General features: G+C 37.3%; 1 pseudogene across 1 annotated transcript; it reads left to right on the forward strand.

Moving 5' to 3' along the window:
• The first annotated feature begins 17,658 nt into the window (after window positions 1-17,658).
• On the forward strand, window positions 17,659-72,498 carry LOC149265960 (protein SUPPRESSOR OF GENE SILENCING 3 homolog; annotated as a pseudogene). Its single transcript, XR_016260107.1, has 8 exons — window positions 17,659-17,893; window positions 18,683-18,862; window positions 19,172-19,342; window positions 19,494-20,624; window positions 37,737-38,031; window positions 38,436-38,680; window positions 38,915-39,116; window positions 71,831-72,498. The product of XR_016260107.1 is annotated as a protein SUPPRESSOR OF GENE SILENCING 3 homolog (transcript).
• The last annotated feature ends 71,681 nt before the right edge of the window (window positions 72,499-144,179 follow it).

Genomic DNA, 144,179 nt, shown 5'->3' on the forward strand with positions numbered 1-144,179 from the left:
TTTATTGTAAGTGGACACTTGTTATTGCATAAGTGATCCATAATTAGAGGTAGTTAGGACATTGAGCTTATAAATAGCTCATTGCAAGAGTGTTTGGTTGTTCGGGTGTAAATTCTTGCAAAATTCCAGATGTAATTGTTTTTTTCTGATTAATAAAATTACGTGCCTGAGGACACTTCTGCCATTAGTCTCAACAAAATATTTTTCTAGATTTGTGGATCTTTGAGTTTAAAAGTGGTGTGATTGATCTATGATTATGTACACCTACAAATTGCAGTAAAAGTCCTTAGTTCTATAGTGTAAGCAGGATTATGGATTTCTTGTGAAAGCTAGCTTGGGATCCATTTTCTCATTTTTACTCAAAATTTGATATAATGTAAGCTCGTGAAATCTTTGATCTTGTAATAGTCTATGGATACCATTTAACTTGTCATAGTTATGATAAAATTCCTTAGAAGGAGTCATATATATTTAAATATTAAGGTCAAGATCTTGTTCATGGAAATTTGGTGCCTGGGAAATACCCTGACTGAAGTAATGTTGGCATCATTCCTTAGAAATTCTCCTTGTTGAGAGTTCTGGTAGAACTCTACACTTGCATTTGGGGCAGAATGGCTCTTGGGCGAACTTTGTATTTGGGTCGGATATAATTTTCATTTCTCTAATGATAAATTATATCAAGAGGGGTGGAGAAGTTGGATATTTAGTTGACTAGCGGATGTATTCAGCTATCTGGGCATCTTGCTAGTCATCATATGTGCGCATTTGAAGGTGCACCGAATTTCCTAAGAGGCATGGATTTATGTAGAAATCTTGTTATGATAAGATATGCGATGATCCAAATTATGGAGGGAGTACAACTTTTTTGGAGTGGGGCTGTTTGGGTGTTTGTAGACAAGAAGCCAGATTTCATTGTAAGCGGAGTTTGCATTCGGAGGATCTGGGGGTTTACACATGATGCTTAGATTAGTGACCCTGGATGGTCCGTTGAGCCAGATAATTAAAGAGGTTTCAGATTCAATATAGTGTATTCGAGATGGGCCCCACTAAGGAAAATACTTACGTGAGGTCGAATTAAAAGTAGCCATAATTTGTGTATTGTGTCCAGAGTGGACCCCACATGGTGGATTATTTATGAGGAGCCAGATATGGGACTAGATCCAGACTTGGAGATTCAAGGAATGTGCCAAGGTAACATTTTTGTGTATACCTAGATATCCCTAAAAAACAAAATAACAGAGAATTGTGAAAATACCTGGAGGGGTGGGCCTTGTAGGTCCCACTAGTGTGAAATGATGTGGTGGGCTATGTGGGTGATGTGGTACAACCACGTGGTAGTGTCCCGCTGACGTGGCAAGAGTTAATTGGCCAAACTGCCATAACTTCTAATTCGCAAAGTTAGATTGAGATGAAATTAATATCACTAAAAAGCTCTCGATGAGCCGAACAAAATGGTGAATTTTGTTTTGAGTTTTGATGAGGTTGGAAAAAAGAGGATTTTTGTAACCCCCTCTTCAAAATAGACCATGAAGGTGGGGTTAATTCATAAGTAACACCCTCCACAGCTTGAGAGTAACCCAAGGGGGTGGGAGGGACTGTTACAAATTCATAGTTTAGGAAGCCATTAGTATTTTCCCATGGTATTTGAAAAAGTGAAATAAAAATGGGAATTAGTTATCTAATTAATGATTTGAGGTGAATTTTTTAATTAACATGTCTTTTCATGGAGATATATAATAATATATAAAGGGAGAAAGCATTGGAAAGAAAGTGTATGTGAGAAAAATGTAATTTGTAGAGTGAATGACTCATCTTGGCATTTTCGTGTAACTTTTTTTCTTTTCTTTTCTGGGATGCTTCAAATGGTGAAATTTTGAGATTTTTTAGGAGAGATCGAGGGTATCATTTGGTTAAAAACGGTTCACTCTACTTTTAGAGATATGATTTAAGGAAGTTAGGGTTCTCGAATGTTCCAGAAATCAATTTTAAATAGATAGTGAAATTTTGAGTAGATAGAGGCAAGATTTCTAGGTACCCGTGGTAAAAATTTCATACCTTAGTTCACTGTACTTTTGGAGATATGCCCCGAGGAAGTTAGGGTTCCTGGATGCTCCTAAAATCAGTTTCAAACTGGTCACTTTGGCATTTTTGCTACAAGTTGTTTTTTGGGATGTTCAGACTATGAAAATTTGTGGAGACAGAGGAGATATTTCTAGTTTCAAATAGGCCAACACGACATTTTCACTATAACTTCATTCTAGGACTTTTTCAAACTGTGAAATTTTTAGAGATTTTGAGGAATATGTGGTAGTACATCAGATTGAGAATTTTTAATATATTTGATGAGACATACAAAAGTGCCTCTGGTAAAAGTTTCATAATTAGATTTGAAAAATTGGATATGTAACATGTTGTACGAGTTTGTTCCTATGAAGAGGCAAAAAAAAACAATGTTTAGAAGAGTTACTATAAATTTCACTTGGATATTCAAATTTGGTTAGACCTAGTGAAGGCAAAAGTAGTGAGCTTACTTGGTGAAGGTAGAAGTAGTGAGTAGAAAAATTGAAGGCAAAAGAAACAAGCAAACCTGCTGAAGGTAGAAGCGACAACCAAACTAAATGAAGGTAGAAGTAGCAAGAAAACTTTGTGAAGTATGTTAGTACTTAAAAATATTTGTACCAGTGGGGATTGGCATCTTTAATAGGTTGTTTCCTGTGAATATTTGAAACTGTGTGGATTTGTGTCTCTAGTAGGTTGGTACTTACGAATATTTTCAACAGTGGGGTTTGGTGTCTCTAGTAGGTTGGCGCCTATGAATATTTATAATGGTGGGGATTAGTGTATTTAGTAGATTGGTGTATACAAATATCTATAAGAGTAGGTTGGTACCTATTTGGATTTGTACTAGTGGGGCTTGGTGTCTCTAGTAGGTTCGTGCCTATTGGGGTTTGTACTAGTGAGGCTTGGTTTCTTTAGTAGGTTGGTGCCTATTGGGGTTTGTACTAGTCGGGCTTGGCGTGTAATAGTCAATTAGTGTCTGCAAAGAATCATGAAAAGAAGTTTTGTGGCTTTCTCTCAAAAGAATTTTCGCATAAATATTGTGTTCCATGTTATGTAGTCGATAAATCTCATATATTGTTGTTTTCTTATGGTTCATGAATGTTTAAATAAGTAAAAATTGTCTTATACTAATTCACCCCCTCTCACTATAACTGTGTGCTCAACAAACAATGTATCTTTGTCATAGGATAACATGGCACAAAAGAGATCCCTTTATTGTTCTAGGAGCTCTTTAGTGCTTCATTTTATTTTTTTTAGTGTCTTACATGCTTGAATAAGACAACCAATCATAATTTCCTCCTATTCCTCTAACTCTAGTTGAAGGCTTCCTCATTGATTTCCTTAACCAATTCATTTAAAATCACAATTCCACATTGGATTGTTGTGATTTAGAAGGATTTTCATCTTGTTCTATTCAGAGTCACTGTCTCAACACCCACATGTGGTTCTCTCTTTCATTCCCATGGGTTTTTCTCTAGTTCACATGCACACACTTCTTTTACATTCCTCAGCTTCTCTCTCCTCAATTTTCCTCTCTATTTGTTTGTTTTCTTTGTTCTTTATTAGTATGATTTATTTGTTCTTTGTCTGTCTATTTTTTCTCAGCCCCATGAGTGTTGCCCAATCATGAGAATTCGAGTCCCTCCTCGGGGCTATGTGGTCAATCAGAAACCTCCAAAATAGGTATGTAGCCCATACCTTGGAGTATATTAGTACCAATTCCTCCATTCTTCTCATAATTGCTAGCAATTGTGTAGTTCAAATACTAAATCAGAATTAGGGACAATTAATTCAAGTAAGATAAGAAACTTCCCAAATCCTATTACAACTTTCCTCTCTCAAGCATTAGGATTTGTGTTGGTTGCTCGCTTCTTCGTATTTAGCAATATAAATAAGAATTAATATTTACATCGAATGCAATCTACCAAAGTATCCATGTTGGTCCTCCCAACATTATTAGTATTATTTGCATATTAAAAAACTTAGGGTTTAAAGAGGGGTGTTACAAAAGCATCATATCCTATAGCAATATGAAAGATGGTATATAGTGAGTGGTAGGTAGCAACCCATAGCTATGAAAATATATACAATTATTAGAACCTACATGTAAACCAATGATGTTTTGGAAAAAATGTTGAATGCCAAAATTATATTGTCAAATGAAGTTGATATTTTAGAGAGACAAGTATATGAAAGATTTGAATCAATTTGGAAAGCAAAATGCTCGCAAAAAAGGCAACCCTACATGGCACTCCATGCCTACAACTTGGACATTCCCACTTGAACCAATTGATCACCTTGATATGGTTTGGTTTAACTTTTCAGTTTCAGAGGTATCATGATTTACCTTCACTAGCCATGATCCCATGTTGTACTTTGCTTTTGACTATTTCATTAACATGTGTGTGATTGCCTCATTTGTAAAGAGATGGTATTTATACATCATCTCACCCCTACATGAACAATAAACACATGATGGATTTCAATTATATGATATGCTATAAATCTCACACATCAAGGGGCATATGTTATTACTCGAATTTTGCTCACCCACAACATTTAAATGATTTTAGTTGGAAACATTGCAAATTAGCATTAACTTGGCTTAATACAATTAAAAGTGATTTCCAAGCCCCTTACACGATATTTATCCTAGATATATTTGATAACCATATAAAGGATTGCATGGGCTATCACTCAACACTCACACAATGTCATAAGTTACCCTTTAATACTTGTGTGATACCTACAAATCCAAGATTCAAGGAAATTCATAGCCCATAAATGCCAAAGGGCACCCAAAACTATTGGTAGGTGGATGTAGGCCTACTCAAGTTTCCCTTCCTCATTAACATTTGTGTAATTAGCTCTGTTTTATGTTAAATCAAGCACATGGGAGTCCATGTCTAAAACTCGTGCATACCTAGTGAACATGTTTATCATATTGTTAAGGTTTGGTTTGTAAAAAAACACTATTCCTATGCATTTCTAAAAGACTTGAAGGAAAGGTTTTGTTTGTGGATCTGAGCCAAAGGGTGCGAAGATCATAACTTCCACTCACTTTCCCTTCCATACAATCTTGCTGCTCATTTTTCCTTCTAGGTTGTTAAAGACATAAGAGGAACCACTACATATTCATCTTTAGATAAAGTGGTTCCATTGGAGGTTTTAATGACCATACCATAGAGAAGATTGGAGTCCATGAGTTATAAACATTTCCTAGGTTACATGTTTGAATCTATTTTACCTTTCTATTTGGACAATGGAGAATTTCTCCCCGCCCTTGCCATAAAATGTTGTTTAAATCATGTTTGGATAATTGAAACTCATTCTTTTAATGCTTTTAAATTTAATATGCATGTTGGGTATATATTGGTTACTTCCATAATTCTTGTGCTATTTTTGGAGATACACTATTGCAAGAGCTTGAAACGTTTATCACTTATACATAGTTTCAAGCTCTTGCACAATTTATCTCTAGAAATGGTACAAGCGTTATGAATAACTATGGAAACCTACATTCTTAAAATATTTCATAATTATTTATTCATCCTTTTTTCTTTGCTTTTAGTTCTAGTAAGCATTTAACTAAAATAAGATTTTAGTATGTTCATGCATAAAAACACCATAAGTACACCCTACTATATGATTGAAGGATGACTATTTTTGTCTCTTAAAAGATTCACTTGGATCTCTTGAGACACTCATGGCTTATAAGAATCATACATACTTAGCCTTCTTCTTCTCATAAATTTTTGACTTTAATCGACAACTTATTATAGATTAGTTACTCAAATTAATATGCATTGAGTTGATTACCTCATACTTCCAACTATTTAACATTAATAGAAATAAGCCCTATAACCATCCCAAACTCACATAATAAACGCACAAGGTCTTATAAACCTAATGATTATCATAACCTCATATACATTATGCATTGAGAATAATATAAATACTTCTCTGTATCAACATATTTCAAGAACTAATATCATCTTTTCTAAATTTACTTATTCATCTCCATCTGATTGAATAAATACTTTAGTAACTAATGTCTTCTTTTCTAAATTTACTTATTCATCCCCTCTTGTTGAATAAATACCTTAATGATAAAATTTCTCCTACATATTTATTTTTCACCTATTATCTTATTATTATTATTATTTAACCTACCATATTATTTACAATCTTACCCATAGACTTTTAAAAACATTATCTTATAAATTATAGTGTATAAAATAATTTTTACCTAACCCAAAGAGGAAAAAATGTTATTTAATATTATTTTGTATAAAATATAGAAAGACCTCCTTGTAATATAATATAATATTGGTTTATGGAGAAATACTTCGTATTAAATTGCCATCTGCACATCTTTCAATATTGACAAAGTATCTCTTAAAGATTTTCACGGACGGGTTTAGGTTTCACAACATTTGAAATAAAAACTTTTAAATATTTGTTTAATTCTTTTTGCGGAACCACAGATATGTTTTTTCAGAGCAAGCGACAAAGAAACTATCATAAAATTACTGTATGGATCCTTTTCAACATTGCGGTGCGCATATTCTCAAAAGGCATGGTAAACTTTGTACCCTTAAAATATTCGAAATAATTGTTTTTTTTTAACAAACACGTAAAAATTTCAAAAGTGGTGCAGCATTCATTTCAAAGTCATTTCATTTTAAAAAAAAATTTAAACACGCGTCAAAATCTCGTTTGGTATTCATCATTTGTACGAGTTGTGAGCGAAATCTAGAGTAACGTTTTTAATAATTAGTTTGTTAGCGAAATTTAGAGTAACGTTTTTAATAATTAGTTTGTTTTTGTTTTTTGTAAATTTAAATTAACAAGGAATTTAGACTTCTCTGATTCATAACATTGTTTAGTAATTTTTGGCAAAATCATATAATCAATCTTTTGTCGACCCGTTTCGAAATTAATATAGATATATTTTAAGTACGGATTAAAATAAGTCGAGAAAGATTAAATTTTTTTAATTGTATTTTTATTTTAAATACAAAATATAATTTGTTATTTTTCATGGTTTAAATTATATTTTTGAATGCTAAATAAATTATATAAAAGATTAAATAAATTTTTTAATCATAAAAATTTAATTTTCTTTTTTTTATATATAAATATATATGAAGTTGATATCCACAGGAGTTCAAGTTGCCAACAGAAGGGAGAGAGCCGAGGAGCCACCATATGCAAGAGATGAGCGAAACCAAGTTTCCACCAGAAGGGAGAGATTTCCCCTATCACATTAGACGCAAGAGATTCAGTTCCTTAAATAATTTATTTAAATTTATTATTGAAATATTTTTGAAAAGTATAAGATTTCAAACATTTTTTTAACTTATAATTGTTTTACAACGTATTCATTTTTTATTATTATTATAATTGACATTATTTTTCTATTTAGAACATAATTTTTAATTTTAATTGCCATATTAAAGAGGCATGGAAAGACAAATTTACACATCTTCTCATACTCGGTTGTAAAATAAACATTTCTACTCAACAATTTGATTTTACTTTGAATTGGAAAAAATAATTAGAAATATACAAATTTAAAATCAAATTCATATATATTTACAAGTATATACTCTTAATATATTCAAATTTTCTAAATTAAACAATTTTAATGAGAAGCTCTCTTAATATATTCAAATTTTCTAAATTAAACAATTTTAATGAGAAGCTTTTAATTTTTTATTGTTTGATTTAATTAAAATTGAGAGTAAAAAACGTATATATTTGTAGTTGTGTTATTAATGGTTTAGTTTTTTATCATAGAAATTTGGTACATTTAGATTTTTTTACTCACTTAAAATTATGAAATTCATAATTTTTTAAATTTGAGTAAAGTTTTGTTTATTAGTTAGATTATGTTTTTATATTTTGTAGTTGTATTATTATTTGTTTAGGCAGTTGTCTATAACGCGACTTTTTGAAAGCCTTTCCGGCGAGTTTTTCCGGTCGAAATCCGGCAGGAATTTATTGGAATCGCAAGTTTGATAGCTAGTTTCTGCACAATGAAAGCCTCCCAGGGGTTTTCGAGGGTGCTGAATCCAAATATGTAGTTAAAAAACCATTTTAACTGCAACAAATCAAGATTTAACCTCAATTTCTTTTGCCGGATTCCGTCACCGGAATCTCCAAAAAGTCGCATTATAGACAACTCCTTTGTTTAGTCTTTGGTTATATGAATTTGGTATATTAGAATTTTTTTAACAATTAGAAAAATATAAGTGGAAAAGAAAAGAAAAAAAGAAAGACTATGCTTTTATATATATATATATTAGTTGTATTATTGATGGTTTAGTATTTGGTCATAGGAGTTTGGTAAATTTAATTTTTTTATTAAAATTGTGTTTGTTTGTTTTGTTTTTTGTTTTTTTTGTTTTTTTGTTTTGTTTTGTTTTTTTATATAACTAGGTTAAGGTTGTGTTTTTTTTGTGTGTCCAAGTGGCTGAGCTTAGGCCAATCTATGACTGAGGCCAACCCATCTTAGGTAGAGGCCAACCCATCTTAGGCAGAGGCCAACCCTAATATTGGACTGACTCTCTTTGAGTTTAATTTTCCTAAAGAAAGTTCCCATCGTCAATCACTCCCCATAAAATTTGAACTTATGGCCTGATGAAGACTAAACTCCACACAAATCAATTAATCTATACCTCATATATATATATATATATATATATATATATATATATATATATATATATATATATATATATATATATATATTTATTTATTTATTTATTTATTTATTTATTTTATTTTATTTTTTACGGAAATGGGTAGTGGATATATTAGAAACTTGGCCTTAATGCCAAAGAGCGGATTACAAAAGGTGAGTCTAAATCCAGAAATGCCGAACAACCTTGCAAGACCGTGACAATTATGTTTAGCTCACATCTCTTTTTTGCTGCTACTATGCGGTCAATTTCAGAGATTTTCCCAAGCTTTTGGATACAAACAAACTGATTTAACAGAAGGCAATAAAACATGACAATTTTCTAAATTAAGGAATTGGTTCCCATATTTCCTGTCCGCCTCTGAGCAGGGCACCAGCCATAAGAAGGGCTGCTTTGTTAGCTTCAGTGTCCGCCTCCTTATTATTGGCTCTCAACACATGATAGAAATTCAAGTTCTGGAAAGAGTCTCCAAGGTCTGAAATTCTGTGAATCAGCCTTGCTAGCCTTAGGTCCATTGGCTTAGAATGAGTCACCATAGTGTTAATAATAACCTGAGAGTCTCCAATAACATTAGCCTCCCTGATGTTCAGCACTTTCAAAATCTTGAGTCCTTGAAAAAGAGCCAAAGCCTTAGCTTGAATGTTGGAAGCGATGCCCAAACCCTAGGCGAAATTGTGGATCCTAAAACCAGCTGGATTCAATATAACTCCTCCAGCACCAGCTCTTCCAGGATTGCCCTTTGCAGCCCCATCAAAAAATAGAGAGTGCCTCTGTTGGTTTGCAATCCATCCCTGGAACTCTTTTGTTGTAGCCCTTATTTGCCAAACTTTTGGGAGGGAGATACTCTTTGCCAATTTTTGGAATTGAAGATCGAGAGAAGATCCCCAATTTTTATCTTGCTGGGTGAGATTTAAATCATCTTTGTGGTCTCTCAGGCACTCTTTTAACTGGCATTTAATTTTAACTACCACTAGCTTGACATCCTGTTTGCAGTTTCTGAAAATCCTTTTGTTTCGCTCAAGCTAAATCTGCCAACAGGTAATTTTAGGGAGAATAAACCAAGCTGCTCTAATAATTTTGTTTTTTGGAGGAGGACCAGGGTACCTTTGTAGCCATTTGACAAAAAAATTAGCAGTGGAGGAAGGCAACGCGAAGCTGGAACTCAAAGTTTCCAGCAGCTTGGTCCAAGTTTGTAATGTAAAGGAACATTCGAGCATCAAATGAGAAATGTTTTCCTGATTTACCTTGCAAATTCTGCACCTTGAAGGGCCGTGGAAGCCACGCTTCTGAAGATTATCGTCTATCAAGATTTTGGAATGGCATAACAACCAATTGAAGAAATTGATTTTTAGCAGAGAGGGATAATGCCATATCCCTTTCCATGGCTATGGGTTCATGGCCACATGGGGGCGCTCACACAGCGTGGCGTATCCCTAAGCAACGGAATAACCACCAGCCTGCAGACCCCAACCTCTTGAATCCCTGCTTCACATCCGCGTTGGAGCCAATCCGTGAAGCTTGGAGAGCAGTTCCTCGCGTTCCATAGATAGATCTAGGGGCATTTCAAGTTTCCAGCCAGCCCACCGTGAATCCTGCCAGACTGAGATATCCCACAGGGAGCGCAATCCAGCATCGTTCATCCAACTGCGCAACACTTGAAGAGAGCGACAGTCTCCCAGCAGCTCATTGTTCATAATTTTGTCTATCCAAATGTTGATCCTTTTTCCATTGCCAGGGACCCAGTAGGCATGAGTATTTAGAAGCAGACAGGCTTTGGTACAGAGCTTCTGGAAGGGCATATTCAGGAGCGGCAGAGGATGGTCTAGACAGTGGGAGCGCTTACCATTAAAGTATTTTTTCCAAAGAGCTAGTTGTACCCAGCCAGGGTTAGAAGCAATAATTCTCCAGATGAGATTAGCTCCCATTGCGATCTTTTGATATCCAAGATTTTTGAATGTCAAGCCTCCTTCCAAGAGCGGTTTGGAGATGGTGTCCCAGCTGACTAACGAAATCTTTTTCTCATTTTGCTTGCCCCCCTTCCAAAAAAATTTTCGGATGATCTCCTCCATTTTTCTGAGAATGCCAGAGGGAGCTAGAAGAACTGAAAACTGAAATAAAGGAAGATTGTTAAGGACTGATTTAATAAGGACAGACTTACCAGCAATCTTGAGCCAGGAAAAGCCCCAAGCAAGCAATTTGTTCTTGAATTTCTCCAATTGGGGGAGCCAATCTCTGCTGAAGGCTCTTTTAAGAAAAAAAGGCAACCCTAGGTACTTGAAGGAAGTCCAGTTTGAGGAGGTTGCGAAACCAAAGGTTCTAGAAATGGAATTGAGCAAGCTGGAAGTGGTGTTCTAGCAATAGATATGGCATTTGCCATTGTTTAGACTGCTTCTCGAAATCATACAAAACTCATCCAGGACTGCTTTAAATCTGGAGGCTATGAGTACAGAGGCAGCTCCCAATAACAAGGTGTCATCCGCAAAGAGGGCATGATTAATGTTTTTAACCCCTCTTGCTATACAAAGCCCAACAATTTCTTGATCCATCATTTTTTTGTCTAAATAGAAGCTGAGGACAGAGGCTTGAAGAACGAATAGAAGGGGTGAGAGAGGGCACCCCTGCCTGAGCCCTCTCGTGGCTTTGAAAAATTCAGCAGCTCTGCCATTTACTAATGGAGCAATCCAAGGCTTTGAATTGCAAGCGTGAATCCAATTTATAAATTTCTCCCCAAATCCAAATTTGTGTAAGACTTTTAGCATAAAACTATGCTTGACTCTATCAAAAGCATTAGCTAAATCGAGCTTGACAACCATACCTTTTTCCTTGAGACTCAAACTTGAGTGGATTGCCTCTTGGACCAGAATGAAGTTGTCCACTATCTGTCTCCCTTGAATGAATCCTCCTTGGCTTTCCGAAATGACTTTGGGGAGGATGAGCTTAAGTCTGTTAGCGATGACTTTAGTAATCAGTTTGTAACCAATATTACATAGCGAAATCAGTCGAAACCTGTTGAAGGTGTTGGCTCCTTTCTCTTTGGGGATGAGAGCAAGAAAAGCAGAGTTCGTGCTGCCTCCGATTTTGTGGCAAGCTTGGGACTTAATAACCATTTGTATAGATCTTTTTCCATAATCGGCCAACAAGATTGGAGGAATCTGGCTATAAATCCATTCGGCCCAGGGGCTTTGTCTGGGTCCATGGTGAAGAGGGCATCCTTGACTTCATTCTTGGTGACTTTAGCTTCAAGAAGGTGGTTCATTTCAACAGTAATCAAGGAGGGAACCACATTAATCATATCAGAGATTTGGTCCAAATTTATATCTTCACTATACAAGATTTTAAAGTGAAGGGAGGCAACTTTTTTGACATTATCTGTGTGGATAATAGTGCCATCTTTGATTTCGAAAATGGAATTAGTACATTTCCTTGCCTGAGCTTGTTTATGGAAGAAGGAAGAGTTCCTGTCCCCTGCTTTAAGCCAAAGGCTGCGTGACTTAAGTCTCCAGTACTCTTCTTCTGCTAGACAAGCCTTGTGATAGTTTTGTTGGAGCTGGGCTTCTTTGTCTAGAATCTCTTTAGTTATGTCAGTTGTTTCAGCTTGGAGATGATGATTTTCCAGAATGCATTGGAGATTTTTTCTTTCATTTGCTGGATTGGGCAGAGTTTTGGCCCAACTTTTTAAAGCCCTTTTCACTCTTCTGAGCTTCTCCTCCCAGACAAAAAAGGGGGAGCCTTTGACCGGCTGCATCTAGATGCCCTTAACTAATTGCATGAAGTCTGATTCCTTAGCCCAGAGCGGGCTAAATCTGAAGGGAATTGGACCTAGGTCAAGCTGAAACACCAGTTCCAGCTTGATGGGTTTATGATCAGAAGTGCTGCATGGGAGAATATGAACTCTAGCCTCTAATCCAAGCAGAAGAAAAGAGCTTTGAAGTAAGAATCTATCCAATCTGGCAGCAATGTGGCCAGGACCAATTCTTTTATTAGTCCAAGTGTACTTACCAGAGATTGGCTTGATGTCCAGCAGGTCCCAGTCCTGCATAAGGTCCTCTGCCCATTCCCTTGCCGGATCTCGAACAATGCTGCCTCCTCTCTTGTCTGCTGATAAGAGAGTGAGGTTAAGATCTCCTGCTATGATGGTATTCTCAAGATTAACGAGATCTGCTTGGGTTCTTATGGAGTCCCAGCAGGCCTTTTTTTCCACAGTGTTCACAGGGATGTACACGTTGAAGAGACTGATAATCTCTTTTGAATCTAAGTGCTGCAATTTTAAAAATAGCTAGTGAGTATTGAGGGTCTCAGAAATGATTGAGAATTTGCTAGCGTTCCAAAGAGTGCCCAACCCACCGGAAGCCCCTCGGGCTGAGATTGCTTTCGCCTCACATTTGTTCCAGAGTTTCTTACTTGCCTGAAGGAAGACAAAGTCTTCCAATTTGGTCTCCTGGATGAGAAGTATGTCAGGAGCTTCTGTTCTTATTAAACTTCTGATGGCTTCTTCTTTGATTCTGCTCCCCATACCTCTACAGTTCCAGGAGACTATCTTCATCATTTGTATTTCTGGTTGGCTCCCTTGGAGCCTTGGGGCTGGTTTCTCGCCATCTTTGTTTTTGATGCTAGTAACTTCTCAAGGGTTGGTTGGTTGCCTTGGAGCTTATCCTTGAAAGTTTCCTGCTCTCTTTTTTCCCGATCTGATTTGTGGCCTCTGGTGGATCTCCTTATCAAAGCTTGGGATTCACTTATTTCCCCTTCTTCCTTTGAGAAATCCGATTCGTGCTCATCTCCCTCTACTTCGACAGTGTTTCCTTTGGAACTCTTAGCAAGGCTTGCCCTCTTGGGAGAAGAGGGGTGCCTTTAGAGGGTGGGGTTGATTTTTGAGTGTAAGGTTCCTGAGTTTCCTCTATTTGCGAACTTAGAGGAGCGAATTTATTTTCTTGATCCATTCTGGGAGGGCGTTGATGAGGAGGGGCCTGAGGACCTCTTTTGTTTGGACCAACCTGCTTTTGGATTTTCCTGGCACGCTTGATCTGGTTCCAACCTTCTTCTTTGCCCTTATCTGGTTCCACATTGGTTGGGCATCCTCTGCCGAAGTGACCGTAGACATGACATTTTCGGCATTTGAAAGGCAACTGCTCGTAATCCAGCTTCTGCAAATGGGTCCAGTTTCCTACTTTGATTTTGATGGCTTTTGGGAGACCCACCTCTAGGTCAACTTCTACACAGATACGGGCACAGTCATATTGATCTTTGCTGTTTGCCCTATCTATGAATTTCCCAAGGGCGTTTCTGATGTGTTTCAACGAGTCCCAGTTCCAACAATGAACTGGGAGATTAGGGAGTCTGACCCATATAGGGACAGCCGTGGGAACATCGACTGTAGGGTCGAAATCCAGCGTCCATCTGTTGAGATACAAGCCCTGGGGGCCCATGAAATAGGGGCCATTTTGAAAGATTAGGTCCTTGTCATCCTTTGAGGTGAATTCGAAGAGGAAGAACCCTCGTCCTAGGAAGTAAGAGGTGACACTGCTCTTGATCAGAGGAGCCCAGTTCTTGTTAACCCAGGTCTCAGTGGTCTTAGGAGAAGGCCATGAACTAGTCAACGAGAGCTCGCTCAACCAAGGAGAGGGCGACTTGAATCGGGGTCTCAGGCGGTAGGGAGATTTCAGGAATGTCTTCCAGCCTCTTGACAAACTTGGCTGCTTCACTCTTTTTCTTTTACGGCAAGCTGGCCAAGAGCCGAGAGAAGGCTTCGGCAGATGAAGGCGGGCCTGCCTGGGGCGAGCTCGGGACCTCCATGAGGGCGAGCCTGGCTTACTAGTCCCTCCCAGCAGCAGACGAGCACTCTGAACCACAGGAACTCAAAAAAGAACACAGAAAAGGAGGGCAGAGGGCCCAAAGCCACGGGCCGCAGAGCAGCAAGGGCGCAGAGGTGTTGAGGCGCAGCTAGGGTTTCATGGCAGCGCTCCAGAGCTCAACGATCGACTCCAAACGATTAAAAAATTATACCTCATAAATTCTTTACTCACTTAAAATTATGATTTTTTTTTTTTAATAAAGTGAGTTTGCTATTTTTCTAAAGATCATTAGATATAATAATTAGAAAAATAATTGCAATGAAAAAATTATAAACGAGAATAACATGAAGAACGTATTTGTCACGCATTGTCCTCTTCACTTGTGATCGAGTAGAGGAGGCCTGCTCCAAAAAGTTGTTCTTCCTCATATTTCATAATTTTATTTTCGTAATACTACGTTGAGTACTAGATTGCATGTGAGAGAGAATGATAATTATTGTTTTCTTTCTTACTCTTTGCTTGAATTTCTTTCAACTCCTTGGTACAACATAGTGCCTTATAGTGTTGTGCTATTAATTCTTTGGTTTGGCAATATATGTTAAGGGTCGTGGAGAAGTGGGTAATCCGACCTTGGTTTGTTATTTTTGGCCAATTCGTGTCCATGCATGTGTTAGTGATATTTTTTTTATTAATGTGTTTTTTAAGTTACAAATTCTCTATATTATTATTGGCCTTTGCTTTTCCTCGAAAGGGGTGATGGGCGGTGCTTATTTGTACAATGTTGGAGGTTTGTCTTGATGAGTAGGTGGCAATTTAAGGATAGCCCTTTCCATTCTTAGAGATTACTCTATTGCCATGTAACTCAAAGTTGCATGATATATCAACATCAAAGCTTCCTAATCCCATTGCTTATTGCTTATGATTTGTAGAGTTAAGATGTGTTGTTAAGTTGTTAAGTTAAGATGTTATGAAATCGTCGATTTTAATAAGTAGGGTGGTCATTATGAAAAGAATAGAAAAATCTTATTTCTATACAAGTCTTTGGTGACGAATGGGTTTCCTAATCCACCAAAACATCAACAAATCACTACATTCCATTCTCACCACAATCACTTACAAGATTGTGATAATATATCTCTTTATATAAATTAAACTCTTACTTAATAATCAACCATTAATTTAACCCCGAGGGTTAGCTCAGTTGGTCGAGTCCCCATTGTTAAAGCAACTTTGCTATTGAGAGGTCATAGGTTCAACTGTCTCGACACTCTCGAGGTCACGTTCCATGGTTGAGCCAACAATAAGTAAACAAAATGAAAATTAATAATTAACCATTATAGAAACAAAATGGAAATTAATAATTAACCATTAATTCATACATGAATTGAACTGTAAACCACATAGAAAAAAACAAAATGAAAATTAATTCATACATGAAATGTAAACCACATAGAAAACAAAATGAAAATTAATATTTAACCATTAATTCATACATAAGAAAGATCATTGATTTCATTTCTTTTATATACTTCTATCTACCCTCACCTTATATTACCATTTAAAAAGATTGAGACAAAAACACACATACTGTCATTTAAAAAGATTGAAACAAAAACACATAAGAAAAATTGAGACAAAAACACATAAAAGTATAAGATATTCCTTCTCTATCACTAAATGCAAATGAAGAAACATACATACATAATATATATATTAATAATAAATAATAATAATAATAATAATAATAATATGCAAATGAAGAAACATAAAAGTTAATATATATATTTTTAAATAATAATAATAATTAATAATTTTTTTAAATAGTAAGAAAATTTATTATAACTCAATTGCCAAATCAACAGTGGGACAAGCATCACTGACTACTATGTAAATGCAAGTTGGCTCATCACCACATAGAAAACAAAATGAAAATTAATAATTAACCATTAATTCATACATAAAAAAGATCATTGATTTCATTTATTTTATATACTTCTATCTACCCTCACCTTATATTACCATTTAAAAAGATTGAGACAAAAACACATATACTACCTCACCTTATATTACCATTTAAAAATATTGAGACAAAAAACATATACTACCATTTAAAAAGATTGAAACAAAAACACATAAGAAAGATTGAGACAAAAACCCATAGAAGTATAAGATATTCCTTCTCTATTACCAAATGCAAATGAAGAAACATAAAGTTTAATATATATATATTTTAAATAATAATAATAATATTATTATAATAAGAAACATAAAAATTATTATATATATATATAATAAAATAATATTTAAATAATAATAATTTTTTAAATATTAAGAAAATATTATTAATAATTCAATTGTAAAAATCAACAGTGGGACAATTATCACTGGCTACAATCTGTAAATGTAGGTCGGTTCATCACTCATCACTGGCTACAATCTGTAAATGTAGTTCGGTTCATCACTGTGATTCAAGGAACGTTGTCCCTAACGAGGTAGACTTATCTGTAAATGTAGGTTGGCTCATCACTATTATTCAAGGAACACTGTCCCTAACAAGGTAGGCTTATTTGTAAATGCAGGTTGGCTCATCACTGTTATTCAAAAAAACCTTCCCTAAGAGGGTAGGCTTTCAGATCCAATAGCTCATATAGTTCGTAAAAGTCACTCCTGCCAATAGTCCCTAAAAGAATAAGATTTCACTCCTGAGAAATACCTCTAAGCCTTGGACCATTAACCTATTTGCTTAGATCCAAAAAAAATAAATTTTAACTAAACATACACTTTTAATACATACTTTATTTTTAACTAAACCTAAACACTTTTAATACATATTTTATCTTTAATAGGTGGACATTAAAATAATTTTTTTCTTTTCCCAAACTCATATAATATTAAGTTTATATATATATATATCTTTTATCTAATTAATTAGATAACAGAAATAAATAATTCCCGGGACCCATGCAAGGCTTTCATTAGATACCTAATCACTCATTAACATATTTTGCGATCCATATTTGGTATGTCAAAAGATGTGATTGCATTTCATGTTAAAGTCGTGCCCCGCACTGCAAGTTAAGCACCATCCATCATATGACTTTGATCTTTTAGACCAGGAAATACGCTGATCGATAAAGTGAAAAAAAGGTCGACAGGTGTAAGAGGATCAGGTGAATCTAGTGGGAGAAGTTGCCCTTAAAACGAGTTGCGTGTTGAAGGGTTTTCCTAAAATCAAGAAAGACGCTTAAACCCCTGCGAACGCTGCGTTTGGTTCTGGTCTGAATATTGAGGGGACGGTCACTCTGAGATTCAAACAGTACTTCGGACGCTTACCAGGTAAAACTCAATGAATCTGTCAAGGAGTCTCCCGGTACCGATTAAATTCGTTCCCACGGCAAAGCAAGCCATCTGTCCAATGGATCTTTCAAGGAGTCTGGTCACCGATTAAATTCGTTCTCACGGCAAAATAAATCGTCTGTTAAATGCGTTCTGGCAAGATATTGATCTATTAAATTCCTCCTTGATCTTTTGCCCTAAAATGATCAAATCCCTTAAATCCTGGATCTTTTGCGCTAAAACAATTAATCTCTTAAATTCGTTGAAAAAATATTAGAAAAGCTTATACGGCAAAATATTTATATAGACAAGTCTCACAGCATGTTTTTCCAGCTTGATAGGAGCAAGAGTGAAATTTTTAGCGATTTTATTGTTAAATTTGTGCGTCTGAAAGAACATTGGCTGATCTGCTGATTTTTCCGTTATTTTAAAGTTATTTCACTGAATGTTTACCGTAATTACAAAATTCATGGAGGTTTCTGTCCTTTTGCTTTAATATTTACACGGATCATGAACGCTTAAAGCCCTTCACGTGTAATCTGAGATTCTGTGAGAGTACTAGGGATTTACAGAAAATGATGTGATATTTTGCCGTAGATGATTTTAAGGTCACATCGATAACTCGGTTGGTTATTCTCCGTCAGTCTTTGTTAAAATTACTTGGAAAATATGACGCGATTGACTGCAAATGTCTGGCAAAAATGATATGAGGTCTGAATCTTTTTGGAAAGCGGATACGGTGGGATCTGCAAACCTTTTGGCTAATGTTGGCTTCGTTTCGTTTCGCAGAATTTCTTACAACCGAGAGAAGAGAATAAATGCGCGTCGGGAACTCGTGACGAGGAAGGGAGTGCGAAGCTGCGATCTTTTTTGGATTGACGCGCTATTCCACTTAGATCCCGCTCGAACGCCTTTACGTTTTAGAGGCCGGTCAGTTCACTAGCCAGATTCGAATTCGCGAGGAAACCGGTAAGAAATTCCGAAGCACGTGAATATTTTGGACATAGCTGTTGTTTAAAGCTCCTTTCGTATTGTATATGCACTAAGCGAAGGTGTATTCTCCGTCATCCTTTAGTATTCTGTGTTCATAATCTCATTTGTTTCCTGGGTGAGTGGTTGATCATTTTCCGTTGTTCTTTGATAAATTACTCGGAAAATATGACGTGGTTGACTGCAACTGTGTCGGAGAAATGATAATATGTCCGAATCTTCCCGGAAAGCGGACACGGTGGAACCTTCCAACTTTCCGACTAATTTTGCCTTTGTTTTGTTTCACAGAAATTCGTACAGGCTAGAGAAGGGCATTTAGAATAATTTTGTGACGAAGAAGTTACTGCGAGCTTTCCTTGGACTCTCAAAGTACGCACGCCTCCACTTGCCACCGGGTGAACGCCTTTACATTTAAGGCTGATCAGTGCTCTAGCTGGATTCGAATTCGCAACGAAAGAGGTAAGAAATTTCGAAAACGCGTGAATATTTTGGACATAGCTGTTATTTAAAGTTCCTTTAGTATTGTGTGTGCATAAGAAGAGGAAGCATTGGCTGTGTCATTGTGAAATCTCACAAGTTTCTGTGCGTTTTTCTGTGCTTTCATTTCTAGTAAGAATGTCGAGCGGTGGTTCATACTCTCAGCAAAATGACTGAAGGGTGGGAAGTGGCTTCCTCTCGGAAGGGCAAGAGCCAGGTCCCCACAAGTGCAGCAGCAAACCGACCGAGGGGCAGTGCTTACTCCCCCGACAAGGCAGGAAGTGCAGCTGGGAAGGGGAGAGGATCTTATACCATGGATGGCCAGAAGCCTGACCGCTGGGTGAACTCTAGTAGTGATCGAGACCAGGCTTATAAGCAACGGGGAGGGAAAGAGCTGGGGAATCCTCAGCAGAGAACCGTAACTTATGAAAATGCTAGTGCCCCACCCAGGAATATGGGTGCCTGGGGCCAAAATGGCAAAGCAAATTGGGCAATGCAGAGCAGTCCGAAGCCTAAAAGCCTAGAGTCTGCTGTTGGAAATATGGACAGGCGGGATCTTGCTGTCCCTCCCCCACTTGCCAATGGCTGGCAATGGGGAAGACAAAATGGCGGCAGTGCGAACTTGAATTCATCGATGGCGTCGCCACCACCTGGAAAAGGTGTTGGACAGGGTGGGGCAAAGGGTAGTGAAGAGAATTCTGAACTGGGAGGTAAGATGCTATCAAAACTTCTTCCTTTTGAGCAATCAGGGGAACCCTGTCATGAAACCAGCAGAGCAGGTCATCAGTCTAGTGATGGTGATGAAGAGATTGATAACCTTGACAGCGATGATGATTTTATGAGCAGTGATGACTGTGACTCTGACGGTAGTGATGTGAGCCATGAGACCCTAAAGAAGAATAAGTGGTTCAAGATTTTTTTTGAATCCCTGGACAGCTTGAGTATTGATGAAATGAATGATCCCGAGAGGCAGTGGCATTGCCCTGCATGCAGAGGTGGTGTTGGGGCAATTGATTGGTACAGGGGTATGCAACCTATTGTAGCCCATGCAAAATCTATCAGATCGAAGAGGGTAAAGTTACACCGCAAACTTGCGGAAGTACTGGAAGAAGAGTTAGCAAGGCGAGGATCTGCATGTGTAATTACAGAGGAGATGTTTGGCAAGTGGAAGGGCTTGCGAGAGACAGTAAACGACCAGGAAATCGTTTGGCCTCCTATGGTTATTATTCAGAACACACTTCTTGATCAAGATGAAAATGAGAAGGTATGAGATTTAAGCTACAGATTTATTTGTATCACTCATATTTACATTGTTTCATTCCTATATTCATTGAGTTGATGCATCTGAAATCTCATGGAACCCTCATCCTACAACGTTTTTGACTATACCACTAGAACACTTGGAGGGTGGTTCCACAATCCCTCCATGTGCTGTAAGAGTTTCATAACCTGTCCATACACATGCAATTCCTGATAATTTTTCTTATGATTTGGTCTGTTACTGAAAGTTTAGGTGGATAACTAAATTATGTATAACCAGTATGTAGTTTTGAATTTAAAGTAAAAGTTCTTTGATTCACCTAAGCAGTCCAATAATCATCTTTTGTTATATCCTTTTATCCTATGTTTTAGGTTGCGGGTGTTTTGGCTTGGAGTGTAAAGACAAAGCAGAAAGTGAACTATAGGCAGCTTCTTGAACGTTTTTGTTTTCAAAGATTACTTTAATAAGTTTGATGCCTCACTGATAGCTCCTATTCCATCTAGATCTCAAGCTTGATCATATTATATTGTTAGAGCTGTGGAAATCAAAGGTTGCAGCAGTGCATAAGTTACACACACACACACATATATAATGATATTGATGGCAAACAAAGTTGGAACTTGAGCCAATGTGACACTTTGTTGAAGCTTCGCTAAAGGAAGTGTTGACAAACTGGATGGCACAGCCACCAGTGAAGATTAAGTCAGGGCAAATCCAGAGAACAGATACAAGTGGAAACAATTGTAGAACATAATGAATTGGGGGGGTTCAATTGCACGGCATGGCTTGTTGCAGGTCAGAAAGACACTGTGAGGAAGCAAACCACAACAGCAACTGCTCACTGAAAAGGAAAAGAAACCACCACATTTCTGTGATCATAAAATGACCATTAGTCATTGTTGCTGTAAAATCTAAGAGGTCCAGTGAGAGGACTCACTGGGCAAGTGCTAGAACCTATGGCAACAATGAGGAAGGGTTGCTACAGTCACCTTAGCAACCTTCCTCCTGTTTTTTAGTGAAATTTCAACCACAAGGGAGGCTTACCTATGCCACCTACAAGGTATTCTAGTACTATGGCTCAAGGTGACTTATTTTAGGGGTCCTAAGATATGTAGAGAGCTTGGAAAGGCCTAAGATGACCAAGATATTCTAGACTAGGGTTCAAGCTCTATAAAGTTAGATCTATAGACTATGACAAGGTTGCTATAAGTTAGGGTTTGATTAATGTTCTTTATTAGGGCATGTAATGGCATATAACAGCCTTGGAAAAATCCTTGAAATGATCTTCATCAAGAAGGGAACCAAGAATTTCCAATAGAGGCTAGGGCTAATGCAAACAAGAGGGTTTCAGGGCTGTTAGATATATGCAACAATAATAAATAGGGATGACATCAGCCCTATTAAGGCATGCAAGACAATTTATGATGCTCGATTTTCCTTTATGATGGTTTACACAAATTATCCTATAATTAAGTACCACTCCCATGCAACCAAAGTCACACTTTACAAATAAATCTGCATTTAAAATCCTAGTGGTCTAGGAGAAATAGGGTTATGGGAAATTTTATTTGATTTTAAGGTGATCAACGCACTTTAGAGACTAGTGCCTTAACCTACAATGGGAAAATTGAGTCTTAAGGGAGTTAATTGCTAAGGAAGGACCTTGTTGGAGTAAGGGGGATGCACTAGTGCATGCACTTGTAAAACCCTAGGTACTATTCTTGTGAGGGAATAAATTAATTATAAGGTTTGCACACTAGGAGTGCCCTTATAGGCTATGAAGAAGATAATTCTACATGCAATAATGAAGCAAAGTTCCACTAATAATGAGCATTTAGTCATGGAGCAATAGAAACCCTACTTAAAACATTTAAAGCATGCAAAATATTAAAAATTAGCAATAAACTTACAAGATTCTTCCAAAATGACTCTCCTTTCAATCCTAGAACAATGTCTCCAAGCCAAAATCACATCTAAGACAAATTTGATCCACATTTTATCCACAAAAGATCACATTATGCCCAAGTGGCAAAAAAGATAGCTAACTTGCACTCTTCTAAGAGAAGCCAATTTCACATTTGTGATGATGAACAGTGAAGTGAGGAGGAGGCTCTATTTGTATGAGCCTTCCTCCACTCACTTTACACATAAGATTAACTAAATTCCCTAAAGACAAGTTCACTTTTGAGTGTTCCACAAGAAAGAGGTTACAAACTAACCTCATAGCTCAAAAACAAGACAAATATGCCATAAAATCCCACACGTGTGGGAATAAATGCTCCAATAGTGTGACATCACCCTCCAAATGAGCTCAATAAGCCCACAAAATGTGAGGCAAGGGATAAAAGGTGCTCCATATTGCAAGAAATTATCAAGGATCGTGTACAAATCATCAAAAGTATGTCCATGCTAAGATGTCATGCCTTGGAGGTGCCTTGCGTCACCCTCACAAGATAAAAGGGGTGACGTGGCATCTGTTGAAAATGTAACTAGTAGTGATCTTCATAATTGTTGTTTAGCTCATGATATAATGTATTCATCAAAAGTAAAGAAAAAGAAGAATTATTGTCAAAGAAAATTATTTATAAGCATGGGTTTCATGCTCATTTGATTATGTTTCTAGGTCAAAGCGCCCATTGAGTGCTTCTAGGGTTATGTCATGTGTCATGGTTCTTATCATCATGTAATAAACCCTCATTGGGCTTTTTGTATCAAAGAAGAGAAATTATTTTCATGTGATTTGGTCAATTATGGCTCCTCCACCAAGTTGGCTTGCCCTCTGTTTAAGTCGGCCTCATAAAGGGAATTCGACCACACAAAAGACTATATATAGAAGTGCAATTCAACCTATTGAGGCATCCAATCATCAAGAGTTCGATCTGCAGTTGGAGGAAGTGCGAAGGCAAAAAAGAATACTTGAAAAAGAAGAAGAAAACCCTAGCGAAGAAACGAGGAACCCTAGCTAAGTATAGATGACCATTTTCTCTTATTTTTGGTTCACATATGCAAAATCCTGAATTGCAGGAAGGGCCAAAATTGTAGGTTTGCAGTAAGGCCGAAACTATGATGCAGTAGGATCGAAATTTATGGTTGATTGAATATTGAAGAAGGTTAACTATTGTTGATTAGACGCTGATTGGAAGGATTGGGAGGCTGACTTGGTGGATTGGAGGAGGTCTCTATCTTGGTCAAGGGTCTTGGTTGTCTCATTTGATTTGGTTCTAAAGGAAGAGAAGATGCTTTTTGGTGTTTCCCCTAAGAGAGGGGTTTTGCCTTGGTTGAGAGCCTACATCTTATGTCCTTATTGTTTAGATCTTCATGCACTTATGTTTCGGTAGTTGCTTGATGATAAGAAAATAAAAGAAGACATAAAAGAAGATAATAAAAATTCAAAAAAATCACAAGTAATTATCAAGATAATAAAATATTTCTGCCTTTCTAATTTTCTAACATGGTATCAAAGCTAAGGTGAAGTAGAAGAAGAAAAAGGCAACTTGAAGATCAATAGCTCTCATCATCTTAAAGAAAGATTTCATCTACAAGAAGGAAGTCTTAAAAGGTAATATAGAGGTTTTGGTTCCCTATAAGTTGGTTTGAAGAAGAAAACCTATTGAAGGCTACAAAAATATCTATATTTCATCAAGTGTGACATTAGAAAGTATACCTATGGCATCATCAATGAAATCTGAGAACAAACTTCAAGGAGCCTCTAACGTTAGAACATGGAAGACAAGGATTGACCTCATCCTTGCAAGGAATAAAGTATTGGAATTAGCACAAGAAAAAGTCAAAGAACCTACAGATGGGGTTGGAAAGGAGAAGCACAAAGAAAATGACATTATAGCCATGAGCCTAATTGTGGATGGAGTTGAAGACAACGTGATTCTCTACATATCCACGCTAGATACTTCAAAGAAAATGTATGATGCTCTCTCCAAGTTATTTACAATCAAGAATATTGGACAAGTGGCGAGTCTAAAGAATGAATTTCGAACTGTCAAAATGACCAAAGATGATATAATGTCCTCTTACTTTGTAAGAATTGCCTGTATAAAAGATGAACTACAAGCAGTTGATGAAATAATCCCTAATAAGGAACTTGTGATTGTTGCCCTTCTAGGACTACCAAAGTCTTGGAATGCCTTTGTAGTTGGAATTAGTAGTTGGAAAAATTCTACCTTCTTTGAAGAAATGTGGTCTGCCTGTACTCAAGACGAAGCTCATCTTTCCTTAATAGGAGGTAAGCAAGAAGATGAAGAAAATACCTCAAATGCTTATTTTGCCCTTTTCAAGAAGAAAGGAGGAAACAAGAAATTCAAAGTGTCGAAGAAAAATGATGGGAAGATTGACCTTTCTAAAATAGAATGCTATCATTGTCACAAGATGGGACATTATAAGAATCAATGTCTTGATAATCCTAAGAATAAGAAGAGAGAAAGAGATCAAGCTACAATTGTAGTTGATGAAGCTCCACCAAAGAAGACCAAAACTGAGGACTCTGAAGTCAAAGACTTATTCTATTAAGTCTTTAGGGATATTATCCCTTGTATATCCTTTGCTTATAGTATAGGTTATTGTTTTTAGGTCTTGTAAAGTTTCTCTTATGTTTGACTCTAACATCAATATGTATTTTTGATTTCTAGGGTTTATAGATCTAATATGTTTTGTTAGAAAGTTCTTGAGTTGTTTTGATAAGTTGAAGAAATCCCTCACAAAGCTAGATTGATGCAAGATCAAGAGGGAGCTTCCACCTTTTTCTCAAATAGATAAGTATTCCTTGCTTCTTTCATTATTTTGTTGATTCCCTCTATACATATTTAGCTTTATTTTTGATGCTTGATTATAATCCTTTGCTTGCGCTTTCTTTGGAAGAAGGATTGCAAGTGTATTCTAAAGAAGAAAGGATTATGGTTAGATTCAGAGGGAGCCTCCAAAAGGAAGACTTGAGAGGCTTTGTTGCAAAAAGAGCCCTTCAATAAGAAGCTGTATAAGGTTTGTGAAAGAAGCAACTCAAGGTTGTTTAAGATTACAAGATTTGCAACAAATCCTTATCATAAAAAAAGGTACGATCATTTTGCTTAATAATTCTCTCATGTCTATGGTTTTGCCATAAAATTGAAAAGATTCTTTTGTTAAGGTGTTTAGATAATCAACCCTTGTAATAACTATCTTTTGCTATTTGTTCATTTTGGTGAAACCCTAGCCTTTTGATATTTAGGGTTTATTAAGGCATATGATAAAACCCTAGTTTTTTTGGGTTTGATGATATTATCTAGGGTTTATGATAAAAAACCCTAGCAAAAGTTGAAATAAGATTCTAGGACTTGAAAGAGAAACCCTAGATGCTTTTGTTATGGTTGAAACCCTAACATGATTTAATTGTTGGATATCTAAGTTTTGATAATAATATCTAAGGTTTGTGACAAACCTTAACAAAGGTTGTTGTAAGAGTCTAAGGCATAAAAGTGTAACCCTAGGTTTAAATGCTTCCGTACAATTGAAACCCTAACAAGGTTTTGAAAATGTAAGGTTTATTTTCATGTTTGAAGTTTTGATAACCTTAAATTTTCTCATTGTGATAACATGCTATTGATAAAGTTAATTTCATGCTCTTGTACATATATATTTGTGTGTCCAATTGTACTTGTCATTGAGATTTGTAGGCACATAGTTTGCAAGAAGTTGTAAAGAGGTATGCCTAACTCATACTTGATGATGACCTTATGATGATGATGAACATGATGGAAAGAGGAAGTTGCAAGAATCCTGATGACTTTGAAGTTTACATTAATGAGTATATGATGACCTTGTTGCCATATGAAGGAATGAAGTTTTGGAAGGTCGAATTTCTCCGATGATATGATGACACAAAAGGAGGAGCTTATGTAGCTGCAAGAATAAAGTTATTTATCTCCCTAAGTTGAGAAGGAGCTTGAATGAAACAAAAGTGTAAATCCACCATAGTTAAGAGAGAGAACATGATCTTGGAAAATGTTGATAAGGAAAAGAATCAGAGAATGGCTGAAGCACTACTGATGGTTATTCATGAGGAAGACTTGGTTGTTTTGAGAAGTGCGGAGGTTGAGTTTGGTGTTGCTTGAGAAGATTGGAAAAGGAAGTTTTTTTCGAGATTTGTTTGGATATTATGATGAACTAAGCAACATCAAAATGTTTGAGAACCCCAAAGATTGTGCTAGCATATTGATAATATGAACCAATATATTGGAAGTGATTGAGGTCGTGAGGCTACCATATGTTCAAATGAATTAACAAGTAGTTGATGTCTCGATCTCTCACTGAGAAGCTTGAATATTTGATGAAGCATGCCTAGATTAGTGGATATCTTTGATTTGGTTGAGAGGGAGAGATGAGTATCATAAATTGCGCGTGTGATGGTACTTGGGAAGACATCTTGGCTTGGTTGATGTTGAGATCTCAGTTATAGTTTAGCCTTGATGATGTCTAGATTCTGGTGTGGGAGGGTATCTTGGTCTTATGGAGCTCTGTTTTAGTGTTTGACCTTGATGATACCTAGATCCCTGTGAGGGTTGGTGTCTTGGCATGGAGGCCTAGATGGTATTTGTATCCTGTTGGATTGATACTAAGGCTGTAGCCTGATTGTACCTATGGTGGCATGTTGCCTTGATGACGCCTTAGTACCTGTTACAGTCTTAGATCCTTGAATTAGTATCTTGGAAATGACACTTGGATCCTTGAATTGGTGTCTTGATGATGACACCTGGATCCTTGAAATAGTGTCTTGACACTTGGATCTTTGATATGATACCTTGGTAGTTTGGTATCTAGCATTACATATGTTGTACTCTTCTTGGAACATTTCAAATTGAGGTCAACCTTGTATCGGTTGAACAATTATGAATACCTTCCTAGTTAAGAGGGAGTGTTGAAAATGTAACTAGTATCTGTCTTCATAATTGTTGTTTAGCTCAAGATATAATGCATTTGTTAAAAGAAAAGAAAAAGACGAATTACTATCAAAGAGAAATCATTTATAAGCATGGGTTTCATGCTCAGTCTTCATAATTGTTGTTTAGCTCATGACATAATGCATTTGTTAAAAGAAAAGAAAAAGAAGAATTACTATCAAAGAAAAATTATTTATAAGCATGGGTTTCATGCTCATTTGATTATGTTTCTAGGTCAAAGCACACATTGAGTGCTTCTAGGGTCGTGTCATGTGTCATAGTTCTTATCATCATGTAATAGACCCTCATTGGGCTTTTCGTATCAAAGAAGTTTTTTTTTAATGTAATTTGGTCAATTATGGCTCCTCCACCAAGTCGACTTGCTCTTTATTCAAGTCGGTCTCATAAAGGGAATTCATCCACACAAAAAAGACTATATAAAAGTGAAATTCGACCTATTGTGGCATCCAATCATCAAGAGTTTGATCTGCAATTTAAGGAAGTGCGAAGGCAAGAAAGAAGACTTGAAAAAGAAGAAGAAAACCCTAGTGAAGAAAGGAGGAACCCTAGCAAAGTATAGAAGACAATTTTCTCTTCTTAGCGAAGAAAGGAGGAACCCTAGCAAAGTATAGAAGACCATTTTCTTTTATTTTTGGTTCACACGTGCAAAATTCTGAGTTGCAGGAGGGGTCGAAATTGCAAGTTTGCAGTAAGGCCGAAATTATGATGCAGTAGGGCCAAAATTTATGTTTGATGCAGTATTGAAGAAGGTTAACTATGGTTGATTAGAAGCTCATTTGAAGGACTATCTTGGGAGGCTGACTTGGTGGATTGGAGGAGGTCTTTGTCTTGGTTGTCTCATTTGATTTGGTTTTAAAGGAAGAGAAAAGAATTTTGGGTTTTTCCCCTAGGAGAGGGGTTTTTCCCAGGCTGAGAGCCTACATCTTGTGTCCTTATTGTTTTGATCTTCTTGCACTTATGTTTTGGTAGTTGCTTGATGATAAGAAAATAAAAGAAGACATAAAAGAAGACAATAAGAATTCAAAGAAATCACTAGTAATTATCAAGATAAGAAAATATTTCCGCCTTTCTGATTTTCTGACAACATCATATCTCCCAAGTGTTGGGGCTCCAAGGTGATGTATAAGCCCTCCCTAGTCATCTCACAGATGACCATCATAATCTAGGCTATGGATCAAGTAATGCCCATCAAATAGTGTCAAGGCCAGTCTAGGGGCATCCTGGGTCCACTGGGCACATCATCAATATCTCTAACACTAAGCATCATGGGCTTAGCGTTCGAAATTTTGGGGGTTCCTTCGCATGTCAAGGATCATGTGGAAGCAACAAATGGCCCAACACTTTGCTCTAGGTAGGCAATGCTGCATCATCAAAGTCAATCTCTCTCTTTGCACTGTATGGCATGGCTTCGACTACTTTGCTGAGGAGGTGGGGGCAATCACCTCTAGAAGCCTTTATTTTTGTGATGTGGACCACTTGACAAAACCTACTCAAACCAATAAATCATTAGGTAACTCACACCATAGATGCATCATGGTGGACCATATTTAAAATTAGGGGCACAACCAATGCTTCACACAAAGATCACTATCAAATATCTAACTATACCAATTATTTTATTGGTGTTCCCTCTCTTATGTTTGAAATTGCTAGATGGATAACCTTATTAGGTGTTTCCAACCCCAAGGGGAAGTGATAGGTCCCCGGTCAACCCATCAGTCCATAGGTGCAATTGGAGATGGTGGTAATGGAGTGGGCAAGACTTTAGGGCCAAGTGCCATAACTAGGAGACTAGCTATGGTGGTCCAACATCTTGGGTGTATAGATGTAAGGAGGGAGCAATCGTGGAGGCATGAGTTACCCCTTTCCATGGCCTACATTTTCCACCCCTCTGGTGCATCTTTTATTTTTTATGATAATGCTTTGATATGGTGCATAACTCAAGAGACCAAGCTTGCATTTGAGAGATTTAGCATTTATTACCCCTTAAGATCAGGCAATTTATTGCTCATCAGGGTTGGGACATTACAGGGGTTCTTTTTTATGTGTGGAGCATCAATTTATCTAGGAACCAAGTAATTGCTAATGATGGGGGTAGAGCTCATACTAGGCTTTTGCCCATGCATAAATTTAGTCCCAACCATCTTTTTCATTTTCCCTTTTTCTTTTCTAATGGATTTCTTTGCTCTTATCATTATTTTATTTACAACAACCTCGTGGGCAATGTTTTCTAGCATAAAACCAAGGATGACGATAAGAGAGTGCCAATCCCATGACCAATGATCACCTACCCGAAGAATGGATGTGAAATAGAGGGAATGACGGGAAGTGGTAAGTATGGAATATCACGAACATGCTACTTCAATTAGAACCTTCCTAGTAGTGCCCTTCCTATAACCCTAAGGCCTTAGAGGAGGTCCCACTAGACTAGGATCAAAGACTAACCACCCAGGTGAAGTGAGGGAACAAGAATATAGTCAAGGTTGGTAAATTATTTGAATCACCCTTTGATTCATATTAGTATGCCCTAAAACAATCAACAAAAGCACATGATTGCAAAATGGTAAAAGTACTTGTTGATGGATGACCCACCTTCCTTAAGGATGGATGTTAGATGGGAGAAAGAGATCTAATCAGAGCGTATGTATGTGAAGGGTCCACAACATCATGTCAAGTGTTTGATCAATAAGGCTATTGGCTGGCTGGCTATCCAAGAAGGAGACACATTTCTGATATGGGTTACCTTCAATAGTCATTAAGCATGCAACTAATAACTCACGTAATACCCAAAAAAAATGTTTACTAGGCTTAGAGGAGGTCCCATTGGACTATGATTAAAGACTAACCACCCACGCGAAGTGAGGGAATAAGAATATAGTCAAGATTGGTCCATTATTCGAATCACCCTTTGATTCATATTAGTATGCCCTAAAACAATAAACAAAAGTACATGATTGCAAAATGGTAAAAGTATTTGCGCATGGATATGACCCAACTTCCTTCAAGGATGAATTCTGGATGAGAGAAAGAGATTTGATTGGAGCATATGTATGTGGAGGGTCCATGGCATGATGTCAAGTGTTATTCAATAGGGTTGTTGGTTGGTTGGCTGTCCAAGAAGGAGAAAAATTTCTCCTATGGGTTAACCACTTTTTGGTAGGTAACAATCATCATCACCAAGGAAAAAGAATGCTGCAATTGTGTGAAGTTTATACATTACCATAATTTTCCTTAAAAAATATCTTGTCCTTGTCCTCTGAGTGATTCTCGAATAGTCGTTAAGCATGCAACTAAATAAATAACTCACATAATACCCAAAATAATTGTTTACCAGACAAAGAGGATAATGATGCTCTGGCATTGAATTGCCAAAAATGTCATCTGTACAACATTCATTGTAATGATACCAAATATTTTTTTGATCCATGAATGACAATTCTTTGAAACTAGGAATGTTTTGATTTTGGCCTTTCATCCATGGTGGATGATAATATTGCTTCACTAGGTGCATGCTATATGAGGAAAGCATTCTCTACATTTGTAAAAAATTCCTATATCCTTCTTAGAGTATGCATGAACTTGAAGTTGCGACCCTTTCATGCTTGTAAGTATTGAAGAGGTGAAGGTGCTCTCTTTGGCTCTTTATCAACTAATATTAATAGTTCAAAAAAAACATAATATGCTTTGCATATCCAGGGTTTGCCTCCAAGTATCTCTATACTAATGATTTGGACGTCTTAGTAGCTATACTTTGAGTTATGATGTTGAACTGTATGGATGCACTCGAAGTGGATAATCATTTCCTTCATTAGGGTCCATACAATATACATGTTGATCTACTTTGAGGATAATATTTTAGAGTTATTGTAGTCTTGTGAGTACATTGGAGGTTGTGTGGTTAGAGAATGTGTGGAACAAATCACCACCGTTCCTTTTACCAATGAAGTATGAAACAATCATGTAGTTTACTTACCTTCATGCATGCCCTTAGTCAATGGTGGACCATACAAATATTATATTGGCCTTTCTCGAGCATCTTCGTTGTCTAAGATCAAGGTGCATACTCCTTCTTGGAGGTTGCTTATGCATTTGTTATTAACACTCAATGCTTGAAATATTAAACATATGTGCAATACCCGACAAGAGTACCATTTAGTACTTGTTGATGTATGGTGAGGGAGGCACTAGATCTATCATCAAATCCATTCACTTGCCTTAGAAATAGAGTGGATTTTCTTGATGGATTTGTTGTAGATGTCAAGGCCAAAGGCCTCAAAACATTACTATAGGATATAATAATAAAGCACTGTTCTCCTTTCATGTGTTTTTTCTTTCTCTCTAAATCAAGAGGGAATTAGTAACTAGAACATAATCATTTGTGCCACCAAGGATCACACCACATTGTCGCTACTGTAACCCTTTGGCACCATATAATAGCTTGCAAACCACATCAAGCAAGCTTATCTGAGATTTGATTTGAGCTAGGTGAGTCCCAACCACTCGAGCTTTAAAAAATTCATGATGTTGGCCTCTGATCCCCTTGTGTGTGTGCATCGATCACGAGATCATTTAATATAATCTTTCTGGGTGCAACCACATGTTCGATTACTACCTCAAGGTGACCCCATGGCTTTAGGTTAAGACCTCACGAGAATTGAACCTTGCCCATTGGTGAAGAAGTCCTCACTTTCCACCATTGGAGCCAAACCATTTGAGCTTAATAGCTTATGTTTGAAGGACATGGGAGTGGGCTTTGATCCACTTATGTGTGCATTTAGTCATGAAGTTATTTGACATAATCTCTCTAGGTGCAACCACACATTTGACCACTACTTCAATTTGATCCCATGGCTTTAGGTTAAGCCCTTATAAGAATTGAACCTTGCCCAATGGCAAAAAACTCTTGGCTTTCCTCCATTGGGTCTAACCCCTATCGACTTTAAAATTTGAAGGACATTGGGGTGGGCTTCAATCCACTTATGTGTGCACAGGTCATGAGATTATTTAATGTAATCTCTTTGAGTGCAACCACATGTTCGGCAATTACCTCAAGGTGACCCCATGGTTCTTGGTTAAACCCTTGTGAGAATTGAACCTTGCCCAATGGTGAAAAACTTCTTGCTTTCCATTGTTGGATTCAACCCCTTTGGAATTAAAAAATTTGAAGGAAATTCGGGTGGGAGTTGATCCTCTTATGTGTGCATGGGTCACGAGATCATTTAACATAATCTCTAATCTCTTGGGTGCAACCACACGTTCAACCACTACCTCAAGGCATATTTATAAAAAAATCATGTGAATTTAATCAATTTTTTTCCTTGGCAGTGCTTTTCTTGAATATCTTTGTTGCTAAATTTGAACATGAACATGAATTGGATGACTCAACTTGAATTTATATCGAGGGTTTTGACAAACTTATACAAGTTATATGGTAAAAATTACATTGTATGGAAGCTTCAAAATAAATAATTTAATAATTTACATAAGTAATGTTACCAAACTCTTCCAAGATAGAGTTGATCCCCAATTTTCATCCTCTTTGAAGAAACTGACTTGAGTAAGCTCCTTTAAGTTGACTTGGCCTCGAGTCATACTTGCATTTTTGACTTGTAAGTGACTTAGACTTGCAAGTCAATTGTGACTCAAACTTGACGAATTAGACTTGCTAGTAATTGGTCACTTGTATATAATGAACAGGAAAAAAATAATAATTTTGCTTGTTTTTTCTAACTTGATATTGCAACAATGAACCGTCAAACCTATCAAATTGTCATTTTGTCTAGAATCCATGGTGTTTTATAGTATGTAATATCAAATAGAAGCAAGTTATTTATTGGAAATTCACACTATATAGGCATTGATAACTTTCATATTAATGAAGAACATCTTTATTGTAAAACTTAGTGTACTTTTAATTGTTTAATTTCTCGAGTCAATTCTTGATCTTCCCTGAGTTCGTCGAATATGAATCTTGAGGTTCAAAATTTGACAAGCCTCAAAATAATTGTTTAGAGTAACTCATGATCTTTCCTGGGTTCTTCAAATATGAACCTTGAGGTTCGAAATTTGACGAACCTCAAAAATTTTGTTTAGATTCACTTCTACTATGTATGTTCATTTTAGTTTGCTCAAGATTGTGTTTGTGACCTTTGTTTGCATATGAGATACTCTCTATTTGCATATGTGCCCTTTGTCAATAACATTTATGTGATAGCGTGAGGGCAGGCTACACTTGCTAGTGCTTGCTATGGTTCAGGAGTTAGTTGCAACCTTGAAATGTACTTAACTGCGGAGGGTTAAGTAGAACTTTATCTAATTGGTTCCACTTGTCCTGTGGTTGTATTGAGTAGTGTTGGTGTGGTTGCTTATACTTTGAATTGGGGTTTGGTTCAATTTTTGAAATAGGCGGGGGGAATAAACTTGGTTTGTTGCCTCATCTATTGTTTGGTCCCTCCATCTCAAATGCCCTCCATTTGAAGCAGTGGGATTTTCTATCTATCACTAATATCGAGGTCACTATATTAATTACATATATGGCATATTATATAAATATAATATAATATTACATTTTTGTTGTATTGGATTATTATATATATATATATATATATGCTGTATAAATATAATATTAATCAAATAAGTTATTTAAATATTGCAATACTTAACCCAGCTTGAACAGAAGTAGAACCACCAGGGACACTGACACCAAAAATTAGACTGCACTGAAAAGCTTGTTTCCATTTAAGTATAGTTAGGTGAAGGGTTCACAGGTGTAGAAATTTCTTTTGCAAATTCAGAAAACTTTCAACTCTTAAGAGGATCCATGGATCTAATCCCTGTGAATTATCAGCATTAGGGTTGAACTGAAATATAAATTACAGAAGCAAACTTCAGACAATATTTCACTTCACATCAACTTCAATACACTGGAAAATTCAAGAGAGAAGATACCAAACATATGCCAACACGTTTCAGCCCTTTAGGACAATCTTTTCATGCATAGACCAGATATGAAATCAATGCAATTAATGTAGATTTACAGCAGTGAGTATGTCCAGTTATCCTCAACATAAAATGTTAGGTTCCTTAACAATGTTAGGTTCCAGGACATACAAGCGCTGTAAATTACGAAACCATGAAGACAATGATAGCTGGAAATCAAATCTGCAAAAAGAGAATCTTGACAGCTGAAAAATTCATATATATATAAATAGATAGATAGTAGATAGGAGATAAAGTTTAAGTACATACTATCAGCTTCTCACAAGTTGGTGCGACACTCCCTAGCTAGGGAAAACCAAGAAAACCCTAGCTTCACCAAATATACTTCAACAAGCTAAGCAAGTCCTTCTTGGCCTCATTAGATGTCTCTTCTCCTCCTTCTCAAGAAGTAAAACATAGGGTTTATTACCAAACCTTAACTCCAATGCCTTGTTAAGGATCAAACCCTAGCCATACACTTCAAAAATGATCCAAGTAACCCTAGTGACTTAAGACAGAGAGATAAAGTACAAAGAAGATTGAACAAGAGAGAGAGAGGGACTTGTGGTTCTTTTTTACATCTCTAACCCAAGTGTAAAGAAGAATAAGCACAAGTGCATGATTGATTTTTGATAATTTCTCCCTCTCTTTTTATGAGAGGTAAGGGAGGTCCACAATGACAAGTGGACCTAGCCTGCTACAAGCAACCTAAGGACACAACTCGGTCCACACATGTAAAGTGCTCTACTCCAAGTGACACATGTCAAACTCCAAGGTGATGACAATAAAAAAGCAAGTCTCTAAGGCATGGGCATTACTCCTTAAGGTCTAATGCTCCTTGACCAAGACTCCAAAGCTCTTAACGTATCTCCAAGGCAATGTGCCTCCTTAAGGACAACCACCACACCTACATGTCCACTCGCTCAACCTAACCATTGTCAAGTGTAAGCCTCCATGCAAACAACTTGTTGCCTAGGGTTCAACGACTTCCTCCAATGCAAGGTGTCCTCCAAGTAAGCAACCTCTCTCCATGTGCTAGCAACATGAAGAAGTCACCAACCTCCATAGGTACCAAATGCTCTAAAGAAGAATGTCATACAAACATCATACAAGGTTCAACAACTCAAGTGTTAGCCAGCTCAAGTGTTAGCCACCTCCACTGTGCAAGTCCATCATGGAACACCTTGTATCAACCATATAACATGCACCCCACATCTAATGAAGCACCCTTAAAGATAGTGTAAACACTTTCAAAGTAAGCTCGAAAGCTAGCAATAGGGCCTCAACTAGCACATGTTGTGGATATCATTCTAATTCTCTTATAGATTCACACATTAGGAGGAGACATGTATTTTTTGCATATTTTATATATATTAAAATCTCTTTATTAGTCAATGTTCCACCGAGTTTCTGGGAGAGGGCGATGCAGGAACAAGGAGATGCACAGGGGGGGGATGTGTGGGAGCACCCCCAAATATATATATATATATTTCAAATTCAATAATGAAATACATTGATTCATACATCATAAGTGATTCAATGAAATAGAAATAGTAAAATATTGTATGCATTGATTTGAAATTCATCATTATTATTCTAGAATTTAATTAGTACTAAGCAAAATAGTAGATACTAAAATCTGAAAAATTGGAATAGTAAATTGAAATTACTCTAACTCAAAAATAGTAAAAAGTGACGAGTCAAAGACTTGCCTAAGGTCATTAGTATCTGGAGCCAAGACTCAAAAGTTAAAATTAAAAATGAACAGTGGACAATGAATCAATGTTATTAGAATTGGACCAATGATCAAACTGGTCTACCCCAAAATTGGGTCTGGAAAAAAAATTAGACCAAAATACTAATCGACCAAAAAATACATAAATTTTCAAATTTTGAAAAAAAAACGTAAATATTCATGTGCATACATATTAATCGAAATCATTACACAAATATGCAAAGTTTCTCATATATATAGCAAGGGTACATATAACCAAAATAGAACCAAGTGCAATCCATATTTGAACCAGAAATACATCAACAACAAATAGGTTCTAGATGGCCTTTATAGTCCCAAAAAATTCATGCTACAACAAATATCTATATATCATATCATTGCATATATTGGGATCGTCATCATCAATATCATCCTTTAAGCGTCAAAATAAGATAGAAAAAGCTTAACATGTCAAGCCGAGATTTTGTTTGAGTGTTAGGTACAACTTTACTAGGGTCATGATAGAGTCTTTCAATAATCAATGCCATTGACATCGAGGTACATAGAGGGCTTGGTGCCCTTGATTAAATGCTAGTTCCATACCGTCATACATGATAGGTTCGAATGGAAACATTGTAATCCCCCCAATCCTGAAATCCTGAAAACTGTTAAGTTTATTGGATTTTGAGTGAGATCTAAAATTCTGCTTTCTCCATACGAAATCCAATGAGGTTAGAACCACTCAAACATCTTGAGAGTTAATGGTAATGTTAAAAATTGAAGTAAAAGTTCCTTTTACTTCAGGAATTTAACATTACTATTAATTACATATGATTAATAAGGCCCTAGGGTTGAATATTAGGCTTCCCCACTCATAAATTATTGTTTTCAAGCAAAATTCAAGGGGGATGCCCACAAGCACTTCTTTTGGGGAAATGCATCCCCCACATTGGGGAAACATTTCCCCTTGCCGTCTCCCCGAGTTTCCCCGAAAGGGGGTCATGCGGAAACATTGCCCTAGGCATCCCCTCGTCCCAAGAGCATGGGGAACGTGAAGGGTGCGCCCCTAACCCTTGGGGACGCTTCCCCGTGGAACATTGTTATTAGTCATTTTTTTTCGAAAGGTATAAATTTGTGGAGATTCCCTCGCTTGCTTGGATTCTTGAATGGAGGGAGGTATTAACCACCAACCACTCTGTGCTGCTGGTAACCCCAATTAACTCAGTAGGAAATCGATCTTGTGACCTCCCATAGGAACTGTTCCTTTGGTGATATGGCCTAACTGATCTAGCTATCCCTTGGGGCTCTTTCTTTGACGTTATTATCCTAAAAGATTTCATTCTTTTCTTTTGCTATAATTTTTAATATGTTGTTATTTAGAATGCAGTAGCAATTGAACTCAATGGAATGTGTTTGCATCTTTTATTCTCTAATGATTTAGTTTCATGATTATGGTTTTATGCCCCTTTTTTTCAGTGGATAGGAATGGGAAATAAAGAATTAGTGGAGTATTTTAAAGGATATAAAGCCATGAAAGCAAGACATGCATATGGCCCTAAGGGGCATCGTGGAATGAGTGTACTTATATTTGAGGAATCGGCAATGGGGTACTTGGAGGCAGAGCGCTTACACAAGCAGTTTTTGAAGGAAGGGCGAGGAAAAAATGATTGGGAACGACGCCCGATATTGTTTCATCCAGGTGGACAACGTATATTATATGGTTACTTTGCAACGAAGGAAGAGATGGAGATTTTCAACAGACACTCGAAAGGTTTGTGTTATTTATTTTCTTTGAAGTTTTTATATGGTGTGTATGACAAAAGGATGGGTTGCTTAATTTTCATTTCTTATGTAAAGCATGCATTGAATTTCTGAATGTCTCCTAACATTGTCACAACTTACTAAACATAGCCATATTATTTAGGAAAGTCTCATTATCTTCAACAGGATTCTTAAATTAATTGTGTAATCCCCAAGATGCAGTAGAAAGCATAGCCATATTATTTAGGAAAGTCTGATTCTGTTCAACAGGATTCTTAAATTACTTATGTAATCCCCAAGATGCAGTAGGAGAGAGATGCTATTTGGTTCCTGTAGTCTTATGTGAGTTAGGACTAAAGCTTTTATCCTTTTGTGGAAGGAGAGTCATTATAACAGTGCAAAATTGTCTTGCAGGCAAAACAAGTTTGAAGTATGATATGAGATCCTATCACAAGATGGTAGTAGAACCCATGAGGCAAATGGACGAGGACAATCAGAAGCTCACCTGGTTTAAGACAAAAGTTGCTAAGCAACAGGAGCATAGTAGAACTTTAGAAGAGACAGTTAGTATAGTGGCGTCAAAATTGCGGATGAGAGAAGCTGAAATTAAGATTATTAGACAGAGGGCTACAGAGCAACACGAGGAATGCAAGAAAGAGGTATACTTATTTGATAGTTGAGACTGGCACGTATGGTAGTTGAAACATAGCATCTTAAATTGGTTTAGTTAGTGTCTTGTAATTGCACCTCGAGTATAATGTTTTATGATGCCTAGACCTATTGTCCATTAGACGTGTCACTTTGATGAAAATTTCCAATATATTCAGGAACATATATTGTATTTCAGAGTTTATCATTTTGTGGTTTTTGAGGTAATTGAAAACTTTGGGCAGATGGACTATTTGGAGCAAAGTTATAGACAACAAATTGATCAGCTGAATGACGATGTTGTAAAAGGAGAATTACAGTTGGAAAAGATGCAGGAGGAGTTCAAGAAAGAACACTTAGATCGTTGCCACCAACTTGAAGTTGACTCTGCTAAGCTCCCAAAGGATACAAAGTTGTGAATGATGAACAACAAGAACAAAGGATCAAGTAAATTTTCCTTCCATTATGGATGCTTTAAATTTGTCTTCATTTATTTGCTTTTGTAAGTGTAATTAACTCATTAATTGTCACTGACATATACACAAAATGTAACTTTTCCTCCATTTCCCAAAGTTTAGATCAGCTAAAGTGCCTGTTGGAATCTGTATCCTATTGGAATATCTGACAGTGTGCATTTGCTGCAGTGCATTAGCAGTGTAGAAAACACCCATTCTTTGAGGCCAGTGCTGTAGTGGGTTTGCATAACGTGTCGCTGAACTGCTTAGATCTTGAAAAGTGAACTAGTTAATAAGCATTAAAATTCAAAAAGCAGTATAATGAAATAAATCATTCTTTGGCTTCTTATCACCCATTTCCTCTTTAGAGGAAAGAACTTATCCAAAAAGAATAGATGCCGTTTGTCATTCAACTATGGGAGTTTCCATTCAGTACGCTGATTCTTTTGGAACAATATCGGACACCTGTGCACTTTTCTGGGCATTTACAGATAAGACTATAATTTTATGAATGTTCACAGGTTAACGAAAGAATAGGTCAATGGGACTAGAAAATACAGCCCGTTACAAAAATAATGTTGGCGTGCCAAGGCTATCCTTGGATCCTAAAAGATGAAGAGATCCAAGTGAAACTTGCAGACCTGAGAGGGTAAACCCTAGAAAATAGAGAGTTGCTGCTTAGCATTAGATATAGCGTTAGAAGTAGTGAAAGGAGAATAAACTTTATCTGCATGGGTCACTGTTAAGGTACCACTGCAATTCCTGATAATGTTGTCTGGGGAATGTCGGGCTGAGAGAGCCTTTCTGGGTGATCCTGGGAAGAACTCCGAGGCTGTTGGTCCATGCTGTCCTAACATTTGAAGCACCTTTTGTTAGTGACCTGTGCTCAGAAAGGTCTGCATAATGGTTTTTTTTGCGCAGTTGCCTAATCTTGACAAGTGAATTAGTTAAAAATTTAATTCTCAGAACTGGTGCAGACCAAACACTATCACAACATTTATATTTAGGCTTTTATCTCATAAATTGAAAGAATCACATGCATACAATCAAGATAATCTAGATGACCATGTAAATATTAAAAATATCTATCCTTGCCAACCTTTCCTTCATCCTAACCCGAAGAGTAACAAAGACATCCTGGGTGAGAAAACACAATTAAAGCTTCAAAAGTATGAAGTCATGCAAGGTCAGTCAGAGGCTGCTTTAACTAGCATAACATCTCAGAGTTTCTTTTTCATGAGCAAGCATATCCATTAAGATAGCCACCTTGTTTCCATAGAGTCCATGAATAGTTGACTGATTGATGACATGGGTGCCATGCAAGGTCAAATTAAAGGTCACCAGGATAACTAGAAATACCAGGAAGGGCCTCTTACAAATCTGGTGATATGGCTAACGTAAGTGAGCTGGTACATAGAAAATGATCTGACCAGGATCAAACTGTAAGCTGCCAATTGAAACTATCTTGTAATCGTCTTACCCAAGTAACAGTTCTTCCAACTCTGTTCTGAATAAAAATGCTTCATACAGCATGATAGGCAGGGCATGGATAGAACTTAAAAATATCCATTGTTGTTGCATCTTGACCTCAAATATGAAGGGGCATTGTTCCATATGTTATGTTGCGATTCACAGCTATTTGTAACCTGAACTGGGCTGAGAGCAAGATGGTTAGGGAGGGTCATGACTTCGTGTACAACTCTTCATTTCCATGACTAAGATCTAACCTATACTTGGATTCTTCCATGTCCATTTGTCATTGTCAGGTTTCAGAATTTTTCTTTATTTGGCTTCTGAAGCGCAACCAAATTTTCCTTTTTGTTTACGTGGCCCCTTCTGGGAAATGTTTATCAGCCCCAATTTCCAGCACCCTCATACTCCCAATATCAACCATAATACCCAGCTTATGCACCACATGCACATAATATCCCTCAATTTCAGCAAGGGTATAATCCACCTTGTTGTCGCTCAGATTGTACAAGCACGGTGCGACAACGACTCAGGTCGGGGGCTGTTACTCTGATCCCTGACCTCTCCGTTCTAGCTGTCTCCCAACAACAGTGTATGGGGGGTAGTCCCTATGGAAGATAGAAATGCAAGTCTCGTTGGTAACTAACAAGTCTGGGAGACACAGTTGAATGGTCTAACCACTTGGTTGATTTAGCAAGATTTATAGATTAGATTAGATTTAAATGTGAGACCAATGACTTATGGAGTCAATTTCTTGTTCTATATCGATTAGAGACCAAGTAACCGAATGAACAACCATCGCTTGAATGAATGGCTATCCTGTATGCTATGCAAATCCTAAGACCCAAGTGCGATGCAAGAATCTTGGTTACTTTTAATTAAATGCTTATTCTAGGTGTGTCCTTCCTCTTAACTATTTTGGAACTAGTCTCTAGAGTAGGTTGTGAGAAAGAGGCCAAGGGGAAGCAAGCAAAGGCTTGATTTAATGATACCTCTCCTCAGGTACTAAACAATAGGTGCCTCTGGCATTGCAAAGACTATGGCTCTGATGACTACAAGGTCATCGTGTTAACCACTAAAGAGGTGCTAGGCTCCTCAAGTTAGATGAGAAAGGTTGTCCTATTATCTCTATCAACCAAGCTTATGCTTGGAGGTAAGTTATTACAGGCAAGACTAGTCCTAGAATGAGATGCAAGGATTATGCGTGCTTCTTGAATTAAGATTGTTTCATGTTCTTTAAGTACCTAGTGTTGATTATCTTATAACAATAGTACTTATCAATGAATTGGGAAACAAATCTTAAGACAAGACAAAGTGCTCGACGATATAAGTGCCAACAAGATACAAAAGATATCCACAACAAGCAATTGCTTAGTTATAAGAAAGATGCTCTCCACAATGACTTACCAATAGAGAGTACACAATTAGATATCTACTTAAAACATGAACTATAAATGACAATTAGAGCACTACTTAGAACAATTAGCCAATGATTCTCAATACAAGATGCCAATCAATTAGAAATCTTCCAAGATAGTTCAACAAGATAGACGCCAATATTACTCAACACCAATTATCCAAGAGATGCTCGATTAGATTAGAAGCCTTCAAGTAAAAAACACTTAGAATTTTAATGCCAATAAGAATGACAATATGAGAGCACCACTATTCATTAAGGTTCTTATGTCAATTAGAATGATGAAAACAATTATACTTCAAAGACAAGTAATGTGACTTAAATCGTCCACAACAATACGAGCATCCAATGAACTCTTAGATTATCTCACTTAGGCAACCAAGATCATTAGATTATGTGCTTTAGAGCGTGAATTTATTAGATGTGAATTATGAACTTTATAGCTTATGAACTCACAAGGAAAACACTATGTTAGCTTAATGCTCTTCACAATAGCACATAAACCATGAAATAAACCTTTTCGCCCTTAGCTATTAGAACAATGAAAGATAGATGACTTATGTTAGATATCCAATGAACTATAATTGATTTTATAACAGTAGAGAGATAAACCACTTTAGAGCCTCCTAAATGCAAAATGCAAGATGCATATGCTTGCCAAATATGAGAAATATGAATCCAAGTGTCAAACCAAGTTTGCTGATATGAAATTATGAATTGATTAGCCCTTTTATGATGCAAATACCACCGTTATATCAGACCTCTTATGCAGAGATGACAGTCACCAAAAGTCGTAGATTAATGCCAAATTATGATTGACCAACTTATTCAATTTCTTCCTTGATGTGTCAAGCAACTTATGAATTGATTTTAGACCAATTTAGGGTGTCTTTTATCATTGTTAAGAAGATATTAGACTACTGTAGAAAAACCGAGATGAGTAAAAGGGTTTGAGAGGCAAACCAATGGCCTTAGGCCTTGAAGTTCACTTGTCCAACTTGTCGAAATTTTTCCAATCACTGGAACACCTGCGAACACCAAAATTTATGCCAAATACCTTTGCAAAACACACCAAAACTCAGTCCCAAAATCAAATGCTCAAACAAGGATGGAAAGAGGGCAAGAAAGGCCTAATTTAGGGCTGTGTTAACGCTGCCAAGGCCTAGTAGGTCTGCGACTAGTGGATTAGAGGTCAACTAGGGCCTGCGTTAAGGAAGAAAGCCCCACAAGGGGTTGCCGTGAGCTCTAGAGGGGCTGCGGCCAAGGACAAGGCTTCAAAGAAGCTTGTGGCAGAGGCTAGAAGGCCCAAAAGAGGCCACGACAAGGCAAATAGAGGGGAGAAAAGGGGGGCCGAGGCAGAGGAAGGCTAGAGGAGGAGATGGAGGGAGGAGAGCGGGCTGAGGGAGCTGGACGGAGGGCTAGAATGGGCAGTGAAGGAGAGGGAAGGCCTGCGACAAGCCTAGGAGGGGAGGCCGAGAGCCCTAGGCCTTACAGCTAGGCCTACAAAAGTAAAAAAAAGGGTGATGACAACCCTAGAAAGGGTCGCGCTAGGGCTTTAAAGGCCAAATTAGGTCAGTAGCTAAGGTTGCAAAGGAAATAGGGGCAGTGGCTAGGCTTAGGAAGGAGAACGCTGGGCCTGGAGGCCCTAGAAAAAATTGAAACCCTCATCAAAATGTGATTTTGCTTCAGATCTTTAGTATTTGCCCAAATCACTGCAAAATTCTTTGATTGTTGGCCCTGCAAAAATTTTAGAGACTAGATCTTACCCTCAAGGGCCTAGATCTAGCTCTAACCCAACAAACCTTCTTGAATATCACATGTACAAATGAGAATAAAAGTATCCAAAACCCCAATATATATATATATATAAAAACCCCAAAACTCCAACTGCAAAACAAAGATTATAAAAATTTATATACAAAGATTAATTTACAAGATATACAAATATATAATGCTTGAAAGATTTTTTGAGGAATAATTTTTTGTAAATTTTGACAATGGCTAGATGTATTTCGAAAGATAGATATTAACCACAACCTTAGCGAAGTAAGAAAATCACATAAAATATCTGAAGTCCAAACAAGGTCAGCCTGTGCCCACAGTCTGTGAACTTGGAGCCCAAGGGTTGGGGAACCTGCAAACTCTATATATTTCTTAAAAAAAATTGTTAGATCATACAATGATATCACCCAAGATAAGCCCAAAACATACCTACATAGAATGTTCCTATCATCTACAAATGAAATAACAATTCATATGATATTTGAAGCACAATATGGGAACGCACATACCTAGCACATACCACAGATCAATGAGATAAAGTCGCCATGAACTGTACCTCAAATTCTTTTATTATGAAATTCAAACGTTCTTAGCAGAACAATGGCTTCACACCAACGTTTACAAAATTACATCTGACCAAAGATAGAGAATAGAAGCAAAATGCGTTCTATTTATAAAGAAGTCCCTCCAAGTGGAAAATAACGGCTAGTTGGCTTGATCCCCACCACAATAATCTCGACCGTTGATAAATCTTTGATCAACTTTTAATCTTTGTTGTTGAAAATACCTATTTTTGAAGAATTTCTCATTAAAACCATTTTTTATTAGTTCAAAAATAATTATTTTGAACTAATTTTCTCAAAAATTTGACTTTGACTTAACCACCAAGGTCCAAGGGTCCAAATTTTCTTGAAATTTCCAATATTCCCTTGTTGGGGGACCTCCAAGAATTAACATTTTTTAGACCCACGAATTTCCCTCTTAGAGAAATTAATTTCTTTAAAATTTTAATTTTGAATCTAAATTATTTAATTTTTTGGCCTAGGATTTAATTTTATCTTTACTAGAAAAATTAATTAATTGACTCATGGGGGGGTTAATTATTTTTCCGCCCTCAAATATTTTGGCCATGGTGTCTAAGTATGAGGGATCATGTGTTGGGAATCACGATTTCTGTTAGAATAAAACCCACAAGTGTTAGTCAACGATCGCATACTAGAGATAAGGATCCACGAGAGGCGTTAGTCAACAATCGCATACTAGAGATAAGGATCCACGAGAGGCGGTTAGTCCATGTCGCGAAACACATAGGGAGCATTGGTTTATCCAATGTCCAACAATCTCCTCCCCAACTGTTGAGAATTCAATAGGGCAATGTATATGTTAATTCTCTTAACTTGATAACTGTTTGTGTTATCGTTTTACTTATTAGCTTTGATCTTTCTTATTCCAATGTGCAATCAAACAAATACCAAAAACAATAAGAACAATGACACATTATATAGGCTGCAAGCCAAGGCCAAAATCCCTCCTCTTGAGGGGAAAACCCAAAAAATCTCTTCTTATCTTTCATATCTTTCAGTTGACGAATACCATGACCTAGACTCAGACGAATACCATCCAAGATCAAGTCTTCCTCGGCCTCCTGCTGAAATATCTTAAGCTTCCCAGTAGATCCGAAATTCTGCTCCCCAGTAACTGTTGCAACTACTGCTGCTTCTCTAGGAGACTTTGATCTCCCTCTGTCTTCCCCTTGACCTCACTTACCTTGACTTGAGTCCTAGGGCTAGTAAGATGCCCTAAGAGACCTTCGCTTGCCATCCTTTCCCTGTTGCTTCCAAAATCGAACCTCAGACTTTCCCAGCGCAAAAACCCTAACTTTGCACTTCTAGAAGAATGGAGAGAGACCCAAACACTTCGACTTCTTCGTCCTTCTCTTCTTCGCACTTTCTTCTTCGACTTGCTTCTTCTCTCTTCTTCGCATAAGAGATGAGTGAATGAATGATCCAAGTGGAGGATGAGTTCCTCTTATTTATAGGGTTCCTCAAGGGTGGACGTGGCTCTTCATGTAGGCCGACTTGACATCTCATTAGGCCGACTTGATCTTGGAGGTATTTTGACATTTTCAAGACAAAATAATTTTTTCTTTACAATATACAATATGCCCATAGGGTCTTCCATATATGACAATGACTGTTATACCTAGGACTAACCCTAGAAGCACTCAATGGGTGCTTGACCTTTAAAATTGTTGGACACCTAATCCTCTAAGGGTTGGTGTGGAAGCTGAATAGTCTAAGGAAGTCCAAGAGACCTTAGAATACGAAACCAAAAGTCATATGAATGTTCTATAAATGTATATCATTTGTTAATAATAGATAGACTCTCATGCTTATCTTTCATATTCTGCCTTCGCCATGTATGTGTTTAACATGGTATCAGAGCGGGCGTACTCCTGCCCTGCTCATATTTGAGCCACTTGTTTTATGGTCTTTCTGTGCAGAGCATTTCTGCCATCAGTTCTGCATTTCATGAATGTTTTCTCAGCTGAATTATTGCTGCAACCTCTACCATTGTTCCATTATTTACAGGTTATCGAATATGATTAATTCATTCACTGCATTCTAACGCCTAGACGCCTAGTCTCATTCACTGCATTGTAAAACCTATGCTTCGCTCTCCATAATCTTCCAGAATTTCGTGACAGAATTGTGAAGCCTTGTATATTCAACCGCTAAATTCCACCAAAACCATTTTTAGTGCCTGTTGGAGAAGAAGAAAAAGTTGCATGGGAAGAAGAAACATCAAATCTTGGAAGCAAAAGAACGCTGGATACCGCCATGATCTTAATGGAACGCCAATCCCGGCTAAGAATGAATCACTGCAGCCATGACCATGAGAAATGGTGACAACACTCCTCCTGGCGCTAGAAGGAGAAGAATTTCGACATCTTCGCTTTGAGGAAAGAAATGATATTCGACATTGCCGCAGAAGGAATGAAGGGAACGAGCTGGGCAAAGGAATTGGGAGCGATAAAAAAAATGGTAAGGGTTCTAAGTAATTTCACTATAATTCTCTCACAGCGACACATGTCAATTATATAAATACCGAAGGGATTGAAAAGGTCAGACAAACTGTTGTAATCGAGCCGAGAGGGCCAAGACTGTAATTTCCATTTTATTGAATATCACAATTGATTAATATTAATGATTAATATTGAGCTTAAGCGTCCTTATTAAAATATGAATTAAGCACGTGGGTAGTATTTGGAAAGTGGTAAGCGGTATCTCGCGCGCCCTAAGGCCGGAAATGGTATTCCTAAATTTCACACGATTAACCTTAGCGGGCGACAAGTAGCACGAGAAAACCACTTTTCTTGCGTGCTCTCGACTAAATATCAATTGTGCAAGATTTCATGCGAGATTGCACGACAGTCATTCGATTGGACAGGTCCCATCTATGGTGGAGATCGTCCGGGCTAGTTGGTGAGCGGACGACGTGGATTGAAGCGCTTGATTAAAGGAGAAGTCAACAAGGGATCGACAATGATTGGTCAGACAAGCGGGACCCTCAGGGGAAAATAACATGCTGCGGATAGAACTGCTATTATTGTGTGCATGCCTATTTCATACTGCACACTGTTCGACTGACCTCTCTCAGCTAGATTTGTGTTGGAGGTTGAATGTTGTGCATTGAAACCAAAACTGGCATGCCATTTGGTATGTTATTACTCATAAGTTGATTGATATTATGTTGTGATGAAGTGCTGTGTATAAACATTGTGTATGCACAGTTATTACCATGGATACACACAGTTATTGCAGTTGCAGTATATTCGTTTAACACCATACCATTTCTTCGCATTACCATACCTCCTCCCACTGCAAACGACTCTTGGCATTCCTCAGTTCCATCTTTGGATTCTCTGCCTCCACCGACGACTCTTTCAACGCTATATGCACAATTATTACCACCAAACGCTACCGCTCTCCATCCAGTCAGAACGTTGTCTCCATATATAATGCTGTCTCCCCATATATAACGTTGGTATATATAGTATATACGACGCTGTTTGGCTTCGACATCTACTCCAACATTTGGGAGCAATACAACATTTGGAAGCACTCCATCTCCTTTTGGTCAGAGTTCGGCTTTTGGAGCTCAGTCAACAACTCCAACATTTGGCAGCTTGGGATTTGGACAAACTACCTTTGGTGAAGAGCGCGGAGGTAGTAGAGTAGTACCGTATACAAGTACAAATGAGGCAAAGTCAAGTCGCACACGGAAGATCAACGATGTAGAAAGAATTAAACAGCAAAGAACGGGAACCGTCGGATCAGCCAGATCAACGGACAAGATTGATAGAATAGGATCGGCGAAGATCTTATCGCGCAAAATAAAGTCAAGAAGTGAAGGGATCAGATTAAGCCACGTGACAGCAGAATAATGTAGCGGTCTACGAAAGCGGTAAGTAGTATCTCGCACGGTCTCAAAATGGTAAACGGTATTTTACAAATTCACGCGATTAACCTGAGGGGTTGACACGTAGCACACCCAAAACAACTTTTCTCGAGTGCTTTCAGAGTATTAACTATAGTGCTTGTTATTGCGTGATCACCGTTGGATTGAGGTAGGAGAAATAAATGGTGGAGATTAGCCAGGCTAGTTGGCGCGAGTTATTGCGCGATAACAGTCGTATTGAGGAATGAGATCGACGACAAAGATTTAATGCGCTAAGGAGAGCATCGATATATGTGCAAAGGTTTGTGGAATGGAAGAAAGATAAGGTTTAAGTGTGGTTTATGAAATATTTCTATTATATGGGAAATAAGCAGGATTAATGTATTATGGTTTAAGTTGAGTTTTAACCAAAGTCTAAAATCCATGGTGTGGTTAATATGCGCGGGTAATAAGAATTAACCAAAGATTATGAAGGATTTATAAGGTTCCGCTCAAAGGTTTATAAAGGTCCAGACTTTGGATAGTTAAATCAAACGTTTCCGCATAGAGTTTATTAAAGGAGCATTAAACCTTGACTTGTGAAGACCGTATATACTCCCGCGAAAGCTTTGTGCATTGATGAGTTCTTATGCTGTGAGTACATATTGTTGGACACAGCTACTCTTTCAGCCGGAGATAGCTTTGATGAGCTAACTAGATTGGGTGCCAGAACTCGGTCTATTGCAGATGCTATTACTCAGATTATCAATGCCGACTTTGGTGTGTATTAGATCTGTGCATACTTAGTTATGAAGATGATTGAATCTATGAATATTGAATGAAAAGATGTTTTGTAAGTAGGCTCTAGAACTATTAGACAAATCTCATTTGCAAAGAAAGTAGAAGATTGGATCTTCTTTTGCATAGTGTGAGTAATTTGAGAAGTAAGTGCATTGAAGCATCATTTGCTGTGTTGAAATTAGTACTGGGCTGTCTGCTACAGTAACTTGGTGATATTGCAACTAGTTATCATTTTATAGGTCAATTTGTGGTTGAAGATAACATCATTTCTCTGATTATATTGGTTTTAAATGGATCGAATGGATAATGTATTGATACTACTGAATAATTTAATACATTCCATTGTTGATGAGATGATTAAGATCAACAAAACCTCTCTTTCCAATATTAAAATGTGTCTGCAAAACACACGAGAATATTGAGTTTTTGCAGCTTGAGATAAAGCTACAACAAGAGGAGTTACAACATAATAGACATCATTCTGAACTTGCTGTTGTTCAGTACATTGAAACAACAACCCATCAACAACAAGTTAATAATGTTGCAGTTGATTTAGATCCATTTCCCAATGAAGAAACAAGGTTACATGTAGATGCAGAAATTCAGTTTGCACTTCCCAAGCCAATCATTAGACCTTGGGAAGAGCTTGTCCACAACAAGCACAGAATTGGTCTTGGATATGACAAGGACGTGTCCTTTCATATTCTAGATTATTCAAAGCCCATCCAATTTCAGAGTGCTCGATTCCTTCATGACAGTTCACCTTCAACTGTTTCAGATTTTGCCCCTCTTCTACAGCAACAACCACTGATTATGAAATGCCAACACTGTGACCGAGTTGGCCATATGAAAGATCACTGTTTTGATCTTCACCCATGTAAGCACTGTCATAAAACTAGTCATTCTTCAAACAAATTCTTCAAAAACAAACCTCCTGCAAGAACAAATATTCATCTTGGATGGATTGCTTCTTGGCAATGGGCATCAACAACCAAGAAGATATTCCAGTCATATGTCAGAACTTGTTCTAGAGTATTGAATAGTCTTGCAGTTGAGTTTTCTTCATCTTCTCACCTTGTATCTGACGGGGGGGAAGTGATGGTCATCTACAAGCTTCAATGCCACATCAAGCGAGCCTGAGCCACAACCTGCCATACCAAATTCAGAGTTGTAGCCAAAGACAAATATGCCCTTGAGCATGCCTTCAGTTGGTGATGCATCTCCAAAGAATTGGAGACACTTCCTCTAGCAGAAGACTTCAACTTCTTGCCAGTTTTGGAAGAGTTCCAGGAATTGCATTAAGCATTCCAGAGTTGTTGGTAATCCTTAAACCATCACAGGTTGAGACCTCCCTTTTCAGGTTGAGGTTCTCCCTTTTATGCGGGGTGAGACCTCCTTTTCATGGTTGAAGGTTTCCCTCTTCAAAACATTAGGAGCACTTCCTCTAGTAGAAGACCTCAGCTTCATGCCAGACTTGGAAGAGTCATGGGAACTGCATTAAGCATTCTAGTGTTGGTAGTCATCCTTAAACCACCTCCCTTATACCAACATTTCAGAGAGCACATTCAGCCTAGTGCTGCCATGCATTTTTGCACGTTTTGTATTACATCTCTCTTCTTGGACTCATACATAACCCTTCGGATTTGGGGGGGATGCTGAACACCTAATCCTCTAAGGGTTGGTGTGGAAGCTGAATAGTCTAAGGAAGTCCAAGAGACCTTGGAATACGAAACCAAAGGTCATATGAATGTACTATAAATGCATATCATTTGTTAATAATAGATAGACTCTCACGCTTATCTTTCATATTTTGCCTTCGCCATGTATGTGTTTAACAAAAATAAAAGAACTTGAGCATAAAATTCATCCTTCAACAATAATAATAATTTCTTTTTCATTTTACATTTACAAGAATACATTTCATACTAATGAAGACCAAACTTAGTTACACTTTTTTCAACACTCCCTCTTAACTAGGGAGGTATTCATTAGAGGTACATGGTCGTTCTTAATCTAAAGAGATTTCATAAGAAGAGTCAGATTGGTAACCCATCTGTCTAGCATCATAATAACCAACATTGTCACATAACAAGGCCTTGAATAACAACTCTGTCTCTTGATAAGATCAGAGCACAATGTTGGCGAGACCAATGAAGTATAGCCACCATCATCATTGTCTCTTCAAGGTACGTACCCCACCCGGGTGTTCACAGCGTACGACCTCCCATTGGACTATTCTTATCTTGGGTAGCTAATCCTCAAAGAATATCGGTCCATGACTACTCTTGTCTTGAATGCCCTACCACATTCTCAAAGTGCATCGAATGCTAGATGGTTACCTAATCCTCCATTCTTTCTTCCCAAGTAAAGACAGGAATGTTGTGTCTACTCTCCCTCTAAATTAGGGAGGACAAGTCCACCAAACCAAGCTTGTCCCTTAAGTATACAAGCTTCTTGTTTGGAAGTGATTTCGTCAATATGTCAGCTACCTGCTCATCAATGGAGATATATTGTAGTTGCACCACACCATTTTGTACTAGCTCTCGTATATTGTAATACTTGTTGATATGCTTTGTCTTCCCATGAAACACTGTGTCTTAGACAAACAAATACAATTGGTGTTATCACAACGTATCACTGTAGGGTTCATCGGTCCTTCAAACAAGTCAGATAGCAGCTTCCTTAACCAAACTGCTTCCCTGCTAACTTCGCATGCTGCAACATATTCAACTTCAACACTACTCAAAGCAACGATGTCTTGCTTTCTGCTCATCCATGAGACCATAGAGGATCGTAACTTAAAACATCCTCTCATAGTGCTTCTTCCATCCTGTTCACTGCCTCCCCAGTCAGAATCTGTATAACCAGTCAATTGAACATCATTCCTCTTATCATATTTCGGGCAATAGTTGATGATTCCTTGTATATATCTCAAAATATGTTTTGCTGCTATCCAATGATCATGCTTCGTCTCCACTTGGAATTGACAGAGTACATTTACTACAAAACATATGTTCGGTCAAGTATTCACCGAGTACATCAATGAGCCAATCAATTGTCTATACCTGGAGGGATCTACAGGGCTTGATTCAGGACTCCTTTGTTTTTTCAAGTTTGTGATCATCAGAGTGGTCATAGTTTTACAGTCTATCATGTCAAACTTCTTCAGTGTCTCGATCACATACTTTCCTTGTCCTAAATAGACTTCATTAGGTTCCTGCTAGACTTCTGGTCTCAAATAGTAATGCATTAGCCCAAGATATTTCATGTCAAATTCTGCTGCCAATTGCTTCTTACATTCTTCAATTCGACCTTCTACACCTGTCAAGAGAAGATCATCTACACAGAAGAACAATTATAGGTTCATTGTTTACAACCTTAATATAGAGGCTTGAGTCAGCAAAATTTTTCATGAAGCCTAATCTCTGTAGGTATGCATCCATCCTAGCTTACCATGCCCTCGATGCTTTGCTTGAGGCCATATAATGCTTTCTTTAATCTGCAAACATATGCCTTCCTATCTTTGACTTCAAATCGCAAGGGTTGTTCTATATAGACTTCTTCATCTATAGTGCCATTCAGAAATGCAATCTTGACATCCATTGTTGGATGTTTCATCCCATTTATGCTGCCAGTGAGACTAATGATCGAATCATTGTATATTTTGTTGTTGGAGCAAATGTTTCTTCATAGTCGATGCCTTCAAGTTGTGAGAACCCTCTAGCCACAAATATTGCTTTATACTTATCTATACTTCCATCAGCTGCATGCTTGATCTTATAGATCCATTTGGAAGTAACCACAGATTTGACTTCAGGTCTAGGTGTGATCTCCCAGACTCCATTCTTCATTATAGATTGATATTCTTCATTCATGGCATCCTTCGATTCTCGATGCTCTATAGCCTCTTCAAAGGTGGATGGTTTTGCTTTTATTATTTTTGTCATGTATGCAACATACCTAGAATATCTCTTGGGTCTTTTACTTTCTCTAAATGATCCTTGAGCTGCCCCATGACCTTCTGCATCAAGTAGTGTAGACTTCAACCAGTTAGGTCTTTTCCTTGTCTCTTGAATGACCACGGGTTGAACAGGTTCACTAGGTCCTTCTTCATGGTGCGATCCTTCTCCTTCCTTATCAAATTCTTCCTCAAATATAGGAAGTTTTTCATCATTAGAATCTATAGAAATTTCTTTTGATTTCTTAAATATTATGCTCTCGTCAAATATGACATCACGACTAACTTCAATGTGATGCCCATCTTTCATATAGATTCTATAGTCTTTCGATGAGTTACTATACCCAACAAATATGCCCTTCACACCAGAATGATCCAACTTCTTTTTTTTGTCCTTGTGTATATGAATATACACAAGACATCCAAAGATTCGAAGATGATCTACGAATGGCTTTTTCCTAGTGAACACTTCTTCTAGAGTTTTGTTTTCTAGAGATCTGTGGGGACATCGATTTTGTATGTAAACTGCTGCCTTTGTTGCCTCACCCCACAAAAACTTGGGTGGATCTTGATCGTGTAACGTTACTTTTACACTTTCTTCAATGGATCTGTTCTTTCTTTCTGCAACTCCATTTTGTTCGGGATTGTATGGAACTATCAACTCCCTCTTAATCCCAGATTCCTTACAAAATGCTATAATGTCTTTGGATATATATTCTCCTCCATTATCAGATCTTAGTCTCTTGATTATTCTTTCTGTAAGGTTCTACACTTCAGCTTTGAATTCTTAAAATTTAGTAAATACTTCATCCTTTGTTTTCATTAAGTAAACCCAGTCTTTCTTGAGTGATCATCTATGAATGTGACATAATAAAGATGTCCTCCAAGTGATTTTGGAGTCATAGGGCCACACACATCAGAGTGAATGAGATCCAAGATTTCTTTCGACCGTGAAGCATTGATTCCAAATGGTCTCTTGGTGTTCTTGCCCAATGCACATCCTTTGCAGACACCTTCATGATCCTCTTTTAGATTTGGTATTCCATCTACTATGGAATTTAGAGTCGGAGGTATTTTGAAATGTAGATGACCAAACCTTTGGAGCCAAAGTTCGCATGGACTAATCTTAATGTGAACTAGGGCATGGCTTACGGGAGATATTAACCTGTAGAGCCTTCCTTCTCGGATACCAATCACTTTTGCTTGTTCTATGCTTGAGCCCTTTGCCATACAACTACTTTACCATCAGTGAAGGCTACTCTCTCTTTTATCTTCGAAGCTTGAAATAGAAAGTAGATTTTTTTGCAAACCTGGAATAAACATAATGTTGTTAAGGTGGATGTTGCTTCCATCTTCGAGCCTTACGAATGTCGATCCAATGCCTTTCATTGGATAGCTTTTGTTGTCTCCTAGTTCAACAGAGTATGCGGATTTTCCTTTTGACAAGGTCTTCAATTGGTGGGAGTGACCAGTCATGTGCCTTGATGCACTGCTATCAATCACCCAAATGTCTTCGTCTTGGAATGTCCTAGAGAGAGCCGAGAAGAGTCCTTCATCCTTTTCTTTGAGTGATACCTTCTTAGAAGAGAGTATGAGAATCCATACTTCTTTGATACCTTTCTTGAGGTGGCTTGCAATCTTCTTGATGACTTTCTTCATTTTTGAGGAGATCTTCATGATGCCCTTAGAGAACAGAAGCTCGGATACCATGTTGAGAATTCAATAGGGCAATGTGTATGTTAATTCTCTTAACTTGATACTACATCAAACAATTACCAAAACCAGTATGTAAAAATCTCTGTTTTCCCACCCCGGTTTTCAGTTTCACCTTATTTCTCCCATGTAGTTAAATGCCCATTCCCATAACCATACATTTAACAAGCTGAAAAAATAAATATTGCTGAAAACACAAATTCTGGAAATTTTACAGAATGCTGGAAATTGCAGAAATAAAAATCAGCAATCATAAACAGCAATTAAAACACATTTAAACACTGAGATTTTTGGTCAACTTGACCCTGGAAAAACCCCCTACAACTCTTGGGGAAAACCAGTTTGAGAGCTCTTCTTTATTTCAAAAAATCAGCAAAACAAAATTTTTCCAGCAAGCAAACTTCTCTGTTTTCAGCTAACAGACAATCTAAAAATGTGCTGTACGAGCTGTACGGACCGTACGGATGTACGGACGTATGGATGTACGGACCGTACGGACTGTACGGACGGCCGCACGGACTTGTACGGACAGACCTCGAAAATTGTGCAGAAAATCGCCGCCTCGATATTCGTGCAGAAAATCAATTTTTCACTGTTTTGCTCACAAAAATCTGCCTTTTTCTGCTTGTTCTTTGAGCTGTACGGATTTGCTGAAGTGCTGCCCTGGTTTGTGTGCCAAACTGTTGCCTCTTTCTCCTCCTTGTCCAGAAATCTCCCTTGCTCTCTTGCTCTCCTTCTCCCAATCTGCTCATGAAAGAATTAATGATCTTTGCCTCCTTTTCCTCCCTTAACCCAACCCTAAATGACTTTTGGGTGATCCCTAAATCCAATGGCTGAAATAGATTTAGATCAATGGCTGAGATTAAATGCTCATTTAAATCTCACTTTCTATTTTTTAATTCACCCCACTTTAATAAAGACCCACTTAGTCATTTATTTCCAAAGTCACTTTTCCTTTCTAATTTTTCATTGACTTTATAAAAGTCACTTTAAAATTAGACTTAGTAACTTTATCACTTAAAGTCACTTTCAAATTAGATTTAACTTAATAAAAAATTATAAAGTTACTTTAGGAGAAAAATTAAATTCTTTTGGACACTTTTCCCTAGGCCAAAGATCAAAGCCTTAGGGAACCACCTGTCCTCCGGTACCAAATTTCAAAACTCCCTCTTACCGAGGAAGGTGTTCCTCACCACACCCATCTTGTCTCTGAAGTAGACATGCTTGTCCCGTGGTAAGGCTTTGGTAAGAATATCTGCAACCTGCTCATCAGTGGAAATATACTCAAGCTTCACAGCTCCCTTCTGAACATAGTCTCTGATGAAATGATATCTGATCCCGATATGTTTTGACTTGTCATGAAATACTGGATTCTCCGTGAGTTTAATGCAACTCTGATTATCACAGTAAATCACTGAAGGTCTCAACGGCTGACCAAATAAGCCAAACAACATCTTGCGAAGCCAGATGGCCTCACAACTAGCTAGAATGGCTGCCATATACTCTGCTTCCGCTGAACTCAGTGCTACTGACTGCTGCTTCCGGCTGAACCATGACACTACTGCTGAACCCAACCCAAAACAACACCCTGAAGTGCTCTTCCTATCAGAAGCACAACCTGCCCAATCAGAATCAGTGTATCCTGCCAATCTCACTCCATCTCCCTGCTTGTGGTCCAGACCATAATCCACTGTCCCCTGCAAGTACCGCAAAATGTGTTTTGCAGCCACCCAGTGAACCTTCCTAGGCTCACACATAAACTGACTCATCGTGTTGATTGCAAAACAGATATCTGGTCTAGTGTTGACCAAATACATCAAGGAACCAATCAGCTGCCTGTACAATGTGGGATCCACCAACTCGGAATCCGAAGCATGAAGCTTCTTCCAGTTGGTGATCATCGGTGTCGACATGGGTCTACAATCCTCCATGTGGAATCTGCTAAGGATGTTCACAATATACTTCCCCTGCCCCAGGAAGAAATGCCCCTCCCCCTGCCACACCTCCAAACCCAAAAAGTAATGCATCAAGCCGATGTCCTTCATCTCAAACTCCGCCGCAAGATCTCTCTTGCAGTGCTCTATGAGTCTCTCTGCACCTGTAATGACCAAGTCATCCACATACAGCACCAGAATGAGAGGCTCCTCACCAATCACAATAAAGTAAAGGTTCGGATTTGCCTCACTCTTTGTGAAACCCATCCCCTGCAAGTATGTATCTATCCTGGAGTACCAAGCTCTGGGAGCTTGCTTCAGGCCATAAAGGGCCTTCTTCAATTTGCACACATGGGACTCCTTCCCATGCACCTCAAAGCCCTGTGGCTGCTCAATGTACACCTCCTCCTGTATGAAGCCATTGAGAAATGCGGTCTTCACATCCATCTGGTGGATCTTCCAACCCATCTCTGCTGCTATCGATATAATGGAGCGGATCGAAGTATATTGAGCCACGGGAGCGAAGGTCGCCTCATAATCAACTCCCTCTACCTGGGAGAACCCTCTAGCCACAAACCTCGCTTTGAATTTCTCAATGCTACCATCTGCAGCATGCTTTACCTTGTAAAGCCATCTGGAAGTAACCACGGATTTGCCCTCAGGCCTCGGCACCACCTCCCAAACATCATTCTTCATGATAGAAGAATACTCCTCCTGCATGGCCTCTCTCCAGACCTGCTGGCTAGCTGCCTCCTCATAGCTAGAAGGCTTAGAGTCAAGGATGCTGGTAACCATCGCCATATAGCTACAAAACCTCTCAGGTGGTCTACTCTCTCTGACCGGCCTCTTCGGCTCAGCAACAGATGTGGCATCTCTCAAGGTGTCCTGAAGCCACTTGGGCTTCCTCTTCCCTGAGCATGCTTCTCCCATAGGAGAATGAAACTCCTCCTCCTCATCACCATCAGTAGCCTGAACTCCTGACTGTCTGTCTGCTGTCCTCCTGCCTGCACCTGAACCTGTAGAAGCTGAGGTACCGTGTGAACTGTCCATTAGTGGATTCCCTAGTGAATTGCTCTGCATGCTGCCCGGAGCACCACTCCTCTAGCTCGGCGAGCCACTGCTCACTGATGGACCTGACATCCTCATGGATGTACCTCCGGATCCTCCTGATCCCTGCCCACTGGATCCTTGTGACTGACTCAACTGCTGCTGAGGGTCTGGCTGATCCAGATACTCTAACTCCCGTGACCTCCTAAAGGCCCTGTCCTCCTCGAACTTCACATCCCGTCTGACAACAACTCTCCTCTGTGCAGGAATGTAAATCCGAAAGGCCTTTGAGGTCTCACTGTAGCCCACAAAGATACCCTTCTCTGCGGTGGGCTCTAGTTTGGTCCTCTTCTCCTTGGGTATATAGGAGTATGTAATGCATCCAAAGATATGAAGATGACCAAGATCAGGCTTCTTCCCAGAGAAAGCCTCCTCCGGAGTCATGTGCCCCAAGGCACGATGCGGACTCCTGTTCTGCAAGTAAATAGCTGTGTTGCAGGCCTCTGCCCACAAGAACAATGGCAACCCCTGATCATGTAACATGGCTTTGGCAGCCCCTATGATGGATCTGTTCTTCCTCTCCGCAACCCCGTTCTGCTGGGGGTTGTAAGGAACAGTGAACTCCCTCCTAATGCCTGCCTCCGCACAATAATCAACAAACTCTCCAAGGGTGTACTCTCCTCCATTGTCTGACCTCAGGGACTTGATCTTCCGACCTGTCTGTGTCTCCACAAGAGCTCTGAACTCCTGAAACCGCTTGAAGACCTCACTCTTGGTCTTCAAGAAATAAATCCAGGTCCTTCTGGAGTGATCATCAATGAATAAAACATAGTACTCATATCCACTCAAGGAAACATGAGACATCCGACCGCTCACATCAGAATGAATCAAATCAAGTATCCTAGTCGCTCTGCTGTCACTGCTGGGAAAAGGGGATTTGGCAAACTTGCCCATCGCACAACCTCTGCAAGTATCAAAGTGATCAGTACTGAAATTTGGCACACCTGTAGTGATCTCCCGCAATGTCCTCAAGGCTCCATGATACATATGTCCCATCCTGCGGTGCCAAATCTCACACAGCTCAGAACTGCTAGCTCTGCTGTCGGTACTACTGCTCAATGCCAAAAGGGGCTGGAATGCAAACTTGTACACCTTTGCATGGCGTACACCTATCACTCTAGCTGAATCAGCGGGAGTGCCCCTGGGATACATCAACACCTGTCCTCCCCTGAACAGTACCTCATATCCTCTGTCCTCCAAAGCTGAGACGGATATGAGGTTCTTCCTCATCCCTGGCACATAAAGAACATCTGACACTTTCAAGGGAGGTTTGGACTCCCTCTGAAATGTCAGTGTCCCCACCCCGACTGCTCTAACAACTCTGTCATCACCGAGTACTACTTCAATATCAGTGCCACTCTCTGAAAGCTCTGAGAAGTACTCCCGGACTCCTGTCATGTGACGTGAAGCCCCACTGTCTACATACCAGATACCTGTAGATGCTCCGCTAATCGAGGGAAAAGCATGCTCCCTCTGAACCTGTGTGGCAGGTGATCCTGCACTAGAGGACTCACATGTAGTGAACGCAAACTCCTGGTCAAAACGACCTGCAAAGTCCTCAATCTCAGCTGAAGCTGCCACATACTGGTTCTTCCCCTTCTTCTTCTTCTTCTCCGGACACACAACTGCATAGTGTCCCATCTTCTGACAATTCCAACACTTCACCTTGGAATAGTCCTTCTGTGTGTTCCCCTGTTTACCTTTACCTTTGCCTTTGCCTCCACCACCGCTTGTGGAAGCCTGCTTCTTCCCTTTTCCTTTCTTGCCTCCTGCCACCAGTGCTACGTCCTCATCCTGCTCAACTGGCTTGGCTGCCCCAAGCTGTCCTTTCTTGATCTCTGTCTGAATGCAATCATCCCAAAACCTCTCCCATGTGGGAAGGGTCTCACGTGCACAAACCCCATCAGCAAAGTTCAACCATGAACGGGGGAGGCCATTCACTGCAATACGCACCAACTCAGTGGATGGAATGGCCTCTCCAATCGCTGCCAACTCATCTCTCACATTGGTAATCTTTGTGAGATATCCAGCTGCACTATCATTCCCCATCTTAATGTTCTTCAGCTTCTCCTTCAGGACCATCTTCCGGTTCTCATTGGTACTCTGGTAGAGATTGGACAATGCTGTCCACATCTCATGGGCATTGCTCTTTCCTCTCACATGAGGAATGCAATGGTCTTTGATTCCGTCTAGAATCAGCCTCTTACCCTTGTTGTTCTTTCTATTATAAGCTGCCAACTGAGTAGCATCAGTGGGCACAACAACAGGGTGCTGTGCTGTATGCACCATGATATCCCAGACTTCTGCCTCCTCAAAGATACTCTGCATTCTCTCCTTCCAAACGCTGTAATTTGTATGCCCATCCAACCTATCCTCCACCCTCAATCCCAATGACATCTTGTTGTCCTAAAACTGAAAAATAGCACTGCTGTGGTAAAGATAAAACTGCTGTTTATAAAAAATCAGCTTGCTGGAATTTTCTGAGTGAAAAAATCAGCAGCTGTATTTTTTTCTTTTGCTGTCCCAAACTGCCCTTCAGCACTCAAGCTCTGATACCATGTAAAAATCTCTGTTTTCCCACCCTGGTTTTTAGTTTCACCTTATTTCTCCCATGTAGTTAATTGCCCATTCCCATAACCATACATTTAACAAGCTGAAAAAATAAATATTGCTGAAAACACAAATTCTGGAAATTTTACAGAATGCTGGAAATTGCAGAAATAAAAATCAGCAATCATAAACAGCAATTAAAACACATTTAAACACTGAGATTTTTGGTCAACTTGACCCTGGAAAAACCCCCTACAACTCTTGGGGAAAACCAGTTTGAGAGCTCTTCTTTATTTCTGAAAATGCCTTTTTACAGAGAGAAAATTTTCAGCAAAAAATCAGCAAAACTGAATTTTTCCAGCAAGCAAACTTCTCTGTTTTCAGCTAACAGACAATCTAAAAATGTGCTGTACGAGCTGTACGGACCGTACGGATGTACATACTGTACGTACGTACGGATGTACGGACCATATGGACTGTACGGACTGTACGGACGGCCATACAGACTTGTACGGACAGACCTCAAAAACTGTGCAGAAAATCGCCTCCTCGATATTCGTGCTGAAAATCAATTTTTCACTGTTTTGCTCACAAAAATCTGCCTTTTTCTGCTTGTTCTTTGAGCTGTATGGATTTGCTGAAGTGCTGCCCTGGTTTGTGTGCCAAACTGTTGCCTCTTTCTCCTCCTTGTCCAGAAATCTCCCTTGCTCTCTTGCTCTCCTTCTCCCAATCTGCTCATGAAAGAATGAATGATCTTTGCCTCCTTTTCCTCCCTTAACCCAACCCTAAATGACTTTTGGGTGATCCCTAAATCCAATGGCTGAAATAGATTTAGATCAATGGCTGAGATTAAATGCTCATTTAAATCTCACTTTCTATTTTTTAATTCACCCCACTTTAATAAAGACCCACTTAGTCATTTATTTCCAAAGTCACTTTTCCTTTCTAATTTTTCATTGACTTTATAAAAGTCACTTTAAAATTAGACTTAGTAACTTTATCACTTAAAGTCACTTTTATTTTAGATTTAACTTTATAAAAAATTATAAAGTTACTTTAGGAGAAAAATTAAATTCTTTTGGACACTTTTCCCTAGGCCAAAGATCAAAGCCTTAGGAACCACCTGTCCTCCGGTACCAAATTTCAACACAGTAAGAACAATGACATAGTATATAGGCTGCAAGCCAGGGTCAAAACCCATCCTCTTGAGGGAAAAACCCGAAAAATCTCTTCTTATCTTTCAGATCTTTCAATTGATGAATACCATGACCTAGAGTTAGACAAATACCCTCCAAGATCATGTCTTCCTCGGCCTCCTGCTGAAATATCTTCGACCTCCCAGTAGATCCGAAATTTTGCTCCCAGTAACTGCTGCAACTGCTGCTGCTTCTCTAGGAGACTTCGATCTCCCTCTAACTGCCTTCCCCTTGACCTTCGCTTGCCTTGACTTGAGTCCTAGGGCTAGTAAGATGCCCTAAGAGACCTTCGCTTGCCTTCCTTTCTCTCTTGCTTCCAAAATCAAACCTCAGACTTTCCCAGTGCAGAAACCCTAACTTCGCACTTCCAGAAGAATGGAGAGAGACCCAAACACTTCAACTTCTTCATCCTTCTCTTCTTTGCACTTCCTTCTTCGACTTCCTTCTTTTGCCTTCTTCGCATAAGAGATGAGTGAATGAATGATCCAAGTGGAGGATGAGTTCCTCTTATATATAGGCTTCCTCAAGGGTGGACGTGGCTCTTCATGTAGGCCGACTTGACAGCTCATTAGACCGACTTGATCTTGGAGCTATTCTGACATTTTCATGGAAAAATAATTTTTTCTTTACAATATACAATGTGCCCATATGGTCTTCCATATATGACAATGACTCTCATACCTAGGACAAATCCCAGAAGCACTCAATGGGTGCTTGACCTATAAAATAAAAGAACTTGAGCATGAAACCCATGCTTCAACAATAATAATAATTTCTTTTTCATTTTACATTTACAAGAATACATTTCATACAAATGAAGACCGAACTTAGTTACACATTTTTCAACACAAATGTGAGTCGGGTGTCTATCGAACTAGTGACCTATGCTCTGATACCACTTGTTGGGAATCACGATTATTGTTAGACCAAAACTTGCAGGTGTTAGTCAATTATCGCATCGCGAGAGATAAGGATCCACGAGAGGCGGTTAGTCCATGTCGCGAAACACACAGGGAGTGTTGGTTTATCTAGTGTCTAACAATTAATTGATGGCATTATTGTCATTGATGGCAAAAGACCAACAAAAGCAAGGAACAAAAAGGAACAACAAAGGAGGAGCAACAAAGAACACTTGAAGGCGACAAAGTAAAAACAACAAGGAAAATGAACAATAAAGGAACAACATAGAAGCAACAACAACAAAATAGAGATATGGCATGTGATGATTGACTTGTTATATATGCTTATGTTGTTATTGAAATGATAATGTATGCACTAATGAACAAGATCAACAAAAGTATGCAAAGGAGTAGAAAGAGAATGGTGTGGCCTAGTTGAATGAAGATGTTGTTGCATTTGGGTATATTTGTGTTGATGGCTTGATGCTTGTGTTGATGGATTTGATAAGTCATGATGAGCTGATGTAATGAAAGGTAAAGGCATAAAGGAGTTGTGATACATATGTTAAAATGCTTGGATAATGTTGTAGAGATTGCTACGTTGAAGAATTTGTTGTGATGCTAAATTGTTGTGATGCAAGGCAAAGGCAAGGCTCCATGACAACAAAGGCAAGACTCCATGATAGCAAAAGGCAAAACTCCATGACAACAAAAACAATACAAGACTTAAGGTTGTTGAAGAAATGGTATGAAGAATAGATGGCTTTGGAGAGTGAATGTTGCATACATATGCTTGCATTGCTTTCATATGTTGTGTGCATATTGTTTACATTGGAGAGTGCTTGCATTGTGTGCATGTGTTGTGATGTTATAATGTTGCTTTTGGCATTATGTTGATATTGGTGTACCTAATCATTATAGATGGCTGAAATAATATGTGGTGGAGCACTTATTTATGTTCTAATATTCACAATATGAAGAGCTTGGAAACAAACGAGTGGAAGGCAAAGCGTCAAGCTTGTTCACTTCATATTCTTATGTAGAATACAAACAACCAACAAACTATCTTTATAAAAGATGTGATTTTGGAGGGCATATGAGTTAGATGGTGAGAGAATATGTGAGAGTTGATACTTGGCACATATGAAGCTTATGTGAAGCAAATTTGAAGGAAAGAAGAGGCAGCGATAAAGATGGAGATACACAGAATTGATGACCAGGTAAACCAATACATTGTTGTTTTTTGTTTGCATTAAGGGATTTTAGTCTTCTTTCAAGTAGTGGCTTGATAAATATCAGGTTGGAGCCTGTTGAGGTAGGATCCTCCTATCTTTCTTGCATGTTGCAGCATGCAGAAAATTGAGGTAGCACCCTCCTGTAGGTTGGAGCCTACAAAAAATCAGATGTAATAAGGGAGTAGGAGCTTGCCTTTGCATCACAACAATAACAAAATCATGGTTTCCTCCCTTTATGGGTTTCCACTTATATCTGGTGTCAATATGTGTTGTTATTACGTGCTGATGTGATGTTTTGGTTTACTTATTACTTTTTGTTCACATATTCAATCTGTTGGTCATTATTTCTTAAGATGCTCATTTAATGCTTCAGTTAATGAGTTCAAAGAATTTTTTTTTAATGTCCATGAATGGACTAAGCTGATTCATCCCCCCTATTAGTTTAGTCAAGTTTTCATCAATTGGTATTGGAGCTGGCTTCTTTGGTGTAAGCCTAAGAGCTTGAAGGTAGATTTGGTTGAGTCATGGACTATCAAAGTGTACCTGTCCTTAGTACATTAAACTTTCATGAATGGAGAGATGAGGTTAAAACATAACTGACAACTGATGGACTTGGTGTATGGAATGTTGTACTTGATGGTTATTGTAAAGACTCTCCTTCTGTGCAAGAACAACAACGGAGGGCTAAGGCAAAATGTGTTATTGATAACAATCTTCATAATAAGGATCTTGATACATTAATAGACCTAAATTCTGCAAAAGAAATTTGGGATAGATTGCAGCTCATGCATGGAGAGGCTAGCAACAACAAAGTAGAGAAAAAAAAGAGGAGGAAGGAGAAAAACCCCTATCAGAAGGAAAGTGTTCAGTTAAATGAAACCTCTACATGTGTGAATGTACCTGACCCTCACAAAGAAAAGACAAATGAACATCAAGCTAGGCTTGAATTATCATTGGTTAGCATAGAAAGATTGAAGAATGAAAACAAAGATCTGAAGAAACTGGTGCAGATATTAGATGAGAGAGAGCATGAGGACAAGGAGGAATTTGTCAGCTTGAAGACACAACTTGAAGAAGCAAGGAGAATAGAAGAGGTGAATTCAAGGAGAAAGACCTACTGTGTGAAAGATTAGAAGCTGAGATTGATTCAGGTAGAAGTAAGTTAGAAGAAATGAATAGGTTGTGTAGGTAGCTAGAAGAGGAGGTTTCCTCCATTAAGAACTTAGAAAAATCAGCCATTAAAGAAGACACACCAACCCTGAAAATACATGTAGAAGAAGGGACAAACAATGTAATTAAAAAGGAAACAAGCAAAGGCAAGAAGCATAATCAAAATGAAAAGAATGAATTGGAGAAAATACAATCTGCTCCTAAAGATGAGGTTAAGAAGCTTGCAAGAATTCAAAGGAGGAATAATGTCACGTGCCTCAATTGTCCTAAATTGTTGAAAATCCATGGAGATGGTAGTTAAATTATTTTCCTCTTAATGGCATTAACTTGTGATGTTTTCTTATCATCAAAAGTAATGCTAAGCAACAAATAGAAGAGAACACAAGATATAGGCACGCTGCCAGGGCAAAACCCCCCTCAAGGGGAAAAGCCAGTCACAAATTCTTCCTTCAGTAGATTCAAGATGAGATGACCAAGACCCTTACAACTCAAGACTACCTCCATCAAGTCATCCTTCGTTTCATGTGTCACTGTATTATCACCGAATTCTTGTCACTAAAATATTACCGAGACCTCTTCATTGTAAGAGCACCGAGACCTTCTCACTGTGGGAATATCGAACCCTTCTTACTGTGGTGACATCAAACCCTCGTCACTGTAGTTATACTGAACCTTCATCACTATGGTTACATCAAGACAATGATTGCACCGAGACTCCGGAATGGTAGCATCGAAATTGTGGTAGGCTGAACCTCAATTCGCATTCCCTATCTATGATAGCACCGAGAGAATTTCAGTGCCTCCAACGAGCTCCTGTAGAGACATCAAACATCCTCTTGAGATTGCACCGAATCACTCACTATAGTGACACAATGACCTCTTCTCTGTGATCTGAACTTCTGTGATTGCACCGAGAATGTCCTTGTGATATCACCGAAACATTTCCTTTGAAATTGCTGAAATACATCTCTAAAATCCTTATCCGAATTGTTCTGTGGTAAGACTAATGCGAATACCTTAGCTTGGTATATATAGTGGTTCCTCCATATAAATGAGCTGACATGTCCATATGAATAGATGTGTCACTGTTATAAGGCTGACATGGATTAACTTGAAGATAATTTATTTGAGGCCGACTTGAAGAGGCTGATTTGAAGACTTTGATGAAGAGGCCGAGTTGATGACTTGTTGAAGAGGATGACTTGATAGAGGAGTATTTGACCCAATAATAAATGACTTTGACAATAACCCAAAGCCTACAATGGAGGCTTGACCTATAATTGACCCAAAGATGAAACCCATGCTTTAATAAGTCAATTCAATTTAATAATAAAATTATTTTCACTTTCTTTTGACAAATATGTTACATTTGACTCAAGTACAATAATGAAGACCAAACCTAGTTACATTTTCCAACATATACCTGGCCATCCAACATCAAACTGAAGGAGAAATCAAACCAAAGATTATCAACAAAAGATGCAGCAAACAAGAAGGCTCTCTCAAGCAAGCAAACAAAGAAGACAACCATCCACCAAGTACACAAATCATTTCTATGGTTATTGTTATTTGTGTTGTGGATTTGGACATAAAGCTATTGAATGCAAAATGGATGTAAGGAAGAAGATGAGCACAGGAAGACACATACCATTTCTTCTATCTCTTAGCCACACTAGATATTATGTGTATGACAACCTTGGTCACAAAGCCGAGGATTGCAAGCAACCATATAATCTAAAGAACTCTAGACAGAAGACGGAAGCTACTTCAAGCAGACAAAACTACGAGTCAAAAAGATATGTAGACAAAATAATGCAGATCACTAAGGTGTGGAAGAGAAAGAAAAAAGATTGTCCTCTGACTTCTATGACAAAACGAAGTCATTATGGCCTCAGAGGGAGCTGCTTAAGAAAACAAAAGATGAATTCAGGAGCAATATCTCAGGGGGAGTGCAACTCAAATAGTGTTTTGAAGATACCTCAAGAAAACATATGTTCAGAAGGGCTTGAGAAACAAGTTGTATAGCAATGATTACTAATGACAAGATGCATCAAAAACTTTGGGAAATGGTTAAATGAATACTTGTATCATTGTTGGGCAAATGAGAATGTCTTGTGCACAAGTTTAGACTATTCAAGAAGTTAATTAAAAAAGGAGGGGAACAAGAATTTATCAGTGCATGCCATTGGGGGAGGCATCACCAACATTGATTAACTGCATACGTTGAAAAGCTTCAAGTGAAAAAGTGGAGCAGAACCCTAAAAGATCAAGAAGACTAAGAGAGTAAACAAGCATCTAAAGGATGGAAATGGAAACCTAAAAGAGAATTGAGCGCCCAAAATAATGCCCATATGTAATGGTAAGAATGAATACGCTAAGAGAAGGTAACGCAAGAAAGAGGTAGAATAACGACTTTGTAATAAGAGATATAATTATGACTATCCAGTATTGATAACAATAGAAATAAGAGCAAAGATGAGAGGAGATAGAACATTAGATAATGAATATTGACAGTTTTGACAACCCAACATAAATATATTATTGTTGCAGATGATGCTTCTCTCCATGCAAGAAAAAGGGCACAATAGAGGAAGGAATCAAGTTCACTATCCCTCACACAGTGATGTTCTTTAAATAACGCATTACAAACGATGAGTGCATTTTATAAATGCTTATTGGAGTGTGTTGGTAATGGTTAGTATTTTAAATACGTTAATGCTCGAATGAATACTTTAATGTTGGAGTGAATTCTTTATGAACAATGTATTATTCATTTAATGCATGGAATGTTGTGTAAAAGATGCCAGCATCATTAAATATTTTGCAATCACTTTTACAATATATGCCAACATCATTACAATATGCCAAGTTTTGATTACAATATGCTAACGTTGATTTCATTACAATATTTTCTAGCGTTAATATTCTTCCGAGTAGCATTTAGGGTTTTATGCCCTAATTTGGATAATATTACAAGGATACTAATTTCAGAATTTCTCTTAGTAAGAAGCATTAAATAATGTCTTGGCACACCATGAAGAGGATGAACCAATGATCAATGAGTTTGAGGGTGAAAGAGAAGGGATTTCACCATTTAGATTGAGGAGTGTAAAATGAGTGTGAACCATCTCTCATTCTGATATGTGAATGCTCATAATTTCTTTTAACATTTATTAATGAGATTGGATTTCCCTTACGGAGGAGGAGCAGATTTCATAGTATACAACAACATAATATAATTGTGGCCTCCCTTATATATAATAAGACCTTCTCTCATATCATCGTCAACATACAATGTGGAAGAGAAGGGTGCAAAAAAGGCCTCAAAGCGGCAACAACCTCCTTCTCTTTGTGGCTTGATGATGGAACTGTGGTTGATTTAAAATGGGTTCCTTCGTTTCATCAATCGCCCCAAAGGCCCATTTTAATACAATGCGACCTCATATTCTCTTTGGATGGTACCATATGTATATATTTGATATTGGCACTAGAATGGTGGTATTATTATTAAAGAGGCTTGTATATATATCGTTGGATTGTGCCATAAAATGAGGCATACATATGAGGCATATATATATGTATATATATATATATATATCGTTGGACTGTGCCATATAACGAGACATATATAAATATATATCGTTGGATGGTGTGCTTGCATCGACTTTATATTATTGTAGGTGCGGTAGTATCACCAGTGATCCATTATATTATTGTAGATCCATTATCATGAATATGTATATGCGGCCTTTTATTATCATTCGATCCATTATCATGAACACAACATGGGGCCTTTATTATCATTCGAGCTTGTATATTATCATTCCAGCCTGTATTATCATATATATTAATAACAAAATCGTGGTTTTCTCCCTTTATGGGTTTACACTTATATCTAGTGTCAATGTGTTATTATTACGTGCTGATGTGATGTTTTGGTTTGCTTATTACTTTTTGTTCACATATTGAATTTGCTGGTCATTATTTGTTAAAATGCTCATTTAATGTTTCAGCTAATGAGTTTAAAGAAAATAATTTTAATGTCCATGAATGGATTAAACTGATTCACCCCCTTTCTCAGTTTAGTCAAGTTTTTGTCATCATGCACAAAAAATATTTATTACATAAGATCTTACAAATTCAACCCTCAAAGGGGGAATATCCGCTCGTTATAGACCCTCATAATATTTATCCAATTCTGCGGCACAATATGATCTAGTAGACCAAGTGATTTGTAATAAAATAATATATAGCCAATTAACTTAAATTTTTTCCAAATCACTTTTACAATAGACTTGACCAAAACACTAGGACTCAACTAACATTTCGACGATAGATTTCACCCTAGTTTTGGGGTTACGCTGGAGGGAAAAACTCTGTTGAGTAGCCGTGTTTAGAAACACACAGATCGGTGAGACAAAAAACCTCCTAAGATTCATTGCCAAAATTATATGCTTACCTAGGTTGTTTCATAATTAAACAGTTATACTAGCATTATTTACATTATAAATTTGCAGAATGGGTTTACAATGACATGAAACACTGCTGACTGATGATTCTGAACTTTGAAAAAGATTTTTCAAGCTCCTGGATCCTACTTCCTTGGAATGTTGAAAAATGGGTGCAACACACCCTATCCTACACCACAACAACCCGCATTGCCATTACCACCACCACAACAACAACCACTCCCATTACCTCAAGGTACCAATCAACCTTCGTAGCAGATGCAGCAGCTGTTTAATTCAAATCCTCCAAGACCAACTCAGCTGCTTGCACAACATGTACCAAATCCTAATAATAGGCCTCCTCAACCTGTACAAAATATAGAACTGCAGAGTTTCCCCACCTATGTCATTACTTCTTTTCCTATAAATGAAATCCAACTACGGTCTGTGAAAGTGTTGAATAAAAATAAATCTGCAGTCGTTATTTAGACGCATTCTTTGAAGGTTCAAACAGAATCTTTTTTTGATAGTCTAGGCTATAACTTGGGTCATTCCAATGGGTAATGTAGGCATATTGCCTTGTTGAGAGTGTTTGTACTGGTGGTATGCCTTGCCATAGGAAAGACTGATATAAGTAGCATTAGCCCTACGACGGAGATGACTTAATTTTATTTTTGTCATCTCAGAACCCACTTTCTACAATGCATCACTTGAAAAGTTAATTCATACCCCAGAACAGTGCCAACTATGGCTCTATGATAGTTACAATCATAGTTGTGATGCATAAGTGATATAAATATAGCAGTGTTCTTGGGCTACAAAATCCATAACTGAATATTTGAAAGACACATTCATCATGACAATGAATTCTGCCATCTAAAGAGTTCAGAAATATGCCCAGGGTAGATAACATGAATTGGCCGATGATCATATTAATGTCCAGATACAAGGTGGACTGTGCCAAAAAATTAATCATTGGAACAACTTAGCTTGGCCTAAACAATGGTAAACCTAGGCAGCATCCTTGTGTTGGAAATATCAATGTTAAGCTTAGTCCAGTTTAAGTAAGCATAGGTGGTTCTCATATTTACAGCTCCGGCATTTGACTTTTGTAGCACCCTCAAGTGTCATACAAAGCATGTTTCTTTATAATGCATGTGAGATTGGGAAAGTGATTGATTTTAATCATTTCCTTACAAACATGACTATGACTTTGTCCGATGGTTTGTTTTTGTCCCAGAATTGACTGTAGCATGGGTTTAATATGGTTACTATAAATCATTACATTGTCTACTTTTACTTATCGCAATGTGGTCGTTGACTAAATTTTTGTTCGTCTGCTTCAGAGTGTGGCAATTGTGTTTAACTAATCGGATTTCTTATTGTGGTACCTGAAATGTTTAGAGCATGTTTATCTTGAAATTGTCTCTTCTCGTTCCCTCATTATGGGCATAGTGCAGCAATGGCTTAAGCATCATCATAGTTTTCCATGATCAATTTTCACCACAAATAGTGTTTTGTTATTAATCAAAATAGTCTGTTGTTTTTGTCTTCTAGAAACAGTACAAGTCATGCTTTATTGGAGACTAATTTTAGTCTTTTTGTTTTCTTTAAATTTATTTGAAGAAATGGATTCTTTTGACGTCTGAGTCTCATTCGAAAACACCCAGAGAACTTTCCTGTAGTAGGACTCAAAATAGTGAATGATCAAATGTGGCATGAAGCTTGATCATTGGTCCATGTTTCATTGATGTGTATTCCATTAGTAATTGTGGAAGCTCCTTTAAATGGTACGTGACCGTGATAGGAAACAGTTATAAGATCCTCTCCATGCATTTCTTTCATTTTCTTTAACGTGGGAGAGTTTTATCCTTCTTCTGGAAAATAATAAGGGAAGTTTGGCAGTTGCTGTTATATTGTGCTATACATCCTCTTTAATAATTCAAGTCCACAAAATATGTTGTTGTAAATATCTTCATTGATACAAAGTCTTAATATGTATATAATGAACATCAACTAAGATATTTTTAACCCCTAGAATAAGTTTGAAGGCTCCATTCTGCTTCTAGAAGAAAAAGTTGGCGTAGGAAGATGCTACAATCTTAGATTCTCGTTTGAGTCCACATACTTCTGGCTGAGTATAGATTATTGCATGACACTCTGATACAACGAAAATGGACTTCCTCATTCTGCAATACATTTTGAAGTATGCCATAGCCTTCTTCTTCCTCGGTTTTAACCGTTTTTGTCAATCGGAAAGATATTGGTCTGGTTAAGGTTGTTTTGTTGAGTAATCCCTCTGTATTGTATTGGTTAAAGCCAAAATGAAATTCTACCAACTTCTGTTTGAATCTTGAACTTCATACATGAAGATCATTAAGTGTAGATGCAAGGTTATTGTACTCCACTTTTGAAGTAATGCTTGTCGTGATTGTCACAGAAATTGTAGGCATTATAATTGCAAGCTTTTTAGATCATCTTAGTCGTAGAAAGCTTTAGCAACTTTGGACTACAGATACGAATTTGTGCGATTTCTTGTTTATAACAGTGTCGAGCATTATTTGTGATTTTGATGCCTTGTTGCAGAATTGATGAAGAGATTGCAAGAAGAAGGTTGATAGTTGAAACCAGTTTGAAAGATTATGAAGAATACGAAAGGGTGAGGCAAGAACTTATTAAAACGCATGACAAAAGGAGGAGGGAAATTAAACTAAGGCAATTACAGGAGGAAGTAGCCTTCGAGAAGGAAATAGAGCGTGAAAGGTTTGAACTCCTAGAGAAATATCAGAAGAAAAGGCAAGAAGCAGACAGTGATGCTGTTTAATTTCAGAAGCCAGGGATGCGTTTAAATAGGTATGCTCTATATGTTAGAACCATTGTTTGGTTGTGGGCAATCGTACTTTTGTAGCCATGTATTTGTTTCAGAACTTGTTACAACGTGACCATGACAAACTGGGAAAAACTAAAACCAGAAGGGAATTCTGCATTTGCATTTGTTTGAAGAAGAGGAGTATTAGTGTGGAACGAAGTACCAACCAAGAGATATATGCCATTGAACATTACCACCACATTTGCTACTAATATAAACTTGTTTTTGGATGAGAATGCTAAACCTTCCTCTGTTAGGGGTGTCCTAAAGATACTCCTAAAGAACTGTGGTTTCCATAAGATGTTACAGAGTGAAGCCGGTGGCCATTAGTTTCATAACGATGAAGATGATGGCAATATGAATTCTCTTGACTTTATTACTTTCATGTCTCAGAATTTCAATATTTCTATAGTTGAAATTTCTATATTACTATACATTTTTGAAGTACGAAATGGATCTGTTTGTTTGCGTTTGTTTCTTAAAGCAAGTCAAATTTGAATTCATTATTTTAAATGTAAGCATAAATGAGCTATAGAAACGATTATAAACTCTTACTAAATTGGTTGGAATGAAGTTTGAAAAAAAAATAAAATCCTTAAAAATGAAGTGGAGGCCATAATAATTAAAACTATAAAAATTATAATTAAAAACTATAATAATTTTAAAATTTTATAATAAATTAAATTAGCATCAATTTGTTTTATTTCTTATAATCATTATAAAAATCACGAAAATAATTTTAATCTTCCAAGTCTGAAGATAAATTTCTATAATCATTAAACTTTGTAGCAATTATGAAATTTATGAAGTTTGAAAAAAATAAATTGAAATCCTTAAAAATGAGTATGCCATAATAATTTTATTTATTTAAAATCACTTCCCGCTGTGAGGTGGTCTGACGAAAATTGACCGACCCATGACCTCTCATTAGACGGGAACTCGACTAATTAATAATTTAAAACTAAAACAATTATAATTAAAAAGTATAATAATTAAAACCTATTCATAATTTTTTCCTAATTCTGGTAACCATTTTAAAAATCACATAAATTTCTACACTAATTGAAATTTATAGCAATGACAAAATTTATAATAAACTAAAATAACACATTTATTTTGGTTTTAAATCATTAAATTAAAATTAAAATTTATTTATTTTAATAAATTCTGTTGAATAATTATTAAATTAAATTAAATTAATTTATATTATTTTAAAATTTATAATTAACTAAAATTACACATTTATTTTGGTTTTAAATCATTAAATTAAAAGTTAAGCTTATTTTTTTAATAAATTCTTTTGGATCATTATTAAATTAAATTATATTATTTTAAAATGTATTAAATTCTAAATAGGTATAGCAAGAAATAATAATAAAAGTTATATTAATTTTAAAATTTTAAATTCTAGCCATTGGTTTTAAATCATTAAATTAAAATCTAAGTTTATTTTTTTAATAAATTCGGTTGAATAATTATTAAATTAAATTAATTTATATTATTTTAAAATTTATGATAAGCAAAAATAACACATTTATTTTGGTTTTAAATCACTAAATCAAAATTTAAGTTTATTTTTTTAATAAATCCTTTTGAATAATTATTAAATAAATTTATTAAATTCCAAGTAGGTATATATTCAAGAAATAACAATTAAAGTTATATTAATAGATTAAATTAAATTTATTAAATTCCAAGTAGGTATATATTCAAGAAATAACAATTAAAGTTATATTAATAGCCTTAGGAGAAGACTACCTATTTTTTCTTTATTAAAAGCTTGATATTTATCTAAATTAAAGTATAAAGGAATTAAGGGACACAAACATAACCCTTAAAATAGGCTCCTTGCCAATCTATTAAGGTATTACCTGCTACCCCAAGGGAGAATATGACGTTGGTCAAAGACAAAATCAGGGGAAAAAACCTATATAATGTTCTCACCAATGTTGTTAGATTTCCTTAAAACCTAGTAACCGATTCACAATTTCTAGTGTAAAACTAGAAGTACAAACAACTGTTGCATTGGACACTTAAATTGCAAATACATTGAGTTTTCTAACTTAGCATACATAACGGAAAATAATAATAAATCTGATGACAAACACATATAACACGAGATATACCCAATAAACCCCAAACTCCAAGAAAAAGGGAGTTTATTATCTTTAGCAAAAGGGTTTTCTTTGGAAAATTACAACAAGGGAAAACTTATCTTTCACCATTGGAAAAAAACTGATCTACTGAAAGACCACACAAATCTCTCCTTCTTGCACACATGCGAACTGGAGATCTCACAAATGTTGTTCGAGCTGGGGCATTTAGTCTCTCATTTGATCTCTTCCTCCTTGATGTTGAACCACTGTTATCTATTGAACCCTAGTATTTTCCTCTTGCTGATTTGACACACTGCTTGTGCTCAAATGACTTGCCACTTACTCGCTCTATCTCCTCTTACAATTTTGACCTCAACCCTAACATCTCTCTAAACGACTGAGACTAAATCATAATGAAGGGTTAAGATTAAATCATAAGCTAACTTAGGAATTTTTATTTTTTCCCAAGTCCAAATTTAGGAAATAGTTAAATTAATAGTCTGCTAAAGTGACTGTCTTATGGGTCCCTCTGCGAGCCTTAGCACTTAGCTAAGCAAAACCCTTATTCCTCTACTCCAATCAACACTCCCTTTTAGAGAGAGAGGAAGGTGTTCTGCACTATACCCAACTTCTCTCTGAGGTAAACAAATCTTGTCCCTGGAAAAACCTTGGTCAGAATGTTTGCTTTCTGCTCCTCTGTTGGTATGCACTGGAGTGTAACTATACCTCTCTAGATAATATCCTTGATGTGATGATAACATATCTCGATGTGCTTTGAGCGATCGTGAAACACTAGCTTTTCAAAGAGCTTGATGCAACTTTGATTGTCACAATGGATCATGGTAGGCTCCAAGTCTTGTCTAAACAAGTCCACAAGAAGTTTCCTCAACCAAATAGCTTCGCACCACTGCCAGATTGAGATCATTTCCATTGATCTCTGCTTCTGGATGAACCAAGAAACAACTGTTGATCCAACACTAAATGTGCATCCCAATGTGCTCTTCCTGTCTGTGGATCTCCCTGTCCAATCTGCATCTGTGAAGCCCTCAAGCCTCATCTCATCAACCTGTCTATACCACAATATGTACTCTATTGCCCCCTTGAGATATCTTAATATGTGCTTGGCAGTGACCTAGTGCGCTCTAATAGGATTGACCATAAGCTGATTCAAAGAGTTAACTGCAAAACATATATATGGCCGCTTGTTTACCAAACACATCAACAACCCAATTAATTGAATCATCTGGATGTATCCACCTAGCTCCAATTTGTGTCTAGAGGCATGGTCATGGGCCTATAATCTTGCATGTGAAATCTCTTTAGAATCTTCGGGGCATATTTTCCCCACCCTAGGAAGTTCTCACAATCACCCTGCCAAACCTCAAGCCCAAGAAAATTGTGCATCAACCCCATATCCTTCATCTCAAACACACTTGCAAGACCTCTCTTGTGCTCCTAGATGAGCTTATCTTTGTCTCTAAAAATTAGATTGTCCACATATAACACCAGAATAAGCGACTCACCTCCAACAACAATGTAGTAGAGGTTGGGGTGGGTAATCGTCTATCCAAGCATACCATGCCCGTGGACCTTGTTTGAGCCCATACAAGGCAATCTTGAGTCTACAAACGTGAGTATCCTTGCCACATGTCTCAAATCCCTCTGGTTGCTCAATATAAATCTCCTCCTCAACAATCCCATTGAGGAACACTATTTTAAAATCCATTTGATGGATCCTCTACCCCATCGTTGTAATAGCCCTAACAAACGAATATCTGACCATTGGGGCTAAGGTCTCGTCATACTTGATTCTCTCTACTTGTGAATTCCCTTTTGCCACAAACCTTGCCTTGTATTTTTCAATGCTCCCATCAATCTCATGCTTGATCTTATAGACTTAGCGAGAGCCCACCATAGATTTTCCTTCTGGCCTTGGCACCACTTCCCAGACATCATTCTTTATGATGGATACATACTCCTCCACCATGACATCTCTCCACACCTCCTGATTGGCTGCCTCTTGGTAGCTGGAAGACTCGACATCCAACAACTCAGTCATAAGTGCTAGATATCCTGTGTACCTTTGTGGCTATATGCGCTTTCTAAATGATGTATCAGGAGCACCAACTCACTCCTGTGCCGCTTGGATCAACTGATTTTCCCATCTTGCTCTCCTCCCTGTGCTGGGAGTCACTGCTTGAGTGGGATCTACCCTCTCCTTCAATTGTGGGTTCCCCTCGTCCTTACCCTGCTCGACCTACCCATCAACATGTACAACTATAGTCTGAGGTGCTGGTTGAGCTTCCTTCTTGGGAGCCTAGTACTTCTCCTCATGCATTGCAGTTTGCTCATGCTCTAAGGACTTACTCAAGGCCCTTCCCTTCTCAAATTTCACATATCTTGTAATGACTGCCTTTCTAAGCGTTGGTATATACATCCTGTACACCTTGGATGTCTCGTTGTAGACCACGAAGATGCCTTTCTCTGTTGTGGGTTCCAACTTCATCCTTTCTCTATTGGTACATGGCAGTACACGAGAGTGTGAAATATCTAAAAAGGTGACACATCTGGTTTCTTCCCTGCAAATGCCTCCTCTGGTGTAACTCCCTCCAACACTCTATGTGGGCTCTAGTTTTGTAAGAAAACTGTTGTATTGCAATTTGCATGCCTCAACACAAAGAAAATTGGGCAACCCCTGGTCATGTAACATGGCTTTGGCCGCTCCAATTATGGCTTTGTTCTTGCACTTTGCCACCCTGTTTTGCTGAGTGTTATATGGTGTAGTCAGCTCCCCTTTGATGCCCTCCTTGGAACACAACTCCTTGAATGCGTTTGAAGTGTACTCACCACCATTATTAGACCTCAACACCTTGATTTTTTTGACAATCTGGTTTTCAACTAGACCTTAAACTCCAAAAACTTCAAGAAGACCTCATCCTTCTTCTTCATGAAAAATATCCAGGACTTCCTCGAGTGATCACCTTTGAAGGTGACATAATACTTGTACCCACTAAGTGATTCTGTTGAGAAAGCAACACACACATCCAAAATGAACAAGGTCCAAAATACCCTTGGCGCTATTATCTCTACTAGGCAATGAAGTTTTGGCATACTTGTCAAGTGTGCAACCCTTGCACATCTCATGCTGGTACATGCTGTGCTTTGGTATCCCTGTCACTATCCCTTTGAGAATCTTCAACGCATTATTGTGTAGATGCCTCATGCGCCTATGACACAATTCCCCAAACTCGTTTGAGTCACGACGCACTTTGTTGGTTAACGCTGTGACTATCTCAAATTGCAATCTGTACATGCTCTTGCACCTAACTTTGATATGCTTAACCACCTTGGAGTTTGAGGGTTTTATAAAAACCCTACCTTGTCGGAAGGTCATCTCGTACCCCTTATGCTCCAATGTTGAAATTGAAACGAGGTTCTTCTTGAGCCCAAGTACATAAAGGTCATCTATGATATTCAGAGGGTTTCCAGACCCCCTCTCAAATCAAACTATACCAGTACCCTTGACCCAATGCTTGCCATCATCTCCCATCTCAATGTTGAACTGCATGTCCCTTTTTGACAGTTTGTTGAAATACTTCTTGTTTCCCATCATGACAGGACGCACCACTGCCCACATGCCATAAAATGGTAGCCATTGAGCTGTCCATGCAAGCAATGAGTGAAAACTCCTTGAAATGAGAACTCATCTATTTGCTACTTGGCCCTTTCTTCCTATTAGGGCATTTAGTTGCATAATGCCCAAACTAGTGGCACGAAAAGCACTTGATCTTGCTGAGATCCGTTTTCTTCTTCTTTTCCTTGGAGCTTGGCTCTCCACCACCACCACCACTCTTTTTGCCCTTGGATCTGCGCCCTTCGTTGGCTAAGGCAAAGTTCTCATCATCTTCTTCGGTCTTAACACGAGACCCAACTTGTTTGCGAATTTCTCCTTGGACACAGTGACCCCATATATGAAGGCTTGCCATGACTCGGTGAAACCCAATATAACAAAATTCACTAGATGTCTATCCGGAACTGTCTCGCCCACACCAATCAACTCTTCCTTTTCTTGGGAAAACTTGGTGAGGTAAGACACCACAAAATCTGACTTGGTCATTTTAATAGCCCTGAGCTTGTCCTTCAATACCAACTACCTGGCCTCACTCGAACCCTGATAGAGACCAATGATTGCTGTCCACATTGCTTTCGCTGTTTTCTTCCTAGTCAAGTGAGGAATAATGTGGTCTTTGACTCCCTCCAAGATGATTTTTCTTGCCTTGGTATCCTTCTTGTTATGTTGAGCCAAATGTTGAGGGTTAGTGGGTGCAGTTGGGATATTATCAACAAATCCCATACCCTTTTCTCCTCTAGCACCATTGCTATCCTTTCACGCCACAAACAAAATTTGGATGCACTGTCCAATCTATTTTCAAATCTAAGACCTTGATACAACATACTACTAATTCACATTGCCGAGAAACAATGCACACTACCCAAAAACCCTAGCAGCCAAATTGATCAGATAAACTCGCTCCCTTTGAATCATGAAGCATTTTCTTGAAGATAAAAACTTTGTTTGGTCTTCAATTAGAGGCTATGCTCTGATACCATAGATTTCCTTAAAACTCAATCACCGATTCACAATGTTTAAGTGTAAAACCAAAAATACAAACAATTGATACATTAGAAACATAAATTGCAAATACACTGAGTTTTCTAACTTAGCATGTACAACAAAAAAATAAATAATAAATCTAAAGACAAACACATTCAACACATAGAACACAAGATATACCTAGGACACCCCAACTCTGTGGAAAACTTGCAACTTTGGTGTGTCTTTTTATTATCTTCAGAAATAAAGTTTTCTTTACAAAATTACAGCAAGGGAGAACTTCGCTTTCACCATAGGAAAACACTTGATCAACCTCCCAGATAACTCGATCTTCCTTACGCACTTGATCTACTGAAATGCCACACAAATTTGCCCATCTGCGCACACGTGAGAGCACAGATATCTCCTCCTTGCACGCACATGTGAACTGGGGACTGCACAAATGTTGTCTGAGCCGAGGTAATTCGACCCTCACTCGGTCTCTTCCTCTTGGATGCTAAATTAATGTGATCTGCTGAAACTTAGTTTTTTCTTCTTGCTGATGTAACACATTGCTTGTGCTCAATTGACTTGCCACTTGCTCCATCTCCTCTTATAATTTTCTCCTCTAATAATTTTGACCTCAACTGTAACATCTCTCTCAACAACTGAGATTAAATCGCGAAGTAGGGTTGAGATTAAATCATAAGTTAAACTCAGGAAGTTTTAATTTTTCCTAAATCCAATTTTAAGAAATAGCTAAAGAAATTAATATTATACTAAAGTGGCAGTCTTGTGGTCCCTCTGCTAGTCTTAACACTTAAGCACGCAGAACCCTTACTTTTCTACTCCAATCAACAAATGCAATGTTAGAATTGGTAGGTGGCCACTAGACAAATTCCTGGAATAGATTCGAGGCTTTTGACCACTGTTGTGAAGCTTCGATAATAGAGAGATGAAGCTCTAAATCGTGCAAACCAGGGGGTGCTTAGCACAAATGAACTAGAATTTACAAAGTGAGGTAATTGAGCCAAAATAAACTAAACTTTGTTGAGAATAAAAACAACCATAGAGTTACACAGACAATAATCTAAAATCTCAAAACTACAAGAGGGTCTAAAATTGAACCAAAGTTGAGCAAGAAGAGACCAAAAAGAGATTGAAATGAGGAAAGTCCTCGTGCCCATAGTGACAAGATCCTCGTCCATTTGACATGCACAGCCAATTACATTTAAAAAATAGTTGGCCAAGAGCAATTGACTTAGAATACCCGCGCAAAATTGACATCCATAAAAGCTGAGGGATGCAAAGATGTTATATGATTTTTGGAAGAGGCTCATGTTTTCATCGTTGTAACATTCCTACAAACCAAATTCCAAAGTGATTCTCCCTGTGTTTGCCATAATTGCTGCTATATCATCAGATCTCCTTCGATCACAATGATGCCTTCTGGAGTGAAGCGCTCCCACAGGGAGCCAACTTAGCAACATAACATTTTGTGAATTGTTAGTTCGTTGCTTGTAGATGGTGCATGCTATTTAACTGCATGTCATTGCCAGGTAGAGGTGGCCACCATCCGATTGTTTTACACTTGATCGCCCATCACACACTTGACCCAAAATTATTGCTCACTTGCCATGGGAAAGTGTAAATATATATATATATTTGTAAATTCTTCTAATATTTATTAAATTTGATTAATTTTCAATGTATTAATTTTTTCAAAAAATAATAATAGCATTTATTATTTTGATAAGTATATCTATTTTGGAACGGGGCAATTTTAGTATGGGTGATAGGTATTTAACCTTTATAGAATATTTTTTGAGTATTTTTTTTAGTAGTTTACAAGAATAAAAAAGTTTAGATTTATCTTTAAAGTAATTATGTTTTTGTTTTTTTTGTTTTAATTAAATTAATTAATTAAAAAAAATGTTATATGACTAAGCCTTATATGAAATGAGTTATAGTTTTTTGGGCACGTGGTATTGATAAGCTCATGCTATTGGCCCATGGTATTATAACAAAGCTTATTTATAGATTAAGAATGTCCCCATAAAATATATGGGACTCTTTATGGTTAATAATCTTGTTACATTTTTTTAATTTATTTAAATAAAATTACAATTTAGTTATTTTTTTTATAATTTTCATAATATAAAATATATGATGAAGTGTGTTTTCTATATTTATTATAGATTAATAACTATTTTACTAACCATTTAATTTATATAAATATTTTCTTTAAATTATTAAACTCTACATTTACACTAAATAACTAAAATAAATGTATATTAATTTTAAAATACATTTATTTTAAATTTTTAAATAATTAAATTTAAATTAATTAAGTTATTTTTTTTAAAAGATTTTTCAATATCAAAAAGTAAGTCTCGGTTATGGATAAGTTGTTTTTTTTTTATTAAATCTAAATCGCAAATAAATGTATATTCATTTTAAATGATTAAATTTAAATTAAACGGAAGTTATTCCCTAAGTCTCGGTTATGGATTAGTGATTGTGATTGGGATGCAGTTGTCGGTTATGGATAAGTTGTTTTTTTTTATTAAATCTAAATCGAAAATAAATGTATATTCATTTTAAATGATTAAATTTAAATTAAACGGAAGTTATTCCCTAAGTCTCCGTTATGGATTAGTGATTGTGATTGGGATGCAGTTGGATTCTACTTTGGGAATTATAGGAATTAAGTTATTTTTTTTTATTAAATCTAAATCGAAAGTAAATGTATATTCATTTTAAATGATTAAATTTAAATTAAACGGAAGTTATTTTTAAAAGATTTTTCAATATGAAAAAGTAAGTTGGATTCTACTTTGGAATTATAGGAATTAAGTTATTTTTTTTTATTAAATCTAAATCGAAAATAAATGTATATTCATTTTAAATGATTAAATTTAAATTAAACGGAAGTTATTTTTTAAAAGATTTTTCAATATGAAAAAGTAAGTCTCGGTTATGGATTAGTGATTGTGATTGGGATGCAGTTGGATTCTACTTTGGGAATTATAGGAATTAAGTTGATTGTTATTTGAATGGATTTATATATTTTAGATTAAAATAAATAAATGAAAAAGAAGATTACGTCATTGAAAATTGGGTTATATATTCAAATCTTGCAGTTTCTAAAGATTACCCACAGTTAGAAGGGAAAATTAAATTTGGTATGATTCTCAATTATAAAGGTTCAATGATGAAGAATTTGGGATAAGATGCATGACAATTTTTTTTTTTTTTTCTCGTTCTTTTTCCCCTCTCTCATGGACTCGTAATGCTTTGGTACTTGCTTATAACTTGTCGGTGGTTTGAGCGTTATATTTGTCTCTATGTTTACATTACAAATAGATTGTGGTAATGTCTTCTAATTGGTGAGTAGTCAATGTATAAAAATTCTACCATGTTAGAAATAAAATTATCTTAATTTAGACATTTAGCAAAGTAATTACCATATACATGCTCAATTGAAGTGGTATAATTTGAGGGGCAAAATTGGGTCGTTACATTCTACTCCACCCACCCCACCCCTCTCTTCCTTCCACTATTAGCACTGACTCCACCGCTAGTCCTCTCCCCCACTATTAGCATTGATTTCAATGCAATAATAGAATCAAAGCACAAATGTAGTATGCCTTCTCAAGGCATCCTTTGATGACCATGTACCTTCATCAGAGTTGTAGTTCCTCCATTCAAATACCTTTCATTGCCTAATATCTTTGTTCTAAGACAATGCTATTTCCTTGTTGAGAATGTATGGGTATGCTTGGAATTCTCCTTTTGGTTCCACTTGGATCCAAACCCAATCAATTATATAGTTTAAGAGTATGTATATATTGTTTTAGTAAAAATGCATGAAACACATTGTGAGCTTCTATACTTAGAAGGAAACATAAGGTTATATGCAATTGGTTCTATTCTATCTAAGAATTTCAAAATATCTATAGTATCTAGATGCACGTTTGGCACATTGTTCATATTTGAATGAGTTTTAATTTGATTTTACTTTGGGAAATACATCACCTCCAACACTAAATTCTTCATGCACTTTATTGTTATTTGCATCATTTAAATACCTAATGTATGTTTTAAAATTATTAGCTTTTAATGTATTAGGTTAACGTTAAGGGGCCACAAATATGTAATTTAATTCTTTTATAAAATTAGCAAATCATATATTAATATGCAAAAAATAACACGTTTTCCATAATACCATCAAATATATGAATAGTATGTCAGTGAGAAACCACTTCAATAATAATAATCTTGTTCGTAGTTTGTATGTAATTATTTATCTCGAAGATCTAAACATACTAAAAAAGTATTGTTTTTTGGGGCAAAAAGTTGCTATTAACATTTTGTTTTTAGTTTTCAAAATATATGAAATACTTCCCTTGATATTTAACATGGAAAATAAATAATTAGAGATATGAAAGTAGTCAATATGGCTTGTAGTCCCCAACTTCATAATCTAAGTTCACATGAAGGTTGGGTTGGTGTTTGTAGGGGTCTCTGTGCTGGGGTCTAGTCCTCTTGATTTTGCTTCTGCCACACCAATTCCATATAACAAAGATCTTTGATAAATGCCTCATATTTGTAGTCTAAGAGATTCATCTCATTAACAATGGTTTTCTTTTAAGTAACTTATTCTTTAATATAAATTATGGATATGGTGTGCTAGTAAAGGTCAATTTGCTTGAAACACTTTGTCCTTGATATGAGAGAAACTTGTATATTGAATACATTCCATGAGATCAACATCTATGCCCTTATAAGAGATATTACCTCATCTCTCTCTCTCTTATCAATTTGTTCTACTTCTACTTCAATCTTAGGTGGAAACTCCCTATGATACCTCATAGTAGGTTCCTTTGCCTCCATTTCAACTTTGGTTGCCTTATTGGGGGAGTTTCCCCTATTGGGGTTCTTGCATGATTGGGCTCTACCTCCTTTGATATGCTTTAATGTTTTTCTATCTTCCATTATCAATTTTCCTTCATTATGCTACTTGTTCATGCTTGGAAATTGATTTTGTTCCCTCCCTTGACAAGGAGTAGAGCACTGAAAATAACCTTAAATCCCTGTCTCAATTGTTTTAGAATCTATCATAAAGTCTAACTCTTCAGCCTTAGTTGAAAAGAGTTGAATTCCTTTAGCAGAAAAAAGCTCAACCTTTTCCCATTCTCTATAAACCTTATCACCTTTGGCTACCCATTTCAATATAAACTATATCACTACAAAGTAGTCCCGTACTTGACTTCTCTCACAAGCAAAGCCTTGACTATATAGAAAGATGTCACTAGGACGGGTTCTAGAAATTTTTGGGACAACTCTACTCCAACATAAGCAAAGGATGTCTTGACATTGCCCAAAGCAACCATAAGAATAACCATTTGACACAAGTCATGGATCCTAGAGACATAATTTTCTTGAGACATGGTATTCAACACGAAGCCATCATGCTTGTAAGGAGTAGAGTAAATGGAAATTTGTTTGAAGGACTAAGGGGACACATTGAAATAACCACCCTCATTCTTCCCTCCCTAATCACACACAACATCATCATTCCAAAGTCATGCAACCTATAACTTAAAGGGATAGGCATAATCACATTCTTTATCAAATATATGTAATACGAAATATTTAAATTTGATAATACATGATATTTTTTCTATGTTGTTCACGGACCCAATAGATCATGACTGCTACATCCACGAAATATTTGTACCAGACAGATCCACCCAAAAGGATCACTTCCTATTGGGTTAACCACAAAGCTTGACTCCCCAGAGTGTCGAGAGGATTAAACCCGTGACCTCTCAATAGTAATGCTGCTTTAACAATGAGGACTATAACGAGGACTCAACCAATTGAGCTAACCCTCGGGGTTAATAATGCATGATATTATAATAAGCATCTTTCTTTTTCTGTTAGTCAAAATATTTTCATCATATTTTCAATGAGAAGTTGTTTACATCAGATGGATTTTCACCTCTACCCCCTTCACTCTGACCATATTTGTTTGGGGGGAGGTTATACTGAAGGAAATTATGATTTACAAAAGATAGATGACACAAAAATTTCAGCGAAATCCCCATACTAACTATACCACATGCATATCCAAAACTATTAACAACAAGCTACATGGCAAGAGAAATCATGACGGGTGATCCCTACCCTCTCCCGGGGTTCTGGGGGTCCATCTCCACCAACTACATGGAATTCCAAATGTGCCATGCGTGCCTCGATATCGTATAGGCAGTCCACTATTCGCCTTTGGTCCCTGCACAGGGAAGCAATAACGTCCAAGATTTCTTCCTGGCTAGACTAGATGGCATTGAAATAGGCTATGTACTCCAACCTATCTTCATATTGATGTTGATCAATGAAATTCACTTGCTCCTGAATCTCCCTTAGCTACTCGATAACTAAGGCTAAGGATGGGGCTTGCTCCACCTGTCCCGGAGAGGGCTCTCGACAGCGCTGTCGCCCCACTTCTACCTCCACCACCTCCTTGCCCTCGATAGGGTCTACCCTCAGCTCCCTCCCTCTGTCACCCCCACGTTTCCCAACCACCGTGACGCAACGTGTTGCGCTGTCGTATCATCTCGCCCACCCCTCCTAAACACTAAAGAACTAAAGGACCCCCTCCAGTGAAAAGCACCATCCAACCTCCCGTCATGCCCAAAACCTCAGTAAGAATGGTGTCCCCACGGAGCACCTCGATAGGAGACTCGATCGGCCACACAAGACCCCAATGAACACGGGATTTCCATGCCAACTCCACCTTGGTTAACAGATACTCGACATCAATGAAGCCCACTGTTGCCGCGGTAAGCTCTTACACTCACGACTCACCCTAGGGCACCCCACCTTCCTTAAACCTCCAAACCCATCCACACAAACAAAGTAGACCCCCTCCACACACACCAACAGGGCAAGCCCGTCCTCCCACTGGAAGAAAAAACTAGTCTTCAAATCCAAAGAAAAATAGAACAAGGCTAACCGACTGCTCAACAACGAGGCCACTCCATAGTCGAGTCCCTAGAACAAACAACACGCACAATAACCACCACATTCCCCAAGCAATTCACCAAACCAAACGACGAGCCAAATTTACAGAAAACTATCCCAGAGACAATTTCAAACATAAAAGGACCAACGCTCCCAATTTTACTATCAAAATTCAGACTTAGAGCCCTCACATTGAAGCTCAGAATATTACCTTGTGCATTCCTTGGCGTTTCCCCTTGGTTCCCACTGTATTTACGTGCATATCCAGGGATTTGGAGATCGAATTGATGCATCGGCTCCATGTTTGGTTTCTCCCATCCCTAGGGTCCCAAACTTTCCTGGTGCAACCAACAACAATCTTCTGGCCTTGAGCTGAGTCGCAAACAACCTAGGTTCTATAGAGCTCACCGCACCCTCTGCCACCTGTAGAAGGGTCGTAGCAAAGACCATAGAACCAGTGAGAGCCCCCCCCCTCTACATCAATCATTTCCCCCAACACACTAACATTCCTTCTGCCTTCCAACTTCCAATTTAATGCCATTCTCACTCTTGAAAATTCCTTGAATGCGAACATGCACCGATCCCAGTTGCTAGCCGACAGGCACAACACTATAAAGGCTTGTCTTATTATAATAAATCATGGTTATTCACCCCAATCGGGCAAATAATTATCATATTTCAAAATAATTAATCCCTAATAAATTAATATATCATATAATATTGGTTTCGAGATAAACACCCACAGAGAATTTAAACCAATAATCTTTTCGCATAGAATACCTTAACAATGCACCCATTTACTATCCAATATCATATAATGTTTGAACTTCTATTAACTTAATAATTTATGTTCATATACATTAAATAAATAATCTTAAAAAGATATAAAACAATGACTCACCCTCAAATTAATATGATTTCATTCCATATTTTGAAAAGAGAACCAATTTATTCTTCTTCAATTATAAATTGTGAAGAATATTTATGCATTTCTTTATTTATGGATTTATATAACAAGTGTAAAGATGACAATCTTACTCTTGGTGGTGACATTAGGGGAGAGGGAGTAATGATTAATGCTACTCTGCGTCTCCCATCTTAATATGTATTGTTTTTAACATTAATATGTATTGTTTTTAACATTAATGATAAGAAGTATAAAATATTTTTGGATAATAATTATTTTTATTAAAATATTTAAACATAAATGAAGTAATTAAAAATGGATAATGAAATGAAATAAAATGAAATAAGTGAAAATATAACAATTTTACTTTGGTGGCGAGGGGAGGGGAATTAAGGTCACTCTTCTCCTCCCCTATTTTCATAGATATTGTTTTTAACATTAATTTTAAGAAGTATAAAATATTTTTGGATAATATTTATTTTTATTTTATTAAATATTTAAACATAAATGAATTTATAAATGAATTTATAAAGATGGATAATGATTTTATTTTATATATATATATATATATATATATATTTTACTGATATCATATTGGAAGTTAAATTTAAATATCATAGTTAATTAAGTATTATTTATTTTTTAGTTGAAAATATGATAAAATATTTCATTTTTAAGATATATTTATTTAAATGAAAAATAGTCTATACATAAGAATTTTGGAAGTGTCTCCAACTTTTTTAAATATTGCTTCATTCTTATTTTGCAAGTGTGTCTCATCTGATTACCCACTTTGATGGCACTTTGATGTTGCCTCACCTATTTCTTTGGTTGATGCTGAGATGTTGCTTGGACACTTACTTCTTGATGATGCTTAGATGTTTGACGCTATAATTGTTGTTCATATGCTCAAAGGTTTCTTGTTTTCTCTACTTTCCTATAACTTGCTTGCTTAGGCACTACCTAGATTCCTATCATCTACTCACATTGATGGTACTTAATTTTGCTTAGTTTTTTTGTCCACTACTTGCTTAGATGTTGTTTGGTTTTGCTTTGTTTTCGTATTGCCTACTCATTTGTATGTTGTATTGCTCGACATCTATCTTTTGTCCCTTCACCACTTTAAAAAATGCATAGCTTGATCTTTAATAGTTTGAAATTGATGGGTAACTAAATAATAAGCATCAATGACATTTTGCCACCAATACATTCTGCTAACAATAGTATCTTTTTCAAAATTTAGATTGAAACCTAATAGAATAATTGATTCCAAAGATTCATCACGAGGAAAAGATTTTCATCTAAATGTTTTGGCAAAAAAATTACATATATAAAATTGTGGAAGTGTCATTGTAAGCTTTTGTGGTGTTGTTTTAGTGTTATCTTATTATACTAGACAATCTTGTTTAACAACTTGGTCGATGCTTGATTTTATTTCACTTGGTCACCTGCTCCATCTACTATTGGAGGCCGCCTCACTTACTCACTTGTTTGATTTCTACTTGGAGTCTACCTCATTTGTTCATTTACTTGATTGATGCTTTTTCTCAATTGATTGTCAAGTCTACCTCACTTGTTCACCTGCTTGGTTGATGATAAAAAATTGTCTCCTCTATTCACTTGCTTGGTTGATTGTTAGAGGTTTCCACACCTCGTTACTTACATGGTTGGTGCTTGAAGTATACCTCACTTGTTCGCCATCTTAGTATGCATGCCTTTTCTCCCTGTGGTCACTTCAAAAAAATCTTACGACAATTTGTGAGTTGCATTTGGTGGAAAGGTGACTTATACTTATCTAAGGTTTCACATTTCATTTGAAATAATTCTCTCAAACAACGATGCTTCAAATTCTTTGTTTAGTGTTACTTGAGTTAGTAGTGGAATGCAATTTCTATTGTTTATGTATTTTTTGTCAAGAAAATAAAAGTTGTGTATGTGTCTATGTGTTCACTTGTCAATTTTAAAATATGTCTATCCATGCACACTACTATGAAGAAAGTATTCTATTGAGTCCTAAATTATCAATATGCATGGAAAATTACCTTTGTTACAAACAATCCCAATTTCAAAATACTAAGTCAATAATGTGTTTACTTTCAAATATATATATATATATCAAATATTTCCTATAATACATGCATAAAAATGGAATACATTAGTCTCTTGGAAATATCCACCTACTATTTCATGATAAAGGTCATATTATAACATGTAGTATTATAAAATACATGATTACCGTATCATATTTAATCACTCTTTTCTCTTTTTACATCTATAAGTTTGGTTATTATTATAGTTACACTTACATTTATATCAATGTTTTCATTCATTTTTTTATATGAAAAAAATCATAATAATATATATTATTTTATTTATATATAGATATTTTGGTTTAGAGGAATTGGTAATTAGGTTAGGTTTATATTCATTTGACATAAGATTGATTCCAGCCACTACCACTATAACTTCTAGATGCACCGCACAACCCCAAACCACAACGCACAGATTTGAACCAATAAAATTACAAGGAGTGCCTTAACAATAAACTCTATCATCAATTGATTTACACCCCTAGAAGCATAATAATAATTTGTATTATTGAGAACAAAAAAATCACATTTTAAGGAAATATTCCATATAACCATAAAAACACTGAGAACAGATTCTATTCCCTTATTCTAAACATCAAGATTAAATAATAATATTTAAACAATAAGCTTTAAACACTAATTAATGTCTACCATTTATTTATGTACCTTTTTAAGGATCTTAATTTCAAGAAATATTAATTTATATTCAAATTTAATCTCTTGTAAGGCATAACAAATACTCTGCAAAGTTAAATATAAGTCATATATATATGTTGAATTTGATTTAAAATATTGTATATTTTGAATCTAATTAATCATTCAATAGAATTATATTCACTATGATGTAATTTACTTAGCAAAGCATGTAAACATGTTATGTAAAATGTTATACGATTCTAGGTTTAATTTCCCAATTAATTTATGACCACTTTAAAAATAGACATGATATACCTAACCAATGTAATCATATCATAATAAACAAATAAATACATGGTACATCTAGTAGTTATAATTATAACAAATAGAATCAATCCCATCACAAAACAAACCTACACTAACACTAATGTGACATCTCACATTTATATATAACTTACTAACAAACCTACACTAACATTAATGTGACATCTCACATTTATATATAACTTATTTCCTTCATGTTATAATATTGACTTTCTATATATTATAAGTATACCAATTTGTGTGACATCTCACATTTATATATAACTTATTTCCTTCATGTTATAATATTGACTTTCTATATATTATAAGTATACCAATTTGTTTGAGAATTATAGAATTTTAGTAAATATAAGTATCATTTATTTTCAAATAAATTCTATATATTGTGTATAAGTTTTTAATATTTATATATATTTGAATTAGATATCATACTAATTTATAAAATTTATAGATTTATAGTTCAAATATATTATATATAAGAATTATTATTCATTAAACCTTATAATATAATTTTTTCCTTGGTAAAATACTAAAAAAACATTTAATACATTACATGGAATTTAATATTTAGAAATAAAATAAAATAGTAATTTATAATACATACTGATTGACAAATTATTAATTATAAATGATAGAAAGAATTAAAAATTAAAATCTTAATTCACAAGAGTATATATTCTTAATTCACATGTTTAAGTGATACTTTAAAGGACAATTACAGATTCATACGGAGGATGAAACAGAACCACTTCACCTCACTAGGTGTATATGCTCTAGGGAGTTAAAGCAAAAAAGTATGTCTAAAGATTTATTTGATTTGATTGCACTATATGATAATTGGATGTATATACTAAAACATAATTTAGTGTGTATAATTTTGTTTGTATGCTGAAATTAATTGCATATAATATTATTATGTATTTAATTTAGATATATATATATATATTTTGGAAAAAATCATAATTTCCATTCATAAGATTTAAATTATATTTTGTAGGCGCAATCAAATGTGTTCGTGTAGAGATTTATAATGCCTTTCATTGAGATCAATATTTAATTGTATCGACATATAATTTTTCCTGTATAGAATATAGAACCTACTTCATTCATGTACACAAGGCGATCTACCGAAGGCGATCTAGTTCCGAGATCCTGCCTCTACGAATGACGTTGGCAGTAGCTCTTGCCTTACACGCGGGCTGAGAACAGCGCCATCGCCTCCCGTCGGTTCATTTGCGCCGTAATTCATCTGGCAAAGTGCTTTCTACGGTTGCCCTCAGGCTCTTGGGGCACATGCTTAATTTCTTTCCTGTTTTGCGAGATCTACTGTACCTAGGGCGATCTACCGAAGCCGATCTACCGAAGTCTAGTGCTGTCGTTCGGTCTTTTCAGTTCCTGTTTCACGAGATCTACTGTACCCAGAGCGATCTACTAAAAGCGATCTACCGAAGTCTGGTGCTGTCGTTCAGTCTTTTTAGTTCCTGTTTCGCGAGATCTACTGTACCAAGGGCGATCTACCGAAGTCTGGTGCTGTCGTTCGGTCTTTTCAGTTCCTGTTTTGTGAGATCTACGACGAAGTCTGTAGTTTCTGATACCAATCGTTACCTTATCCCCCGATCAAGGGCGAACATTGGAAGAAACACTTTGACTCTGATTCCAGATGGCTCCCAACTTTGCAAAGATAGCTGCTGGCTTAGCTCCATCCGCCTTTGGGGTGCAAGCTTCTGCCCATATCATTAGTGAAGCCCCAACTCCCACTGTCCAAGTGGTCCAGGCCTCACTCGATGAGGCTTTGAATTTTTCTGAAAGTGCCCTAATTTGCCGGTTCAATGGTTTTTGGCCGCGGCTGACAGCTCTCCATAGTTGGATCTCGGAGGTATGGAAGCCTATCATTTCTGACCAAATTAGTATCTACCCCCGTGCTAGGGGTTTCTTTATAGTGGATTTTGAAAACCCTGAAAGCAGACAATGTATTCTAGATTCTGGCCCATGGTTTTGGGAAAACTCAGGCCTATTCATGAAGCCATGGAACCCATCATTCGATCCCTCAACAACAGTCATAACCTCAACACCAGTTTGGGTGAGATTGCCAAACCTACCCTTGCATCTGTGGAATTTCTCCTTGCTAAAAGCCATTGGAAATGCAATTGGGAAATTTTACTGTAGGTGCCCAGAAACAGAGGAATATGCCAGAACCACCTATGCACGCATATGTGTGGAAATGGATTTCAATGCCGGATTCCCAGCTGAAATAAACCTAACAAGTAAAGACTATGTTTGGAACCAGAAGCTCGATTATCAAAGTGTCGTCTTCAAATGTCGATCCTACTTTGAGACAGGACATCTAGCTAAAAATTGCCCAAAAGCCTCCCAGAAAAATTATGCTAGAAAGAATCACCACAAATCTACATGGTGGGAAGGAGCACAAAAAGAACATTACAATGTCATCAAGGAAGAATACTCTCCAGAAAACTCTGAATCGCAAGAAATCGGGCAAGAAAGAAACAATTCCCAAGACAAGCACGGGGAAAGCCCCGCCCAACAGCAAAAAAGTGAACTTGACAACCCCTCAAGCATCAAAGCAGATCTCCCAGACCAAACTTCTTCTCCGACTATCTTCAAAAGGATGAACACAACAGATCGCGAAGCTAAGACACCAATGTCCCAAGAATCAGAAGAGATGAAGGAGATGCAAGATAAAGGAAGTTGGAAGACTGTAGAGAAAAAAAAGAAAGCTTCAGCACCAATCTCACCAAGAATGACGAGGAGCCAAACAATTAAGAACTAAGAAAATTATAGGTCCGATAGACCAATTTGGTCTCAGTGGACGTTAACCGCCATCATCCTCATCATCAAAAAAAGAAGATCAGATAATCCTTTCATAGATAGTTTGAAATTTCGATGACTGTTCATACACCAAGTGGCATCAAAATGCTATATTATGGTTGCATGATGAGGTATGGTGGACCCCTTTCCCTGAAGGGCCTGTGATAGAATCCAATTTAATTTCCGTCTCTATTTTATTTTATGAGCCTTTGCCCATAATCTATCCAAAGACCCTCCTTAGACAATGAATCTGTCTGCATGTTCTTGTTCCTTGTATACATAGTAGCAAGAGTATTTATTATAATTAATCTTGATTTGCAAAATTTCTTCCACTAGCACCAACAGATTTAAGTTTAAGCATCTTTGGGTTCCATTGAACCAATTGATAGTTACATTCATAGAGTCCCAAAAAAGTTGAATATATTTGCAGGGCTTGTTCAATAGAGAAAAGCATAAGAATATTCAAAGCCATCAACTTTTCATAGTTGTTAGTGCCCGATCCCAAACCCATAGATAAAGTAAAATAATGATGCTGTGAGAGATAAAGAACATCCCCACCCCCACATGTGTTGTTAGGGCCCTAACATGCCCCATCAAAAAAAGCCCATGGCTGAGAGAAGTCAATGGTTTCCACCAATGAAACAAGAAGGCCTTGAGATTTAGTTGAGTGTGGTAACAGGGAGAAAATAACTATCATGTTAATTGCAAATCTATCTGAAGTTGTGGTTCTTTGCCTGAAAGATAACATTATTCCTTACTATCCAAAGTCCCCAACAATTAAGAAGGGGAATTGAGCCATATGCTTTGATAGTCTTGTCTTGTGCCCAAGCCTGCTGAGCAAAAACAAGGGAGTCCCCCTGCCATTGTCTTCTAAAGCCTAACTGATTGCGCACATGGTTCCATACCCCTTTCGAGAAGGGTAATGAAAAAAAAGTGTACCATCGTTTCTTCCTCATTATTTCATAGGGTACACCAACTGGGCCCCTCCAAGTTCCTCTTCTTAATATTATCCCACATAGGGACTTTATTCCTCATTAAGTACCACATGAGGAGACAAGTATTAATTGGACTCATGGGTTTCCAAAGGTGTTTTTACCACAATATCTGTCCACCCTTAACCTAATGAGCGATGTGGTGTAGGTATCCCAATTTGGGAGTATAATCCCCTAAGGGAGAGAAGCTCCATTGTAGCTCATCCTTGTTTTCTGTTAGCCTGATATGAGAGAACCTGAGCTTAACAATGTAATCATTTCAATTGTCAGCGAAGGCATCTAGAATGCCTAACTGTGCCATCAAGGCCCAACATTCTTGCATATAATATAATCCCTTAAAATAAATCTATACTTTTAACATAATAATGAGTGACATTCTATTATAAAATATAATGCAACAAAATATTATTATATCTATTTATACTCCATAAAAAATTACAAAGTTTAATATATATATATAAGCTTGGTAGGACTACATCTTCCTCATGTCCAACTTCTCACCTCGATCAGGGGAGGGGGGTTAGCACAAGATTTGAACCAAGACTTCCGGTTTGGTGAGACTTCATTTCCACGACCATTACCAATTGCACTACCCAAAACATACATTTAGTGTATAATAATAATAATAATTTAGACACTAAAAAAATTTATTTTGTAAATTATAATATGATATAAATTATATTATACTAAAATACTTAAGAACTAAATTATATATATTTTATTTAATAAAAAAGTTAAAAAATTTATTCTATAAATATTTAAACTATAGGTTTATTTTATTTAATAAATATAAATAATTTTTAAATGATTTAAAATTTCAAAAAATATAAAATATTTCAAATATAATTAAAAAATAAAAAATAAAATATTTGTCCACGGGGTCTTGGATAGATGGTGATTGGGTGCTTTGTTAAGACACTCCTTGATGTGAAGTCACCGGTTCAATTCCCTCTCTGGATCCGTGACATAATAAAGAGATCAAGGTGATGTATTGGACATGATAAAGATATAGTCCTACGAAGCTTACAAATAAAATAAAATAAAACATTTCAAATATAATAACGTACTAAAATATGAACCCCTTCCGGATTCGAGTGATATATTGGACATGATAAAGATATATTCTTGCTAAGCTTACAAATAAAATAAAATAAAATATTTCAAATATAATAATGTACTAAAATATGATTTTATTATTATTATTATTTTTTCCATAAATTCTATAGCCTTCTCATCTAAACCAACTCATTTATTTATTAAACTCTCTATGAACCCCTTCTGGATCCGCGTGATATATTCTACATGATAAAGATATATTAAGCTTACAAATAAAATAAAATAAAATATTTCAAATATAATAATGTGCTAAAATATGAGTTTTTTTAATAAATTTTATCACCTTCTCATCTAAACCAACTCATTTATTTAAATATGAACCCCTTCCAAGTGATATATTGGACATGATAAATATATATTCCTGCTAAGTTTACAAATAAAATAAAATAAAATAAAATATTTCAAATATAATAATGTACTAAAATATGATTTTTTTCATAAATTCTATAGCCTTCTCATCTAAACCAACACATTTATTTATTAAACTCTCTATGAACCCCTTCCGAATCCGAGAGATATATTGGACATGATAAAGATATATTACTATTAAGCTTACAAATAAAATAAAATATGTTAGTGTCAGTATTTGCATACTGCCATCAGTGATAAAAAATCCTCTTTTCATATCATATTAGGGTCCCATTCTGAAATTTTTGTCATTCCACTAGGTCGTCATGCAAAAATTTGGTCACTGAAGGTTGAATTAGGGTTTCCTTTACTCCTTTTAGAAATTTACCCCTTACTGGCTCATTTCAACCTTGCTGAGTATCCATTGTCCATAAAGTTAATGACATCATGCCATCACATTAGTCATGTCATCTTGAAATTCAGTCCTTCAAGGTCTCATTAGGTCTTTTAGGGTTTTTCAAGGTTTCATTAAGTCATTAGGGTTTCCAAGGTTGCAATAAAACTCCATTCCATTTCATAAGACCAGCAAGTAAAGGGTGTTCAAATAACATCTCTTCACCATGTGAATATGATTTGTAAAGAGAAATGCTTATTTCATCATGTAATTTTATGTTCACTCTATGTAATAAGTACAAGGTTCCCAAGCTGTTAACTCAATGTTCCGAAGATGCTAGACCATCAAAAGATCAATTTTTTAAAGGAAATAGTCAAGTGAAAGGGTAAAGTTTCAAAGGGTTAAGTGAATGCCAAAGGGAGTTTGTCTTTTCCCAAGGGTGTCCAAATCATCATTTTCCACAAGCACTAAACCCTAATTTCCTCTCCCATAGAGTTAGGGTTGGCTATAAAATCAGAGAAATATGAGCAGAAGAGTCCTAAGGGAGGTCATTTCAGCAAGTATGAGGCTATTCCAACTCACAAACATCATGCCTCCATCATTTTTCAAGAAGTCATTCCAAGGGACAAATAATTTGCCACACATAGGGTCAGTTTTGCTTCCAAGTACGTTTCCAACCAAACATAGATGAATTTTACAAAAGTGAGAGAGGTTTTTGTCCATAATAGTCCAAGGATGAAAAACCTCCTTCAGTTTTTACACAGGTGTTATGGTTTTGGAGAAATGTCAAAAATACAGTTGCTACAAGAGAGTTGTTGTACTTCTGGAGTGACCTTGGTAAAATCAATTTTTATCCTAGATGGTGTGTCCAAATGACTTGCTTGATGAGTCAAATGATAACTAGGAAGAAAGAAATTTCCAATGAGCTATCCTAGGCTCAATTTTGACAAGTTTTAAGCAAATTTTGCAAGTTGTGAATTTCTGTGTTTTTAAAGGCATTTTTAACACAGTAAAAAGGTCAAACACGCAGCACCTAGGGTGTTGCACTATTTTTTGGGACATATAATGAGCAAAAGGTCAACATCATTGGATTCAGAGTGATGAGGACATGCACCTTGTGCAATTTCTAGGCATTTGGAGACAAACAGGTAAGTCAAAAAGATCAAAAACCACCAAAAAATCACCTTTCTGCCTCATTTCTGGCTTGGGCACTGCGCGTTTACTAGTGTGAGGAGATTGAGTTTTTGACAAGGAAAATGAGCTCCAAATTGAAAATTGAAGACATGTCTAGAAATCAGACTTGAAGGGATTTCCAACAAGTCATCTTGGAGCAAATTTGGACACCGGGAAGGCACCTAAAAGCAGCCCTTAACTTGGAGGGCGCGTTTGACAGAGAAAGGGCGTGTTTGACAAAGAGAGGGCACATTTGACAGTCATCCCAAATTTTCATTGTTTCTCTCCAAATTGATTTTCACCTATGGGAAATTGATGTTTTACTCATGTAATTGATAAGGATGATGTAATTATTATGTTTTTTATTGTTACCTAGGGTAAATACATTAGGTAAATGGCCTACATGACTTGTAATGAATCAGTTTGCTTAAGTTAGGGATGAGTCACTTTGACCACCCTATACTCTAGCTATTAGTTCAGTCTTTTTTGCAACTGCTCCTCCTCTCATGGATTCGACCCCTGAGGCTAGGATGAGTTGGTTTGAGGCCTATATTATGTATTTTCTTAGTCATTCTATAGGTTGGACTCAGTTGGAGGTTTGACTATTGATCACAGACACTAGTGTAATCAGTATTTGACAGAATTTAATGAATGAGTTACAGTTATTTTAATGGAATACCCGTGGTGTGGACTTTTGACATAGTTTCTTCTTATGTTTCATATGTTTAAATGTTTTGTACTGCCATGTTTTAGTTCACTTCTATGATATGTTAATTTTCAAGTTGATGAGAAAAATACATATTACATGTTATGTTTTGGGGAAATCTTCATAGTTTGTCCATTTTCTGCAGTTTAGAAAGAATACATGCTTGTCTTGCTCTTTCTAGCACCTCACCAATCCTATCCATCTCACTTCATAACCTTAAATTTTTTGAGTGCCTACCTACCTTGCTCCATCAAATGTCTACAATCATACCCTTATTTACTTCGACCTAGTCTATTTAACCTAATCCTCTTCCAACAACCCCACCAAATCAAATTAAACAACCTCTGCACGCCATATCTAGCCTAAAACCCTAATCTATCCAACCATCTTGGCTGTGATTCTTTGGAGAGAGCCCTCTCCTACCTGGTAGGGCTAGATACCAAGTCAAAAGATTGGTCTGTGATTACCTTAGCTAGACTCTTTCTCAGCCTCAGAGATCAGGAGGAGTGATAACAAAATAAAAATATTTTAAATATAATAATGCACTAAAATATGATTTTTTAAAATAAATTCTATTGCCTTCTCATCTAAACCAACTCATTTATTTATTAAACTCTCCTGGCTCGGAATGGATGGAGTACTTCAACCTAATTTAATTAATTTATGATTACTTTGTTATTATACCTACCTAGGTGTGGTATAACACATTCCATTTTTCCTTTGACTACCTATTAGTTTGTCTTTGACAAAAAAATTATGCCCCTTATTCATAGTTTAACATTGAGAATTCTTTTTTTGTTATTTATTACTATTATTATTATTTAAATTTATTTATTTGTGAGGTGATTGGTTGACGTCTTATTATGGGTTGTTTAGTAACTTCCATTTCTATTAGTTATTTTTTTTTGTTTATAGTTTTAGTTCATTTTTATTTAACTTATCATTATTATTATTATTTCCATTTTTTTCTTCATATTTTTCAATTTAGGATGACAAGTTTTAAAGAGGAAAAAATAAATCAATTTTTTTTTTCCAAGTTTTATTACTTTTTAATTTGACTTAATATTTTTTGTCTTTTTCTATGGTGGGTTGTTTAGTAACTTCCATTTCTATTAGTTACTATTTTTTAGTTTTTAGTTTTATTTCCTTTTTATTTAACTTTTTTTTATTATTTCCATTTTTTCTCACATTTTCAATTGAAGATGACAAGTTTTAAAGAGGAAAAAATAAATTAAAAAACTTTTTCCAAGTTTTATTACTTTTTAATTGACCTAATAATTTTTTTTAATATGACAAATTTTAAAGAGGAAAAAATAATTAAAAAATCTTTTTCCAATTATTTGTTTTTAAAGTTTTGTTATTTTTTAATTTGACTTTTTTTTTTTCAATTCCAATTACATTAATCATAATATTTTTTCTTGTTTACACATCACTTTTATAATTAATAACTATTATGATAATTAGTTATTAGTTTTTAGAATCTTGTGAGAATTTCTTTCCTAATTTTATTAAGAAAATTAATTTGATGTATAGTTACTAATTTTTAGGATCTAGTGAGCATTTTTTTCCTAATTTTGTTGAATTTGTTTTTATTTAAGCATAGTTTTTATAATTTCTGGCATATAAAAAATTCAAGAAATTGATCTTATAACAAAAAATTGAATTTAAGAATTCAATAAATTAATCTTCTTGAATTCAAGATTTTTATTTTTATTTTTTATTTTTTAAATTCCGTTCACCGGTGTCTGTGATTAATGTATTCCACTTTGACGTTTGACATTTATTGGGAGGTTACTCTTCAATTTCTCATATGTTTCATTTGGTTTGTTAAAGTTGTTTTATCTTCTTTTCTCAAACCAAACAAAAAAATGGTCTTAGCTACCATGCAAAAAGTTAATGTGTGAATTTTGTTAAAGCGGTTTAATCCTAGTTTTATTCAAAGTGACGGTGTCAAATACTAATACTAAATCACAAATCATAGAAAAACTTATCACAAATCATAGACAAACGTATAATATTTAGAATTTTTTTGAAAAGGGCTAATGATATATTTTATTTATTTTAATATTGATTTATTTTTAATGATTTTTATTTTTTATTTTTCACTATACAAAATGTCTTAGAAACTAAGTATTTTGATTAGAAACTAAGTGTTTTGATATCTATCTATAGTTACTAGTGATTTAATTTATATAATTGTGCTAGTTATAATTTAGTTGTTAAATTAATAGTAAAACAATTGTTATTACGAATTATTCATAAATATTAATTAACTTGTCTTTACAATTTAATTTAAAAATTAATTTAATACTAAATCACAAATTATAGATCATCCCAACTCAATTTCGCTCTTCAAAAGAAAGATATGCCATTTGAGAGATAACAATAAAAGTTTTGTTTCATATTCCCATGCCTTCACTACCACAAACACAATTGCATTCAACTCTATATCAATCATGTTCAATTCCCATGAACTTTGTAGGAGACAATTGGTTGTGCAAAACAAGTTTCTTGGAATTGACATCTCATTGAGTTGAAACTAAGTTTCTCCATATCAATTTGAACCAAACACTGCCAAAAAAATAAAGTTATAAAGCTTCATTACAACCAATGGGTTAAGGCGGCTCATCAAAAAGCAACATTTTAGCACAACATTTTCACTTTCATTTGTATTTTTTTATGAAGGCTTTAATTGATCATCTCACACTTTGTCAGCTAGTCATACTCCAATTAACTATATTTAAACTAAATAACACGTATTAGCTACTACTTAGCACTTGTTATTTTCATCATGTTAATTTTCGAATGTCCCACTTTAAGTATAATTTTACACAATACATATATAATATTAAATTGTATAAATTTAAATTGAATTAGTAAAATGTGATGATAAAATTGGTAATAATTATGCTTTTTGTATTTGTTATTAATAAAGGAAGATTCAACCCTATGAAATTTATAATAAATCTCACATCTTAGATTTTTCTTTACCAATAAACTATTCCAATTATAAAAACTTGAAAAATGTAATAAATATATCTTTCTGTAGCATAATTCATCCCCAAAAATAAATATTTCTTCGTAATTAGTGAAAACAATATTTAAATATTGAAGGAAGTCTATCCTAAAATGACCAAAACAGTTGCAGCAAGAACCACATGATTCAGAGGACGTGTTTTGCTTCAATTATTGATTGTTATTTGCAAACACCTTCAAATATTGAATACATTTGTTTAGTGTAGTGAACACAAGTTTCCTGAATTCATTTTGAATTCGTCATACTGTGTTCATAGTGTTCCTACTTTAATAATAAAATAGATACACATACTTTGAAACAAAAGAATTTTGCAATGCAAAAGTTGAGCTTGTGATGTCACAAATCTATGTAATATGACCAATTTTCATAATGAACATATATGTTGCAACTTTTACTTGTGTCTCTACTATCATTAAAACAATCAATTGCCAAATTACACGTTCTTTATGACCATTGTATCTTGATTATATTACCGACTTCAATGTTGACATGCATTCAAATAACCTAAGAACAAAACAAATAATTGAATATATGATTATTAGGGGGGACCTCAATTTCTCAATGGGTGCAACGAAGAGTTGGGGTCCCCGTCCTTAGGTTAATCCTAACTTGGAATTTTCTCCATTTTTTTGAGTAACCAAAACCTTATTGATATTGATCCCGTCAAGCTCATACCCACTTGGCACAACAAAATAATGAGAGAAGATAAAATTGCAAAGTGCCCCCTTGATCATTTCTTAATTGTTGAACATTTGATGGACAATTTGCCTCTGATAAGGCAATGGATTGGGGAATTTGGAGGCTCAAAACACTCCCCAATCATGCTGGAAATTAAAGAAATTGGATAAAAACCCCTTAAGCCCTTGAAAATCAACTCATCCTGGCTATTTGATGAGACTTTTGTAGATATAGTTAAATCTACCTAAAGGCCTTTCGATCCTCTGTTGGTTGTCTAGGCAAGTGGACAATTTTCTCATAGCCTCAAAGTTGTGAAGGAGGCATCCATCAGATGGTTGATCAATAAGCGGATGAGGGACACAATAACTATAAGAAGTGGAAGCAGATCAGGGCTATGACTTAGAGGAATCAAGGTAAACGATTTTAATATTAGAAGGGGGGGGGGGAAGAAAATCCTCTTGGTTGACATTGCAACCACATGGAGACTAAAAAGCTGAGCTATATGTTTGAAGCCAAGTGACGAGAACACCAAGTTATTCCAGAACTACATCAAAGGGAGAAAAATGAGCAACAAAATATGGAAGTTGAGGTACCTAGAAGGGAACACCACCTCATCCTTCAAGGACCTTGAAAACTTGAGGATAAACCACTTTAGATCTATTTTTAAAGAACCCCCCTATGCCTCCATATCAAAGGTGGTGCACTTAGTTCTATTCTTCCCAAGCTTTGCTAATCTTGATGACAATGAAGATCTGATGGAAGATATTTCAAATGAAGAGCTAAAGAAGGTATTGAGTGGCTTGAAAAAGGACCAAATCCCAACGCCAAATGGTTGGATGATCGAGTTCTTATTGGGGATTTTTGAACTCATTGGTGCAAACCTGCTCTGAGTTATAGAAGAATCCAAAAATACAGGCCACATTCATGCCTCTTTCAACTCCAATTTTCTTGCATTAATCCCCAAGTTTGATGACCCTTCCTCATTTAATAATTTTTTCCTTATATCACTTTGAACATGCATCTACAAAATCATATCCAAAGTCATCCCCCTTAGGCTAAAACCGATCCTATCCAAGGAAAATTTTTCCGTTTTGGAGGGAATAAAAATCCATGAAGCCATAGGGGTTGCTCAGGAGGGCCTCCACAACCTTAAACAACAACACTAGAAGGGTTCCATCCTCAAAATTTACATATCCACGGTCCTTGACCAAGTTAGTTGTATTTACATCCAACTTCTCCTCACCCATTTGGGATTCATAATTGACTTTGTAAAATGGATCATGAGTTGTATTTCCTTCAGCCTCCTTTGTAGTCCTCATAAATGGATCTACTTCTATTTTCTTCAATGCTGAATGTGGATTAAGGCTAGGTTGTATCCCATCCCCCCTCCTCTTTCTCTTAGTTGTGGAAGGTCTTAGCATATCTCTAGAGGAAGCACGAAGAAGGAATGGTTTCTAGGGTCTCAAGGTAGCCCCCACTCTTCATACCACTCATCTTCTTTTTGTTGATGATTTCCTTATCTTTAGCAATGGATCGCATAGGGATGCATGAGAAATTAAGGAATCTATTGCTCTCTTTGAATCTGCAACAAGAATGATTAAAAATATTGTTAAATCAACCATCACTACCTTTGGTCTCAAAGAGGGTGAGCTAAGACTTTATCTGCATTATTTTCCTTTCAATTTGGCCAATTTGGATAATGGGTTCAAGTACCTGGGTTTCCTCCTGAAATTGAACTCCTACATTAGTGCTGATTGGAAATGGCTTCTTTTCAAAATAGAAAAAAGGCTTAAATCATGGAACATGCGCTGGTTATCGAGGGTTGGTCACTTAGTGTTAATCAAATCAATCTTAGAAGCCAAACCAATTTACTAGATGTCTCTATCGTGGATACCCAAAGGCACCCTCAAAAAAATCTAAAATTCTGATATAAATTTTTATGGGCATGCATCTTTGAGTAGTTCGTTTTGCCATGGGTAAATTGGTCCATAAATGCCACTCCCAAGGCATGGGTGGTCTTGGGTCTAAAACAAATACCCCTTTTCTCACAATCATTTGCAACAAAAGTAGGCTAGAGGCTTTTCTCCTCTCAATGTCTGTGGACCACTATAGTTTATGGGAAACACACTTTCACTGTATCCCTTAAGGACTAGGTTCGAAGCACCAATAAAAAAAAGCAAAGCACATCCATCATATGGAGGGTCGTTATCAACTCTTTCTCCCTCATTGAAAATGTACTTAGTTGGAAAGTGGGAGAGGGAACTTGTCTTCGCTTGGGTATAATCCATTGGATGGAAAGAAATAATGCCCATTACCTTCCAGAGGATCTAATTTCCCTTCTACATGAAAATGGGTTCTTCATTCTTAACCAGATTGTGCCCCCCATTAGAATCCTCTTAGAGATCAAAATTGGCTATCTGAAGGCCATTTGAATTTACCTTAGTGCTTCAGAAGGCATTGGTCAACCTATATCCATGCCTTAAGAGGTGTCCATATTTGTAGCTTAGAGGACCATGATGAACTGGTATGGAATCTCCCCACTTCAGGGTCCTATTTGCCCAAATAAGGCTACCTCACCCTTATTTCAGATTGAATTCCAAATCCATTGGAGCATTGGTGGCATCATATATGGAAACTCAAATGTTAAGCCAAATCCAAATTGTTTATGTGGTGTGACTGGAAAAAAAAATCCCCACTTGGATTTACTGCACCAAAGACAAAAAAAGAAGGGTTGGGTTGGTGTAGTCTTTGTAAATCAACATGTGAATCTGTCACACACCTACTAATAGAATGCTCCTATTCCAAAGCCTTATGGAACTTCCTATCAGTCAAGCTAGGATAAGATTACAGATGGTATGGACCGAATCTTATGGAAGCATGGCAAGCATGGTGCAACAATGGAGGAACCATGGACTTCATCATTCTTCCCCTCCTATCCTGTTGGGGAAATTGGTTAGCTAGGAATAAAGCTATCTTCAACAACAATTTGACTGCTCTGGAATCCTTTTTTGCCCAATCCCTAGCCATCCTAGACCTCTTACCAAGGATGAAACTTGCCTCTCACACCAAAACTACCCTCCCTCCTCAAATAAAAAATAACATGCCTTAGTGCTTTTTCTATGGGGAAACTCAGGGTCATCTGAATATATGTGGAGGTGGTGTTATCCTTCACATTGATGAAAATCACTACTTTCACATGAAAATGGGACTGGGTGAACGATTTAATAACTATGCTAAAATCATGGCTCTCAAGCTTATATTATTAATATTTTCTCATGAACAGAACATTCTTTCTCTTTAGATTCTTGGTGACTCTCAGTTGATCATAAATTGGAAAAGGGGTTCAAAAAATTGTCTTAATCTAAGACTTTGTCCACTTTTGAATGATATAAACCACCTAAAAAATGATTTCTCATTCTTCTCTATTTCTCACATCTACATGGAACACAACTCCACAAAAACTGCGCTCTATAAAGAGGGTATTTCATTGGCTTGTGGGGCATGATTAATAACATAGTATCACGAGGGTGAGGCATAACAATTTTATCACCAACCCTTCATTAAGGAGGACATCTCAAAATAATGGTCCAACACAACACCTTTTTTGGTTTCTTGCTCTCTTTTTGTTACTTCCCAGCTGCAAAACAATGAAAATGGGTTGATCACACAACCCCAATTTTGTATATTTAATTATATCAAATGCATACACCACGAGGAATTCTATTCAACACCATATATAACTGATCTCCATAGTTTTTTCATGTTATATAGACTTGTAATCATTAACGACTACAACATATTTTTGATATCATATGAATACACGCCAAACATGTATCAACATAATGTAATTTTATTTTCATTTCTATAATAAAATAACGCTTTTTATTCAAGAAAAAAAAACTATTTGACTATATGAAATCAATTTAGTTTCATGAATTGATATAAAATTATACTCCAAATTCAGAATCTCAAACATACCATATTTGGACAAGTCTTGACCCTGGTTGTTGTCATCTTAGTTTGTTGGATGCATATTGGACTCATCATGATGCAATTCATGTTATCTTGGGCATAAATTAAAATTTGCAAGAGATAGTTGCAATTTATATCTGTTTATTTGCTATTTGAGTATTAAAGAAAAAACTAAAGGTGGCAACAAAAAATCACTTGTTCCAGGTATTGTTTTCTTTCTTGTTATTTAGTTTCTTGTTTGGGGCTTAGTATTTAATCATATGCAATGGTTCCAACATTAATATTTGTAGCATGAGTTCAAAAATCTGCAGTAGAAATGTTGTAAGACATATTTGTGTTGTTTCAATGCATTTTTTTGAAAGAAAGCATATACAACAACCATGTTCTAATACACATTGTAACCCTCCCCCTCCTCATTACTGTTAAACACACATGGGCAGCGAGAGAATCTGAAGGATAAAACATGAGAGTACAATTTTTATTAACAAATGATTTACATTTATAGTACATGTTGTGATTGTCGGGTTTCACATCCCAAGGTCTCTTGGACTCCTTTTGTCTATTCGGCTTCCACACTAACCCATTGAGGATTATGTGTCCAACATTCCCCCCCTTAATCTGAAGGGTTATGTATGAGTCCAAGAAGAGAGCTATAATACAAAATGTGCAAAAAATGCATGGCAGCACTACGCTGAATGTGCTCTATGAAATGTTGGTATAAAGGGTGGTGGTTTAAGGATGACCACCAACACTGGAACGCTTGGTGCAGTTCCCGGAACTCTTCCAAGACTGGCAAGAAGATGAAGTCTTCTGCTAGAGGAAGTGCTCCTATTGTTTTGAAGAGGGAAACCTTCAACCAATAAAAGGAGGTCTCACCCTGCATAAAAGGGAGAACTTCAACCTAAAAAGGGAAGTCTAAACCTGTGATGGTTTAAAGATGACCAACAACTATGGAATGCTTAATGCAATTCCTGGAACTCTTCCAAAACTAGCAAGAAGCTGGAGTCTTCTGCTAGAGGAAGTGTTCTCAATTTTGTTCCTGGAATTCTTCCAAAACTGGCAAGAAGTTGAAGTCTTCTGCTAGAGGAAGTGTCCTAGATTACCAACTGAAGGCATGTTCACGGGCATCTTTGTTTCTGGCTACAACTCTGAAACTGGTGTGGCAGGTTGTGGCTCAGGCTCGCTTGATGTGGCTTTGAAGCTTGTAGATTACCATCATTTCCCCCCCCCTGTCAGATACAAGGTGAGATGTTGGAGAAAACTCAACTGAAACACTGTTCAATACTCTGGAACAAGGTTTGACATGTGTTTGGAATATCTTCCTGGCTGTTGATGCCCATTGCCAAGGAGCGATCCATCCAAGTTGAATCTTTGTTCTTGTAGGACGTTTATTTCTGAAGCATCTGTGTGAAGAATGACTGGTTTTATGACAGTGCTTACATGGATGAAGATCAAAACAATGATCTTTCAAATGGCCAACTCGGTCACAGTGTTGGCATTTCACAATTTGTTGTCGTTGTTGTTGTGGAAGAGAGGCAAAGTTTGGAACAACTGAAGCTGAACTGTCATGAAGAGCAGGTGAACTGTCATGAATGAATCCAACACTCTAAAACTGAATGGGCTTGGCATAGTCTGGAATATGAAAGGACAAGTCCTTGTCATATCCAAGACCAGTTCTATGCTTGTTGTGGACAAGCTGTTCCCAAGGTCTGATGATGGGCTTGGGAAGTGCAGACTGAGTTTCTACATCTGCATGTACAACTGCTGCTTTATTGGGTACTAAATCTGAACCAACTGTAACATTATTGACTTGCTTTTGATGGGTTGCAGTCTCAATGTTCTGAATAGAAACATGTTCAGAATGACTCCTCTGTTTTAGTTCTTGCTGTAGCTGAGTTTCAAGCTGCAAAAAATCAATTTTCTCTTGTGCATTTTGTAGACAGACTTGAATGTTTGTGAGAGAAACTTTGCTGACTTTTAATGTTTCATGATTAGTAGACAATATGAGAGTTTTGAGGAACTCTAATACTTCACTGATTCTAGCCATTTTTTTTTTCAATGTCATATTTACACCTTAAAAACTAATCACAACTACTACTCAGTGTAGAAAAGTAATACCCACTCACAGTACACAGCAATATCCTTTATAAATGTGCAATAAGTGAATCAAGGAATCAATGCATATATATGTAGACAAAGATTATAATGAGTTTTAATACCACAACTAGGGCAACAACAATTGCAAACTTGCTTGGATCCTTCAAATACTCCTTCACTTTCAAATCAGAAATGATGGGTATCAAAACTTCAACAATTATAACACAATTCTCTGATCTTGCCACTTTTTGGCAATGAAGATAAGCAATGAGAGTAAATCAATATTTTCTGATCTTGCCACTTTCTGGCAATGAAGATAATCAATGAGAGTAAATTAATATTTTCTGATCTTGCCACTTTCTGGCAATGAAGATAAGCAATGAGAGTAAATTCCAGCAAGGAATTTCAGACCCATAATGCTGCTCCAACACTTGCTCAGGTCATAGGCATTGGAATGAGTCTCTAGCACGCTGAAACAACAGTGATAGACCTCCTTACATGTCCAAATACTTAGCAAACTGTATAGTTGTTAGCAGTCCCTCTGGATAAAACAATCGTAAGTCAAAGTGTTTTGATTCTCGAACTGATAGTGGAGCCCTCCACTCTGAAACAGTAATTTCATGGAAAGTAGAACCCTCCACTCCGAAGCAATAATTTCATGGAAATCCGGACACAACTATTTTCATAATGCACAGGTTTGTGTCAAAATATCATGACGATGTTGCCTACCTGGAATCTTTCACCATGATGTGACAGAGATTATCACGATCAGTCCACAGTATCAATGATCCAATGGTCTGGCACTGCTCCTCGAACTCTGTAGTGAGTCTACGCCCTCAAAGAACAGGATGAAGAATTTTAGCGCGGACAGTGTCTGAGGTGAACATCAACTGAGGAAGTGTAGTCTCGCAAACCAGACTGCCCGAGTTCTGTCAACCATGACTGCATTTCTTTCAATCCCCATGATATATGTTGCATAAAAGATAATTGCAAGATCTGCGATTGGAGGTTTCTGTTTAAAATCACAAACAGAGAACATACATTGATTTCCCATGGGAAATGCCCTCAGATTTCTATGTGGGGATTGCTGTAGTCCCCAAGCTGCAGAAAGGTCGACTGGAGTGATAGACCTCCTTACACTATACTTCATTCACACAGTTTTAAAAATTTATGAGCCATACTTCTCACCTCCTCACATAGGCATGGGATTCCATTGTAAAAATAATTGATTTTCACATGAAGACTATGAAGATTTCAACGAACATATATACAATAGAGTTTAGCATTCCAATGCGCTATGACTGAAATGAACCGCTTGAAGGAAACAACATACCAAAAACACACATTATCTCTTCAAATGAAACTATCTCCAGAAAGTTTATATCACTACAGTTGTTTCCAGCTTTGACTCAGTATATACCAAGAGTATATATTCAGGGTGAAGTCCCGAGACTTGCTGCAATGGTAAGGCTGAGCGCTGTTACAAATGAGATCGCGTGGTAAGACGAGGAACTGTTACATGACAGGTCGCGGGGGTATATATACAAGATGAAGAGCCGAGGCAATGGACGGCATGCCGCTGGCTCAAACTGCGTATCGCCGAGGTTAGTCCAATAGACAGTAAAGTCTGCGTTTCTTACAAAGCAGGAGTAGCGCACAAATCAACTGTTCAACGCAGCATGACAATATTCCACCGAAACTTCTTCAGACAATATTCCAGTGCTGAAGCCGTCCCTCTCTCAACGCTTTCTGAATTTAGGCAGGAAGACTGCGCAGTAGACAGAGAGGACAACATTTAGCAAATGCAGAATATGAGTGTTATTTGCATGGGAGAATGCACAGAGTGCATGTCTAGCAAGGGTAATAGAAATGTCAGTGTTGGAATTTCTGAAAGGCGCAAAGAGGATGCAGAAAATTATGCACAGAAGACACGTAGAGAGGCAACGTTTGCAGCAGGTCTCTTGACAGAGGGCACAAACAATATCAAAAACGTATATGACACTGCTTGGGGCAAGCTATAATAAGGTGCAGCGGAAGGTGAATGATTAATAGAAAGATTTAGTGGGGCAGAGAGCCCAATTTAGGTCCCGCGTTCTAACAGTTACAGATTTTAGAGAGTCTAGATAACGCTGAGGTTTAGAAACAAAATCACAGAAAATGACCACAAAAATTAGTGGCTTAAATTGGAGCAGGACCAGCAATCGCTCGCTCTGATACCATGTTAAACACACATGGGCAGCGAGAGAATTTGAAGGATAAAACATGAGAGTACAATTTTTATTAACAAATGATTTACATTTATAGTACATGTTGTGACCGTTGGGTTTCACATCCTAAGGTCTCTTGGACTCCTTTTGTCTATTCGGCTTCCACACTAACCCATTGAGGATTAGGTGTCCAACAATTACAACCCTCACTCAGGTTAGAACGAGGTGGTTACTATGCTGACCCAAAAATCCAAGGTGCCGTTATGGAAATGGGGTCTAAAAATTTCAATATTTTTCAACTTATTCAAAACCTCAATTGTACACCATAGTTATGTTTGTCTTGTCGAGACGATTCCAGTGACATAAATTTTTTCGCGATCCATCCTTAGGAGCAGAAGATATGACCAATTAAAAATTAGCCAATATGTTAGTGCCACATGATCAACCCACCATGTAGCACCCACCTGGATATCCTAGTCAGCCTCCTCCCCACTATTTGGCATTGGTGTACTGGCTATCGACCCGTTCATGACTTGGGTCCTCACATATAAATGTGCATGTATACACATATTTAAGCCACTGTCCCATTCACGCTGGGCTCATATTAATCCTATTGGGGGTTCCCTGAATTAAAGCCTATGCGATGCATGGAAGGTAAGCGGGTGTGACCCCCTCCAAGGATACATCACCTTGGTGTTGAGTTGCCCCAATTCTTGCACATAAAACACAAAGGGACACCTCTGAGAGACAAAATCTGGGATGGAAAGTTTCCCGTTAGTTGCGGTACCAGTTATCTGTCTACGTGAGCTCCGCTTCTGGTATTTTAACATTACACATTGTTTCTACGATTATCCCTTCAGTCCTCCTGCTATCCAATGTGCAACCTCCAACTCATTCTGGCCTTCTCCACATCATCGACTATTCCAAGATGTCCTGGGCCTTATCACCCCGACGCTCCCTACGTGTGCTCCTGCTTTGAACTTATAGAGATGAGAAACTCTAGGACACGTCACCCCAGGCTCCTTCCATTACATATGTTTCTCTCAAGCTCACAATGAGGTTTAAACAAAACGAGTGTAACCCACCAGTGTACTCTGATCCCTGGTTCTATGAAATACTTCAACACATAATTTTTTAGGAAGGCCAATTTATATGTATGGTATCATTGTCACTGGTTAGGGTATTAGGCCAAGGTCGACATGACATAATGTTCTGACAAAACTGCAATATATATAAACTCATGAGCAGAGTAAATGATTACAGAAGGATAGGTTTGGCATAAAGACACTGCAATAATGCATGCACATATTCTCCTTCTTGCACACAACATTTAGTAGGACAACTCCCTACATTTTACATACATTACAATGAGGTCCATTCACCTCAGAATTTCATTCATACTATTGAGTTTAATGGGTACTGGAAGGGTGACATGGGATTTCCTTCCCAGCCCTTTTATGTTCAGGGCATTCATTATTTCAACTCAACAATCAAACTCCAAATTTAACCAATCGAAAAAGGGTGTCATGCATTTCCCAATACATACTCATAGTACTGCACAATTGTGTTCACTCGGTGCATCTAACACAATATAGATATAAGTCTCTATTCATACAAAGCATTAATTTAGAATCACAACTATAAGGATTAGTCAACAAAACCTCATTCGTTTCACTCACAAGTGAACCATGCATCATTCAAGCAATAAAAACAAGCTTAAATTAACAGTTTGAACACACACACACACACATTCGATAGCATAAGATTCATGTACAAAGAGTTATCTTGGATTGAATTTGGAGTTGGGAAACTGAGCTTGGGACAACAACTCTCCACCCAACCATATACAAGCTAAAACCAATCCTTACTTGCAACTTTCACCCCTGAGCCATTTTCCAGAGACATAGGGGCTTAATCAAAGGATTTAAGCAAATTTCCAGTGAAACAGGGACTCTAGGGACTCTAAAGGATCACCCACCTCCACCCACCAACTATTTAACCAACTAATAACAACACAAGGAATCGAGAGGTCCACTATCTCCACCCTTCAACTATTCAACAACCAGTAATTCCAGGGAATCTAGAGACTTCCTATCCACCATAGAGTATCAAGGGGGGTCTAGAGATACAAATATCCACCCTCCAAACAATCAACACAATGGTTCTACCCACCTTGGGGAATCCATAATCCACTGTAAAACAAGACAGTAAGAAAGGTTGCAGAATTCCTCCTTTCAGGAATCCAAGGAGCAACCCTCCACCACATCCATAAAGGGAATCTAGCGAAAGTCATCTCCACCCTCTAGCTAACAAGGAGTGTAGAGGTGATTGTACTCACCTGAGAGAATTCCTCATGCCACTCCCTCCAACGGAATTTAGTTATTCTAGGTGCTTCTTCTTCGCTATAATGCTTCCAAAATTATAAGCCTCTTGTTGACTCTTCAAAGATCCACTGGGCCTAGTTCAAGGGATTAGACATATATCCTTCTCCTTGTTAATTCATAGTTAATGCCTCCCCTTCCTCAAGCCAACCCTTCCTATAGAATGTTCTTCCTTTTCTCTCTTCTTCTCTCGCTGATCAAATGCACTCCTGCTCGCCCCACCACAAGGTTGACTTTTCTTGTCTCTTTCCCATTGTGCATGAAGTCCATGCCTCATCAATTCTCATCCTCTTTTCCTTGTCTCATCTTCCCAAGCAACATGGTCCTTGTACTTTTCATTATACCATTTATTTAAGAAAAACCAGGCTATTTAAGGCTCACCAAATAGCCTTCAATGGCTGTCAAAATCAGTTCATACTTCCTGCAATAAAGAAACTTGAACATCCCAAGAAAGTAACATCCTCAGTCCTTAGAATTCATGTCCCTTGACTCAAACCATTTTGTGAAAATTTACATTGTATACATGAGGGAAATATAACAGGTCCTGTTACAACCCCTCCCCTTGGGGAACACTTTCCCCAGTGTTCTTGTCCATATATAACACAAGAGACATACTTAAAACAAAAATAGTATCTATGGAAATTTATATACCCAACTCTATACAATATTTACAATTATATACATTGGCTTCAACCAACAAACAAAATGGGATATGATGCATGCATTGTATCGACCATTTCCCAAGTAGCTTCCTTGGGTCCAAAGTGTTTCCACTGCACTTTGACTTGCTCTATTACTCGATTCTGAAGTGTGAGGCTCCTCTGGTCTAGAATGCATAGTGGTTTTGGTTGGAACTCTCTCTCTGGTTCCACTTGTAGCACAAAACAATCAATCACATGGTTAGAATTATATACATATACTAAGCAAAGAAACATGGAAAACATCATGGACTTTGAATGATGGAGGTAAGGCCAGCCTATAGGCCACTGACTCTATCCTTTCAAGTATCTCAGAATGCCCCAAAACTCGTGGTGCCAACATGGCACATGTCCGAATATTCAAAAAACTTTTGTTTGGTCTAAATCTCAAGTAAACATGTTCCCCAACTTGAAACTATTTATGCAACCTATGATGATCTTCATAAATTTTATTCCTGCCTTGTGCTACCTTTAAATTTTACTTGGTGGTTTTCATTTGTTGTTCCATCTCTTTTAGCATATGAAGCCCAATAAGGACCTTGTTTACTGGATCATTCCAACTAATAGGAGTATTGCAACTCCTTCCATAGAGTGCCTCGAATGGGCTCATCTTTAGATATTCTTGGTGCCCATTGTTATATGAAAACTCTACAAGTGGAAGGCACTCTTCCCACTTCCTTGGTTAGTGCATCACATTTATCCTCAACATATCTTCGAGGATTCTATTTATCCTCTCTATTTTCCCATACAACTATGGATGATATGTTGTGCTTAAGGCTAATTCTTTCCCCAAAGCTACAAATAATTCCTTCAAAAACCTTGAAGTGAACTTGGCATATTTATTTGAAATGATTTTCTTTGGAACTCAATGCAACCTCACAATATCCTTTATGAACATTTGAGCCACCTTACTAGCTGAGTTGGTGGATTTGATTGCCACAAAGTGAGCCACTTTACTTAACTTGTCAATGACCACCATGATTTCATCACGTTGCCTAGAGGTGCTTTGAAAAATGTAATTAAATCCATGGAGACCACTTCCCACTCCCATTTTGGAATGGGAATGGGCTACAATAAACCTGCTGGGTGTTTGCATTCGAGTTTCACTAATGGGAATTCTATGCATTAACAACAAAATCTACTACTTCCTTTTTCAAATTAGGCCATTAATAATTTTTTTTTTTTTTTTATGGACATGAGAGTATTTTGGTATCTTGGGTGTCAGGAATACGACTTAGTATGGAAACATCTCAATAGAGCCTCTTCAAATCATCATTGTTTGGCACATATATTTTGTTCTTGAATCTAAACAAGCCATCATCTGTGAGACGATATTATTCATATTTTCCACCCTCACCCTCTTGCTGTAAATTTTCCTTTATCTGCTGATACTTCTCATCATGCTTCCATGCATGTTTGACCCACTCTACTAGGTCCATTCCATAAGAACTTATGGCTGACAAGTGATTCAATTGAATCCTTCTATTGAGTGCATCAACAACTCTGTTTTCTTTGCCCTTGATATACTTGATTTCAAAGTCGAACTTGCTAAGTGTCCAACCATCTATCCTATCTTGCATTCCACTTAGGTTGATGAAACGAATATTTTATGCCTCCATGACGTGTCATAAGTGTGAATCTCCTACGGAGGAGGTATTGCCTCCACACTTTCAATGCATGAATAAAGGAAACTAACTCGAAATCATGAGTTACATAGTTTGCCTCATGTTCATTTATCTTCCTTGATTCATAACAAACTACTTGTTCTTATTGCATCAAGACTCCACCGAGTCCCTCCTTGCAGGCATTTGTGCAAACGAAAAAATATTTGTCTAGATTTGCAATCCTCAACATTGGTGCATTAGTAGGCAACCGCTTCAATTGTTCAAAGCTTGCTGCACATTCATCTGCCCACTTGATTTTATTTCCTTTCCTTTGCAAGGATGTGATAGGGTGGCCTATCTGAGAGAAATTTTTGATGAACCTCCTGTAGTAGCTTGCCAACCCCATGAATTATCTAATATCATTCACATTTTTCAGCGTTTGTCACTCCACTATGGGCTTGATCTTTTCTGGATCAATTGATATCCATTCCTTGGAGGCGATTTGCCCTAAATAATGTATCTGCAATTGGAAGAATTGACACTTACTAAGATTTGCATAAAGCTTGTGTTCCCTTAACATCTGTAACATTGCAACTAGGTGATTTTCATGTTATATTTTATTCGTTGAATATACCAATATGTCATCAACAAAGAAAATCACAAATTTGTCCATATAAGGACACAACACAATGTTCATTAAACACATGAAAGTTCCAGGGGAATTATTAAGACCAAAGGGCACCACCACAAACTTGTAATGCCCATATCTGGTATGGAGTACAGTCATATGGATATATTCTTCCTTGGTGTGTAATTGATGATACCCTGACCTCAAATCGATCTGAGAGAAAATTGGTTCTCCCCTCAACTAGTCAAATAATCATCAATCCATGGTGATACATACCTATTCTTTATGGTTACTTTATTTAGTTTCCTATAATCAATGCATAGTTTGAATGTGCCATAATTTTTCTTCACAAATAGCACGGGTTCTCCCCACAGAGACACACTCGGCCTTATGTAGCCCTTGTCAAGCATATCCTTGAGTTGCATATTTATCTCAACCAACTATGGAGTTCTCATTCAATATGGTGCATTTGATTCCAAAACTCCTCTTGGTATCAATTCAATAGATAAATCTACCTCTCTGTGTGGGGTTAATCCAAGAACATCTGTTGGAAACACATCTTTGAACTGCTGCAATGTAGGATATCATTTTAGTATTTCACTCTCCTCTTCCTCAACGTTGCTTTTGGCTTTGTCATTACTAGAATTTTGCACAACAAATGAATGACAACCCTTTCGATAACTGCGTTTGGCCTGCATGGTCATGATCAACATCACTAAAGTAGGATTTCACTTGCCTTGTAGTATTCTTCTCTCTCCATGATCATCCAAGCACTTTATTTCATTTTCAAAACAATCAACTTTGGTGTGTTTATAGTACAACCAATCCATGCCCAACAAAATGTTGTATGCACCTAATGGTAATAAATTTAAGTGCGATGTCATTGGCATACTGTTGAGCTCAAACACACATGATTTCACCCTATGGATTACTCTTCTCTTTGTCCCTGTTGCTAATTAAACCAACCATGGTTCTAAATGAATTTCCTTAGACAAATAACATCTTTCCATGAGCTCAGGACTGATGTAGTTGTAGTTAGAACTAGGGCCAGTTAAAACATAAATAATTTCATTGCACAACTTACCTTCCAACTCAATTATGGATGCTTGGTGATCTTCCTGCTGATTATCTATAACTGCATATATCCTAGGAAAGCTATGCAATATGTATCCCATAGTGCGAGCTTCTTGTGCACTATAGATTCGTGGACCTAAGTTTTTCTAATGTGGGTAGTCCCTTTTATGGTGATTATGTCCACATTTCCTACAGGATGGTGTGCACGACCTTTGTCCATTGGACTATTTTTTGGCTACGCTCGATCTGAATTGGCTGCACTCATGCCTTCCTTCTTGTATGTAGTCTTCTTGGGCCATTTCCTTTTTCCTTTCATGCTATTCTCCGATTTCTAATCACCTTTGAACTTTGTCCCACGTTTTGACTGTTTGTAGTAGTGTTTCAACTTTTTCATAGCATCGTCTAATGTTTGAGGCTCATGAATTTCAATTCAGTCTCTAAATGATAGGGGAAACCCATTGATAAGTCTTTGGAACTTTTCCTTCTCATCTTTAAGATATGGCACATATATTAGCAATTTCAAGAACCTGATGATGTATTATTCATCCAAAATTTGTACCATTCTGAGCTCATAAAATTCTTTTTCGTTGCTATCAAAGTATTTATCTGATAAATACTTATCTTTGAAGAACGTTTGAAATCACCAAGTAAACTCCTCTTCTGTTATGCCCCTAACCTTCTTCATCCCACCATATGTTTTCTTTTCCTTTCAAACTATAGGTGGATACCTTTGCCTTCATGTTCTTAGAATAGCCATGAATTCTGAATAATTTCTTCATGCTAAGAAACTGAGACTATGCTTCTTCAGATTTCTTCATTTCTCCATAAAATGTGGGTGGCTTGGCCATTTTAAATTCCTCTTGTACATAGTCCCTTTCTCTCCTTCTTTGATAATGATGATGTCGATGATAGTGACATCTTCTGGTAGTAGAACTAGATGACCTACCGGAGTGATGCCCATAAGTGCTAGTCCTTCCTTATGGTGTGCTCAATGGTGCATTCCCTCTCATGATGTCTTCACTTTCTCGTTTGTGCATTTTCTTGGACCTGCTACCATCTGCTCCATTTTTTCTCTCTCTTGATTCCAAATGGCTCTACCTCTCCTTATGACAAACCCTAACTCATGCTGCCTTTGTCTTTGTAGGTCTGAGAGGATTTGCAAGATAATTGCGTTTACCTCATCTTTCCTCTCGTGAGCTCTTACCAACCTTTTATTATCTTCCTTACAACTCTTGATCTTGGACCTTAGGCTCCTTAAGGTATCCATCCAATAAGGAGAGTTTTCGCCACCCCTTTTCTCCATCGAAGCTTCCTCATACCCATGTTGTGACCTATCCGAACTGTATTGAAGCATCATGGTACTCATGCCTTTGTTTCTCACTGTCCCTTGTGGCTAGTGATGTGATTTCATTCACACACAATTATTAGACATATAATAATATGAATATATGACATAATCATGACAACGATCTTGCTTTATTGGAGCTTCTATGATAAGCTAGCTAGAAAAAACAATCCATATTAGTACATCAATATCAAACCATTAACATCACTTCACCTATGTGAAGTACACATTATGCATGCATATGCACTCCAGTTATATCAGTCATCACAAATAGTTATCTCACACAATTACAATAAAATCATATTAGTCGTTAGTCCATGCTACATAATCAAATTATGAGGTAAGCATATCAACCATGTATGCAAGCAATCAATTACAGACTGGCTTCTAACACCTAAACATTAGTTTTGTTAATTTTTAAAAAATAAATATGAAACCCCGTTGCGAGAACCTTGCTATTACTTGCCCATGATAGAGCCCATCCAGTCCAAGTCTTGAACTTAGATGATTTGATACCACACTATAACCTACCCCTTCCTCGTTACAACCCTCACTCAGGTTAGAAGGAGGTGGCTACTATGCTGACCCAAATATCCAAGTTGCGTTATGGAAATGGGGTCTAAAAATTTTGATCTTTTCTAGCTTATTTAAAACCTCAATTAGACACCATAATTGTGTTCGTCTTGCCAAGATGATTCCAACGATACAGATTTTGTCTCGATCTGTCCTCAATATTGGAAGATATGACCAATTAAAAATTATCCTATCCATTAGCGCCATGTCATCAACCCACCACGTGGCGCCCATGTAGTGCCCTTGTGGAACCCATGTGGCTATCCTAGTCAGCCTCCTCCTCGCCATTTGGCGTTGCTGTACTAGTTGTTGACACGTTTGCTTTCAGCAAGTTTTATTTTTATATTTCAATATAAAAGAAAAAGTAAAAAAAAGGCTATGACATAGGGACCTATTTTGAATTTTTTTTGTAAGGTTCCTATCAAAAAGAGAAGGAAAACAAACATTTTGTATATATATAGATATGAGCCTAACTTTTTAGGCTAAAGTTGCTGGTTCATACTATAGAAATTGGATCATAGGGCTTTAATGGTCTAAAGCCAAACAAAACGCAAATATGATGAAGTGAGATTAAAGGACGTGCAATTTTCAAAGTGGATAATTGTACATTTAAATAATCTGCAGGATCAAGGATATCCTAATGATTCAAAGAGCACAAACATTATGATGGAGCGAACCCCTAAGAATCGGTACATCATGAGATCAATGGTTAAGATGCCTCCCAACGGTTCTCTCCTAATTTTTTAAAATCATTACGAGAGCCCCCAAGGGGCAGGAAGTGGTTTTGTGGAAACTGCCTAAGGAGCACGAGTGGGTCAAGCCAACATGTCTCATTCTTACATGTCACCCATATCATTCCATGTCATCCTTTACACGTCAATGTCATCCATCATAAGTTTCGATGTCATCGTGTTTTGTTTTTCTTGCCATTGCATAAAAAATAAAATGGATCGTCCTGCTTATCATTGGCCTCGTCTACCATTGCAAAGCACAACGATCAACATCCAAAGTTAATTGTCAACTCTACATCAGAAGCCAACCATTCTCCTCTCCAATTACCAGGTAATTCATAGTCCTGTATCTTTCCTTCTTTTCTCTTCAAATTATGAAGATGGAGGAAATCCGAAAATCATCCAAGAAACCCACTCTTTCTTTGCCAACAATTCACATACCTCTTATGGACAAAGAGGTTGAGATATGAAACCACCATTGTCTTTTTGATCTTGTGGAGATCTGAATAAATATTTTTGATTGTTTCAATGATTCAAATGACCTCTTCTCAGCCGTTCAATTTGGTCTTTATTACGTAATTGCCCCACATACTTACCATTTTCCTGAATTTGTTAGCTAGTTAATAGCCTTTCTTATTCCATAACTAAATTTTGTTATGTCTTCATCGGGAGAGAATATCTTCGAAGTCACTCCAAAATTAATTTGCAAAGCCTTCAATTTTCCTATAGTTGAAAATCCTAACAATTTCACTAAAAATTATTTGCTTCTCACTTATATAGAAATTCCCAAGGAATTCAAGAAAGTCTATTTAAGCTTATACTACTTTCCAGTTCACAAATTACTCTAGTAGCAACAAAATATCCTATGACCTTATTCCCTAAACATGCACAACAAATTATTTCTATAATCATGTCAATTTTGGGGGAAGATGATGCAAGAATTGTAAATGATCAAGATCTAGGATTTCTAATTCTAATGTTATAGCTAGACATTGTTTTGGACATCCCTTCCTATCTAGCCAACTCTATCGATTCTCAGTTTCAGAACTTTTATATTTTTGGTTGTTTTAGATTCCCTTCAGTCCTTGTCTATCTCTTTCTGTGTGCACATGCTGATGAATTTAGTCATTTGGGTTTGAGTATATGGGACTCAAATAATCATACGAGGTCAGTAGTTGAGTGGACAAATCTTGTCAGAAAGAAGGAGAATAATGGAGGTTTTATTTACTACCTATCAATGTTTATGGCCATTGTATACAAAATTATGAATAATCAACATTCCCCAAGAATTTTACCAGAGGGAAATTTTTTATTGCAGCTTAGCAAAGATACCAAAGTGGGAGAATAGTATATCTTTGAAGATTATAATGAAATAAGAATATATGGAGAAGAAATGCAACCATACTAGTTGCCAACCTTTGTACCTATGAGAGTGTTTTCAATTGAATTCATAAGGCAAAGTCTGAATGGTGACTAGGTCCACTTTGTTCCAACATGCAAAGTTTTTGTTTTCAAGTTACCAAGGACTATTGGGCCATTCATTGTGAATAATAGACAAGCCCTCCCACAAGTTGAGGAAATGATGAAGGAATTTTGTTTTGAACAAGGGAGAAAAGTGGAAGTATGATCCCCATCAAATAGTTTCAAATAGAAGAGTGGAAATAACTTGTGCACCTTACCTTCATGAAAGTAGGCCAAAACTTGAAAAGATGGAAAATCAAGAAGGAAAGAAATAAAAAATGGAGGTGGAAACTCCAATGCCAAAGGAGAGGAGCTTGAAAATAAATTCACTTGAGTATATGGATGTTGAAATGGAGAGTTTAGAATCACAAAAGAAAACAAAGTTTCAAGAAGGAGAAAAATAAGTAGCGGTAACCGTCCAATCAATAGAAATACATTATAATCAACCAGGTTTCCAAATCCAGTTGGAACATTCAAAATGCTCCACTTCTTCCTCAGTTCCTCAGTTTCTACTAATGCATTATCTATCAAAGAAACACTTTCTAGAATGGAAATTTTGCAAAAGAATTATCAACAAGTTGAAGAAAGGAATTATAAAATAAGGAGCAATATGGAAACTTAGTTGGAAACACAAACAATACCAACTTATCAAAACATATTAATTTTTGCCATGGACCTAGAAAGAAATCAATTGAAGCTGTCCCTCACTCATCCAGTTGTTCAATTTGTTTCCTCAGAGCCTAATTTCAAAACATTGGATCTATCTATAAATGTTGCAGACATTCCTTTCCTGATAAGATTAATCTACATAGGAAAACAAGAGAAATGTTATATAGTGACTTGGGTAAAAATTCTTTGGTAGCTAGAAAAGCATGAAAATCTTGGAAAAAGTTTCAAATCAATTTAAGTAGGAAAAAGAAAACTCTAGGGCTTTATACACTCAAAATGAAGAGTTTAAAACACTGATTATAAAATTGGGAATAAATCTCGAGGACATGGATGCTATTAAAACCCTGTTATAAAATATAGAATCTGAAGTGCAATCTTAAGGAAAAAGTTAAAAATGCTTGCTACAAAAAATGCTTAGATATGTTAATTATCTCAAGTTGAGAGAGAGAAAGAAATATTTACAAGAGAGTTGGTTTATAGAAATAAAGAGGTTGTTATTTTGCAACAATAGGTACAAAGTCTACAATAATCCATTGGAAACCATATTTATACAATTGTTGTTTCAATTGAATAAAAGGATCTTGCAGATAAACTGACAAGAAAACTTAGGATGATTTGTATTTAATAAGGGAACAATTAAAAGCAAAGGAGAAACAATTGAATACAACCAATGAAAATAATGATCATTTGACAAATAAGAATAAAGAAGCTCAAGATGAAATTAAAGAATTGAAAGCTAAGTTGAAGGGTCACATTCTTTCATTGAAGCTAGGAAGGTCATTTGGGATAGTATTATTAAGGAAATCCGCTCTATATGGGAATGTATCCACATAATTGCACAACATAAGGTTATGATCAAAGGATATGAAATGGCCATTTAAACATGCAAAGAACAAGTCCTAAAAGAATTTCCAAAAGATATAAATATGATCAAATATCTAAATGAAAAATATGCAACAGAATTAATGGCATTAGTATCACAGGTAGAACTACAATATTATGGATACTAGTAAGATAAATGAGAAAAATATCCTTCATTTTCATGCTGAGAAAAAGTTGAAAGAATTTCAAATATTAGTCTCCTTATTTTATTTTAAATTTGATGAGATAACTAGTGTGGGCTTACCTAATTGCTGGGATCAACAAGGAAAATTTCTTTCCTGGGATTTATATGAAAAAGAATTAGTAGCAACCAAGAGTAAATTAGACAATACCCATAGAAGACTGCAAAGTTGAGAGGAAGAACTATAGTGAATAATTTACAGAGAGATTTCCAACTTCTATGGCAGGTGAAAACACTATTTTCTACAAAGCCCAACTATGCAAGGCTGATACATTTAAAGGTTGCATTTTAGAAGATGATCCTGTGTACACTTCTAGAGCCAACACTTTGGAAAAAATGTGAAGAGATGATTGCACCTATTAAAGTTCGAATTGTGGAACCAGGAGCTCCTCCTAAAAGTCAAAGTTCCACGAGTCTTGTTACTCGTCAATGAGAGCATCCATTTTGTAATTTTGGAAAATATTATGTTAGAAAATAGTTAAGGTAGTTTAAGGAAGTTGGACAATTATTCTATAACTATTGTTGATGTAATGTTTAAAAGTGAATTGAGAACCACTCAAAAGGGGTTCAATTTTTTTGGCTCAGAGATATTTGTAAGTTGTATCTGTGTAATGTGGAAATCATTTTTGGAGGTTAATAAATATTATCAAAGTTGATTCCAGGGTATTAATTGTTCATATACTTCTCAACAAAAGACTCCAGAATTTTCTGATCCTGAAAATTACTTTCTAAAAGAGTCTAGAGGGAGAAACAATCCCCAATAACTCCTAATCCCACAATATCTACTCTTGGAACATCTGCTTCAAGTTCATATAAATTTGAGTTGAATATTCCTAAAGTTTCTCCTAAAACCTTAGTTTTTTCTGAAGGGAAGTTTCCACCACCTAACTTTCCTTTCACAAAGCCCTTGTTGGAGAAAAAATATTTTGAAACTATTTTATTTTATTTCCCTTCTATATATGAAATTAAATAAATAAAATGATTTTCTCAAACAACTAAACCTCAATTAATTCCAGTTTTATCACAAGTTGTTCTTGTTTCTATAACGCTTCCCCTTCCTTCTTCATATCAAATAATAAGTTTTTCACCTCCACCCCTCAATATGGAAATACCTGTACTTTTAGCTAATCATTATCTTCCTCTTAATCTCACTCAACAATTGAATGCTTCGCCCCAAGATTACCTTAAGCTACTACCTGGTTAGAATCAATGGGGAAGATGATATCACAACAGAAAAGAACATTTCAACTTTTTGTGCATTTGTAGAAAATATGAATGTTCAATATTTAGATGTGGTGATGAGGCTTTTTTTTTCCTTGGAGAAGCCAGGAAATGGTTCAAGAATCTTCCAACAAATTCAAAAAATACATGGGAAGAATTGGAAAAAGCTTTTATCACTAAGTGGGGTGAAATGAAAGACCATGTTTACTATTTGATAGAATTTAATAATATCAAGAAGAAGCATAATGAGGATGTGGCAGAGTTTATTAAACGATTTAATAATATCTATAATGGAATACTAGAAGAAGTTAAGCCTCTTCCAACAACAACTAAAGTAGCTTTTGTAGGATATTTTGATGTAGATTTTGGTTTTACTCTTAGGGAAAGGAAGTAAGATACCCTTGATAAAATCCAGACTGATGCCTTGGAGATTGAAGCTAACCTAACAACAACAGGAAAACTAAAAGGAGAATTTGATCATTTAGAGAAAAGAAAGGGAAAATAGGAAGCTGGACCTTTAGGGAAACTGAAAGATTCACAAGATCAAAAGTTGGATGAAATGACCAAAATTATTAAGAACCTCTCAAACAAGTTGGTCAAGCTAGAATTTGAAAATAAGAATCCCCAAGTTTGTTGCAACAAGGAGGAAATTTGAATTTCAACCATAAATTTAGGAGATATACAATCCCCCTCTTCAGATTTTATAACGGGAGAAAAAATATCAAGAAGATCAGGTGCAACTACCTTTAATGATCGAAGATGAACCCCATGAGAGTTTGGAGGAGCCTTTAAAATTTCAGGAGAACTAGTACTCAACATTATCAGATGAATAAAGAGAATTGGAAGGTATGGATTCTAAATCCTAGTCCACTTTAGAGGAGGAAAAAATTGATAAGTATCACAAAAGATTTGCAGATCTAATGCAGACTGAGCTTCACAAGAGGTATGATTTAAGGTCAAGAGTACAAGATCAAGATGGTAATCAGGATCCACAACCTTAAAATAAAATAATGATAAAGGAAAACAACCAATACAAACTATTCTAGTTTCAGGAGGAAACATCATAGCCAAGGCAACAAATCAAGGAGAAACAACAGAACCAGTCAAAGCAATATACTAAAACCAAGCAATTGATCCCAGAAAATAAGAAAGCATAAGAATGATCCAAGTTAGAAAAAGAAGGGTATATTTTTAACATTGATAAAGAATTATAAAAGGTAAAAATACCTGTGCCATTAGCATAATTGGTAAAGCAACCTGCTTATCAAAAACAAATTTTAGTTTTTTGAGTTTGGCTTAGGTAACACAAAATCAAGATAATGTTAATTTACAAGAAGAATGATATGTGGTAATGTTTGGGCCACATGCTGAGGAGCAAGATCCTACTCCTCCTTTTTATATAACTTTGTTAATGCATGACTTGATGCTTCACAATTGTATGCTTGATTCTGGTGCCTCACATAACTTGATTCCTTTATCTGTAATGGAGCAGTTAGGTCTGCAGATTACTAAACCATATAAAGATTTGTACTCATTTAATTCAAGGAGAGTAAAATGCATTAATTTGATTAAGGATATGGTTGTTTCATTGGAAAAAATTCTATAAGAAGCATTGTGATGGACATGGTTGTGGCTGATATTCCGCCCATATTTGGTATGTTACTTTCTAGGTCATGGGGAATGAAGCTTGGAGGTTCAATAAAATTGGACTTAACCTATGCAACTATACCAATATTTGGAGGAGAAGAAAGAAGATAGTACTGAGAGTCCAAATTTGTGAAAATAGTCACTAAAGAAAATAATCTTAACAATTCTCCTGTATATTAGTAAAGATAGGGATTTTGGTTGTTTTCTTCTAGAAATGAATGATGAAGTAGCTGAAGATACTAAATTCAGTCACCAACAATTGTGAATAAATCAGAGGAAGTGTATAATATTATTTGGAAGATGTATTTTGATGGAGCTTATTTGAAGGAAGGTAATGGAGCATGAATTTTGTTGATATATCCAAAAGATGAAATGATACCTTTGTCATATAAATTAGAATTCGATACCACTAATGATGTGACAAACCATGAAGCTTTAATATTGTGTCTACAAGTTGCTAAAATTATGAAAATTGATAATTTCTCAGTCTTTGGACATTTAGAGCTCATAGTTAAGCAGGTAAAGGGCTTATGTCAAACTAAACATCTAAGATTGAGGTCCTATAGGAATGAAGTTTGGGACTGTATGTAAAATTTATTTTTAGCTTTTAATATACAATTTTTGCCAAGGGAGTAGGAAAAACATGTTGATTCTTTAGTAGTAACTACTAATACATTCAAACCACCTCAGAATACTTGATTGAGATATGAGATTAAGATCAGACATCGACCTTTAGTACCTGCCTATGTCAAATACTGACAGGTTTTTGAAGATGAAGAACAAATCAAGCATTTTATGGAGTTGATTGGAGAATTTTCTGCTTCTCGAATTGATCAGGAAGATGAAAGTGAAAATGAAGAAGAGGAAGCAAGTGATGATAGTCCACCATGGAGAGCCACCATTGCTGATCACAAGATTCCGCAGTTGAGGAGTAATGTATTACCAAGAGGTATTATTCCATTAGAGAAAATTTTCAATACAAATGATGTCCCAGTAAAAATAACAAAACAAGTTCAGGAAGAATATGTTGAATATTTTAACATTGGACAAGATAAAAAACTAAGATGATGAAATTAGAAAAGGGAAGGCCCAAAGATTTCAAGCATAGGTATGTTGATTTGTTAAAAAAATATTTAGATGTTTTTACTTGGTGTTATGAGTATGTTAAAACCTATAACACAAAAATTAACCAACATAAAATTCCTCTAAAACCTAGAGTTAAACCATATAAACAAAAGTTGAGACAAATAAACCCTTTACTTCTTCCTTTGATAAAAAAAGAAGTTAGAAATCTTTTTGAAGCTAAAATTATAGTCCCTTTAATATAATTAGAGTGGGTAGCTAACCTTGTTCATGTGAGAAATAAGAATGGAGAAATAAGGTTGTGTGTGGATTTTAGAAATCTGAAAAGAGTATCTCTAAAGGACAACTGTCATCTGCCAAAGATGGATCACATTTTACAGAAGGTGGTGGGATCATCAAGGCTATCCATGATAGATGGTTTCTTTGGATACAATAAGGTTGCAGTTCATCCTGAAGATCAGAAGAAAACACCTTTCACAACTCCTTGGGGCACCTTTTTGTATGCCAAAATTCCATTTGGCTTGATGAATGTAGGAGCCACGTTTCAAAGAGCTATGGATATAGCCTTTGTTGGAGATTTATTTATTTATTTTTTTAAAGTAATTTATCTTGATGATATCATCATGTTTTCAAATACTGATGAGGAACATCTAGATTTTTAGCAAACATGTGAGAAGTGTAGGAAATTTTGCCTTTCACTAATCTAAATAAGTCACAATTTTCTTTGCAAGAAGGTAAATTGTTGGGTCATAGTTTCAAAAGAAGGGGTGAAGGTTGATCCAAAAAGGGTTGAAGCTATTAGTAATATTTCTTTACCAAGAAATAAGAAAGAAATTTTAACCTTTCTGGGGAGGATTGATTTCTTAAGGAGGTTTGTTTCCAATTATGTTGAAATTGTGAAAGAAATTACAGATATCTTGAAGAAAAATAAAGAGGTTAAATGGACTTCTGAAGTTAGAGATTCATTTTCCAGAATAAAAAAGTATTTTGGGGAAGCTCTTGTCTTGATCAACCCTAATTATGAAAAACCTTTTCTTATATTTTATGTTACATCACCTATAATTATTGCATTTCTTTTACTGTAGAAGAATGAAGATGGAAAAGAGGACTCCGTGTCCTTTTTCAACAAAGTATTGAGAGATGCTGAATTGAAGTATGACATATTACAAAAATAGGCATATGCACTTTCCAAGGCTTTGAAATCATTCAGAACTTATGTATTGCAGTCCAAAAAATAGCTATGTGCTAACATCTATAGTCAAAGAAATTATGACTCAAGGAGACAGTGAAAGCAAATGAGGGAGGTGGATAACGAGAATACAAGAGTATGATATGGACATCAAACCGAAAAAACTGATAAAGGGCCAAGGCTTGGAAAAAAAATTATTTGAAGCAAATTGAAAATCCTTGGGATTTAAGTTGTTGTCTATTGATTCTCGGCCTAATGAAAAACAAAAGAAGAAAAATCTAGAGAAGTAGATAACATAATCGCATATAAGTATTTATGTTTAGAATGGTACAAAAATATTATACATTACTTGTTGTTCCTTGAATGTCCACCAAAATTAGATAGAGCTAAACATAGGTCACTAATATTGAAATCCTTGAAGTGTGTTATTTATAATCACAACCTTTACTGGAAAGACCCTGTTGGAGTATTATTTCTATGTTTGACAAAGAAGGAAACTCAAGAAGTTATCTATGAATTTCATTCTTGTGCTTGTGGAGGACATTACAACTAAAAGACAAAAACTCACAAGATCTTCAAAGATGTTTTTCATTGGCCTAAATTATTTTCTAATGTTCATGAAGTAAACAAAGTTTGCAAAAAGTGTCAAATGTTTGCTAAAAAACAAAAGTTGGCTCCTTTACCCTTAGTTCTAGTCTTTGTTGAAGCACCATTTATGCAATGGGGATTGGACTTTATAGGAGATATTCATCCAACATTTAGTGGTCAACATAAGTGGATCTTAACTGCCATATATTATTTTTCTAAATGGGTGGAAGCAATACCAACTTAGGAAACTACTGATACAATTATGAAATTTATTGAAGATAATATTTTAGCCAAGTTTGGGTGCCCAAGGAAGATAGTTATTGATAATGCACAAGATTTAAAATCAATTAACATGATTAACTTTTTCCAAAAGTATAACATTATTCTCAACCATTCTACTCCATACTATCCATAAGACAATGAACATGCTGAGTCCTCAAACAAGAGTATGGTCAAAATTCTTAAGAAGATCATTGCTAAGAACAAGAAGAATTGGGATAGTCAACTAAAGTATGCTCTTTGGGCCAATAGAATAACAACTAAAAAGTATATAGGTAAATCTCCATTTGAGTTAGTTTATGGGACTGTTACACTAAAAAATGTCACCATGGCTATGTACAGTTAGTATGGCTCTATCAACAGTCATGCTATCCTCCTGGGCAAGTCTTAAGCCTCTGCTCTCCATGTCAAACTCCAAAAAGAGAGAAAGTCTTTATAAATGTATTTATCTCTTGGTACGCAGGTTCTCTCAACCTTACCTGCGGGTACGCACCCAATGTTCACAAAAACTGCGTCCTTGGACGCTCTGTATGTAAAGGGGCAGGTGCGTCCCCCTGTAAAGGTCAAAATGCGCAAGTTTCATCTTTAAAAAGTTACTTGTGGTCATTTCTAGAGCATTCTAGAAAGTTGTTCGACGTGTATTGAGCGCCTTCAGATGGTTCATGTACCCCTACCAAAGAGGAACTTATCCCATCAATAAGGGAGCTATCCCATCCAAAGAGGGGATTATCCCATTGATGGTGGACCTGATTAACTTCCTCTTAAGCACTATAAATACAGGCATTGGGCCAGAAGGAGGAGAGGTTAAAAGCTAAACATTTCTAAGGGTAGATGCTGCAGGAATTAGGACTCCCATTTAGAAGCTTGTGAGGAGAGATTGTCATCTTTACTTGTTCTATTTGGAAGTGGGTGAGCTTTGTCAAAGTAAAGGAGAACTCTTGATGGACCCTGGGAGGGACTTGCACAACACCAAGGCTCAGGTTGTAATTGTTCCTTTTGTTTCCTATTAATGCAAATGAGTCCATTCTTCTCAATAACTTGTTATTTATGAGTTGTTTCATGTACTCCTTGGTCTATGTGTTAAATATGTTTTATTCTATGAGATTATCAAGTGCTATTTAATCGTTTGATTGTTAGTGGATGCAGGTTTCAAAGTGAAGGAGGAGCTCATCCGGATCCGCGGAGCTGGACTGCTACAACAGCGTTGGACTACAGGTAGGATCTAAACACTTGATTTCTTATATGGTAAATGCATGTTTAGAGAAGGATTGCTCTTGTTTGTCTTGTTTGTCACTAGAGAGTCTTAGGCTCCTAGGGAGGTTGATTTGTGTCCGCACTATCGACTCTTTCCGCCTGACAAAATGGCGACTCCGCTGGGGAATCCATTGATGTGAAAGTCTTTTCCTTTGTATGTAACTTTGATCTGAGAAAAGTCATTTATTTTCTGGTTTTTGGCTCTGTGACTTTGTTTTTGGGTGGGTTAGCTTAGGGTTAGATTCAATTTAGTTTTTCTTGAATTTTCCAGTAGGACGCACCCTCTGAGTATTGCACAGTGCGTCCCTGGACGCACTTTCGCTGTGTGCACAGAGCGGGCCCGCACCTGTCTTAACGGGTTGCCTGCGTCCCCTGCTAAAATTTAAGAAAATTCCATTTTTTGCATTTTTTCTCTTAGATTTTGCTTTTTCTTAGTTTTTACTGCCCAGATCCATTAGTCTCTTGTCAAAGATCTTCACCTGAACTTGTTTCGATAGCATTGAGTGTTTTAGTGGATTTCATAAAAGTTTAAGCCCTAGGGTTTGATTTTTGAGTAGGTCTTGTAGTGACTTTGGCGGTAGAAGTTGTCAAGCCTTAGATCTCTCTGGTTTTGTCAGCCTTCTTAGAAGTCAGACCTGTCATAAAGTCTACCTGTGAGAGCAACTTACCTTTGAGTGGTCTCTTTGGCAAATTTCGAAGTGCTTGTTGATTGAGTGTTGAATTCCATTTTACAAAAAGAACAAAAAGATTTGAGTTTTGTTTTGACTGGTCTTTTGATTCTGCATTAGCTGGTCCTTGGCTTGATTGTGGTCAAGTAAAACAACCTAGAATCATCCTTGTGGGCTTTTGCCTCGTTAGGTTTGCTTGGAGTAAATTTCTTTTTGATTTGCTTGTGAGTAAATTTTCCATAGATTTTATAGCTTTTGAGATTGATTTTTGTTAAAATAGATTTATATGCTTTATTAGATAAAAGAAAATACAAAAACATCTCCTTTGAAAAGTTTTGTTTCAAGTAGCTTTGAGGCATTTTGAAAGAAAAAGAATTTTTCGTGCACGTAAAGAGTGGTCATGTTTGTATGCTTGAAAAGATAAAGAGAATTGTTTCTTTGATTGTCTTTACTAAGAAAGTTGTTTTCTATAAAATTTGCATCTCTCAACTCTCTTAGTTAGGAATTTCATTGAAAGAGGAAAGTAGCGTAAATCATCTTAGGTGCATCTTTGTAGTGGTTTGAGTCGAGTCTACACACCATTGGTTTCACTTCCGCTACCTTTTGTCTTTAAGAAAAACCATAAAATTAACGCTTAAAGTAAAATCAACTTAGTAACTTTTATTTACTAGGGCTCTGAAACACCAATTTAGATCAGGCTAGTGTCTTGGAGTAGGAGAGTAATTAACTCTCCAAGACAACAAAACCAAACAAGTAGCTTATCTTGTGATAGAATAAATCCAATTGTCTCATTTGTACTCTGGGAAAGCTCCTCTTAAAGGAGAAGCACGAGCTCGTGTCCGAACCAGTGAGGGGATCAATCGTCCCTCGTTGGGAACGACGCCAGACACGCACGTATTACAAATGGTAAACCTCGGATTAACCATTGTCGAGGAGCCAGGGGTCACTTGTCGGTAAACCTTGGATTATTGTCAAGGAACCGGCAAGGGGATTGAGCTTGATACTCTGCCCTTGCGTGCTGTCGGAGTGTAGACTGTTCCCCCAGGTGCATTTGTTGCGGTTGGTAACCTTAGTGACCATTATCTTTAGGATTCTACCGAGGTGACGGTGGAGGGAAGATCCCACTGTACCTGGAGCAGACGTCGGCTAGACTCACTTGGATTTTCCGGGGGGTTCACTTCACTCGAGACGGTTAAAGTGGAGGAACTTGTGCCGGTCTATTCATTAAGCAGGTTGCCGGGGTAACTGTTCCACCCGCCACTTCTGTACTGAATCCAGCGATGTTGGGTTTCATCTCCAACTAGCGTTTTCGGTCTGGAAGGCTACTGTTTGTGCTTGGTTTGACGCCCTAGATTCTTTAGGCGTGTGATTCAAATTTGTTTGGTTCTTTAGCGACTTTAGGTGGTTTGATTTGAGATTTTACTTTGTTTTCGTGTGTAGTAGTTAAAAGTTTTTAGCTGTGGCGGAATTACCGAGACAGTCCCGTAGACTTCGGGGCAAGTCACCTGAGATTGTTACCGGAACTGATTTGTTGAGGAAACTCCGTAGATCACGGGGTGGATCTCCTGAAGACGTCCCGGGTCAGTACGAAGGGTTGAAGGTCCTTGTAACTCCTCCTAGTGGCAGTAAAGTAGGTTCACCTGAAGAAGGAGAATCTTCCTTGGTAGTCCATCCAGATTACCAAAGTCTAGAGACAGGTTATAATCCCGAAGCTGTTACAGTTTCTGAGCTTGCTGGTAGTTTTTCGTCTACTAGTGATATAGGCGAAGAACCTGAAATATCCGAACCTGTTACTCCGACTTCTAGTGTTCCAGATTCACCAAGGATAGAACGAGTTATCACCGAAAATCTTCCTACTGGTTTGATTGCTATTGAAGAACTTGCTCCAGAGGAAGAAATAGGTGTCTCTAACCTTGAAGATCAACTTACTATTGAGCTCAGGGAGCGTGAATCTATCTTTTACAGTCCTCCTAGAAGTACTACTTGGTACCTTTCGTTAACCAATTATTTAGACAACTCAGGGATAGGTTTTTCTCCACCTCGTACTCCTTTTCCACCTGGAGGTATTTATACTCCTGTAAATATGTCTGGTCAGTCGTCCGTGTTTACTCAAACTCCTGAATCTTTCTTACACGGCGGTCCTTCTGTTCCCACTGGGTATCAGTCGCTTTCTGGTACCTTTGCGGGGGCGTCTCCTCAACCCGTTGATCATGGGTTATTAGCTGGAAACAATGGTAATATACCATTGGGTGTAGGAGACATTTACATGATGTCAGGTTCAGCTCCCGTTTCCCAACCTCAAGGTGGCCAATTACCGCCTGGGGGGCAACCTCAAGGTACACAAATCGTGTCTGGGGGGCAACCTCAAGGTCAGTATGTACCTATGGTGCAATACATGCCTCAAGGTCAACCCCAGCCTCAATATGTACCCCAGGGTCAACCTCAGTATCAATATCAACCTCAAGGATGGCAACCTCAAGGGTATCAACCTCAAGGGTATCAACCTCAAGGTCAAGGTCAACCCCAGTATCAGTATTTACCCCAAGGTTATCAACCTCAAGGTCAATACTCGAGTCAAGGTTATCAACCACCTCAAGGTCAGTCATATGGTCAAGGTATGGGAACTGCACCTTTCAATTATCAATCCTATCCTCAATCCGGTTATGGATCTCAGTATCTCAACCTGTTACGGGTCAATACCCTGGAATGTTAGTGTGGGATCCATCACAGGGTCAACAGGTGTTGCAGCCAAGTATACAGTTGGTACCTCAAGCTGGACAACCCGTAGTTTCTGGTTCACCCCAGCAACCGCAACCTGTCCAGTCAAATGTTCAAACTTCTGTAACTTCGGTAGTTACTCAGCCGCCAATTGCACCTAGTACTCCATCTCAAACGGCTGCTGCAACTACCGCTGCATCTACCGCACTTACTTCTGGAGTATCGACAGCTCCGGTTTCTACTGTCTCTGCAACCACTCCTCAGGCATCTTTACCGTTGTCTGGATCTACGATTCAAACCACGGTCCAGATGCCTATAGGTCAGCCTGGTATAAGTACGGTTGTCACTACTCAACCTCAATTTGTTCAACAACCGTACCAGGGACAGTACCAACAAAGGCAAGCTGTCCAACAGCCGGTTTACCAGTATCAACCGTATCCTGGGTACACTTATCAACAACCTCAACAACCCCAGTACGGTCCTGTTAATCCTGGTTTTCCAGGAGGATATAATATCCCTAATGCGATTCCTGTTCCTAGTTATCCTGGATATCCTCCTCCTGGGGCTGGTGTTGTGACTCAGAGTTTTAGAGATCCTAACCGGCAATTACCGTTTATCGCAACTTTGGATTTACCAGACTTGACGCGCCTAACGAATGATCCAATTCAATATCTTCAGTTCTGGCCGCCAATGCCAAATAAGTTGCCCAGTGATATACCCAAGTTCGAAGGTAAGCCTGGAGAGGATCCGTCCAATCATGTGATGACTTACCACCTCTGGTGTGCTTCAAATTCTATCTCGGATGATTCGATCCGCTTACGTCTTTTCCAGCGTACACTCATTGGTCTCGCGGCCAAGTGGTACATTGAGTTACCACGGGCCTCTTTTTACAATTTTAGCCAGTTAGCTACCTCGTTCTTAACTCACTTTCAGTTGCCGGTCAGATACGATAACGGCACGGAGTTATTAACTTCACTAAAACAATCGACGTCCACGTATATTTCCGATCACATTCATGAGTGGAGACGTCGAAGAAGGTTAGTGAAAGTTTTTATTCCGGACCAAATCTTAGCTGAATGGTTTGTTAAATCATTATTACCGAAGATTACTGAAGATGTAGCTAAGGCCGGAGTAGTTACTGAGGAGCAAGTCATTGCTCAGGCGCAGTACCTTGACTTAGTTTATACTCAGTCGGGTACGTTACACGAGAAGATTCCAGATCTTCCAAAATCGAATCAAATCGCTGCTGCTCCTTCGGGATCTCATGCCGCTGATGGTATGATTGGTACGGTGAACACAAAGAGCAAGAAGAAGTCTTCCAAGAGTTCTACTACTCCTATAATCACCTTGCCTGATTCCCCGACAGGAGAGTCTTCTCCTGAACTTTCCGCCGATATTCACGCTGTAGAGTCATCTACGGCCAAATCAAAAAACGGTGGAAAGAAGAAAGGGAAGAAGAAGGCTAAAGCAGACAAGGCTCCGAAGGAGAAAACAGAAAAGTCGGAAACCAATGACGAAAAGCGCAAACCTCGATATCCTTGTCTTATTTGTGAAGAGGATCATTTTACAAGAGATTGCCCTCATCGGGCCGAGGTTGTGAAAATAGTCAAAGGTTCTCCCACTCCTGCTGTGTTGAAAGATCCATTTCCAAAGCAGGAGAGTAAGATGATAGGTTCTTCCTCGACTGCCAGTGAAGAACCCATTTTGATGATGTCTCATGTGAGGATTGCGACTCGGTCGCAAGATTATGGTAGTAAGAATCCTGTTGATGGTAAGGAAGCAGAATCTTCTCATTCTAATCCATCAACCTCAGCTCCTGGTTCCGATCCACTACAGATCGAAAAACCTAACCCGGACTTAGTAATTAAACCGCCCGCCAAGGGTGTACTTCGAAGGTCTGCTTTCAATCCACATGCGAGAGCAGCCCAGAATTACAACATTGTTGAGGACTTAGCTGTTTCACCCTCAGCAATGTCGGCTTTAGAAGTGCTGCAATCATGCCCAGCACAACGAAAATTACTTTTGTCGGCTATCGGAGCTGTTGATGTTCAGGACCCGAATCTGATAATCTTCGATCTAGAAAATAGTACACCGCGTCTACCCCATCAAATGGCTTTCCAAATTCCAGTGATAGTCAAAAACAGGCCTATTCATCGGACTGTGATTGATGAGGGAGCTTCTACGTGTATTATGTCGATTCAATGTTGGAGATCGCTTGGTTCTCCTTCGCTGAACCAATCCCCGACCATCCTTAAGGCCTTTGATGGCCGTGGGTTCCGTCCGTTTGGTATTCTACAGGAATTGCCTATAGGGGTAGAAGGTAAAACCGTTAGTCTGGATGTGGAGGTGGTTGATGCCCCTCTAGACTACAACCTTCTTTTGGGTCGAAGTTGGTCATATGCTATGACAGCGGTCGTTTCATCGGTCTTCAGAGTAATAAAGTTTCCACATAACGGTAAGATCGTGACAATTGATCAGCTGACATACTTTTCATCGACCCAGCCTCTTCAGAGAGTATCCAGCATGTCGGTAAGACGACAATCCCTTATAGGGACGTTGGCGTAGGTTTAGTTAAAGATTCCGGTTTACTGGGAACTTTTCCTTTCCCTCCAATCAACGCAGACCCTTCATTTGCATCAATTCATATGATTACATCAGACAACATTATTTATGATGATCCTTGGATCGTCCCATCTGAATCCATATTCGGTGATGCTATGCCTTTGAGTCCATATGAAATTGCTTATGAAGCCGTCATGTCTTTTACCGACTCGCGTTCAACCCAAATCGACCAAATGAATGTGGTCAGTGAAGAATCACTTTTCACATCAACCTTAGAACGGATAGCGTTTCCCGAAGTCGTGTCATCTGACGAGCAACTTCGCGAAATCCTAAGTGTAGACGATCTACCATGGGAAGATCTTCATCATAGATCTTCGTTTTTACCTGAGGATGATGCTTTTGAAAATGATTTTTCATCTATCTTTACCGCTGAATATGTCAAAGACGCTCAGAATCCAACGAAACATTCTGATTCAGAGTTGAATTTAGGGAATATTTCTCGCACTATTCCCATTGACATTTCAGTGAAGCCCGGAATTGAGGAAAACATTCATATAGGTGCCTCATGTACAGAAGATGAAATCCAAACTTACAAGGCCCTATTCCAAGAATTCCGCGATGTGTTTGCCTGGTCTTACGAGGAAATGCCGGAATCGACCCTGCCATTGTTGTTCATGAAATAAAGACCTACCCGGACGCTAAACCCGTCCGGCAACGGTTGCGTCAGATTCACCCTCGGAAAGCGGCTGCGATTAAAGCAGAAGTCGAGAAGCTGTTGAAAGCAGGTTTCATTTATCCAATCCCGTTAACGGATTGGGTATCGAATATTGTTCCGGTTAACAAGAAACAAAGAACAATAAGAATCTGTATCGATATAGGGATATAAATCGAGCTTGTCCAAAAGACAACTATCCACGCCTTATATCGATCAAATAATTGATGATTGTGCCGGAAGTGAAATGTTTTCCTTTATGGATGGTTTTTCGGGCTATAATCAAATCAATATTCTACCTGCCGATCAACAAAAAACGGCATTCATTTGTCCATGGGGGACATTTGCTTACTGCAAATTACCTTTTGGGCTTAAGAATGCCGGAGCCACTTTTCAACGGGCGATGTCTTACGCATTTCATGACATCAAGCACATTGTGCAACCGTACCTCGATGATTTGCCTGCTCATTCTTTACATCGAGCTGATCACCTTGTCCACTTACGAGCAATCTTTATGAGGTGTAGGCATTATCGAATTCGGTTGAATCCCCACAAGTGTGTTTTCTGTATAGAAATGGGTCGATTGCTGGGATTTGTTGTTTCAAAAGCCGGCATTCGCGTCGATCCCTCGAAGGTCGAAGCTATCATCAAATTGCCTCCTCCTTCGAGTTTGCGCCAACTCCAAAGTTTGCAAGGGAAAGCGAACTTTTTACGCCGATTCATTCCAAACTACGCCGAGGTCACTAAAGGTTTTACACGGTTGTTGAAACAGAACGCTCAATTCTTTTGGGACGAGATTGCCCAACAATCTTTTGATGCACTTAAGCACGCGTTGACCCATGCACCGTTGTTGCATCCTCCCAACTACAACCAGGACTACTTCTTATACCTCGCAGCTTCGCATTCCACTATTGGAATGGTGTTAGTTCAAGAAGATGAATTCGGAGCGGAACATGTGATATATTATCTTAGTAGGACATTAAACCCCACTGAGCTAAAATATTCGCATGTGGAGAAATTGGCCCTGGCAGCCGTTCAAGCTGTCCAGCGTTTTCGTCACTACATTCTTCTTCGTAAAACTACAGTTATTTCGGATTGCAACCCTATGATTTATATTTTGACAAAACAACTGCTAGGGGGCAAGTACTCTAAATGGATCGTTATCCTGCAAGAGTTCGACTTGGAGTTTGAGAAGTCCAAGTCTAAGAAATCCTTAGTTTTTGCGGAATTGATGTGTGATTTCCCGCGTGCTGACACAGAAACTGTGGCAGAGGAGTCCATTGCGGACGAATCTTTGTTTCTTATCAGTACTTTAGATCCGTGGTACGGGGATATAATCATCTATCTCCAAACCCAAACCTTTCGGCCTGAAGCTTCAAAGTCGGAACGTCGAAAAATTCGGTTTCAATCCCAGCAATACAAGATTATTGGAGATACACTTTATCGCCGGGGGGCAGACTTAGTTTTTCGACGTTGTTTAACTCACGAAGAGGCTGAGAGGGTTTTGAATGATTGTCACTCTGGAGCATGTGGCGGTCATATGTCTGGGTATGCCACAGCTCAGAAGGTGTTGCGCGCTGGCTATTTCTGGCCGTCCATGTTTAAAGATTGTATCATTGCGGTCCGGAAGTGCCACAACTGTCAAGTGTTTGATCGCAAGATGCGCGCACCACCTGCTCCTCTCCATCCTATAATTGCCGTTGGTCCTTTCGCCAAATGGGGTATCGATTTTATTACTTGTAACCCTCACTCGGCCGGGGGCATGCGTATATCATCCTCGCGGTTGATTATTTTACTAAATGGGCCGAGGCGATGCCTACATTCGACGCAAGCGGCAAAACAGCTGCAGTTTTCGTATTCAATCATATTATAACTAGGTTTGGTGTCCCACAAGCAATCATCACTGACCATGGGAGCCATTTTCGAAACATCATGATGACTGAGCTTACAAGCCAGCTTGGTTTGCGCCACGATAGCTCTACTCCTTATTATCCGCAAGCCAACGGTTTGGTTGAGTCTATCAACAAAGTTCTGGTTATCATGATCCGACGAACCATTGGTATTCATCGGTCGAATTGGCACAACATGTTATTTTCAGCGCTATGGGCATACCGAACCTCAGTGAAAACTTCAACAGGGTTCACTCCTTTCCAGCTAGTTTATGGCTTGGAAGCTGTGTTACCCATTGAATGCGAAATCCCATCACTTCAAATGGCTGTCGAATTACTCCCAGCTACTTCCGAAGAGGAGAAACGTTTATTATACTTAGCTCAATTAGATGAGACTCGACGTGACGCTGCATTGGCAATCGAGACTCACGCGAAGCGAATGAAAGCTCAGTATGATAGAAATGTGACCCCTCGAAGTTTTTCGGAGGGAGACCTAGTGCTATTATATGATCAAGCTAACGATAAGCTAGGTGCTGGAAAATTCGTTCCTATGTGGCATGGACCCTACATTGTAAAGCGAAAGCTAGCAAAAGGGGCTTATGAGCTGGTAGATTTTGATGGGGACTCTTTGGGTAAACCCAGAAATGGACTTTACCTAAAGAGGTATTATGCTTAAATGGTGGGTATGGAGAATTTTTTAGTTAGGTTAGGTTTTCTTTCTAGCTAGTGTGTTTGTTAGTTTGGTTAGTGTGCTTAGCTTAGAGAGTGTGTTTTTCGTCGTTATTCTGGCTTATCTTGGTTTTACTCTTGATATTGCAGATGTCGACGCCTCTCCAAACATACATTGGATTTGCTGATGGTGCTTGTCGTAGTACACGGAATATCTCTTCCGCAGCTTGGGTTATCTATTCGCCCTCTGACGAGTTAGTTTCTATGCATGGGGTAAGCCTCGGTCAAACAACGAACAACATTGCAGAATACAGTGCAGTGGTTGAATTATTATCCGAATCTATTTCATTTGGAATTCGACGTTTGATAGTGAGGTTAGATTCTGAACTTGTTGTATTACAGCTTAATAGAGTATATGCCATTAGAAATCCTGTGTTATTAAGGTTATTTTTGAGAGTGCGTCTCTTGGAACGTGAATTTGATTACATTGAATATCAGCATATTCCAAGGTCTTTAAATACATTAGCAGATGCAATTGCTTCTCGAATGTTGGACAGACATTTACGATAATCATGCAAGTAAATTTAAAAACATTTCATCACATATGTTAAACAAGATAAGCCGGTAATAATGATATATATATATAGATAGGAGTGTGTCAAAAATATACATCGTCTTCGATCATAGGTTGAAAAACACCTTATGATCGGCAAAAATGATAAGTACAAAAAGCCAAAAATGTCATATGTGTCTACAAAGGTGACTAGCCAATCACTGGTGGTGCTCTCTATACGACACCACTGCACGGGCTACCTTACACAAAAACCTCCTAAACGGTCCAGGGACTGCGACTACATAGCGCTGAAGTCTGATAGGAATATCATCTATGGTAGTCTCAGGTATATCCACCGTCAGACGCTCTAGATCCTGCTCCAACTCAGCTAGCGACTCTGCAGCCGCGTCTTGTGGGGCCAGTACCGGTGCAACTGGATGTCTCCTCTCAAAACACCGGAGGTTGGCTGGGCGCTGTGGACCAACATCTGCATTTTGAAAATTTTTTTACTGTTAGTTTTGAGACGATATATATAAAAAACAAAAGAAATATATAATTTGAAAACTTGTGAAAAATAAAGTACCTCTATCGTCCCATTGTTCTCCCTGTGGAAGAACCATGTCCGGATCACCTCGAAAATCTACTCCGGCATACGAAAAGTCCTGGATCGAAAAAACCTGGTCCTCTAACCAGTGAAAATAACTATCAGGGAATCGAACAACTACTGCGCCCTCGTCAGGATGCCGGGCCATCACCGTAACCCATCGTATCAGCTTTGGCTCCCGAGGACCCAAGTTTTCAACAGTGAGGTGCTGAGGGATCAGCATCGGAACTCTCTCTAAGGCAAAGCTCACAACTAGAGGCCCATATCCAAAGGTCTTCAGTTGTCCGTTCTTTACCCTAGTCAGTTGGCCCTTCATATTGGCCGACACAGCATCACACCAGTTGAAAATGGTGCCTTGGAAACAGTCAATCGCCATCCGCATTTGGGACCCGGTGGCAATATGTAAAGTGGCTGAACCGCAAATTCTGGTAACCGTGAAAGCTATAACCTTGAGTTCACGCAGAGAGATGTGTTTGATTTCTACGCCTTTCGCATGGTGTGCATTGGGTATGCACCAATCTGCCCGGAGACTAGCAAGGGATTGGCCACCCGGCCTAGTCCCGACTAGATTGAGTTGCTCGCCCCTATTTGGCAAGCCAGTGAGAAAGTATATGTCAGAGGGCTCTATCTCGAGCTGGTGTCCTCCGATGTAAAAGCATTGCTCATGAATGTTCCATCTCTCAACCAGCCACTCCAAGAATCTCACCTGAGCCCTCATGCCAGGTATGGCCCAGTATTTATATAGTCTGCATGCTTTTAGGGCATCAATGGAAGGTTGATGATTGATTGCGGCTAAATCAACGTCCTCGTGCTCTCTTTCTCTCCAATCCAACATGGTGAGTGCCCTACACACCAAGAAACAAAGGTTAGAATTGATTTTGGAAAATTCAGATGGTTGTTTGTGGAGTTTGGGGTTTCAAATTCCGCCTTTCGCGGGGGACGCACCCCGCGTTCAGGACACAGAGCGTCGGGACGCAGCTGGCTTGAAGGTAGGCTGCGTCCCCCGACCTTTTTCCTGTGTGGGAAAAAGTCGGGGGACGCAGGTCACCCTTAGGGCACCTGCGTACCCCGCAGAGCGATTTTTGAAACCCAAAACCCCCCAAAAATCAAAACTAAAACCTAAAACAAAATTTTAATCGGATGAAATTGAAGAGGGGGATGTTGTGAAATACCTGGAAGAGACGGCGTTCGATTCTGACGGTCGGATTCTCCGCAACGACCACGAGAAGTTTCTTGCCAAAAGCCCTTTTCTCAACCTCAACAGTAAAATGGTAAAAATGACATGGTAAAAAGTCTTTTTATAGGTTTTTTGGATGAATGAATGCTAGGTTTGTTTATTTTTCACCATGGAAGGATATTTTTCAATGTATTTTTGCCTATCTTAAACAGGTATGAGTAATGTGTCGTTTTTGTGCAGGACAAAGGGATTTAGAGGGAAAATTGTCATTTTTCACGAACCAAAATATCAGAGTCATCTTTTAAGCCCTTTTCTGACTCCTAAAATATGAAAAGATTGCCGAGCGTTTCTTTTACACTCGTTAAAACGGAATTAAAAGACGGTCCCCTTATAGCCCTTTTCTGACCGTAAAAACAGGAAAAGATTGCTGGGTTTTTGTCGTTTCAAACTCGATACTGGAAATAAAACGACGTGTCCTTGATCGCTTTTTACTTTTCAGGTCAGTGGCACTAATTATGAAAGTACTCCTTGGTCGCAAGATCAAGCGGTTCCCCCAGGTATTATTTTATACTTTTTCGGGCTTGAGGGACACAAATCTACGAAAAAGTTCAACTTGGAGTCTTCTTAAGTTTTTCAGACTCTCTAAAATTGAAAAACGCCGAGTTTCTCCTATACTGGGCTCGTTAAAATTTCACAGTAAAGGACCTGTTCAATTACAAACAGGAACGAACCACTCCTTCCTAGGGTTCGAATCAAAACTAGGTTGGACTCATCCGAAGGATGAGCTTATAATCAAGCATATGTTATCCTCCTCAAGCTTGTTAAAAATAAAGAGGTACTTGCCAGAAATGGTGGGGGAAAAGAGAGAAGAATGAACTTATTTGTTATCTTTTGTCTCAGAAGAAACTTTATTACCACTCTTGAACACGACACTTTTCATTCACCTGGGTTGGGAAATCTTTTACCTCACAGTTGATCAAACCACTTTGAAAGTCTTCAGTCGGGTTCCGGGGATTAACTTTGAGTTATTCATCACCAAGCCATCTGTTGTGTCGTTATGTGTTCAAGAGGTCTGCAAGCAAAACTTTCATCTGCAAAATACTTGTCATCCATCTGACCATCCCTGAGTCAGTCCTTACAGCAACATTTCTTCAACTTGAACAATGATTTTGTGTTGTGGGCTTGCCTGCAACGGGTCGCTTTCTATCGACATCAGCACATTATCTAGAGAGATGACTTAGAAATCGTCAGTGCCTTGAAGTCTGCATGCATCAATGGCAGGTTTCTCGCCTTTGACGTTAGTTTACATCATTGACTTTCGATCGAAGGATTCCGTGAAATGTTCGACATCAACTCATTCATTCACATCTCATGGATTGTACTGGGTACTTTGAGAACCATTGACATTACTGGTGGTCTCTCTCACACTTGTTAACAGTTTACATCATCGACTGGTAATCGAGTGGTTTCTACCATGTTCGACATCAACTCATTTATTCGCATGGCTAGAATCGTACCAATTCGGGAAGCGGAAATGAAGACCCTGGATCTAGTTTCCACCATCCAGGCTGCGAGGAGTTTTGTATTCATTATCTAAGTAGACTAATCATAAACAGATGGCTGCGCCCATACTGTGTCTACAAAAGTCTATGATTATGATGTACTGCAAGATCATTCCTGTATCAGAGTAGTTAGTCAGTTAGTTAAAGTTTTGATCTGAGTATGGGAATGCCTACCTCAGTGATGATATAATCTTATACATGTATTTTGTGTTGAAAATTGCAGGTTCTGACCAGGCTCTCCATGAGATAATCCTTGAAATGATAAATCGCTTCACCCTTCCTAGATTTACAAAATCCTAATCTACTACAGGCTTCGCACTTTAGGGGGCAATCTGTTACACTAAAAAATGTCACCATGGCTATGTACAGTTAGTATGGCTCTATCAACAGTCATTCTATCCTCCTGGGCAAGTCTTAAGCCTCTGCTCTCCATGTCAAACTCCAAAAAGAGAGAAAGTCTTTATAAATGTATTTATCTCTTGGTACGCAGGTTCTCTCAACCTTACCTGCGGGTACGCACCCAATGTTCACAAAAACTGCGTCCTTGGACGCTCTGTATGTAAAGGGGCAGGTGCATCCCCCTGTAAAGGTCAAAATGCGCAAGTTTCATCTTTAAAAAGTTACTTGTGGTCATTTCTAGAGCATTCTAGAAAGTTGTTCGACGTGTATTGAGCGCCTCCAGATGGTTCATGTACCCCTACCAAAGAGGAACTTATCCCATCAATAAGGGAGCTATCCCATCCAAAGAGGGGATTATCCCATTGATGGTGGACCTGATTAACTTCCTCTTGAGCACTATAAATACAGGCATTGGGCCAGAAGGAGGAGAGGTTAAAAGCTAAACATTTCTAAGGGTAGATGCTGCAGGAATTAGGACTCCCATTTAGAAGCTTGTGAGGAGAGATTGTCATCTTTACTTGTTCTATTTGGAAGTGGGTGAGCTTTGTCAAAGTAAAGGAGAACTCTTGATGGACCCTGGGAGGGACTTGCACAACACCAAGGCTCAGGTTGTAATTGTTCCTTTTGTTTCCTATTAATGCAAATGAGTCCATTCTTCTCAATAACTTGTTATTTATGAGTTGTTTCATGTACTCCTTGGTCTATGTGTTAAATATGTTTTATTCTATGAGATTATCAAGTGCTATTTAATCGTTTGATTGTTAGTGGATGCAGGTTTCAAAGTGAAGGAGGAGCTCATCCGGATCCGCGGAGCTGGACTGCTACAACAGTGTTGGACTACAGGTAGGATCTAAACACTTGATTTCTTATATGGTAAATGCATGTTTAGAGAAGGATTGCTCTTGTTTGTCACTAGAGAGTCTTAGGCTCCTAGGGAGGTTGATTTGTGTCCGCACTATCGACTCTTTCCGCCTGACAGGGACTACTAATTTATATCTAAGACAACTTGCCTGGCTAGTGACTAAACTAATCTAGGATGCAAAAGAAGAGCCATATGCATTAATCAAGAGAATCCATCAACTGATTGAGCTGTAGGAGAATATATAACAAGTGACACAAAATTTGGAAAAGTATAAAGAAAAGATGAAAACTATTTTTGGTAAAAAGGAAAAGGAAAGATTCTTCCAGCCAGGAGGCCTTGTGCTCATATGGGATGCCAAGCGTGAAGACAAAGGAAAACATGACATATTTGATTCTTTCTGGTTTGGCCCTTTCAAAGTTGCAGAAGCCAAAGGTAATAGTACTTTTCTCTTGGAGAATCTAGGTGGAGAGCTGCTGCAATTTCCTGTCAATGGGAAATTTCTCAAGCATTATTTTCATCATTAGATCATTGCTGCAATTCATTATATATACCAACAAGTCCACTGTAAGTACCGATGTGTGTAATTTTTCTGCGTGCTATTTCCTACAATATGACTCCATGCCTGAAGTGAAGAAACTAATCTACAGTTCTTAGCGTTTTGTTCGAAAGCGCTATCCCTAGGTGGAGTTGATGTTGTAGCCAAGTTTTTATTTTTATATTTAAAAAAAAATATAAAAGAGAAAAAGTAAAAAAAAAAGGCTTTCACATAGGAAGCTATTTTGAATTTTTTTTTGTAAGGGTTCCTATTAAAAAGAGAAGGAAAAGAAACATTTTGTGTGTGTGTATGTATATATATGTATATGCCCAACTTTTCAGGATAAAGCTGCTGGTTTAAACTATAGAAATTGAATCAGAGGGCTTTAATTGTCTTAAGCCAAACAACACATGAATATGGTGAAGTGAGATTAAAGGACTTGCAAA

This window comes from Pinus tabuliformis, chromosome 6, assembly GCF_031772625.1.
Source record: "Pinus tabuliformis cultivar Carrire ecotype Pingquan chromosome 6, CPIR1, whole genome shotgun sequence".
NCBI classification, from domain to species: Eukaryota; Viridiplantae; Streptophyta; class Pinopsida; order Pinales; family Pinaceae; genus Pinus; species Pinus tabuliformis.